Source organism: Cupressus sempervirens, chromosome 10 (genome assembly GCF_028749045.1).
Source record: "Cupressus sempervirens isolate cs-2001-9-10 chromosome 10, ASM2874904v1, whole genome shotgun sequence".
In the NCBI taxonomy this organism is placed as follows: Eukaryota; Viridiplantae; Streptophyta; class Pinopsida; order Cupressales; family Cupressaceae; genus Cupressus; species Cupressus sempervirens.
The window spans coordinates 72,680,498-72,824,676 of record NC_143127.1 but is presented as its reverse complement, the minus strand read 5'-3'; the positions used below and the strand labels follow the sequence as shown (position 1 = coordinate 72,824,676).

General features: G+C 35.1%; 1 protein-coding gene and 1 long non-coding RNA gene across 2 annotated transcripts; both read left to right on the top strand.

The window, feature by feature from the left end:
- The first annotated feature begins 62,614 nt into the window (after positions 1–62,614).
- LOC149532638 (uncharacterized) lies at positions 62,615–64,234 on the top strand. The gene is made up of 3 exons (XR_016357750.1): positions 62,615–62,903; positions 63,780–63,869; positions 63,977–64,234. It is a non-coding gene; the product is annotated as an uncharacterized LOC149532638 (long non-coding RNA).
- Positions 64,235–66,167: 1,933 nt separating this feature from the next.
- LOC149532637 (uncharacterized) lies at positions 66,168–134,570 on the top strand. The gene is made up of 7 exons (XM_089805045.1): positions 66,168–66,369; positions 86,292–86,383; positions 89,358–89,508; positions 110,548–110,675; positions 110,885–111,043; positions 111,139–111,321; positions 134,199–134,570. Exons 1-7 carry the CDS (start codon positions 66,204–66,206, stop codon positions 134,421–134,423), a joined length of 1,104 nt encoding a protein of 367 aa, XP_089661171.1. The 5' UTR covers positions 66,168–66,203; the 3' UTR covers positions 134,424–134,570.
- Positions 134,571–144,179: the final 9,609 nt, after the last annotated feature.

The window sequence follows — 144,179 nt, the reverse complement described above, 5'->3', positions numbered from 1 at the left end:
GGTTCCTAAAGAGAGGAGAATAGTATTCCATATCAAAGGGATCCATGAATTGATGAATTATTCTAATGGAAACACTAGAGGTGTATCATCTTAAAATTGATGCACCTGTCTTTTAAGACTTTTGGAATTCATTTCATAGTGACTTCTCAAGCCATGGATAGATTTGTGGTCGACACCTCTTTTTCATTTTCTTCCACCATTTCTTGAATTTATCTATATTCCACCTAAGCTTTATGTAGCATGTCTTCTACCCTCTCTAGGAATAGGTTGACCTAGGTTAACCTATTCTAGAATAGGTTGACCTAGTCCAAATGAGGTTGACCCAAGTTGGTCTCTTGCCTGACAATTGTGGGGCTTGGGGCCTAAAAAGTCTTCAGGTTCCAAATTGTTAATTCTCAATCTTTCACGAATAAGATATTATATAAGGAGGCTTGGAGGCTTCATTTTCACATCCACACTCTATGAGAATACAAGACATCAAATAATTTAAGATCTCAAGACGTTCAAGCAAAGGATTTTTCATCAAGCATTGAAAGATTCTTTTTGAGCATTTCCTCTTCAAGATCTAGAATTTTTTTGCCATAAAGGGAGGATATCTACATGAGGCATTCATCATCTTCTTCATTGATGCACATTTACATCTATGGTTCCATGATGTGGTTATGATAGATCCATTCTAACTTGTGGAGATATTTTACATTTACATACTAAATTCAACAACTGCAACATGCAATAAGGAAAAATCCTTATTGATAAGGGTTTTTTACAAGCAAGGTGAATACTTATATTTATCTTGTTTCAGACATTTACTTTAACATTTCTCAATTTAAGGTTGATTCATTAATCTAGGGCTTGAACAAAGAAATCCCTCATCCACCAAGCAACAAAAACATTTGCTTTTTGTTTGCAAGAGCAGGATAAAAAAAAATTGTGATTGCAGACTTGGAAATAGCTCCCTAAAAGCTTTCCAAATAATTTGGGTCAACCTCATTACAGTGCCCTAGGAACATGATGACATTGTGAGAATTATTCCAAAATAGTTACCACCCAAATGACATGTTCTCTAATTCTTGACAGAAAATTAGTTTGTGAGTTTTTGTGGGTTTTTCATCCTATTCAAGAATCTACAATTAGGGTTTTAGTTATAAATCTAGATTCACACTTTTTGGAGCTAAAACAAAACTTCTTCTATGCATTTCAAGGTGGGCTTTCTCTCTTTCATTTTAATTCATAATTTTATGATAATTTTGAATCACAATTAGGCTAATTATGTAAACTTGATTTCTATATCTATATTATTTAGTCAATTAGTTCAATTTTGCATACACATTATCACACACGGACCAAAGAGGGCATTTGTCTTCGTTGCATTATTTTTCATAATTCAAATTCATTATTGGTATCCATTCCTTTTGGGCCTTGCTAATATAATTTATATTGAAAAAGGGATCATATTTTGAGATTCTCCTTTGCCCCATACATACATTTTGAATGTCTTAGAAAGTGAAGTGGAGGCCCACAACATATTAAATCACTTCCATTTACCACTAAACATTTTGGTGAACCTGACACATGCCCCTTTCTTTTTGGAGTTAGTTTTTTTTTATCTTAGACATTTACCTTGTTTTAGTGAACCTGACTTGTTCCCCTTTCTTTTTGGAGTTATATTATTTTATCTTATGTATTTCCCTTCTTTTGGTAAACCCTTACACTCTCCTTTTGATTTTTATATTTAGATTTAGCTATAACTTTTGTGTGGTTAGATCTATCTTTTATGATATTTCTTACATTTGTGTGGCTACACCTTATTAGAGTTTTCTATTGTGGTCTTCCTTTTTATGAGCTTAATTACACTAAGTCCAACCTATAGCATTCCCATTAAGAGAAGTCATAGACTCATGGGCTCCTTTGATCACGATTCCTCTTTTCTCCCTAGGACTCATGATGACACTAGTATCTTTTCTCAAGATCTTAATCTTATAATGGAGCATAAATCATCTCTTTCATCCCATGATGAAGATTAAGCCTTGATATTTCCTCCTTCTTTAATATATAAGCTCTCTCATGAGTTTTATAAATTGGAAACTTGGCTTGTGCAAGAACATAAAAATGCCAACAGTGGTGTTGCTATCAACACTATTAAGAATCTTATTAATAATGATAACAATAAAATTTCTATCTTGCATGGTTTATCTCACCTTATCAATATTCATGCTAAGCCTTTGATAGAATGTGCTCAAGAGTTAGGATACCCTCTTCCTTCCATAATTATTGGACCTTCTATTTTTATTTCCACTACTCTTTCTAGCATTCCCACGTATGTTCCACCTATTATGATGACTTCTACACAAGTCTCCACTCCTCTAAGTGTTGGTCTTCCTAACCTTTCATTTCTCATGAGTGTTTCTTCTACTTCCATATATTCTTATTTACCTTCATATAATGGATTTCCTTTTATGTATTCCAATCCTTTATCTATTCCTTCTAATCCTCTTTTGCCATCTTTTCATCTTCATTTTTCTTCTTACAGCATTCCTAACACATCTAATATATATATGCCTACTATCACATCTTTTTATCTTACAATGAGTAGCTTGGTTTAAATTGTTAGTGTTGCATCACTATGTGACTCAATTCACAAAATCTAAGTATAACATTCCTACATGTGACATGGCTAATCTCCTTTCTTTATATATCCTTTGTGTTATTATACCATAACATATTAAGGTACCTCATATTGATAATTATAATAGTAAGGGTGATCTTGTGATTCATTCTTAGAATTTCTAAACGATATGTAGTGATTTTTCCCATGACTGTAGGCTTATATCTAAGTTATTTCTATGCACTTTTAGGGATAGAGCCCTGCAATGGTATTTCTCTCTACCTCCTTATTCTATTGATTCTTTTTCAAACTCTTGATAATTCTTCTATTCAACAATCTCAAAATAATATTGGTCCACAAGTTTCTTTGATTGAATTAATGCATTGTAAACAAACTATTGAAGAGAAAGTTATTGATTTTATTGGTTAGATTTAAACACTTGTATGCTCATATAACTTATCCTATGTGTGATCATGATATTCAAAATATCTTTATCTCTAATTTATAGAAAGACATTAGAGATAAGATTCTCATTACTAGGTATGCCTCCTTTTCACATCTTTGTGTAGTGCTTCACCATTACTAGTTACAAGTGAATCAACTTGAGAGCTCCACTCTGATGACTCCTATTTTTTGTGATAGGAATGATGCCATTAGTAATATAAAAAAAATTCTAAACCTAACACCTTCATTAAAATCAAGTCAGCCAACACAGTTGGCGATCAAGTAGCTACCACATTTAGAGGTGAAGTTACTTTTTCCTCTGTGTATCATCCTAATAGTAAGCACACTTAGTTATCTGAACCTTTAATTGACGTGATGACTAAATTTATTCATGCTAGAATTCATAAAATTCCTCCTATATATTTTATTAAAACTAGCAAACCAATTCCTAAGTCATTTGATTCAAATGTGTATTGTTAATACCATTGTCAACCAGGTCATAAAACTCAAAGGTGTTATTCTTTGAAGAATGGTATACATGATCTTATTGTTTCTAATGCTATATCTATTGATGCTCAAGTTAATAGTATAAATAAATCTATAACACCTCCTAATAATAATTTGAAAAGTTATAATAATCCTTTGTCTTCACATTTAACAAATCTCATTAATTGACCTACTTATTATGGCATTAGTTATGATGATAAGATAACAGAAGCTAATCATGTTGAGTCTCAACCTCAACCTTTAATTTTCTCTCCACCTAAACCTTGAAAAACACATCTTATTACCTTTAGTTAGTTTGATGTGTTTAGAGAACCTAATGGTCCTCTTTACATTACTACTAAAATTACTTATATTCCTTTACTTAGTGTTTTTACTAATCCTTCTTCCACTATGAATGTGATCACTAAAGAGCATATTTATAATAAATGACTACATAAAGATACCTATGATACATCCCTTATGTAGATTCAAGCTTGTAATGGTTTTCTTTATCATCCTCAAGGTTCTATCAATCTCTTATCACTCTTGCAGAAAAGGTTGTTTATACTAGCCTTTTTGTTATACCTACCTTAGATAAATTTCAATTTAATCTTGGTATCCCATGGCTTTCTTCTATGCAAGTTGTCTCTTCTCCTATTCATAAGTGCATTAAATTTCCCCATAATCAAGAAATTATTGTTATCATGAATGCTAATGGTATTCCTTTGGGGGAGTATCCTAAGCATTATAGAGATTGTGTATATGATTGACATATTGCATTCATGACTGTGTTTTTCATTGATGTCAATATAGTATTATTTTTATAAAGACTTGCATAGTAGTAGACAAAGAATGAGGTCATACAAACTATGTATTGATGATCTAGTCAAGTGCAGTTGAGGATGTATTCCACATTATGTCTTGATGACATGGACAAGTGCATGTGTAGAGAATCAGAGACATCTAGAAGTTATTCATGAATTATATAAGATAGTAAGCAGACAGAGTACCTGATAGGCAGTTTCTAATGTTTGGATTGTATCTCCTAACAGGGATAGAATCGTTATGAGCACAATTAGATAGTGATAGTAGATAGCCTATTGATGACATCAACAAGTGTGCAAGTGCAAAGGTCATACATGTGAAAAGTTGTAAATATTGTGAGCCGACAGTGATTTGTAATATCTTAATGAGGTCCTATTATAATTAATTGGGAAAGCCTCAAGGCTAACTCAAGGAGTTGTTTTGACGATATGGTATAAAGGAAGGTTATTTTTCTTGTTAAAAATTTGAGGAAAGTGTGATATGCAAAGTATTTGATAAATAGAAGTAAGTGATCCAAGGGATTATTTGGATGTGAAGTTGGTGATCTGGTATTGAGATCAAAAGAAGATTGGTTTGGTCAAGAGGATAGAGGAGTTCAAGTTACTTTATTTATATTATTCTATAAGGAACAATACAAAGATTAGTTGGAGAGTAAGTTCATTGGTCTTGCCCCTGAAACTATTTGGACAGTGGGTCCATCTGCCTTCTACAACTCCTAACAAGGTTAGCACAACTCCTAATGAGGTTGAAATCTCCTAACAAGGATTCAAAGTCTCATAACAAGGACTTATATGTATTGAATTTATTTCATTGGCTCCTAATAGAGTCCATCCTCTTACAAGGAACTTTTATATTCATACATCATTTTTTTAGTACCATCCCCACTAGGGTTTTCCCTCCGATAAAGGGTTTCCATAGTTAACATATCTGGTGTTATTGTGTATGTGCATCTTCTTATGGTTGATGATTATATTGTTCACATGACTAAGGATTAATAAGGTTGATAAAAAATTTAATAGTCGGATAACTGATTCATCCCTCCTACCTATTAATTATCTTGGTGGACTTTACTCTTTTTTTAAATGGTATTAGAGCATCAAGTCCTTGAAGAAAAAGATTAACAACTTAAGAAGATCAATGGCAGGTCACTTTAGAAAAGAAATTCCTGAATTTGATGGAGTTAACTATGATAGCTAGAAAGAGAACATGAAGATTCATTTGCTATATATGGGTCCAAGGTATTGGCTGTTGGAAATATAAAAGGAGTAACTGAGAGAGTAGGAGTAAATTAGTTACCACAAAAATAAATCCTAGATCCCTTAGATGTCAATACAAATCAAAACCAAACTCTGTTGAAATTGAAAATATTGTTGTAACTCAGTTAGCACTGAATCACTCGACAAACACTAAGAATCGTTGTTACTCGACAATTACTAAAATAAATGCTTCTTAAGATGTTTAAAGTTATTAACCATAATTAACTTAGTTGTAGAAATAGAAAGAAAATAACATGAACACATATGACACTAGGATTTAATGTGGAAACCCAATTTGGGAAAAACCACCAATTGCAACTAGTTACCATTTTTCACTCTTCTGAAGTGATCCCTATTAGGAACCAACCCTGGTAAAGGTTACAAAACACACTATTAGGTTTGACCATATTAAAGGATTTAATCACCCTATTGGGAGTGTCCTTGATAGAGGTCTTTAGACACTTCAATCTAGAAATGCCACCTTGTTAGAGGATTTGGCAAATGGTTGTTAAGCTAAGTCTATTAAGAGATTTGATACATTGCTACAATTGTTAGAGAGTAACAATGATACAACATGATTGTTGATGCAACTATATTACTGATTTAAGATCTCTATTCTGGCTTGAATAATTGATCCTCCTTAATCAAATAAAACTTTGCAGCTCAGTCAACTTAGGATACTTTCTATCCTTCCAATTCACTTCCTTGAATTATCTTTTCAATCCCATGTTTTTCTCTTTCAATCCCATAACTTGACCTTATATTTGTATATTTTTCCTTGTCAAGTTGGCTTGAATATACTTTAAAATATTCAATATTCATCCCCTAAGTTGACTAGACTTAACAAATAAATTTATCAAACTAAATATGTTGATTCAAGAAAATCCTTTGTTAATCGACCCAACTCGGTCAACACTAACTCAAAAAAGACTTTCTTCAAACTTCATTTCCTAACCATGTGAACTCAGTTAAAACTACATCCTAAACTAAATTCCTCTGGTAAATGAGTGAGCTTGGTTAACACTGGTTCTGTGGTAACTTTTCTTTGACTCTTGAGTGAACTTGGCAGATAGTATTTCCCTACAAACTTCCTTCGGTGCTCAAGTGAAGTTGGAAGATGTCTTCGGACATGATTATCTTTGGAATTTTCAAAAAACACTAGAAATTGTTTTCATTGCCTGAGTGAGCTTGGAAAACACTGACTGGTAAAAACTTGACATTTTGTGTAACATCAAAGACAATATATAATTGAACAATTGTTTTCAACAATTTCCCTCTTTGGCATTAATGGCAACACAACATGTCATAATAAAATAAATTTTTAGAGAAAAATAAAACTAAGGATAATATCTTTAGTTTTATTCTTATTCTCATCTATGAGAACTCCCTCTATCAATGTAAGCTCCCTCTTACATCAATCTCTGATTGTTGTGACTGTAATATCAAGTTCTCCCTCTTTGCTATCAACTCAAGTTCATTCTTTGACATCTCTGGCATATATAAAAATATCTCTAATATATAACAACAAAATCTCCCTATTAGAGTTAAAATTTCTCTGATGTATGACAGAACTCTCCCTCTTTGACATCTCATGCCAAAGAGAACATTCAATCAATTTCCATGTACCTAATATACTGATTCATATGCAATCTTCCCTTTATAATACTTCATCAACTTGACTAATCTTCAACATTCTTGGTTGATGCAACACTAAAATCTGATTAGTGAGCTTCAGATAGGGGAATGACCCCTAGCTTACCTCTTAGATAAAAAAAAAATGCATCCTTAGGTAATGGCTTGGTGAATATGTCTGCAATTTGTTCTTTTGTATTCACATTTTCCAATCTTAGTTCCTTGTATTGCACCAATTCTCTTAAGAAATGATACTTAATTGCAATGTGCTTGGTTTTGGTATGCATCATAGGATTCTTGGAAATATTAATTGTATTGGTGTTATCACAAAAAAAAAAAATTGGATCCTTGATCTCTTCCTTCATACTTGTCAACAACTGTTTGAACCAAACAATATTTGAACAATTGACTGCTGCAGCAACATATTTTTATTTTGTTGTTGACTGAGAGATACAATTTTGTTTCTTTCTTGTCCAAGATACTAGCCTCTTTTCAAGAAAGAATGCTCCACCACTAGTGCTCTTCCCATCACAATGCTTCCTACCCAATTAACATCAATGATTGCTTTCAATTCAAAGTTTCCTCCTTTATTATACCAAAAACCATAATCTTTAGTACCCTTTAGATACCTCATGATTCCTTTAATTATCATCATATGATTTTCTTTTGGAGTAGTAGAGAATCTTGCCACCATTCCAACTAATAATGTTATATTAGGTCTTATATGCACCACATACTGAAGTTTTCTAATTATTGATCTATATGTAGTATTATCTACCTCTTTGGAATCATCATCTTTGGAAAGATTATGTCTAGTAGACACAAGTGTTCCAAATGGTGTAGAATCCTCCATTCCAAACTTCTTTAGTATCTCCCTCATGTATTTTGATTGAGTAATACAAATACCATCCTTCTTCTCTTGAATCTGCAAGACAAAAAAGAATTTGATCTCTCCAAATATTGACATCTCAAATTCCTTATGCATTTCCTCATAAAAGGATTTACACAAATCATCATTTCCAATAAATAATGTATCATCCACAAATATTTCTGACAACACAATCTTCTAATTTAGTCCTTCTTTGATGTATAGGCTATTATTGTCATTATTTATTTGAAAACCTATCTTTATGAAATACTTGTGTAATCTCTCATACCATGCTTTGGGGGCTTTTTTGAGATCATACAAAGTTCTGTGTAGTCTACAAACCATGCCCCTTTTGCTAGGATCAATGAAACCTTCAGGTTGCTAAATGTAGACTTCCTTAGATTCTAAGATTCCATTCAAGAATATTGATTTCACATACATCTGATACACTTTGAATCCTTTGTGTGTTTCATATGAAAGGAGTGTTCTAACACCTTCAAGTCTAGCAAAAGGAGCAAAAGTTTCTCCATAGTCAATACCTTCCTCTTGAGCATAGCCCTTGTAAACTAGTCTTGCCTTGTTTCTTGAAAGTTTTTCATTCTCATTCAACTTATTTATGAATACCCATTTTGTGCCAATTACATTCTTATCCTTGGGTCTAGTAACAAGAGTCCAGGTCTTATTCCTTTCAATCTGAACAATTTCTTCATTCATAGCTTCAATCCAACTTTCATTCTCTAATGCATCTTTTACAAATCTAGGTTCAAATTTAGTAAGCAAACATGTACCTTTTAATTTGTTCCTTGTCATTGTACGAAATGACTAATCTCCAATGATTTTCTTAGGTGCATGATGCCTTCTGACATATCCAGCAAGTCTAGGCTCCTTCTTTCTAAAATAACTAGGTTCACCATGATCTACTATATCATGCTTGGGTTCTATTGTCTGTGACTCAGGTCCATCAGACTGTGACTTGGTTTCCTCTTATCAAGACTTGGGTCCTTTTGATGACTCGGGTTGCACTTGTTGCAACTGGGTTGAACTGGATATTTTGGGGATGCAGGTGGTGAAGGTTGGTGATTGCCACTTGATTGAACATTAGGAATAGTGTTAGACTCATAGTAAATAAATTTTTTGTAGTCTTCAAGTTCTTTATTGTTTTGTTCTTCACTCCTTTTTGCAAACTCATCAATCTTCACATGTGCACTTTCTATAACTTTATCAATAGATAGATTCAGACATTTATATGCTTTGCTCTTGTTTGAATATCCTATAAATATGCCTTCATCATTTTTCACATCAAATTGATGTAGCACTAGGTAGGATAATCCCCAAAGGAGATGTCCTAGCCCCTAGCAAATAACCACACATGGGAATAATAAAAAATAACACAAATAATTAGATCCAAAATAGTGTCAATTCTCATAATATAATCATAAGGTTTACATCCAACATGCCTGGTTGTAAGGCCTTTCGATTTATAGCCAAATACATAAGAAATTATAATAGTAATTCTACAAGATCCCTCAAGATCCAACCCCAACTCTAGCTAGTCTAGATCCACACTCTAGTAGAAACCTCCAAGGAAGATCCAACTGGTACTCACAAGCCCACCAAGAAATCTCCTTGTTTTTAAACCGCAACTACTAGCTCTTCTCAAAATCTATCCAAGATCCAAGAGTAAACTACCTCACATTTGACACTTTGTCCACACACTCTGGAAATCCTCTCTCACTGAGCTACTCCTTCTTCCATGCTCTTCTCTAAGCTATATGATAATCACAATCTTGTTGTAAACTACCTCACATTGAACGCTCTGTCCATAGACTCCAAAAAAACTCAATCTTAAGCTACTCTCCACACTCACTCCTCCTCCTCTAAATGAATAACACCTAAAGACTCCACAAGACCCCTTACTTATACCCAACTAAGCAATGAGTCAGCCTAGTAAGGTATAAATTAAATATCCCTTACATTAAATACTTGAAGAACCAAAAGTCAGCCTCCAACAAAAATGAATTACCAAATACCTTTAAAGGCTTACAATACTTATTAAATACATCAAAATTAATTACCCAACACCAAAATAGGTCCACTCAACTCCCATAAAATCCCTTAATCATGTAGGATAGCCAACTACCCCAGGATGCTCCTGCATCAGACTCCCCAGGTGTGAAAAGAAAAGTGCGTCCCACACCTTGATACCTAATGAAAAAAATCCACAAACATCTTCATATTTACCAAAGGCTTCCACTCCAATAGGAACAAGAAAAACAACATGAAAATCATCCACATCTGCATCACTCTATTAAACACTATAATCTCAACCATCCAATCAACATGTTCACTCCTAGTAACAAACTGAACATAATACTTCATCAACAAACCCTCATCCACATCAGCAACTAGTGAATCCACACCAATAGCAACAAAATCCATATTAGCAGCAATATGTAGATTTCTATCAACACATTCCAAACTCACAACACCAATGGTCTCATTGCTCACAACAAGATGCTTTGCAACATACAAGTTAGTACCAACAACAACTAGATCATCCACAACTACGTGCTCTACAATCTCCATGTTAAACTCAACCAATTGATCATGAAAACCAATCTCCATCCCAGCATCAACAAGGTTAGGAATATCCTTAGCAACAACCTCTAGTTACTCTCGAGGTTCTATATCAGACTCCACCAACTGATCAAAAAAATCAACCTATTCCACTTTGACCTGGCTATGTCATCTTCTCTTCAAACAAGTCTTCTAACTGACTAGATAACTCTCTTTTGGATTGGTAGACTCCAACATTAGTAGCAATCAACTTCCATCTTTCATTTCTCAACTCTTTTAGAAAAAAAAGCGTCCATAACAACATCCACCTTAGCTATTGTCTCATTAATCCTCCTCTCCACTATATCATGAAGATTCACAATCATCCTAGGGTCCAATCCTATCAGAGCCATCTTCCAAGATCTTTACAAACCCTCTATAACAAATCACCAATAGATCAATCTTCCCAAACAAGATCAACCTTCTTTCTCCACAACCATAGATCCATCTGCATTTCCTCCCAAGCTCTGGGTGTAAATTGTCTCAACTTCAGCAATCTGTCTATACACTTAGGAACAACCTTTGCTCTAATACCACTTGATGTAGCACAAGGTAGGAGAATCCCCAAAGTAGATGTCCTAGCCCCCAAAAAATAACCACACAATGGAAGAATAAGTAATGACACAGATAATTAGATCCAAAACAGTGTCAATTCTCATAATATAATCATAAGATTTAGATCCAACATGCCTCACTATAAGGCCTTTCGGGTTACGACCAAATACATAATCAATTAAAATAGTAATTATGTAAGATCCCTCAAGACCCAACCCCAACTATAGCTAGTCCAGATCCACACTCTAGTAGAAACCTCCAAGGAAGATCCAAATGGCACTCGCAAGCCCGCCAAGCCATTGTCTTATTTCTAAACCGCAACTACTAGCTCTTCTCAAACTTTATCCAAGATCCAAGTGTAAACTACCTCACATTTGGTGGTCTATCCACACACTCTTGGAAATCTTCTCTCACTCAACTACTCCTTCCATGCTCTTCTCCAAGCTGGATGATAATTACAATCCTATTGTAAACTACCTTAGATTCGGTGCTCTATCCACAGACTCAAGAAAAACTCATTCTTCAGCTACTCTCCACACTCACTCCTCCTCTTAATGAATAATGCCTAAAGACTCTAAAAGAACCCTTACTTATACCCAGCTCAGCCACAAGTAGGCCTCCAACAAAAATTAAATACCAATTGCCTTTAAAGGCTTACAATACTTATTAAATACATAAAAATAATTACCCAAGACCCAAATAGGTCCACTCAACTCCAATAAAATCCCTTAATCATGTAGGATATCCAACTACCCTAGGATGCTCCTGCATCACAAATTTTCCTTTTCTAGACTCCTTCAGAATAGAACATTTACTACCAAATACTTTGAAGTAACACACATTAGGTTTATAGCCATACCATAATTCAAAAGGTGTTTTATTTGAATCCTTCGTCAACTGGACTTGGTTCAAGGTATGAACTACAGTTTTAATTGCTTCTTTCTAGTATTTGATAGCAACATTCTTTTCTATCATAATATATTCCTTCTTTCAGCAATGTCATTCTGATAAGGTATGCCAGGTGTAGACACTTGTCTTTTGATTCCTCTCTCATGCAGAAATCATTGAATTCATTAGAAATGAATTCTCCTCCTCTATATGATCTCAAACATTTTAGTTTCTTTCTTGTTTCTTTCTCCACTCTAGCTAGATACTATTTGAAATTTTGAAAAGCTTCTAATTTATCCTTTAAATACATAACAATCGTCATTCTTGAATAATCATCAACAAATAAAATAAAGAACTTATCTCCTATGTAGCTTTCTATGCCAATAGGTCCACAAAGGTTTGTGTAGAGAAACTCTAGGACTTCTTCAAAATGATAGTTTTTTCTTTTAAAACTGGTCTTTCCCATCTTACCAATTTGACAATTCTTACACATGGCCATGCCAGGTTTCTGTAGGCTTGGAATGCCTCTAACCCTTTTGTTCTTGCTTATGTTTATTAGGTTATCAAAATTCACATGACATAACCTCTTATGCCATAACCAACTTTCATCTACTTGAGCAATGAAACATGAACTTCCATTAAGATCTAGGTAGAATAGATTATCTTTTGTTTGCTTGCCAATCCCAACTAGATTTCCTTTCCCATCCAACAGATTGGCATTTCCATTCATGAATTCTACCATGAATCTAATGCTATTCAATTGAGCCACACTATATATTATACTTTAGCCCTTCAACCCAATAACAATTATCACATCTAAGATCATTGATTAGTGCAATACAACCTTTACCTTTCACATAACATGGTTCATCATTGCCAAATCAAACACTTCCACCATCGTAGTGTACCAAGTTCTGAAATTCAGATTTGTCACTAGTCATATGGTGAGCATAACCACTATCAATAATCTATGTGTCATTTTCACTAATATGTGAGATAAGTGCCATTTTATCATTCCCATCATCTAATTCATCCTTAACAGCAATATAGACCATTTCATCTTCTTCTTCACAATTTTCAAAATATTTAGCAGTGTAACAAAATTTCTTACCTTTGCCTGTGTATTCCTTGTAGCTTTTGAAGTCCTTCTTGCCCTTGTACTTATCATTCTTATTTTCTTCTTTTCCTTCTCTATTTTAACACCTTGCATCTATTGGAATTACAAGTGGGAAGAGAGTAAACTTCTGGGGAGGTGAATCAGGAGTTTAAACTTGGACCCATAAAAATTTCACCATTCATACATCACATGCATTAATATACTAAAATAACATATAAAGCACATGCATCAATCATTTAAACATGTAATCAAATACACACATAACACCAGATATGATTATCCAAAAACCCTCCAAGTGAAAAGGTAAAACTGGAATGGGGTGACACACACAAATCTTCACTAGTGCAGCAATAAAGTGTATCCAATTAAGGTTACAATGGTTTGACCATGAATCATGATCTACCCTATTAAAGGCTTACAAAGACTATTAAGTCCCATCTTGTTAGAGGATTTCAATGCTCTATTAAAAGTGCACTTGGTTAGAGGACTTCAACTTACAATTAAGTAAGCACCCTATTAAAGGATTTCATACAGCCTGTTAGGACTACTCTATTAAGAGATTTAACTGAAATCACCTGTTAAAATGTCTCAGCATAGATCCTGCGGTTGGCACTTGCTTGCCTGATAATGAATCACCTCTACACAATGTCAGATTGATCCTTCGCGATCTAATGTATCAATGTTGCATCCTTCTCTATCCTCTATTCTTTTCTAATTGATTCTACAATTCACTTTTACTACTAAGTCACCTTGAATGCTCTGCAAACTATCTTGTTTACTCTTTCAATTCAATAATTCACCCCTTGTACACTATTCTCATCATTGTAAAGAGCTTAGGGCTTTGTCCTCCTTAAGAAGACTCCGGTGGCTTAGGGTTAGGTATGAATCTACAGCTAAGATTAATCCATTTTTCCACTTAAACCTTTCCATTTTCTGATTGGCTGCATGTAATTGCATAGGGAATCCACATATAGATTCATCCTTAGCTCTAAAAGATTGAAATCTATCCTTAAGTTGGCTTGAAAATGGTTCACATAGTTGTTTGTGCCATTACAAACAAATATGTCCAAATTGTGTCACTCAGCATACTAAGTCTTTGATGCTCGGCATACATTGTATTTCTACTTTTGACTCGACATCTAAACTGCTCAGCATCCACTATTTATTCGACACTTAAATCACTCGGCATGGTCTATCTACTTGGCACTCAAGTGACTTAGCACTCATTGCAACTCGACATGGTCTAATATTCACATGTTGTGCTCAGCATGTATTACTAATTTGGCATGAACTAAGTAAATGTTTTAAGTGTGTTGACACTCACTTGTCAAAACCAATCTGAGATCAATAATCTCCCCCTTTTACATGAGTGTCAAAAACACTTAAATGTACAATATTCTACTTAACTTCTCAAGCATAACATATCCATGACTCAAAGTATATACAAAACTTCAAAATTTCAAAATTTTGCAATAACCTATATACCTTAAAATTGATAACTCCCCTTGAGTTAATGTGTCTATTTTGTATCCATAATCTATGCTTCTTTGGCTTTAATGCATTGTATCTAATACTCTTTCATCTGATCTAACACTCTGTCATAGTTGATATCTATATCTATTTAATGTTTTCCTCATAAATGTGTCTCCAAAAAAAAAAAATCTCAAAAATGTATATGTATATCACCCCAATGATATAACTTTATTTTATTGTCTTCCTTTCTTTTATTCACTGCTCCCCCTTTTTTCATACTCCCTTTCTATATTTCTTTGTTTCTAGCTCCTCCTTTCTTTATTCTCCCCCTGTGTTATATTTCTCCTTCTTGCTTTATCTCCCCCCATGGTTTATCTCTCCCCCTACACTTATGTCAAATGGGCTATACACGTATAGTGTGTTTTTCCAAAAAGGATTTATGGACTTCCATTATGATTTTGAGAGTTACATCCTAGTTGTCACATGTAACATCCAATAATTTGATCTGGATTGCAAGCTCGGCAGCAAGGTGTACTAGGCCATCTAAGGTAGGAAGATTAGGGTCTTTCTTTAGTAGATTTTTTGCATAACGTAGTTCCTTTTGTAGTATTTCCATGTGTGGGGTGAGGGATGCCTATATACATGTTAGTTTGGCTCTTTTGCTAGCCTCTTCTATTGTTAACATAGCTAATTGACTTTTTGATTGAAGCAATGTATGAAAATGCTTCTCACTCTGAGCAGGGTTTTTAGGTAGCCTTGTACCTGATATGTTAAGATTTCTCTTCGGGATCAAAATATGATGTCTGGTCTCTTGGGTGAAGAATGTAGGGTTACACAATTTGGTGTATAATTAGAATATATTCTCAAGTACCTTCTTCACATCCTCAACCTTTGTTGCCATTACTACTTGAGTGAGTGCTATATCACTAGATATCTTGTCATTTACCTTCCTCTAGAATTTCTTTTTAGACCATTCTAAGAGTTTAGCATTAGTATCAATGTCTTCATTATTGACCTTTTCCACTATATCTAACAGGCTTGGTCTCTTCGAGAGTTGGCAAATTAAATGCATCCAAAAAGATGTCTTTAATGTCTTGAAGTGCTTGCTTATGCCTGTGTTCTCTCCTAAGAATTTCTTGATGCTTTTTCTTCTCTAAGGCTTGTTGCAAAATGCCTATTTGGTCTAGTGTCATTGTATCATAATCAAACTTAGGTATAACTATCTCTTCATCAAGAGTGATACTTCCATAGTGAATTACCTTTTCAACTTTTGAAGAGATAGAGCCTGGCACTAATATTTGCAATGGTATAGCTTATGTGCTCAGCTTCTAAAGAACTTTTGTAGGAGAAGTGCCATATGTTAGTAGAGTTACCAATGCCTAGATGGCTTCCTGCTCCTTTACCTTAGGTCTCTACTCATTCTCTTTAGATTTTCTCTTGTCTAACACAATGACATGACTAGCACCTAGTCCTTATGCTTTAGGTGTAGAAGAATCTATTTGTCCTACTTCTTGTTGTTCAATAGTAATGTCTTTTTCTTCTTCTGCAGTCCACCTCTACTCAACTATGTCAACTATAACAAATGTATCAACCTTAGTGGATGTATCTGTTGTTGTTTGGGTCAAAGGTTGTACTTAAGTAACTAAAGGGATGACAAAAGGTGGTTCTTATGGATTCACCTTGTCCCTTGTGACATAAGTTACTGCCTTACATTAGAGTTCATCTATATTAACCAAAATTGGATTTTCACATAGCTTGGCTTGTAGTGTAGATTGGTCCAATATCTTCTTTAGGTCTTCTATAGTCAAGGGATTGATATTCTAAGTTGAAAGATCAGAGACATCCTTTACAATAATGGTTTCAGTAGACTTGATTGTGTGATGTGGGGGACTAACACTCGACACTTGTGTTTCTTGTACACTTTGTTCATCTTGTTGTTGTTCAGTTGTTGTCTTGTCATCAATTTTTTTTTTAGTTTCCTCCCCCACTATATCATCTTTCTTATCATCATTTTCCTTGTCATCATCTTTGTCATCTTCATTCGTATCTTTATCTTTACCCTCAAAAGGGTTAGCTTCTCCTTGCTTTACAATGGTCAACCCATAGATAAGTTTCCATATTTGGGTAGATTTCTTGACCACATCTTCAATATTGTTTTGAAGTATGATGAAGGCTCTATATTTAGGTGTAAACCTAACTCCATATTTCTTAGTAGACTTAGCAATCTATCCTTTTGTCAGTTCTGGAATTACTTGGGCTAAAGTGGTTTCCCTTATTTATTTTTCAAAATTTAAACAATAATGCCATTTTTGCTCAACTGAGTCATTAAGTTTCTTGGGTACTGAGTTGGAAAATTCTAATGGCGTTGTCTTAAATTTAGACATCATTGCATATAGGGCTTCTTCCACTAGCTTTTTCTCCTCTTTGCCAAAATCATCAAAATTTACATGTCTAAAACTAGATAAATCTGCATTATTCTTGACATTTTCACACAAATTTTCAATATCAAAGAGTGGTTTGTGACTTACCACTTTGAATTGGCTTATATCATTTGATTCAGTCCTTTCTTTATCTAAATCAGGTTGTGCAACATATTTTCTTCTTTATTTCTTTTGCACTTGGCCACCTTGCTCTATTTGCTTGGATTTCTCCTTGGCCTTCTGTGTTGTTGCTTGTGTGCTTGCTCTAGTGGTAGGTGTTGTTGGCTTGGCTAGGGTTTCTTTAATAGTTTTATTTTCCTTAGCCTCTGGCTATGTCTTAGCCTTTCTCTTCTTTGGCTCAGCATGTGTGGGTGCTTCCTCAACTTCTTCTCCCTCAACACCTTTTGTTTCTTCCTCTTCCTTATCTTCTTACATGCCTTCAAACAATGTAACAGGTTCTTGATTTTGTTCTTGTTCTTCCTCTTCACCCTCTTCATCTCCTTCCTCTTCTTCCTCATTTGCACCCTCACCAAATTTAGCCTTTTGCTTCTTTACTAGCTCATCTTTCTTCTTAAGTGTAGAGGTAGTTTTCAACTCCATGGTAATCTTTGATTTTACCATTTCATAGTTGCCAAATATCTTTGCACTTTTGTCTACTTTCTCTGCTAGGAGTGTTGTAATGGCTTCTAAAGCTTCATCAACATTAATCTCATACCCAAGTGGCCTTAACCATCTGACCCTTGGTGTAGTAGCCTATACAAGGGTGTAATCAACATCAACCAGAAAGTATACACCATTGTAATGTTTCTCAACCAATGAAATAGGTATCCTCATTCTTTTGTTCATTGATTTCTTAAAATATTCAAAATAACTTGTCATTAATGATTCAAAATTTTCTCCCATCTATCCAATAAACTCATTGATCTACACTGCTATTGATCTATTTGTTTTCTAACTTACAGTACCAAAGGAAGAAATGTATTTTGCACATAAAAGAATATACAGACAAGAATTGAACCAAATTTACACTGAGCACTCTTGGTCTTTCTAGTTGTTCCAAGATTTTCCATCAGTTGTTGTAGTTGAAGCTTAGCCAGATCATAAGTATGATCTTACTTTATAATCTTGTAGCCAACATCCACAACAATACAGGTTACACTTTTCAATCTACTAAATTGATAGAATTTATGAGAAATTGCCCTAACAGCAAAGTTCAACAATGGATTAGTAACAGTATCTATTGTCATGCCTCTTTTATTCCATTTTTCTTTAGTATTTTTCTCTATTACTTCCTTGGAATCACTCCTCAGAGTCTTGGGCCGATCTAGGGTTGGGTAGCCAATAACCCTATGAATTATTCTCTTGGTAATCTTAATTGGTCCACCCTCTAACCATAAAGATCCATCATGTCTTTGACTTGACACATTCTAATCCATTTAGTTTTAAATACACTAGGAAAATTTAGGGCACGTGTCACACCCTTCTTCTCAACTATTTTATACTCTTCCTTCAGAACACCATTTTCACATAACCTATCATATGCTTCTCTAATTTCTAAGTCCCCAATGCTACCAATTTTTTAATTATAGCATCTCCTTAAATTTTGCACCATTATTACATTCGGCAGGATCATAGATAAAGCACCAGAAGGATCTTGTCTGTAAGCTATGTCAGGAATGGCCTTAAATATAGGTTGTTTAACTTCATTACTGACAAACTAAACATTCAATACCTCTTCCCCTTCTACATTCTTCAAGCTAGATGTCATTTGTCAAACTAGGGTTTATGCAAAGTAAAACTGTGTAGCTTGGCTTGTGATAAAAACCTTGTGAAATTCGGAGAACTAGTGTGAGATCACAGTCAAATTCTCTACAAATTTTGTGAGCAATTTTCTTAATCACCTTTCACTCTACTCACTCTTTGCTTGAATTTGAAATGATGAATAATGAATGAAATCAATCATATATCCTTTGAAAAGCTTGCATTTAATGCTTAATGCTTGTATAGTTGTAAATTTGACATCAACTCAATTTCAAAATCATTCAACATCCATTAATATTACCATCACTTGGCAACTACTACAGACTCAGCATCAACTAGTTAGTCTGGCAGTTTGGCATCAACTACCATTCCACTTGGCATACACAGAAAATATTTCATGCTTGGCAACAACATGAAAACTTTAAAGATTTTAACTTGAATTTACAACATCTTGCATCTTTATTCATGCTAATGTAGTCTTTTCAGTACTATCTCCCTTGGAACTGATGTATGATATTACACTTGAATATCAGTCCCACATACCTTGTGTTTGTTCAATTTGATGAGGTGTGATCACCTGACCCATTGGGTGAAGTAATCCCTTCTGCATTTGATATGTTGCAAGCATCTTTCTTTTTCCATTCTTGTTCATCTCATCTCTAATATGTTCAACATCTGCCTTTCCTTTTCCTTTATCAAATTCACAACTTGGTGCCTTTGACCTAGTTGGACAATGCTTACTAATGTGATTAGTCTTCAAATAGCTAAAACATGTAGTTTGACTCAACCATCTTTTGTAGTTATCACTGAAGTGTGTTCTAATGCAATTCTTGGGAACATGTCCATATTCTTGACAATAGTGACAACTATATCTTGTATTATAATCCCAATTATAAAGGTTTCCATAGTTTCTTACCTTTTCTAGCTTTTTTGATGACCACATGGATTTGGATCTGCATTCAAAGGCTCTATGTCCATACTTCTGACAGTTGTAGCAATATCCTTCATATCTTTGTTTATGCATGGTCCTAGTTCTGCATTCATGTGCCTGATGACCTTGCTTGTTGCACTTATCACAATGAGTCATGTTCTTAGGCTTGACATTCTAATTTCTATTATTGCTCCTACACACATTAGTGGTATGTCCTTTCTTACCACAATTATGACAAGTAGGTTTGGAGTTCTTACCTTTGATGTTCCTTTCTTCAATGACTTTGGATGATTCTCCTTCTTCACTACTTGTGTAACCCAATCCTGATGTGTCTTTGTTGGATCTAGGGGATCTCAGTAATTGCTCAAAGTATTTGATGGCTTCATTTGGCTTGTTGAGACTTTCAGTAAATTCCTTTTCTCTTTTCAGGTTATTATGTAATTGTTCATTTTTCAACTTCAATGTGGTTACCTCGATGTCCTTGACATTCAGTTCATAGTTGGCATTCATCATTTGACTTAGAGTATCCAATTGTATGTTGGAGATCTTGGTTAATTGACTTTTATTTCAATCTATTTTCTAGAATTCTTTTATCTTCTTCAATCATGGCTTTGTCTTCCATGGCTTTCTTCTTTTGTTTAGTCACCTCACATAGTAGTATAGCTTGTGATTCTTGCTCTAGCTTGAGATTTTTTATTTCCTTAGCTTGGATTCTATTCTTTTCCATTAGATTTGCAACTACTACATCAAATTCACTAGAGCTACCATCTAAGAATAGCTTGGTGGTTTCTTTCTCTTTGTATAGTGTGTCATTCTTTGTAATAGCAATCTCTTTCCTTCTCTTCAAGGATTTATTTAGTTCCTCTCTTGCCTCATTCAATTGATGTAGTATGAGATGTATTTCAATCTCCTAATTCTCAATAGTCTTTCCAAGCTTGTAGACTTCCATTTCAAGATCTTTTCTCTAAGTTACAAAGTTTCTCTTTCAAAGAACTAGGCTCCGATACCAATTGTTGCAATTACAAGTGGGAAGAGAGTAAACTTCTGGGGGGGGTGAATCAGGAGTTTAAACTTGGACCCATAAAAATTTCACCTTTCATACATCACATGCATTAATATACTAAAATAGCATATAAATCACATGCATCAATCATGTAAACATGTAATCAAACACACACATGACACTAGCTATGATTACCCAAAAACCCTCCAAGTGAGAAGGTAAAACTGGGATGGGGATGAAACCCTACAACAATAAAATGTATCCAATTAAGGTTGCAATGGTTTGACCATGAATCATGATCTGGCCCGTGAAAAGTCTGCCCTATTAATGGCTTACAAAGATTGTTAACTCCCACCTTGTTAGAGGATTTCAACACTTTTTTAGAAGTGTGCTTTGTTAAAGGAATTCAACTTACAATTAAGTAAGCACCCAATTAAAGGATTTCATACAACTTGTTAGGAATACTTTGTTACGAGATTAATTGAAATCACATGTTAAAATGTCTCAACATAGATCCTATATTTGGCACTTGCTTGCCTGATAATAGATCACCTCTACACAATGTCAAATTGATCCTTCATGATATGATGTATCAATGTTGTATCCTTCTCTATCCTTTGTTCTTTGCTAACTAATTATGTAGTTCACTCTTACTGCTATGTCACCTTGAATGCTCTACAAACTATCTCATTTACTCTTTCAATTTGATCATTCACCCCTTGTACACTGTTCTCATCATCATAAACAGTTTAGGGCTTTGTCCTCCTTAAGAAGACTATGGTGACTTAGGGTTAGGTATGAATCTACAATTGAGATTCATCTATTTTGTCACTTAAACCTTCCCATTTTCTGATTGGTTGCATGCAATTGCATAGGGAATTCACATATAGATTCGTCATTATCTCCAAAAGATCAAAATCTATCCTTAAGTCAGCTTGAAAATGGTTTACATAGTTTTTTGTGTCATTACAAACAAATATGTCCAAATTGTGTCACTTAGCATATGAAGTCTCTGATGCTTGGCATACATTGTATTTTTGCTTCTGACTTGGCACCTAAACTGCTCAGCATCCATTGTTTACTCAACACTTGAATCACTTGGCATGGTCTAATATTTACATGTTGTGCTCAACATATATTACTAATTTGGCATGAACTAAGTAAAGGTTTTAAGTGTGTTGACACTCACTTGTCAAAACCAATCTGAGATCAACAACATAAATGTGACAAACTTCTTCACAAGAAAACTAGATCAAAGGAATTTTGCCTTTGTACTTCCCTTTGCCCTTGGGAAATCTTCTTGCAAGTAATGCTTCAATGATTTCAAGATCTTCATCAGAACCATCTTCATCCTCACTGTCAGATCACCTTTTAGATTTTGTAGCTTTCTTCTTGAGTGATAGCTTAGCTTGAAATGCAGACTCAAGGTTGCAAGTGTCACGAACATAATTGTCCTAGTTATCTAACTCAAATGTTGTCAACCTTCCCACTATTGCATCCAATGTTATATCATTCTTGGGATTGCATCTCATCTCTTGAATTGTTGAAACTCTAATTGCATATATAGGAAGAAGTGTTCTAAAAACCTTTCTTACCAGTATCTTATCTTATGTCTTTCCTCTTGAGGCCCTAATTGCACACACACTAGCTTTGATTCTTTCACTATATTTTGCAATATTCTCATCTTCTCTCATCCTGATTTGATCAAATTGACCTCTAAGACTTTCTGCCTTAGGTCTCCTTACATTATCATCTCCTCTATAGATGGCTTTTATCTTGATCTACATTTAATGAGGAGTATCACAGCCTTTGACTTCATCAAACTCACCATAGCTAAGAGTTGAAGCAATATTGATCATCATAATGTTATGATTCTTCTTTTATGTAATTTCTTCAATAGTCACAGTTCTAGAAGGTGCCACATACTTGGCATCTAGGTACTTTAGACCTAAGTCTCCAATGGTTTCCAAATTCAATCTTATGAGTTCCTGACATGCCTTGAAGTTATCTTTGTTTAGCTTTGGGATCTCCCTTTTGTAAGACATCTTGATCTTTAGCTTAGGTCCTTGAAACCTTTTCTAGAAACACCAAAAGCTCTGATAACAATTGTTGGAAATAAAAGAGGAGTAACTAAGAGGGGAGGGGTGAATCAAATACCAAAAAAATAAATCCCAGATCCCTTAGATGTCAATACAAATCAAAACCAAACTTTGTTGAAACTCAAAATACTATTGTAACTCGGTTAGCACTGAATCACTCGGCAAACACTAAGAATCTTTGTTACTTAGAAATTACTAAAATAAATTCTTCTTAAGGTGTTTAATGTTATTAACCATGATTAACTTAGTTTTATAAATATAAATAAAATAACATGAACACATATGACACCAAGATTTAACGTGAAACCCCAATTTGGGAAAAACCAGCAATTTGAACTAGTTACTATTTTTCACTCTTCTAAAGCGAGCCCTGTTAGGAGCCAACCTTGTTAAAGGTTACAAAAAACACTATTAGGTGTGAACCTATTAAAGGATTTAATCACACTATTAGAGGTCTTTAGACACTTCAATCTAGAAAAGCCACCTTGTTAGAGGATTTGGCAAATAGTTGTTAAGCTAACTCTGTTAAGAGATTTGGTACACTGCTACAATTGTTAGAGAGTAACAATGATATGATCTAATTGTTGATGCAACTGTATTGCTGATTTTGGATATCTATTCTGGCTTAAATAATTGATCTTCCTTGATCAGATAAAACTTTGTAGCTTGATCAACTCAAGATACTCTGTTATCCTTCCAATTCACTTCTTTGGTTTATCTTTTCAATCCCATGCTTCTCTCTTCTAATCCCACAACTTAACCTTATATTTATATCTTTTTCCTTCTCAAGTTAGCTTGAATGTACTTACAAATATTCAATATTCATCCCTTAAGTTGGATAGACTTAACAAATAAATTCATCAAACTAAATATGTTGATTCAAGAAAATCCTTTGCTAGCTGATCCAGCTCGGTCAACACCAACTCAAAAAAAGACTTTCTTTAGACTTCCTTTGTTAACCGTGTGAACTCAGTTAACACACATCTTGAACTAAATTCCTTTGGTAATCGAGTGAGCTTGGTTAATGTTGGTTATGTTCCAACTTCGCTTTGACACCCGAGTGAACTCAATAGACATTGTTTCCCTGAAACTTCCTTTGGTGCTTGAGTGAACTCGGTAGATGTTGTCTTCGAACATGATTATCTTTGGAACACTTGGCAGAAACTATAAACTATCTTCATTGCTTGAGTGATCTTGGCAGACACTGATTGGTAAAGACTTGACATTTTGTGTAACATCAAAGATAATATATAATTGAACAATTATTTTCAACATTGGCTAATGACAAAGAATGGAAAGAAGATTGTGGAAGAAAGAAAACATGAGGATTATAATGAAATTAAAAGAGATATATTTATGTGTAATATGCTTGCCAGAGACGCATTATTGTCAGTTCTTTACAGTTGAGTAAAATCCTTAGAGACATCTCATGCAATCTGGGAAGCTTTATAATCTATTTTTAAGGTGGTAAGCATGCTAAAAGAATCATACTATAGAATTTGATATGTTTTTTTCAAGATACTAAAATGATGGAAGATGAATCTGTGAGAAGCTATATTGGTAGAATAGCAAAAATTATTGTAAAAATTAAGTCTTGCACTAGATATAAAGATGAAGATGAGATTATATGGAAGATTTTGAAAATTTTGACACTACCATTTAGATAGACAACACAAATGATTGAGCAAGTGATATCTTGTATTGAGAAGTTTACCAAAGAAACTCTACTTTCAAATATTGGAAGTAGCAGAAGCGAGCTTGAAGTAATCTAGAGAATTTCCCAAAATGGAAACAACTTTTACTGCATTGAGTTTTTGTCCTTCTTTATCAAGAAGTGTAAGCATTAGTGGAGACTATGCTAGTAGTGGCAAACCTAGATTTGAGGAGGCTAGAAGAATTGAAGAAGCTACTTGTAAGAAGAGAACCATATGGTAAGATCATTTTTAAATATTGGACTTGCAATGAATTTTGTCATTGGGCTTCTAAGTGTCCTAAAAGAGAGAGAGAAAATATATAAGAAGAATTTCAAGTCTAGAAACCCTAGAGATTTTTTGTATGCAAATGAAGATGATAAGTTTGAAGAAAGAATTTAGAGTGAAAGTGATGATGAATTAGGATTTATAGCTATAAAACAAGAAAATATTGAAAAATAAGTTAGAGAAGAAAAATCCACACTTTCTCAAGTTGAAAAGAAATATGACTGGATTATAAATTGTGGTTTTTTGCATCATATGACTCTAGACACGAATAGGTTTGTTAAGTTTAGTGATCATGGTAAAGGAATTGTTAGAGTTGATAACAATGCAACTTGTCATATCAAGGGAGTAGGATCTACTACTTGATGGAGAGACTAACACTGTTGATGTTTTTGTTGATGGATTAAAGCATAACCTATTGAGTGTTAGACATTTGGTTGATAAAGGCTATTAGTTGAAATTCACAAAAAAGACATGCATTATCAAGGATTAGCACTGTTAGAATATCCAGAGGTAATGTGTTTCAATTGAACCCTACAAAGATGACTTGTTTAGTTGCAATGGTGGATAAAAGTTGGTTATGACATAGAAGATATTGTCATATAAACTTTGATAATATTGTGAAGACTAGTAGTACATTTTTTGTCAGAGATTTACCTAAAATTGTGAATCCTACTAATGTTGTTTTAAAAAAATGTGTTAAGGCTAAGCAAAAGAAAGTTTCTTTTCCTAGAAAAAAGTTCACTACATAGAAAAATTGGAGATTATTCAAACATATTTGAGAGCTCCTACCAGAACAAGAGGATCCTATGGTGAAAGGTACTTTATGTTTTTTGTTCACGATTTCACTAGAATGATGTGGGTAGCATTTCTTAAAGAAAATTCTAAGGCATTTGAAAAGTTTAAGAAGAAATATATATGTAATAGAAGTAGCAAGAGCTATGATGTTCAAGAATGATGTATCCAAGACATTTTGGATATAATTAGTCAATACATATGTATACATAATGAATAGAGTGCAAATTAGAAAAGGTACAAACAAGACTCCCTATGAATTATGGTTTGGACATGCACCCTTAGTAAAATATTTCAGAATTTTAGTAAGTGTTACATAAAGAAAGATGATGATATTAGTAAGTTTGATGCAAGAAGTGATGAAGGTATGTTCCTTGGTTGTTTATTGAAAAGAAAATCTTATAGATGTTTTAATCAAAGAACTAATACTATTGTTGAGTGCACAAATGTGAAAGTTGATGAAAAGTTTGGAGTTAAAGAGAAAATATTGCATTATAATTGTAATGAAGAAGAAGAAGATAATCCTAAACCTATTAGAGAGAATATTGAATTTTTCTTTGAGACTAAGAATGATTTACAGAATGATGTTCAAGTTGTTGAATAGAGAGAAGAACAAAGATCTAAACCTAGAGAAGTAAGAGTTGAAATAAAAACACCTACACCAAACAAGAATTTAATAAAGAATCACCCTACTGATTAGATTATTGGAAGCAAAGAAAAATTTTCTTTGAGACTAAGAATGATTTACATAATGATGTTCAAGTTGTTGAATAGAGAGAAGAACAAAGATCTTAACCTAGAGAAGTAAGATTTGAAATAACAACACCTGCACCAAACAAGAATTTGATAAAGAATCACCCTACTAATTAAATTATTGGAAGCAAAGACAAAGGATTTATGACAAGAGATATAGTATGTGAATAATTTTTTTTTGATTTCTCAAGTTGAGCCAAAGAGAATAGATGAGGCATGTCAGGATGATCATTGGATTCAAGAAAAGAAGGAAGAACTAGATCAGATTATGAAGAATGAGACATGGGAATTGGTTCATAGACATAAAGACAAGAATTCTATAGGAACTAAATGGGTTTTCATAAATAAGATGAATAAACAAGGTGAGGTTATGAGTAATAAAGCAAGATTGGTATGCAAAGGATGTTGACAACAAGAAGGCATAGATTATGAAGATACATTTGCCCTTGTTGCTAGAATTGGAGTAGTTAGAATTTTCTTGGCTCATGTAACAAGTAAGAATTTTAAAGTATATCAGATGGATGTAAAGTTAGCATTTCTAAATGGAGAACTTGAGGAAGAAGTCTGCATTGAGCAGCCTAAAGGATTTCCTTTGACAGAGGAAAAAGGACATGGTATGCAAATTGAGGAAAGCATTATATGGTCTAAAGCAAGCACCTAAAATCTAATATGCAAGATTGGACAAATATTTGGTGGGATTTGATAAATGATGACATATAGTGATTTGTATTTGAAATAAATTGAGAATGGATTGTTGATTATCGTGATATTTGTGGATGACATAATCTTTGGACGAAATGATGAAGCAAGTGACAAATTTTTTGGTGAGATGAAGAATGAATTTGAGATGAGCATGATTGGACAGATGAAGTATTTCTTAAGTTTACAAATTGAGCAAAACATTGATATCTTCCTATCACAAGCTAAGTATTTGAAAGACTTATTGAAAATATTCAGCTTGGAAAGTTGTAAGCCTGTTGGTACACCCATAATAATTGGTCAAAATTTATCTAGCAAAGATGAGACACCTATAGTTGAGCAAAAGAAGTATAGATCTATGATTAAAGGTTTACAATGTTTGACTCACACTAGACCAGATATAGCAAATGTAATTGGGATAGTAGAAAGATTTCAAGAAGATCCTACTGAAGCACATTATAAAATAGTAAAGAGAATATTAGATATTTGAAGGGTACACCTAATTTTGGATTGTGGTATGAAAAATCAATTGATTTTACTCTATGTGCATATATTGATGCAGATTGGGCAGGAAGTATGGATGACAAAAAGAGCACCACTGGTGGAACATTTTCTTTGCTAAGAAAGAAACATGATTGTATTTCATAGAGTACAACAAAAGTAGGGTATGTAGTAGTAGCAAAAAATTATAATTAGATCATGTGGATGAAGTAGATGCTAAAGGACATTGGGATAAAAATTTTAGAACCTATTATCATACATTGTGATAAAACAAGTATAGTAAGTATGTCCAAGAATCCTTTGTTGCATCCTAAGACTAAGCATATGTCTATCAAGTATCATATTTTGAGAGAGAAAGTTGCAGAGAAAGAAATTAGATTAGAGTATGTGAGTACAAAAGAGAAGATTGTAGATATCTTTATGAAGCCTTTGCCTGAAGATATATTTGAGTATTTGTGAGGTATGCTTGGGTTATGCCCCTGCCTACTTCTGAGTAGACAATGCATAAAATACATCAGTCCAATGGTACAACACACTATTGTTTATTTGGATTGAATGTTGATGCTTCATGTATGGAGGGGTATCTATGATGAGAAAAGTCATTAAGGACTCATGGTAGTTGGTATTGAACAATGTCTTTGGACACTTGAGCCGGTTAAAGATTTTGAGAAAATGATTGATATAATGAAGCCTTTGTCATTGATTTCAATGGGGGAGATAATCACATGAAAAATATATTCTATTAGTATGTGGGAAATGTATGTACGAGGGAGAATTATTCATGGATTTATTGATTTCAATAAGGAGAAAACATTGAGTTATGTCACTGGGGGGAAAGTGTGAAAAACTGATGACCATCCATGTAAGAATGAGGAAACATGGATGAAGATTTATTCCTATGAACTTAAATGTAAACAACTAATGTCGATCCCAAGAATGAGAAAGCACAAATAGAGCAGTGTTCTAGTGAGTTTCATATTTGATTGATGAAGAGGATTTGAAAAGAAGAGAACAACAACAACAACAGAGTTGGATTTGGTATTCTCAAAACTTAGATATTTTTTATTTATGTTGCCATCAATGCCAAAGGGGGATATTGTTACCATGAATGTTGATGGCATTCTTTTGGGGGAGTATCCTAAGCATTGGATAGATTGTGTACATGATTGACATGTTGCATCCATGCCTGTGTTTGTCATTGATGTCAACATACTATTATTTTTGTACACTAGCAAAGTAGCAGACAGAGAATGAGGTCGTACAAACTATGCATTGATGATTAGGTCAAGTTTAGTTGAGGATGTATTCCACATTGTATCCTGATGACATGTACAAGTGTACATACAGGGAATAAAAGATATGCAAATTTTTTTTATGAATTACAAAAGCTAGTAAGCAGGAAGAGTACTCAATAAGTGGTTTTTGATGTTTGGATTGTATCTCTTAATAGGGATAAAATCATGACAAGGATAGTTAGACAGCGTTAGTAGATAGCCTAATGATGATATTAGCGAGTGTGCAAGGTTAGAGGTTGCACATGTGAAAAGTTGTAAAGATTGTGAGCTGACAATGATTTGTAATTGTTAAAAGATGTAATGATTTGTAATCTCTTAATGAGGTCCTATTATAATTAATTGGGAAAGCCTCGAGGCCAACTCAAGGAATTATTTTGAGGATATGATATAAAGGAAGGTTATTTTCCTTGTTGTGAAAAACGTAATACAAGTGTGATATGTGAAGTATTTGATAAATGCAAGTAAGTGATCCAAGGGATTTTCTAGATGCGAAGTTGGTGATATGGTATTGATATTAGAAGAGGATTAGTCTGGTGAAGAGGAAAAAGGAGTTTGAGTTATTTAATTTATGTTATTCTACAAGGAATAATACAAAGATTAGTTGGATAGTGAGTTCAATGGTCTTGACCCTAAAGTTATTTGGACAATGGGTCCATAAGGTTGGCACAACTCCTAACAAGGTTGGCACAACTCCTAACAAGGTTGGAATCTCCTAATAGGGATTCAAAGTCTCCTAACAAGGACTAATATGTACTAAATGTATTCACTAGCACCTAACAAAGTTCATCCTCTTACAAGGAACTTTTATATTAGTACATCATTTTGTGGGTACTATCCCCACTGCGGTTTTCCCTCTGATCAAGGGTTTCCCTACTTAACATATCTGGTGTTATTATGTATGTGTATCTTCTTATGGTTTCTAATTATATTTTTCACATGGTTAAGAATTAATAAGGTTGATAAATGTTTAAATAGTTGGATAATTAATTACCCACCCCCTAGTTATCTTGGTGGACTTTACTTTCTAACAATTGTCACTGTTAACCATTCCCTTTATAAACCTTCACATCCTTGAGGTTCCACTGAGATTGAATTTTACTGGCCATCTCTTCCTCAAAAAATACCTACTCATCTTGATTATCTTTATCACTCATATCAATGTTACAAGGTAGACAAGAATCTTGAGCTTAGCCTTCCTAAGGGTAATCCTCCTACACCTATCTTACCTACCTCTTTTGACCCTTCAACCACCACTTATGAATCTATTTTACCTTCTTCATCTATCCCTTCAACTACTATTCCCAAACTTATAGTTTTTCCCTCTTTGGAACCTATGGTAGTTGATCCTAATCCTTCTGGTTTATCTCACAAAACCATTCATAACGAACATGTTTTTTGACATCACAAGAATTGTCAAGCTAAGGCTAAGGCTCTTTCTCTTTCTTCTCAAACCACATCTTCATCTCAACCTTTACCTTCTTTTGAAAAAACCATGTATGAGTCTTTGGAAGAAGCTAATCAAGGTAATAATATACAAATGAATAAACATGATGATTATAGTCATATTTTAGATTCTATTTATCATGGTATGCAAGATAATCTTGATGATGAACATGTTATTAGTGACGATGAATATATTGACATGATTTATGATTTTCCTAACAACTATCTATGCAACTTATAATCACTTCTACTAACAAGCATAGAGATTTCCATTAGAATCCTTACCTAGAGCTAGTTGTTATTTCTACCATCTTGGATGTCGTTCATCTCATGAGTCATCATCATTTCCCTAGACTCTCAGATAGAGATGGGAAGGAGCATGAAAGACACTTGAAGTGGACTTCCTTTAGCATGGTAGTCTATGTGTTCTCATGATGTGCTTTCTCTCATGTTGTTCTTTATGTTATATGTTTTGTCTAGATTTCTTTAGAGCATCCTTGTTGCTTCATTGGTGTAAGAGGATAAAGTAATTGAATTGGTCATGTACATTCTTCTATTTTTATCTTTCTTCTTTTGTGTGTTGTTACATGTTGCATTGTACATGTGTTATTATTTGAACCAGTGAACTTGTAAAGTCTTCTTGGTTTCTTATGATATGGTAAACTAATTCTTTTTGGTCTCCATGTTATTGGCCCAAAATACTCTTCTTTGTAAATCTTATGGGTCTTTTTTTGGCTCCATTGTATTGTACTTCTACATCCTTTGGGAAATGATGATATTTCATACTTGATATATTATTGTACATATTATCATCTAATCATATTGACCCCAAAGTTGGTAGATCCCTTTGTGATCTCTCTTTATGTTGTGTGTTTATTTCCCTTGATATGTTTTCCCTCTTGGGGCATCTCATAATTAAGATGTTCATAGTAGATGCATGCATGCTTCCATTAAAGTCATTGCTACCATTAAGGTGTTTGTATTTACTTTAACATGGGGCATGCACTCTGCTCATCCTTTTTTTATCATGGAGTAGCAAAAATGGATTTTGAGTATGGCTTAGAGTAATTTAGCCTTGTACACTTGGTATGATTTTTGAATTATCCTAAAATCTATGCATTGATGCTTCATCTCCTTTTGTGCACTATTAGTTTCATGGAACTATTGACAATTCTTGGGGCTTGGTCTCTTTGGATCTCTCTCTAAACTACTAACATCTTGGGAGGCCCAATCCTTGCTTTCAATCCTTCTTTGGACTATTGATAGCATGAGAAGAATGTTCTTGTTTTTTTATCCTTTAAGGATATACACATCCTTATGCTTGGTTCACTTTTTTATTCTTCTTTTTGGGACATGGAGTTTCCTTAAAGTTGGATCTTTTGATCGATTGATTAACATGACACACATAATTGCTAGACTATTCAACTCATCTTCAATGGGTTGAATAACATGCCACACACACTTGATAGATTGTTCAATGCTATCTCCTTTAGAAACATGCACCTATTTCTCTTTTCTTTTTCTCTTCTTGTGTAGTTTTCAACAAGGCATGCAAACCTTATTGGGAGAGTAACTACACCCCTTTTCAATTGTTATCTCTATTATTATGATTTTTTATATGATAAAGACTCAAGTATCTTGGGGCTTGATGATTTCTTTGTCTTCTAATTCATGGTAAGATCAACTCTTTTCTTTTGATCTACTTTTCCATCAATTCAAGACAACTCATACTCCTGCTAAAGCTTCATCTAGAATTTAAGGATTCTTTGTGAGCATTTCCTCTTCAAGATCTAGACTATTTTTGGCCATCAAGGGAAGAGATATACATTGAGGCATTCATCATCTTCTTAATTGATGCACATTTATATCTATGGCTCCATGATTTTTTTATGGTATATCTATTACAACTTGTGGAGATATTCTATATTTACATACCAAATTCAACAACTACAACATACAATAAGGAAAAATCCTTATTGACAAAGTTTTTTTACAAGCAAGGTGAATACTTACATCTATCTTGTTTCATTCATTTACATTTACATTTCTCAATTTAAAGTTGATTCCTCAATCTAGGGCTTGACCAAGGCAAACCCTCATCCACCAAACAACAAAAACCTTTGCTTTATGTGTGTAGGAGCAAGATATTGAAATTATGATTGCAGATTTGGAAATAGCTCCCTAAAAGATATTCGAAAAATCTAGGTTGACCTCATTACAATGCCCCAAGAACACAATGACCTTGGTTCTATCTTGCCTATATGTTTGTGGTCTTGTGTTAATGTTATTATCCCTATTTAAATCCTTGGTTGCTCCATTTTGATCTCTATAGCTATTAGGTGTTATTGATTGTTGTTTCTCATGTTCTTTACTCAATTGATTTTGTTGTGCTTTTTTTCATCTTGACTTTTCTCTTCCTCAATGTTTTCACCTTCCTCTATATCCTTATTTGGAGTTGTGATTAGATTGGCTAACTAAACCTTTGACTTGCTAGTATTTACTTCATCATGTGTCTATTCTTCACTCGAATTACTAATTTTATCTTTAACCTCACCATGAAAGTTTTTTGTTGGATGTAGGTTATATGTGTATGTGGTAGGGAATACATCTTTAAGATTTGTTATTCTTTGGATAAGAGTGATTGAATCAGTATCATAATCATGTTTAGATTCTTGCTCAAATAAGGCTATATTTTATGCATTTCCTTGGAAGATTATTGGTTTAGGTTATAGTAGGATCCATTTGTGATTATCTTGTCTAGTTCGATTGTCTATGTATTTGCCCTAATTTTAACTAAAAGTTTTACCTCATCAAAATCCAAAAAGAAATAATCTATCCCTATAATTTATCCAATTGAATACAAATGCATTTTAAAATTTGGTTGTCTAATAACTCGACTAGTAAATTATTAATTGAGATCCATGTCAAAATTATTTTATTATTAATATAATTTTCCTTAAAGCTAGGTTTCCATCTTATGAAATTTATGTTATGTCCTTCAAAAAAAACATATTGAACCAAATAGTAAATTATCTCTAATGCATCTATTTATGTAATGCAAATGTAGATCAATTCATCAAAAAGACAGGTTATACCTACATGTTTGCCAAGAGCCTCACAAAGCCAACTGATGATCTTTGGGATCTCTTTCTCGGGACCCCTCCAAAAAAGAAAAGAGGCCCAAACACTTGCACTTGTACCAACAATCTTCAAAAGAATTCTTGTTGATAATGATTACTTTTTTGCCATCTATTTAGGGGGTTACTAAGTTAGAATTCATTACAGTTGAAACCCTGACCCTCGAAATGTTACTTTTTAATATAAGTATATTTTGACTATAGTTCTTTTTCTAGGGATTGTTCCTTTTTTCATATGACTTGAGGGTTTGATCTCATATGTTAATCCCTAAGTCATGTTGTCTATTAGTGTCAAACAGTTCATCATTCATGAGGTAGGATTATTCGATCATCACTGCAACCGAGTCATCCTATATAGGTCGAGCTAAGTAGTAAAGACTTGCAAATATTCCAAGTCATGTGTCAAGATGTAGTTACTACCGAGCGAGCTAATAGTCATTGAGTACTCTAGTGATTGTTAAGTTTCTCAAGGATAATAGTTGACACCGAGTGATATAGAGGTCGAGTAATTCAATTTATGGCGAGAACAATTAAGGCTGAGGGACAACATGATGAAACAATTTATGTCAAGTGTTAGTGTGATGCAATTTTTGAGTACATAGTTTCACATTTTTGTTTGAAATGACACAAAATCTTATATAAACCATTTTTATCGAGTGGAAGGATTTTTTGAAGATCAAGGAGATAATCAAGGAGGTGATTACACTTTCAAAGGAAGATCATTAATCCCTATATGAGGAAATCCACCAATCAGAAAAATGCAAGGACTAATCGGAAAAAGGAATGATTTTAGATCATTGATTTGAATCTAGAATCTATTTAAGGAGGGTCTATGACCTAGTTTGTATAGATGAGTCATGTGTGTGTGAATTGGAGATTTTGGTTGCATCTGAAGTTTTGGAGGTGAATCAGAGTGTTGAGACCAAGCATTGTAGTGAAGAGTTATGAGCAGAGACAAAGAAGATCTATCACAGTAAGGTGATATTATATTACATAGACCAGATATGTTATTAAGCATTAAATTTATAATTTAAGGATGAGGTATTGAACATTTTAACAGGTGTTTTAGGGTTTAAATCTCTTAACACAATAGCTTTAACATGCTTATGTAAACCTCCTAACAGAGTACTCACTTAATTGTGATGTAAAATCCTTTAACCAAGGAAGAATCTAGTAGTTCTTTTAGCCTTTAATAGGGTAGACCCCTCACATGGTAGATCATCAAAAGTGATCAAATCATTTTAGCCTTAACAAACACAACTTCATTGTTGTAGTAGTGAGATTTTGTAAGTGTCATACCCAATGCAATTTTACCTTCACCTTGGAGGGTTTCTATGTTACCAAATTTGTGTGTTTATGTGATGTGTTATGAATTTACATTAATGTAGTTAGAAGGTGGATTTGATACTATATTTATGTGAATGGTTACAATGATATGAGATGAATGCTTAAATGAGAGTTTATGTGGTGATATCAAATATGTTTCATGTTTGAAAATAAGAGAAGTATTATGGATCTTGATTCACCCCACCCCCACCCCCCTTTAGTATCACACTTTCCCTTTTAGATTTCAAATAATTGGTATCAGAGTAGTATACTCTTGGTAGAAGTCTAACCACTTTGGAGTTAAAGATCTTGAAGATGGAAGCCTACAAAATGGGAAAGATCATTGAGAACTAGACAATTGATGTTCAACTTTCTTATGAATAAGTCAAGGATGCAAAGGAAAAATTAAGGCAATCCTTGAAAAGAAGGAAGGAGATGGAAATACAACAAATGACACCCAATACAAAGAAGAGATTTTTCAAGAACTATTTTATGAAGGAAGTTCCAGTAAATGTGATGCAACAATAGCAGATATGGTGGAGAAGAACAATACCTTGAATGAGGAAGTCAAATCATTTAAAAGAGAACATGAAATTCAAGTAGAGAGGCTACGTGAAGCAATTGAACAAAAGAAAAAGGTTGAGGAAGATAAAGCAAAGGATGAAGATGACAAGGAAATGACTGATGAAGAAAATAGACAATTGGTTACAGGACTTGACAAAAGGATCAATGAAATACAAAGGCTAACCCATAAACAGTTTGATATGCTCAATCAGTTCCTAAGTGAAAATCATGAGATTTTAAGAAAAGAGTTGGAGATTGCAAATCTAAACTATGAAAATGATAGATTGGTGAATGAGTTGAAAGCCAAAAAGGAATTTATTAAGAGGTTGAGCAAACCTAAAGAGGCTATGGCATTTCTTAATGAATAGATGAATGCACCAAGGAGACCCCATGACACCTCTATCCTGGGTTATGTTTAGTTCCTATTGGGTCTTAAGCAAGGAGAATCATCAAAAAAAGGAAAGCAAAGGAATGTGAATTGGAAAACAAAGAACAAGAAGCCCATGTGCTATCATTGAGGAAAACCAAGTCATACAAAAAATGTTTATAGGAGCAAGATTGGTAAGTAAAACCCTAAACCAAATTCAATCATTATTGTTTCACTTGCAACAAACAAGGTCATCAATAACATGAGTGTAGATCAAAGGTCAATAAGACACTACCTACTTCTAGATTTGAAGGTTATTGTTACACATGGGCCAGAAGTATAGTTATAAGGCACAACGTTATAGATCTAAATCAAAGAATAATTTGACACCTAAAGGTCAAGGCAAAGCACCTAAGCAAGGTAATACCATAAATTAGGATTACAATTGGGTAAATTGTCAATATTGAGGAAAGTATGGGCATATTGCAACAAATTGTTCTCGGATACATCTTAGAGGAAGATATGGAAACTGGAGAAATTTTGGACCAGTATGTTTCAATTGTTAGAAGGTCGTTCATCTAAGCAAGGACTATATGAATTGAGCACCAACACCAACTATCGAGGTAAACAATGGAAAGAAAAAGGTCAATGCTAAAGAACTAAGGAATGAAATGAATCAAACATAGAGGAAGAAGTCAAATGGAGGCAATAGTGTGAATGGAGAAGCTTTGATCACAGAATCTAATGGAATAGCTGATTCCCCCACCTCAAATTAAATGATAAGGTATGTATGGAACCATGTTTCAAATTGATAGATCATACATTAGTTCCTAATACCATATGCTTGTAAGTCCAAATCAACATGATAGAAGATGCATAAGGACAAAACTTAATGATTGAGCTTAGATGAATTATGGTATGGAGTTGAAAATTTAGTAGAGACCAAGTAACAATTTTGAATGTCAGTATGAACTGAGTCATGTTACTAGTTAAGAAAAGTTGAAAGATGTGTGTACCTAGTTTTATTGAGTAAGTCAAAACAACTATCATGCACTGAGTGTACACCTAATTAATGTATAGAGCATTTAATAGAGACCCAATTCAACCATTTGAACCTTATAGTATATTTTGAAGCTCATTTTGACTCACCAAGTTTTTGAATTTATAGAGATAAGAATTTGGATGATTCGTAGAGTGATTTGTGTGAATTTGTGAAGAGATTCAAGTGCGTGTTGTTGACTTAATGAGTAAGTTATTTGAAGTTGTATTTGAGCCGAGTAGTGAATTTGTTTGATTTTGAAACCCTAGATTGTGAAGATGGCATCATCTACATCTGCTAGTGAGAAGGAAGCATTAAGGCATGGAAATGCACACATTGTTCAAAATGATGCATGCTCTCCACTAAAATTTAAGGCATGTCTAGATATCACATTGACAGGAGGTTTTTCAAGGGCGTTGTCTACAATTCCACCTAGGGTAATGATGGTACACAATGTTAGGTCATGTTATATGTGCAAGATCATAGAGATTGACAATTTTGAGTTGAGAAATGCTTATGATAAGTTGTGTGATAATGACAGGTTGAAAGATGAGAACAAAGTCATAGTCAAGAAAGGTTTAACTCTTTTCCTATAATTTACAAAGGTATTTAAGGTTGAATGGATAAAAATTGTGTTGAGCCATACACGTGACATAAAATCTATTGGAATTTTTATTGGGAAACAAGATACTAAGAGGGGGGCAGGGGGTGAATCATGATCTATAACACTTTTCACTTCTTGAACAAAATAACTAACTAGCTAGACTCACTCCTCATCAATCTCATATTATATACCATATAAACATGTAATGAAATAAATCTAAGTATGCATGACATCTATCAATATGAAAATGTAAACACATAACACAAAGATTGTGGTTACCTAGAAACCCTCCAAGGTGAAGGTAAAACTGAGGTGGGGATGACACCCACAAATATCCACTAATGCAATAAAAAATATCAGTTTTTAGGGATATAATACTGATCACTTCTGATGATCTACCCTATGAGGGATCTGCTCAATTATAATCATTACAAGACTGTTAAGTCTACCTTCATAAAAACATTTAAACTTAAAAAGAAGTAAGCACTATGTTAGAAGATTTGACTAGGTCCATTAAAACCACTCTATTAAGAGATTTTCCTGATACACTGGTTATAATATCTTAGTACTTGATCCTTCAATTTTTCTAATGAAGTTGATTACATATCTTCTCTCTTCAATATCTAAATCTGATCTCCTTATCTAATTTACTATATTATGCCCTTCACTACTAGGTTGCTCTATCTGATCAATATATCAACCTTCCTTGCTCTATCCTTAGCCTTTTTGTGTATATCATGATCTTCCTTCACACACATACAAATTTAGGGTTTGATCCCTTCTTAAATAGAAAATAGTGAAAGGTTCTAGATGATAATCGCTGATCCACAATTCATTCTTTTGCTGCTTAGTCCTTATGCTTTTTGATTGGTTATTTTTTCTTCCTATGGATTGATGTCCTCTGTCAAAACATGTAATTAGCTCCTTATATGTCCCTATAGTCCATAAATATCACAAATAAATTGACCAAAGTAGTTTGCATAAGTGTTTGTGCCATTGTAAACACATATGCCAAAACTAGTTTACTTGTCAATTTAATATCCTGAAGCTTATTCATAACTAATATTCATGTTGTCCCTCAAATTTTATGAACTTGACAAGTACTGACTCACTCGGCATAAACTTATTTTATATTTCTCGATCTTCATATGCTTCACTTGGCATATACTGTGACTTGGTCTATACTGGGTTGCTCAACAACCTTTGACTTGTTCAACATGTTGTAAAATAGTAAAACAAGCCCATGTATCTCGGTCTTCATTGGATGACTTAGCCATGATGATGACTGACCAACACTGCCTAGAAAATGACTAAGTGTTGGACACTAGTAGGCAAAAGGCTTAGATATCAACAATCTCTCCCTTTGACATTAGTGGCAAAAATACTTTGTCATGACTTAACAATCCATTCAAAATTGCAAAAATTAGCAATCCCCCTTAGACTGTGAATTGGTCTCCAAAAACTTGACTCTGCAATACACAATATATGTACATGCTTTTGTATACCTATGGTCATTGATGCTTATACATCTAATTTTTCTTTAGAGTTTTGTGACTCTGCTCTGATTTTCCCTTTGATGTTCTGATTTGATTTTCCCTTTTATGTCAAGAAATAATTTCCCCCTTGTTTTTGACACTCTATGACTTGGGGTTTACAGGGGTCAACTGATGCTTATCCAAAAATATTTGGTGGTTTGACAAAATCACCTCTAATCCTTGATTCCATCTAGATTGGGCTGATTCCAAGACATGAATCTAGATTTCTAGTTGAGTAGCTAGATCAACTAAACTATATGTTGTTGAGAGATGAGGATCTCTCTTGACTAATTATTGTGCAACTGATAGTTCTTATTGAATGACCTCCATATGAGGTAGCAACATGGTTTGTATAGTAATCAATTTTGTTATTATGTTGTTGTCTTTAGCCATGAGCTTGACTAACTTCCTTGACCAATAGTTAATTTATCAAATGAATGTGAGCTTGAACTTGTGTTCTTTCTCAAAGAATTAGCGCAAGCCTTCAAATATGCTTGTAATTGATCAATTGAGTGTTGATTCTCCATAGTGAAGAAATCAACATCACAAAGCTTTATATACAGTGAATGAATAGTTCTCAAAATTTCTTCCAAACTAGTTGCAAGGTTAGAAAGCTCGACGTACTTTATTACAAGTTCAATTGAGACTTTCTCCAAAACTTTGTGCTCAAAATTTTTCTCAAACCATCTCATCATCTTGTCATTGGTCTCTATATCTTCATTATTCACTTTCCCAATGTTAGTGAACAGATTGTCTTCTGAGAAAATACATGCAAATATAACTCTAAATGCCCAAGTAAGAAGACTGATTAGCACTAACAGTTGGGTCACTTCACTATTGAAAGAGTATAAGCGCCCTCTGAATTTATCTGGGTACAACTCCCCATATATGATTTACAATGAATTTGAATATGGATGCTTTTAACTAGAAAGCACAAAAGGTTTACAAACATCTACCCGTAAACACAAAGCAGATGCAGAAACTAAGTGACTGAAAAGAAAAGAACAACTAATAACACAAAGTCTATTTTTTGGGTGTTGTATTACAAAATGGAAATGAAGAATATATCTTCCATCCTCTTGAGAAAATGAAAAATTAGAGCTATTCAAAGATATTATGAAATGTTAATGTAATCAGAAAATAGTGGCATTAGAATGTATTTCAGAGAAAACTGAAAACAATACAAAGATCGTGATCAGTGGAAAGAAATTGCCTCATAATCAAAGTTTTGATGCAATTATCTTTCAGTCTCCCTTCTCCAAAATGCAAAAGACAGCAAAGATCCTTGTACACATTTATAGTCCATGTTACTATCCAAAGAAAACTGAAACTCTCCCCTTTTATTACATAAAACAAATCAAAATCTATCCTATCTCTAACACACAATTTAGAAATAAAATAAACACTAGCTCTACCTTCTCACAACCTCACAAGAAAATGGAAGAAATCTGAAAATTTCCTCTTCCTGTTGTAGCACACAGTCTGCAGTCACTAGAAGAAAGAAAAAATGGAACCCCTTTGCTTACCTTTACTAGTTTATTTATCTCCTCTCTTTTTTCGTAGTTTTTTAGTTATAATAATTGATTCTTTTTCACATTTGGAAATTGTTCTTTATTATCACTAACTAGGCCCGATGTTTGTTTAAAATTATCTTTATAAAGATAATATTGGGGATATTTGAAGAATCTAAATCTTAAGATCATGACACATGTCACATATCTGCATTATGTGAGAGAGTTTGCATATGCCACTTGTCATTTGAATGATCTAGTTTTAAACAAAATATTCAAGATGTTGGACGGATTAGAAATAGTTCTAACAATAAAAATAGGTCTGATTATGAGGGGCATAACTAATTATTGCACTGTTGGATCTTGCTGAATTTTGAATATGTTGTCACAATCCTAGTTGTCCACATTCTCACTGAAGCGATTTTGAAAATAATGTCTGAGTCAAAAGTTACAGGTTACTGTTTGAGGGTCTATATGACTATCAGAAAATCAAAATTATAAAGTTGACAGCAAGAGCCTTATATTTTTCATCTTTGCTTGCATCAATTTGGTGGATTCATAATGCATTCCAACCATCTTCAAATCACTAGGCTCTTCATCATTATTTTGTATGGCATATTCAAGACCTGCACTTCTGAAACAATGAATGTGGCTTTGAGTCTAAACTTGAACTTTGACCTCGAGCTCACTGATTCGAGAAGTTCTCCAGTGTATCCCATGCATCCAAGCTTTGAGCACACCTATTGTGGATGAATTTGACTTTCAATGTTTATTGACCTTTTCATAGATTTGCAATTCATTCTATCTATTCCTCTAAATCGGGACCATGTTATAGCCTCTTACTTGAACGTGATGAATTTTGAAACTAAATCTGAACTCAGTTCTGAACTTTGAGCTGCTGATCTTTTGAATCTGCATTTCAAAACCTGACAAGTTAGAACTTCCAAACTTGAACTTTGGACTTGAAACATTTCATGCAAATTGAATCACTTCGAACTACTTCAAAGTGCTTTGAACTTGTGGGATGAACTCTTCTGAACTTGTGATTGCACCATTGGATCTTCTTCATTTTTGGATATGTTGGTGCTAAACTAGTTATTTATGTTCTCACCGCAGCGATTTGTGAAATTATGCCTAAGTAAAAAGTTACAAGTCACTATTTATAGGTATACAAAACTGTCATTTTGAACTGTCATACCATCAAACCTGTTGAACCATCAAACTCGTTGAACCAGTTTGAAGTAGTTCAAAGAGGTTCAAAACCTAAAATTGAAAGGTTTAAGACTTAAAACCGAAAGTTTAAATTCTGGGTCCATATGTGTACCAATGCCCAACTATATACACTAATTGTTCCAAAATTGGCTTTTGCACATTTGCATCTTGTATAGCAAAAGCATCTATAAAAATGTCTTTTATATCATGGAGTGCCTATTTTTGCTTGAACTCATTGCTTAGTTGTTCTTTCTTTAACTTGTGAATCAACAAAGTTATGTGATAATGGAAGGCTAAAAGATAAAAATAAGATTGTTGCCAAGAAAGGGCTTACTTGTGCCCTAGCATTTCCTAACTTTTTCAAGGTAGAAAGGATAAAGATTGTCTTGAGCTGAGTGCATGACATGAAATTGTGGCTAGAAGGTGGACCAATAAATATCAACAAAGCAATCATTTATTAAGTTACTAGCTATCCCACATTGGACAGAGTAAAAATGATGAGATGTGCAGAAAAGAATGTTGTCAAGGATCAGACAAAGGCCAAGCAGAACAACTAAGTAATATCCATAGATAGAATTAAAGATCTCGTTATTGAGTTCATAATGTGTGTAATTGCACACAAACTACATCAATCAAGTTGAGTGAACAATGTTCCTTGCATTGCAATCAACCTAGGTTACAAAATTGTAAAGAAAGATCATAGTTACAGCTATTAGAAAATATTGGAGCAATTTGAAAGGCTAAGAACATCTCATGTAAGTTTGGATCTTTGCTAATATGTATATTTTCTATGTGCATAATTTATTTCTCATTGCAGGGACAATTTTATGGGATAGAAGTAGACTAGTCACCGAGAAAATAAATGTTATTATTGAGACCTTCGGTGAAAATTTTGAAACTATAATTGATAACTATTTTGATGAGTTCAAAGGAAAAATGAAGAACAAAATAAGAATCCCACAATGGTGGTGGATCATTACTATAAAGACATTTGTTTCATGGTAGATATAGATTACACATATGCATAGGCAGTGTTACCTATGGTTACATGGTTGAGGCCAATGCAATATCAAATTAACATTGATGAGATCACTGCAATAGTTACTACTTTGTTATCTAAAGAGATAGACAAGAATGTTGAGCCCTTCGACAATTATGAGTCAACCAAGATTAAAATGTTGATGCAAACAAAAGTGCTCAAAATGGACATATAACAAAAAAAGATGATAGAGGATCTTGAGGGATAACTTGGCCAAGGACCATTGTAGATAATAGAGGGTAAGGGCGAAGATGAAGAATATGATGAAGAAGATAAAGAATAAAAGGGAAAAGAGTTAGTTGTTGCCAAGCCCAAGGCAACCAAACAAAAACAAATTATTATTTTTGATCCTAAGGTTAAGAAGGACCTAAAGAAGAATGTGAAGAAGGCAGTCACACCTCTTCAACCTAATCCAAAGAGGAGGATAATAACAAGGTCCAAGGCAAGAAAGCCCCTAGTTGCTAAAGCCAAGGAAAGTCTAGCTAAGAGAAAAAAATCTAAAGGGACTGAGTAGAGCCTACAAAGAGGCCAAGAAGAAAATTGGTTGTTACACCTAATGACGAGGAGGATGAAGGAGAAGAATCTAAGTCTAATGACTTTAGAAAGATTAAAATTGTACCTAGACAACCTCCCATGTCAATTTATTAGGTATGTGAGAACATTCATAATTCAACTAGTATAGTAGGTTTTAAGAAAATAAAGTATGAATCTTTAAATAAAGAAGATCAGGAAAAGATAGAGAAGGCCATGCGAGACATGATGGAAAAATTCAAATATACATCCATTGAATTAGCAAAGGGTATTCTTGAGGATTTATAATAAATTAGATGCAAAGTGGAAGTGGGCATTATCCACTAAAAGGCAAACGAGGGAGACTACATTAGCTCAAACTATGCTTGACTTGGGGAAGACACACATGTCTATTGCCCTAAGAGACTTTGCAAATAAATTTGTGCCAAAAGTAACGGCATATAAGATTTTGAAAAATAAAGCTGACAAAGTAGAGAAGGAAAGTATTTTGATATGGAAGAAAGCATTTGGACTACTTGTTTCATCGACTGAAGAAGAAAAAGAGGAAGAGGGCAGAGATTCTATAGAGTTGGAGAGTCAAGATGATGATGAACTTGACAAACATGAAGATGAAGTGAGAAAATTGGTAGAGGGGAGTGAAAACAAGATGTTGTCACTATAGAGGATGTTCCAGATTCATCACCATAGAATCATAACATATTAACTAAGGAAGATCTAAAAAATGTTGAATCTAATATCTTAAATCTACCTCTCCCTTATGCACCAATCTAGTTTTGTTGCAGATACAAGATTGTCTAAGGATTGATAGTGCATCAACTGATAGTTTTCAAGTTACATCAGTATTAGTTGTTCCTAACAAAAGTGTTGAGCAATAGGAGAAGGCTATTATTGTGCTACCAAAATCTACACTTTCTATTGATGGATAAGAAGAGAAAGAGAAAGTTGAAAAAGAACAATCTACTCAAGGTGACACTAAAGGAGCAAAGGAGGCAGAACCATCAAAGTAGGCAAATACCAAGAAGTTGAAGAAGAAAGAGGCTATTCAATCTCTTATTCAACTACCAATTGTTGTTCACATTGAAAAAAAAAAACCTAGACCAAGTGAAAAGTGGAAACAATTACAAATATCACTACCTAGTGATAGTACCCCTCAGTCACAAATATTGGCACAAAATTTTTCTCCTTAGATGTCCCTACAATCCATAAATATTTCTTATAAGTTGACCAAAATGGTTTACATAAATGTTTGTGCCATTATAAACACATATACCAAAACTGGTTTACTTGTCAATTGAATATCCTTATGCTTGGTCATAACTAATATTCATGTTATCCCTCAACTTTTATAAACTTGGAAACTACTAAGTCACTCGACATAAACTAATTTTATAGTGATCGGTCTTCATATGTTTCACCTAACATATACTGTGACTCAGTCTATACTAGGGTGCTCGACAACCTTTGACTTGTTTGACATGTTGTAAAATAAAACAAGTCTATGTATCTCGACCTTCATTGGATGGCTCGGTCGCAGTGATGACCGACCAATGCTGCCTATAAAATGACTAAGTGTTGGACACTAATAAGAAACATAGCTTAAAGATAAACACAAATTATGGTTGGAGAATGGACCGGTTAGAATCACAATGTCAATCATCCATCATGTGACTGGATACCCTGTTCTAGATAGAGTGAAGATCGTTTGATGTTAAGGAAGAGCTGTAATTGAAAGCCTCACAAAGGAAAAATGGAATGATAGAGGCATGTCGATCAACACCATAGATGACCCTATGATTGAGTTTGTTTTTTGAGTTATTACACACAAGTTTTATCAATCAAGCCAGCTAAACAATGTGTTGTGCATAATTGTTGACATGGGCTACAAACTTGTCAATAAGGATCACAATTATGATCTAACCAAGTTACAACTAAACCAACTTGTGGAGAACCTAGGAGAGATAGGGAAGGCAAAGAATACATCATGTAAGTTTGGTTCTCTTATTGTATACATATTCTTCTATATACAAAATTCATTTCCCACTATTGGAGATGTAGTATGGGATAAAAAGAGACTAGTCACCTAGCAAATAAATGAGCCCATCAACTAGACAGGTGAAAGTTTTGAAACCATAATGGATGGTTATTTTGAGGATTTTAAACAAAAGATAATATTGATTATGCATATGTCTAGTCTGTAACTCCGAGAATGACATGGCTAAGACCTCTACATTATGAGCTAAATGTTGATGAAGTATCAACTACTATCACAACACTATTAGCTAAAAAGATTTAAAAAAATAATGAACCTTTCAACACATATGAGACAAATAAGATAAAAATGATGATACAAAAAAAGGTTCTAAAGATGGACAAAAAAAGGAAGAAAATGATCCAATATTTAGAAGGTAAACTCAGAGAAGCACCACTACAGATAACTAAAGGAAATCAACAGTGATGAAGGTGATGATGAAGAAGAACATGAAGGAAAATGAAAAGAGCTAGTTATTATTGTTGAGCCTAAGGAAACCAAAGGTAAAGAGATCATTGACCTTAGAGGAACACTAGACTGAGATCCAAGGCAACAAGTCTTACAGCTACCAAGCCAACGAGGAAAGGAATTGTGAGGATCATAAGGCCATTAAAGGAAAAAGTCCTAGGAATAGGACATCATATGCAATAGGGGCCAAACAAAGCCAATCAAAGAAGAAAACAAGGAGAAAATGGGTAGTTAAGCCTAATGATGATGAGGAAGATGAAGGTAAATAGACTGAGTTTGATGACTTGAGTTAGTTCCAAATTGTTCCAAGGAAAGAACCTCAATATATTGATAAGGTATGTAAAAACTTGAGAAGTTCAATAGCTTTAGCAGGATTCAGTTACATAAAATATGATACCTTAGAAAAGATAGAGAACAAGTTATTATTGAAATGATGGTGAATTTAAGTATACACCAATTGAACTAGGCCAGGGATTACCTGAGGAGTTGTACAATAAGATAGATGCAAAATGGAAATGAGAATTAACTACAAAAAAATTAATGAGAGAGGCTACACTAGTCCAAGTTATGCTTGATTTAGGTAAACAACGCATGTCAATAGCCATGAAGGATTATGCTAAGAAGTTTATGCCAAAAAGAAGAGCATATAAGTTTTTGAGAAATAAAATTGAAGAAGTTGTACAAGAGAGTAACATAGTATGGAAGAAAGTGTTTGATCTTATGCTTGCAAATGAGAAAGACGAAAAGGAAGAGAAGAATGTAGGTGAAGTAGAATTAGACAATGAAGAAGATACCTATGACGATGTTGATCAATTAGTAGAGATAATTCATAAGATGACAAATGAGAGTGACAAGTAGACATAAGTAGTTACCATAGAAGATGAAATTCTAGATAACACAATGCTATATGTGGATACTATTAGAATTTTTTTCAACACTCCCCTTGGGATTCGTGACAAGGGCTTAACCACCTCCTATGTACTATAAGTTGAGTGGTTGTATCAGGCATTGATAGATCTATCTTTTGGTGTAATGGAAACCTAATTCTAACAAGTGGTATCAGAGCTTGGTCATAGGTTCGAATCCTCAGACCCTCGGGTAACCCTAAGGGGGAGATTGTTAGAAATTTGTTCAACACTCCCCTCAAGATTCGTGACAAGGGCTTAACCACCTCCTGTGTAATATAAGTTGAGTGGTTGTATTGAACATTGATAGATTGGTCTTTTGGTGCAACAACAACCCCATTCTAACAGATAGTACTGAGCAAGAGTCAGAGAGGACCATGTCTGCCAAGCAAGAAAAGAAGGAGCAAGTTCCTAAATCAATCAAAGATGCATTGATGGATACCAATCCAGTAATTATGCAGATCAAGGAATATATGAATATTAGTGAGAAACAACAATCTCAACAGGTAACAATTAGTCTAATTGATACATCTACAATTACTATTGATACTAATGTACATGTGCTAGAAGAGGCAAAAGATGATGTTGCTACTACCAAGCAACAAAGTCTATTGGTCAATAAAGAGACAAATTAGATAGATGTTGTCAACAAGAGCACCTAGGATCAAAACAAGGACAAAGAGAGTCAAAATGCACAAGTAGAGCAATTACTACTAGCAGTGAGAGGCCAAATGTCTTAGGACCTTAGAATGAGGGACCAAAGGAGATAGTGCAATCGAGTTCAACTGTTGAAATCACGTCAATCGAGGAATAGAGATAGTACTGAGCAAGAGTCGGAGAGGACCATGTCTTCCGAGCAAGAAAAGAAGGAGCAAGTTCCTAAATCAATCCAAGATGCATTGATGGATACCAATCCAGTAATTGTGTAGATCAAGGAATATATGAATATTAGTGAGAAACAACAATCTCAACAAGTAACAATTAGTCTAATTGATACATCTACAATTACTATTGATACTAATGTACATGTGCCAGAAGAAGCAAAAGATGATGTTGCTACTACCAAGCAACAAAGTCTGTTGGTCAATAAAGAGACAAATTAGATAGATGTTGCCAACAAGGGCACCCAAGATTAGAACAAGGACAAAGAGAGTCAAAATGCACAAGTAGAGCAATTACTACTAGCAGTGAGAGGCCAAATGTCTTAGGACCTTAGATTGAGGGACCAAAGGAGACAGTGCAACTGAGTTCAACTGTTGAACTCACATCAACCGAGGAACAGGGATTAGAAGAAGAGCCAAAAGATACTAAGAGCACAAAAGCAAATATACAAAGGCCAAGTCTAGAGCTCCAAACTCAAAGTTTTTAATTATCATTGTCGAGATTTAGTACTCCAAATCATAAAGGGAATAGATTAAGAAGAAGGAAAAGAAGCCTTAGAAGCCAATGACATTAGATGAAGTTATTATGATTCCTAATTGGGAGACTAATAACTTGAAATATGAGCAGATGAAAACATTGCAATATTTATTGGCGAGGAAGACAAAACAAGAAGAGCTGAAGAGAGAACAACAACAAATAAAGGTATTACATTAGATTAAGGATATTTTCTTAGAAGATTTTGTTGTGGAAAAACTTAATGTGCAAGCACCTATTATGGCTCAATTAGTTTAGATTGTTGAGAAGATCAACGACTCGGATATTGATGCAAATGAGAAATTGATGCAATGGACTGCAAGGAAATTTGAAAGGAAAGTTATTGAGAAAGTTTCTACATAAATTTCATTAAGGCAAGTTAATCTTGAAAACCTTGTAAATACTTTGGAAGAAGTTGTTAATGATATTCATTCTTTGTACAAAAAATTATGTGGTGTTACATAATTTACCAAGGAAAATCAAGAGGTTGTAGATAAGCTTCAAGCCGATTTATAACTTTTGCTAGTACACTAAGCAGGGATGCAAGTACAAGCTCATTTGATTTTAATAAGTTAACATTTTGCCAATCAAGGCTAGCCAAGTTGATGGTTGTAGATGGAAAACTAAGGGTTAAGCTTATCTCTATTCAAACAATGTTGATACCTCACTCAGAGGTTATGCAGAGAGAGCCATAATTAGCAAAGGAGGTAGTGCAAAGAGATCCAAATCTCTCTACTGTTGATAGTTTGTTAGATCTAACTGCTATGCTAGAAATAGAGATTCAAGTTTTGGAGTCTGCAAAGAGAAGTTGGGATTATGCTTTAGCCATGATCTTGTAGCTTCATAAATCATTTTTGGACAAGTATGGTTTGTCCCCTATAGCCTCGCAACCATGAGTGACAAAAACAAGGGCGAAAGATATATGATGCGTAATAAAGAGGGAAATATAACGAATAAGGATGATCATAGAAAAATTTACAAATTTGAATTTTGGCATGTATATACCAAGTGTAGAGTCAGAACATGTACAATGTATGTCGAGCTAAGGTATGGATCATATTCTTAGGGGGAGTGCTTGTGTTTGAGTGTTGTAATGGGTAGTTTTTTTATCATGACAAAGTGTTTTTGCCACTAATGTCAAAGGGGGAGATTGGTAATCCCTAAGTCATGTTGTCTATTAGTGTCAAACACTTAGTCATTCACAAGAAAATGTTATTCAATCATCACTACAACTGTGTTATCCTATATAGGCTGAGCTAAGCAGTGAAGATTTGTAATTATTCCAAGTCATTTGTCGAGCAGTAGTTACTGCCAAGCAAGCTAATGGTCTTCGAGTACTCTTGTGATTGTCGAGTTTGTCAAGGATAGTAGTTGACATTGAGTGATATAGAGGTCGAGTAATTCAATTTATGTCAAGCACAATTAAGGCTGAGGGACAACATGATGAAATCATTTTTGCTGAGTGTTAGTGTGATGTAAGTGCTGAGTAACACAATTTCACATTTTTTTTGGAATGACACAAAATATTATGTAAACCATTTTTATCGAGCTAGAAGCATGTTTTGAAGATCAAGGAGGTGATTACACTTTCAAAGGAAGATCATTAATCCCTATGTGAGGCAATCCACCAATTAGAAAATTAAAGACTAAGCAACAAATTGATTCTAGATCGTTGATTTGGATCTAGAAGGTTCACCCAAACATCTATTTAAGGAGGGTCTATGACCTAGTTCATATAGATGAGTGTGTGTGTGTGTGTGTGTGTGTGTGTGTGTGTGTGTGTGTGTGAATTGGAGATTCAAGTTGCATGCAAAGTTTTGGAGGTGAATCAGAGTGTTGAGGCCTAGTAGTGTAGTGAAGAGTTTTGAGTAGAGACATAAGCGATCTATCACACTAAGGTGATATTATATTGCATAGAGGAGATATGTTATCAAGCATTAAAGTGCTTACTGAAGAATCAAGTATTGAACATTTTAATAGGTGTTTTAGGATTTAAATATCTTAACATAGTAGCTTTAACAGGCTTATGTAAATCTCCTAACAAAGTACTCACTTAATTGTGATGTAAAATCCTTTAACCAAGGTAGAATCTAGCAGTTCTTTTAGCCTTTAATAGGGTAGACCCCTCACAAGGTAGATCATCATAAGTGATCAAATCATTGTAGCCTTAACATGCATAACTTTATTGCTGCAATAGTGAAGATTTTGTGAGTGTCATCCCCACCACAGTTTTACCTTCACCTTGGAGGGTTTCTACATTACCAAATCTATTTGTTAATGTTTTATGTGTTTATGAGTTTATATTCACACAATTAGAAAGTAGATGTGATATTATGTTGATGTGAATGGCTACATTGATATGAGATGAATGTTTAAATGAGAGTTTATGTGGTGACATCAAATATGTTTTATGTTTGAAATAAGAGAAGTTTTATAGATCCCGATTCACCTCCCCTTCCCAGTATCACACTTTCCCTATTAGATTTCCAACACTATGTAGTTGCCTTGTTGTTGGATCTAGATCTGTTTTGATTTACATTTATCATAATCATATTCATCCCTGAGGCCTGGAAATTTCTAGGGTTTATAACCCTCAATGCCTTGTTTTTTTTTTTCTTTTGAACTATCATCTATCCATTTTCCTGTTTGTTTTTTGTTGGATCTTTTCAAGGTATTTTGGTTGGATCTTTGATACTTGCTTGCTTCTTATATTTCTATTCCCTTATGGGATACTGGGCAGGTTTGATCAAATTTCCCTTATTTATCCATGCTTGTATAATATTTTTGCCTTTTTTTTCATGTAGTTTTACTAGGACTTCGAAGATATGTTTGTATGCAATTGAAGTTTTAGTAGTTACCATAGCCATATTGTAAGAGGGTTTCTTCTTTGCTTGTATAGGCTTTATTGCTCAACCCTTGTCTTTCCTAGTCTATTTTGCTTTATGCAGGTTAGAATTATTAATTGTCTAGAGTGGATTAGAGCACATTTTGTTATTCCCATAATCTGCTATGCTTTTGCCATCAATAGTTTATTATTTATTACTAACTTTTTATGAATTACATTTTTTTAGATATTTTAATTTTAAAATATTTTAAGTTTACATTTGTTTATTCAATTTTAATATTTTATTTAGATTTGAGTTTAGAATCATTTAATTTTTTAAATTCAATTCATAATTATTTAAGTCTTCTTACAATTTAGATATTGTAGTTTCAAATTTTATTTTATTTAGCCGATAAGCTATTTGTGGGAACTTTGTTCCCCGAAATTAAAATTTTGGTGAAAAAATTGCAAGTTGGTCCGAAAAGTTGTCAGTTTGGCTGGAAAATTGAAAATCCTTCCCATTAATTATTTACCAACCAGTTTTTATTTCACTCCACTTTCAACTCTTGTTTTAATATTTATTAGTTGGTATCTCCACTTTTAACTATTGTTTTTCTTTTTCTATTTATTAGTTGTGATCTCACATTAGCTCATGTTGTGATCTATTCAACTTTTGATTTTTAAAATAAATTTAGATTTATTTTTTATTTTATTTTTATATTAGTTTAATTTTTTCTTTAAATATTATTTTGTAGTTTCTATAATTTATTTAGTCAATAGAGTATTTGTTAGACTTTTTTTTTTGTATTTCTCTTATTAATTTTTCATAATAGATTTTTTGATGAGTTTTTTTAAATGATTTTTTTTCATATTTGATAAATTTAATTTAAATAAATAATATTTAATAATCTATTTAAAAGATTTTAGTAAATATTATGTTATTTAAATTTAAAATTATCAATAATCTAATTTGTTCATATAAGATTATAGTTTAAATATCCACTTTTAACTATTATTTTTCTTTTCTTATTTATTTAAAAAATAATTACTTGTGATCTCCACATTAGATTGTGCTGTGATATCTATTTATTAGACTTTTGATTTTTTAAATTGATTTAGGTTTTAGTTTTTAAATTTTTTATTTATTTTATATTAGTTTAGTTTTTACCTTAAATATTATTTTTTCAGTTTCTATAATTTATCTAGTCAATAGAATATTTGTTAGAGATGTCGCTATTTATCTTCTTCTTTTTTGTATTTCTCTTATTAATTTAATGTAATAAAAATTTTGATAGTTTCTTTTTGAAAGATTTTTTTTTCATATTTGATAAATTGAATTTAATTGTAAAATCTTGAAATTATTGAACATGTTTCTTAAGCAATATTCAAATTTCCGAAATATTGTAAATTTTATATCTATACTTTAATCTTCAACTTTTTAATTTTTGTATTTTCATTTTTAAAAAATTTATAATTACATTATTTAATGTTCATTCTACATTTTTCTCTTAAATCTCATCTCGTATCAGCGCACTCGTTGCATGTACAAAAGCATGTGACCACTAGTTTGTATAGTAAAATAAATTCAAATATAAATATAAAAATAATTTCTTAGCATTCATCCTTTTTAATAATTTAGCCGATAGGTTATTTGTGGGAACTTTGTTTTCGAAAATTAAATTTTTGACGGAAAATTTGCAAGTTGGCCGAGAAAGTTGTCAGTTTGGCCGAAAAATTGAAAATCCTTCCCGTTAATTATTTACGGGTCAGTTTTTATCTCCCTCCACTTTTAACTCTTGTTTTGATATTTATTAGTTGTTATCTTTTCTTTTAACTATTGATTTTTTTTTTCTATTATGTTGTGATCTCCATATTAACTTTTGATTTTTAAAATTGAATTAGATTCTAGTTTTTAAATTATTTCAATTAATTTTTTTATATTAGTTTAAATTTTTTCTTAAATATTATTTTTTAGTTTCTATAATTTATTTAGTCAATAGAATATTGTTAGACATTTTTTTTTTGTATTTCTCTGATTAATTTTTCATAGTAAATTTTTTGATGGATTTTTCAAAATGATTACTTTTTCATATTTGATAAATTTAATTGAAATAAATAATATTTATTAATCTATTTAAAAGATTTTAGTAAATATTATGTTATTTAAATTGAAAATTATTAATAATCTAATTTGTTCACATAAGATTATATTTTAAGTATTCACTTTCAACTATTGTTTTTCTTTTCTTATTTATTTTAAAAATAATTACTTGTGATCTCCACATTAGATTATGTTGTAATTTTTATTTATTAAACTTTTGATTTTTTAAATTGATTTAGATTTTAGTTTTTAAATTCTATTATTAATTTAGTCAATAGAATATTTGTTAGAAATGTTGTTATTTTTCATATTATATTTTTGTACTTCTCTTATTAATTTTTCGTAATAAATTTTTTGATGGATTTTTTTTTTTCATATTTGATAAATTGAATTTAATTGTAAAATTTTGAAATTAAACATGTTTCTTAAGCAATATTCAAATTTCCTAAATATTGTAAATTTTATATCTATGTTTTAATCTTCAAATTTTTTATTTTTTATTTTCATTTAAAAAAAACTTATATTAACATTATTTAATGTTCATTCTACATTTTTCTCTTAAATCTCATCTCCTATTGGCGCACTCGTTGCATGTACAAAAGCATGCGACTGTTAATTTAAAAAAATTAACATCTCTAATTTTAAATAGAACTCTCTTGCTCTTTTAAATCAGTCTCTTGTTTCTTTAATCTTCCTCTTCATATATTTTATCTTCCTCTCTTACAATATTAATTATTAAGAATAAAAATAAAATAAAATTTACATAAAAATTATAATTTCCAATGTAAATAATCTAGAATTTTTTCTAAATTTTTTTTTTTCAATAATTATAAAAAAATTAACTTTTCCCCATTTAAATATAACTCTCTCTTTAATTGTCTTAGGGCTTGTTTGTTTGCTGGAATAAGAATAGGAAAATTAGAATTGATTCGATATTCTCTGTTTGGTCTGCCAAATCAAAATAGGGAATACAAAATTCTATTCCAATTTTATCCCAAAAACAAGAATATGTCCATTCCAAAATAAAAGTTGTTATTGGAATGGCCCATTCCTATTCCACATAATACTTTTCAACATTTGACAATTGTTTGGAGTCTGTCGTTTTCATTTTAGCGCTCATTCTTGACCCATTATTTTCACAGTTCTTGCCGAGTTTGTGGAGGAGGGTTTTTGCTTTGGTCGAGTTGTGGAGGATGGTCGACGCCATTGTTTTCATCGAGTTTGTGGAGGGTTTTTGCTCTAGTCGCATTGTGGAGGACGGTTTGTGCTTCATTTTCTTTTCTACTACAAAATTTCATTTTTAGTTGTGTTTGTGCTTTCATTCTGTTTTCTACTACAAAATTTATGTGCTTCATTTTTGCACTAGGGTATCTATACATATATTTTTGTTAGTGTATCCAAAATGATTTTGAGCAGAACATGATATGAATCAATTTTCTTTTTGTTGGTTATTAGTACCTGGGTTTGGTAAATTTTTTATATATCCTGTGTATTTGAGCTTGAATTACAAGTTGGAATAAACTATCATCTGTGAAAAGAGTTTGAAACTAGTGCTTTATATCTACACCTTGGAAATCATATTTTCACTATTTGGTTAAGGAGCCACGACATTCCTAGGGTTTGCATTCACACAAGAAATCTTGCTTCTGCAAAATATTAGTTTGCATCATTTATTACTGCCCTAGAACCTGGAGTTTGCACCAGTAATTCATTACTTGAGTTGGTATCTTGAGTTTTTGGAGCTACGAACATTCATAGGGGTCTTGTGATTGCAAAGAAAGTTTGCAGATATTTGTTTGGGCTTGCAATTGGAGGAATTGAATAGGCTTTTCTCATTGCAAACTCTTTTACAAGTTCTTACTTCAGAAAGTGGGAGTGGCCTCTACCCTTCACATCCTTCCACAGTGCACAGGCTGTCAACCACGTATTCTATGTGTTTGGTCACTTCCTGTCTTTGTCACTAGGTACTTACCTCTCTGCTTCCTTTCCTTTTTATGCTTTTTCCCTCTGCTTCCTTTGCTCAACAAGAAGTCATTTTGTAAGTTTGCTCCATCTTTTATTCTTTGTTTGAGTTTAGGTTGATTCAGTTTAATGGCATCTTCTTCTATTAACAGATAGCTTGAAGAATCGACTTCCTCTACATCTACTTCTGCTGGACCTTCAATTTACCACTTTTCCCTGTACGAACCACCCACAACTAAACTTGCCTTTCAAAGTGATAAGAGCTATCATGTCTTTTTGAGTTTCAGGGGACTAGATGTAAGAAAGACTCTGGTTGATCATCTTTATGAAGCTCTCTCTGTAGCAAGACTAGTTGTCTTCTTGGACAATAAAGATTTGAAAAGGGGGAAAGGATTTGGGAAAGCTTGGAAACAACAATCGATAGTAGTGCCATAAAAATTAATATATTTTTTGATCACTATGCAGGCTCAACATGGTGTCTGAAGGAGGCAACTATAATGTTGAGAACCACTGGCTTGATTATTCCCCTCTTCTATCACATTGATCCAACTCATGTTCGATATCTTGAAAAGGATAAAAGTCCCTACAAGAAATCATTTTTGAAACATTGTGGCCACACAGATCGATATAAAGAAGAAGAAATTAAAGGGTGGAAGAATGCCCTGTCAAGTTTAAACATGTAGAAAGAAATAAATTCTAGATTTCCATGAGAAGATATACCCATGAAACCATTGTCATTTTTTTATGGAAGATTTAATTACTGATCTTTAAGCATGTTATGCATATTTTTAGTAGATGTAACTATTGATCTTGTGCCATTCTTCTGTTGAAGTTGCCTAAGTTATCCATCACTGCTCTACAGTTTACCTGGGGGATACACACCCACAACCTTGAGAATCAATGTACAAGTTAATTTTTCTGTGAAGATGGTATGCCATTTCTTTTTTGAAATTCTTCCCACACCCTTTGCCTATATACTTGATGATCAAGATACCTTCCTGAACAGCTTTGTGTAAGAGCCACTGGCTTATTGTTAAGTTGAAATCCCAACGTAGAGATCTATCAGTAACTAACAAACAAGGAGGGCCACCTTGGAGGGCATTGGATATCCTTTTATAAGCTAGAGCAATGCTATGGATTTTGGGTTTTTTCAATTCCATACCACCCAATTCTTTTTTCATACAAAACCGTTCCAATATGACAGAGTGGCCCATCTAAAGAAGAGTGCCTTTTCTTTTGCATTCTACTGGTTAATCCAAATTTTGTTCAGGTTAATCCACAAACAAATTAGTGTCATCTAAAAATTGATTTTTTAAGAGCTTTTCTTGGTTTGGGAGGGCATGTAAATTATCTAAAACAATTTGTTTTTGCCAAAAAAAAGACTAGTTTGCTCTGGCAATAGCTTTGTTTGTCAACAAATAATCTATATTGTTTGGCAATAGTGAATCCTACAATATCAACCATCAACCCTACATCATTAATAATTATTATCCCCCATTAATGCTCAATCAATTATATTATGTCTTGATCATTAGCTCATTCATCACAGTTGGCATTTTAATATTGAAATCTGGGCATGGTCCTGCTTTAGAACTTGTAATGCATTTTTTTCTTCCCATTTTCCACTAACGACAATCATTGAATTTCTCTCAAATTTCAACTTTTTTGCATCTAAAAACTTTGCACATTTGCATACTAATAAATGGGGCTTATGCTATAGTTTCATTATTAGTTCCTTCAGTGAGCTTCTTGTATGCCAGCCCAATTATATTCAATCTTTAGTGCTACAATTTGCTTCCAATATCTTAATTCTTTTGACAAAACATCCACATTTAACTATCCATCCATGGGAGGGGGAACTCTATTAGAGCCCTCTAAAATTAACAAAATTAACTAATCCATCTCTATTTATTGGAAAACTTTAAGCTCGTGTCAATTTATATGTCATCAAGCAAGAACTTTAAAATGTTAGTTTATATGTTAGTTTATATGTCCATTGATGAGATTATACTTTAGCACTACATAAAAGAGTTCAATGTTCAACAAATTTTATGACGACTTGACTAAGATCATTCCAAGCAATAGCTTTGTTTGTCGTGTAGCTTCATAAATGCATAGTTTTACCTTCCACCTTAGGATAAGTTATAGTGGATGTTGGATGTTGGAAGAAGAAGTTATGCTTCCTTACTGTCATAATCTTTCTCTGTTTGTGTTGTATATTTCTGAAATATGCTGTCCATATTGTGGTTCTAGGTATTTTATGGATCCTAATGATGATGTTGAAGATGATGTTCAAGTTCAAGGAGCCATTGTTAGGAGGTTGAAGGTCATGTGCTTGCTTATTGTTTTGCTTGCAACCCTTGTTGTGTACATAGTGGCATATGACGAAGAAGGTAGAAGACAAGGGCGTAAGCGAAGAAGAGTTGCATGTCCTTTTTATAAGTGTATTATCCATTCTAATCACATAGATTACCATGACCAAATACGCATGTCTAGAGTAGCCTTCTTTCGCTTGGTTGAGATTCTAAGAGAAAAAGGGAGCATTCAAGATACAGTAAACATAACATTAGAAGAACAACTTGTGATGTTCTTGCATACACTTGGCCACAATTAAAGGAATCTTAAGATTGGCCATAACTTTGGTCACTTGGGAGAGACAATAAGTCGATACTTCCACAAGGTCTTGAAGGTTATCTTAGCATTACATAAAGAGCATCTATTACCCCCTACTCCAACCACTCCTCTAGCAATCGCTGGGAAGGACTGTTTTGATTCTTTCTTCAAGGTAAACATCGTAATGACATGTATTTCTTTGCTATAGAATCAATAATATTAATATGTATTTGATAATACTATTTATTTTTACAGGATTGTATTGGTGCACTTGATGGGACCCATGTGCCAATTACTGTTGAAGTGGAAAACCAAGCAAAATATCATGATAGAAAAGGAAACTTTTCATTTAATGTTTTAGGTGTTTGTTCATTTGACTATAAGTTTCAATATATTCTTGCTGGTTGGGAAGGGTCTGTTGTAGATAGTCGAGTGCTTGCTTCAGCTCTCTCTAGGGCAGATCCACTCGTGGTTCCTCCTGGTATATTATTCATATTTAATATGATTCTATGATATCTAAACTTCTATGATATATTTTGACTATAACATTTTTTCTATTTGTGTAGGGAAATTTTATTTAGTTGATGCCAGATACCCAAATGTACCTGGGTTTCATGCTCCATATCACTATACTTGTTACCACCTAAAAGAGTTTTGTAGAGCAAACCCGATTAGCAATCCTGAAGAGTTATTTAACCACCGACACTTTTCTCTTAGGAATGTAATAGAGCATACATTTGGTATTTTGAAGCAATGGTTTCCTATCCTGAAGCATGTGACATCCTATAATATCATGACCCAAACAAGGATTGTATTAGCATACACCATACTACACAATTTCATTACGGTGGAGGACGGTGTTCCATCGGAAGTGGAATTAGAAGACGATGATGGTCGTGCTTTGATAAATGTGCCAATTCTTAAGACTTATGGGATGAGTCAACAAGATAGAGATGATTAGACAAAATCTCGAGATGAAATAGCTTGAAGAATGTGGGAAGACTACAACTCTCACACTTAATTGTACCACAAAACGTGAACATTTATTTGCACTTAAATAGAGGAAGGCAAATTTACCATGACATACAATATGGATTTGCTTAAATTGCCTTGACATTTGTGACAGTTTAAGATATATTTATATGAAGATTTGATATAAGTAGTTTGTTATCTGTATATGGAAATTTCATGTATGTTTGAAGGGGATGTCATTTCTCAAATTTCTGGTGCTAAAACTTTCTACTTGCTTTGACAATATTATAACAGTAGTATGGCATAATGATAATACCATTGTGACAGTACAATGCATCATATTTCAGTTTCTTGAATCAGATTGTTCATGAGGGAAAACATAGTTGTATATGTGTTCCATGCAATTATATCTACCCTTTTTGTTATCATATGGTAACCTTCTATTCATTTAGAAACACTTTATTGTATTTCTATAATAAAAGATAGGCTGTAAGATTACTTCAAATGATAAAAATAATCATGTACTGATGTAGTTAGTTTTGTGGACCTTACTTTTTGTGTTCTTTTGACCTATGTGTCAGTGGCTAGTCATCTTGGTCCAATTAAGTGTCTTTATTAATTACATATATATGGGTTAAAATGTTCATTTTAGATCCTTGCAGGCTTCACACTCAAGAAAGTTAGTAATTTTGTTGAGTTAGTGTTTAGTTTTTTGTAGTGAATTGCAATGGCTATTGCTATATTTTCTATGAATGTTGTGTCTACAACTCAACCTCAGTCAAGTGCAATGCGATATCACTTTTTAGTCACAGGATTATATTCATATCTGCTTGCACAGGACCTCTCTACTAGAAATACCATCAAGGGTTTTAGTGGTTTTAGAGCTAGTAATTTGCAAATAACTTTCTTTGGCTAGAAGATAAATGGAGCATTTCAAGTGTCCTTTGGTAATTCAGGGATGGGAAAGAAGAGACACACTATAGGGATGTCTGTGCAGGTTCAAGCATCATTATTCTTGGAGTAGCAGGAGGGATTGGTCAACCTTGGCAAGGGAGATATACCCACAATTTCTCTTAACTGAGTGCTAATGTCCCAGCCTTAGAAATTCAAGACATCTTGAGAAACATCATTCACAGTGTTATAAACAGCAGAGAACAAAATTTTCACATTATGTGAACAACTACATATCACTATTGGATCCCACCTGCATAACATTTGAAACAAATAAAGTTAGCGATTCTTCTCTATGTTTATATATATAGATTAAGGAATCTAAGGTCAATATAAGAATAGAGCTTTTAATAGTCCAATACCTACTGTTTCTTTGTGATGGTTTTTGTAATGAGAACTAATTTGTAAATGGTTTGGATCATTGGAATCATTTATAATAGAATTACCTCTTAAAAGCTTTAGCAAAGGATTGAATATCTTCAATGGAACCTCCCCATCATAAAAGTCATCCATTAGTCAGTGAGAACAACATTCTTAGTCCACACAATCCGAGTACTAGACATTTTAGGGCTAAAAAGTGTTAAGGTAGCAGAAAAATAGTAGGCTACAAGCTTTTGTCAAGCAAAGTGTAGGTCACCAAGTTTAGAGTCTACACTCCATCTATTAATATTGACAACCACCATAAAATCTTATCAAATTCTTAGTTTAACAATGGTTGTATTATTATTCTTGTAATTTGAAAAAACTAACCACTTTTCCAACTCCTTTTAAATCCTCCTGTTGAGCTGCTTGGCAGATATTGAAGTCTTTTTTTAGCTATAGATAAAAATAAATCCTTTCCTATAAACATATTTCAAAGAAATTTATATTTTTGGTGTTTCTTTTCCCTGCTAACTTTGTTACTAAATTAATACTTGAATTTAATCCATACAAGCTGGTAGTAAAGGTTGAGCATATATTTAGATTCATTATCTTGGGCAATAATTTATAGTCTAATACTCCAATATTCTGTCATAAATTTTCATCTTGTTTTGTGCATCTAAACTATTGTTTTCCAACTGATAATTGCTAAAAATGTCATTCACCAATCTCTTGATGAGCATTGATGAGGGGCTTCGTGTTACTGCTGTTACTTCCACACCTAAAAATGTGAAAGTTGTTTGGACTTGAGATATGGAACGAAAATTGCTTGATATACTCCTCGAGCAAGTCACATTAGGAAGAAAAGGAGAAGGGGGGTTTCAGAAAGAAGCTTGGAGCAGCATTTAAAGGAGGTTCAATTTGGATATGAAGATGAATCTTGGAAGAGACAACTTCAAGAATAAATTGAAAACATGGAAGCAAGCTTATCGAATGATGAAAGACTTGAGAAATATGAGCAGCTTCGCATGGAATGAAACTAATCAGTGTGTGGATGTTGATGATGTTGTATGGGAAGAGTTATTAAAGGTAATGTACTCTACACAATGTTTATAAGTTAAGTTACTAATGAAAGATAAATATCTAATACCTTATTTGCCTTCATGTAGCGAAAGGACTTCAAGAATGCTAGGGTGTACAAGAGGAAACCATTCCTCTATTACAATGACTTAGCAATTATTGTTGGGAATGATATTGTGGATGGAAGTACAGCTGCAACAACCCAAGAGAATGAAGATGGACACCTTTTTGATGAGCCAGCTGATCTTGACAATGATGGGGGCTTCACTACGCCTATGGATGGCACTCCTAAATTTGAGGAAGGGTTCATTGGGACGAATGATTCTAGTACATCTGTTAGACAAAATGCTTCCACACCATCATCATCAAGGAGGACCAAGAAGAGGAAGGCAAGCATGGCTTCTTCTTTAGATGTGATATGTGAAAGTATACAAGATATACGGGAAGGCATGAGGGGGTCTGAAATAGTAAATGTTGATAAAGGAGAAACGAAGCAAGATATATCATCTGCACTTGCAGCCCTCAAGGCCATACCTAGACTTAGTCGACAAACTATGATTGTGGCTTATGACACTTTTACTTCGGAACCTACAAAAGCTTGGGGGTTCTTAGAGATGAGTCCAGAGGAGAAAGAAGAGTATGTCCAATATAAATTTGGAGGATTGTAGTGATTTTCCAACATGACATTCCATCTTTAGTTTGTGTTTCCATTTTGACTTTATCACACTTTTGCATGATCAAATTTTTCAAAATTATAACTTCTTTGCATGATCAGATTTTCATATGCTGCTACTATTTGTGCCTTGTATCATTGGGATTATTTTGGAGATTTTTATTTCTATGATTGAAATTTTAATAATATTTTTAAAGTGCAATATTTATATGCATGTTTAGAATTTCATGATTTTATTAGAAAGGAAAATACATTTGAAACATAGATTTTGGTATCAAATGGTAAAGCCAAGTGCACACAATTAATAGATGTAGCATTATGTTACAAGCATGCAGGTAAAGAATATGCCTTAGTTGAGTTCTATAGATGTGCTCAAAAGTTCTCTCCAGCTTGCTTCAGTTTTAATATATAGAAGTTTTAAGTCATTTTATTTTGCAAGATGGAAGGAGGATTGTAGACTTAGCTTTTTATTTTATTTGGTTTTATTTTCTTACTACATATCATTTATTGCCTAAATGTATGCCATCAACCCCCTATTAGTGATCTTTTAAAGGATTTCTATAGTTAAATTGTCCATTTCAAATTCTCTTTATCTAAAACTCCTTGGAAATTGCATCCTATTTAGTAAGGTGACATTAAGGTGAATGATAGAGAGCATCTACACAAACACTTACCAACCACTGCTAATTGACCTCTTTTCCAGCTTGGCACGTGAACCTTATCCAAACCGGTTCTTTTTCCCCAAAGTTCAATCATAGAGTTGTAAAAGTTAAGAGAAACCCACGGAAGCTTGTAACAATGTAATTGTGTCTTTTCTCCATCACTTCAAAGAACCGTTTCCCATGTAGAGCCACAATAAAAATTTTATTCTATCCCCTTCCACTCATACATCTTTATGAGCTAATATTCATTTTCTTGCCCTATATAAACACCATCAAACCTCTACAAACAAAAACAACATACTCATTTGTATCATTCATTTCTTTCTTCATTTTATCTCCCGATCAAGTTGTAAGAAAGTATGGCATCCTACTAGCAGTATGAGAGCCAAAGATGTGGCGACAGGGAGCAAAACTATGGTTGTAATTAGTCAGAGTACAACTACAGTGGACAACAAATGTACCACAGCCTTCCACAGGGGCAGATTGTGAAGGTCTACTCTAAGGCCAATCTTGACTATGCTCTGGGTATCAAAGATGGCAGGGCGACTCTTGTTTACTGTAATCCAAGTGACCCAACTTAGGTATATATACACTTCCTTCACTATACATGTTTTGCACTGCAATTTATGTCAATAAATTGATATGTATTACTCTATGATAACAAAAAAATGGCCTTAGTTTTGGCAAGAGGACCTTCACAATTCAACTATAATCTCCAAATAAAAATGAAGAATTTCTTACTTTCAGATCTTACTATATTCAGGCCATACATTCATAATAAGCATACCAATATCCATTGGAGGGTAATCGCCATGAGATGTTAGTAGATGAAAGTTGTGGTAGATTGAGTAGACAGCCAAGCTTTTAATTTGGGCAATTAGCAATGCCGATCCCTCAGACGACTTGTGTGCGACTTCAGATGGGGAATTTCTCAACAACTAAGCTTTTAATTTGGGTACCCTACTAAGCGGGACAATATTTGAGCCCCGAGCCACATCAGTTCAATAGAGCATAGCTCGATTCTGCAACCATGGACCCAATAAACAGTGAGAAATCCAAATGTTTCTCTTTTCTCTATTTCCTATTAATTCACGCCTCTATAACAGTAGTAGCAGCTTAATCATGGCAATAATGGTTGTTGTAGGTGTATTCCTTGAGTCTTTAGTTCTTAGCCCGATGAACATATAATATTTAGGATGTAGGGCACTGTTATAGTTATTTCAAATACAAGAGACTTCTTTCTATCCTCTCTCCTAGTTTTAAGATGATTTGCAAATAGGTATGATAACAATCTCTTGAGAGAGATATATTTGTGTGAAAGTTGGCTAACTCAATTGCTATGCAAGAGCCATTTGACAACAAAAATGGAGTCTCATTTATATCTTTAGCCATATGTTTTAATGATTTGTAGGTTATAATATGCCTGATGGTTGTTCCATGTTCATTATTCTATATAGGGTCAATGGATTTGACAACTTTGCCGCTGTGTCAATGTGGTGTTAGACCTGTCATAATAAAGACGTCATGTATAGAGGATAATCTTGAGCGTAAGTTTTTGTGTTGTCTAGATATAAGAAAGGTTGTTACTAATCTTTTTTATTTTTGTTTTTTATTTTATTATTGTGGCAAACCCTAATGTACTTTTCGAATGCAGGGGTACAATGGCTGCAATTTCTTTGAGTGGGTCAAAGATGGCTCATCTACATCAAGCACGTTAAAATCTATAGAAGAAGATAGGAAGGGTTGCAAGTTGTGCATTGTGCAGGAGACAACTGCTGGGGAGATTGGTTCTATGGCGAAAGCCAAAATTGTGTTTCAATATAGACTTAATTCTGTTCTATTTTTTATAAACACACTATTGGTGATGGTGATTCTAATTTTAGTAATGAAATGACCATTTTGTTGTAAAGAATCATGAAGTCTACACCTTTTATATAATTTTGTATTAAACGATGAGCAAATTTTAGTAATTTCAAATGTATATTATTTGTATAACATTTTTATGTTTATATCTATTCATTTAAAAAACGTTAGAATAAATTAATTTCTTATTAATTTCATTTAATAAAATAGAATGAAAAAAAATATTTTCTTTACAATAAATTGAAATAATTAACCAAATATAATAATATAGTGAAACAAATAAAATATATTAAATGAATTTAAAAATCAAATTGACGTACAACTCAATTCATCAAATTCGGATCATGATGAGCAAATTTAACTAATTTTACAATTATATTATTGTGTAAAATATTTTTATGTTTGTATCTATTCATTAAAAATGTTGACATAAATTAATTTCAAATATAATGAAAAAAATATTTTCTTTACAATGAATTGAAACAATTAACCAAATATAATAATATAGTGAAACAAATAAAATATATTATATGAATTTTAAAAATCAAATTGACGTACAACTCAATTAATCAAATTTGGATTAGGATGAACAAATTTTATGAATTTCAAAATTATATTATTGTTTATAATATTTTTATGTTTATATCTATTCATTACAAATGTTGACATAAATTAATTTCAAATAGAATGAAAAAAATAAATTAGTTTCTTTATAATAAATTGAAATAATTAACCAGATATAATACTATATTAAAATAAATAATATATATTAAAATATAAACTTAATTGTATTCCAATTCTAATTTTGTACAACCAAACAAGGGAGTAACATATTCCAATCAAATACCAGGCGAACCAAACAAGAATGAGAATGCTCTTTTCCATTCCCATTCCACATTTCCATTCCTATTCTAATTTTCCATTCTAATTTTCTAATCCTATGCCGACAAACAAATGGGCCCTTAGGGTCCATTTGGTTTGTGGAATTTAAAAAACTCGGATTTCTACAAACCTTGGTTTAGCCAAATCAAGGTTTTGTATATTTTCACTCCGATTTTTGAGATTTTACTGAAATTGTTTGTTTCACTCGAAAGATGTGTGTGAAGACACATTTTTATGCGTAAGTTTTGAGTTGAAGGCAAATTTCAAAAAGTAGTCCAATCTATTGTTTTTACACTCCTTAAAAAATAAAACTAGGTTTTGATTTTCAATTCCTACTTTTTTTTGGAAGTTGGAAAACCTAGTTTTGATGCAAAATTGGAAGTCCCGTATACGAATTCCATTTTGCAAATTTTGAAACAAACGCACAAATTTTCAAATCAAAGTTTTAAAAAAGCCAATTCTTGTCATCTACCAGAACCGAACGGACCCTGGGCTCGTTTGGTGAGCGGAATAGGAATATGTATTCCAAAAATTTTGAACTCCTTGTTTGGATACACCAAAACGTGATTGGAATACGAAGTAAAATGGAATACGGATTCCATTTTTGGCCCAAAAATGGAGTTTTGCAATTCCACCAAAATAGGTGTTATTGGAATACATATTCCTATTCCATTTTTATTTATTTTAAAAAATATAAATTTTCGGGTTCGCGAATTTCCATCAAATATTGGCTGAACCAAACAGAAAATAGAAATACGTTCTATGCTAGAATATGTACTCTGGAATATGTATTCATTCCTCTCACCAAACGGGCCCTTAAGTCACCTCCAACACCTCTTCACGTAGCCATCGCGCAGACGTTAATTTGATAGTTATTAAATTCAGATTCAAATAACGGTGAAGACCTTTGGATGCCTATACAATCCAGGTGGTCGAGAAGTCTGCAGTCCTACGTGGCAAGGTGTAACGTCATTTAACCAATGATATTGCTCGAATAGAGCAGCCAATAGGATCTGAGCGAAGTGCTTGCATGTCTTTCAATGACGTGGATTACAGTTCCTTTTAGACTCTTATCAGACTGGAAGCATCTTGGACAAATCATATTTGGCGCGCGTAATTTATCTGTTTGTTCTTGGATGTCTCGAGTTCGAATCGCCCCGTCCACGATGGCGAGATCCAAAATGGTATTGATAGGGGTTTTGATAGGGTTTTCTTGCCTGGTGAAAGCTCAAAACACTGTTAACGAAGAATACATGGACGGAGGATTTCCTTCTTTAGACTCTATGCTGCAGTGGGCTGTAGGTAAGTTTCACCCTAGAACATTCTGTGAGATTTGAACCCTTGATTGGTCTTTGCAGGCCGCTGACATGAAATGTTTAATAGCAAATATTACAATTTTATGTCGTTTTTACCTTTTTCCTTTCCAGTGCCGAAAGTTTGATTGTTGTAACCGTTGCAACTTTTTCTGCTTCAGAACACGATTATAACATTTTTGAAAGAGGGCCAAGAAAAGTGAGGTACAATTATTATTTGATAGCTGAGTAATTAAACACCATCAAAATTAGCATTAGATCGATACAGGCAGAAAATCATGTTACATTCCAAAAAAGTTAAAAGCGCAAAACTGCGAACGGACAGGACCTTTACAGACTGAAAAAAATCTACAAGCCAAAGATGGTAACCTAAAATCGATGGCCTGAAAAGTTGGCAGAAAACTCTAGAATCCTAGATCAATCATTGATCCATTAATTTCATATAATATGTACTCCTGCTAGGAGAGGCTTACCAGCTGGCGCCAAAAATGAGGACCAGTTAATCAGTTTTCACATTGAAAAAGGCGACGGTTGAGGGATTTTTGCAGGTCCTCTGCATATGACCACTTTGTAAGATTGATAGTAACGAACCTTTTATTTCTTGTATACTGTTTAAAGAGGATCATAGAGTGGGAGGAGATTAATGTAGAACAAAGAGCCTTTTATCTCAGAAATTTATTAGATAAAGTGATCTTTGTGCGGTTTTGCTCTTAAAAAGTCCTCTGTTTGTTAAAATTAGAAGTTCGTGTTCTGTTCTTTGAAAATCTTTCTGTCAAAACGGAACAATTGAATGAAGAGAGGAAGGCCATTTTATTGTTTTTTCTATGTTCCATAGAGTTTCCGGGACGGGATTGGGACAGTTTAGGGGACGGGGAAGTTTGAGGGGTGGGGACGGGTTTCCTATACAGGTGTGGTTAAGGGCCAATTTGTAGGCAGCGGCTATTAAAAATTAGGGTTATATATATATATATAAAACATTGATAAAGTATTTATCACAGATATTTAGAAGCTTATTAATAGCATTAGACTTGAATTGAGATTTCACAAGTGAATCGATAAGCAAAACAACAAAATTCAAATGCTTTCATTGTCAATATATGGTAAAAATGCCCAGTCTCCATATTTCAACAATGAAATGACATAAAATATTAAAATGTAAATAGTATAACTAACCTGCTAAACAGTAAACATAAAAGTCTGCTATAATAAATAACTTTCCATAATCAGTAGATGGTAGGTCTAAGAGTCTAAATCAAGTAGATTTGATGCGCTAACTTCCCCTTTCAACTGTTGTTCAGTCCTTGATCAGCAGCTCGTCTTGCTACTTTTCTCCTTTGTGAATGTGAAAATGAATTTCTTTTTCTTCTTTTTGGTTATTTTTTTTGCTTAGATTAGATTTTGGTATTGTTAAATGTGGTTTGGATGCCCCTGTGGGTCTGCCAAAAGTCCTTGAGATGAGTAGAGGACTTTTAGTCCCCTAGCTGTCCTGGGGACTTCTAGCTGTACCCCATACCACGCTGCTCTCAAAATGGCATTTTGGGGATGGTACCCGATTTGCCCATTTTGAAACACTATTAGGGATGGCAAATATTTGTCTTAGTGTCTCCGAATAGTTTAGGATGGGAGCAGGTCCAGAAGTCTAGGGGACGCATCCCCATGAAGCACAGGTTTTTTCCAATTGCATCAGTTAGGAATAGCGGAAGACTTCATGAACTTGTTTGCTCTGTCAATTTTTTTATTTTCACATTTCTAATCAATTTAATTAAAATTCTTGGTTTCTGCATTTCCCAAACTCCCTTGACATCTCATATTTTTGCAGAGCTAATTCTATAATGTTATTTTTTTTCTTATCTTGTTGATGGATGGACCATGGACCATTATTCGAAACATCATGCTAACATAATAATAAATACAATTTTTCTATAAGCTTTTCTTACTTACTCAAATGGACTATAAAAAGCACAAATTTTCTTAAATCTTTCGAGAAGTGTAGAATACTATCTTTCCACTTGTTATTGCAATTTTATTCAAAGACTGCATGATTTTTGTAAGGATAGTAAAGAGGGCTCTCTAAGAAAAGGATTATGTTATAGTAGGAGCTTGAGCAGAGGGAGGCATGGGGTTAGGAAGGATTTCGTCAAGTGTTGACAATGACAAGACTAGGTACTTATATGATTTTAAGTGGCATAAACAGCAGCTATAGGCACCTTGGTCTGTCTTGGCTGGTTTTCAGCAATTATTAGGAGTGAAGATAATGTTTAGTTTGGCATTTATTATTTGTTGGAACTTGGAACAGAATAATGATTATCGTAAGTCCCAAAATTGGGCATCTTGTAACCTTATAAACTTCTTTGAGCATAATGTTTAAATGATACTTGATGGTATGTTTATGCTAGTGAATTTCCGTTCTATTTGTTGTTTGTGTTTGCTTTACTATGTTCAGACTTCCATGCATTTAATTGAAAGTAGATTATAATGTTGAGTTTTGTATTGACAACATTTATCTACCTACGTTTTAACTTTGTGTGCATGCTAGCTTTTAATGCATGGAATTATATGTTGTTGATTATAGTTGTTATCCCTTTGAATTTGTGTTTGCATTTGATTATTGGTCTGTGTTTTAGCTCGTAAGAAGTGCCTTACTCATGTTTAGAGTTAGTGTAATGAAATAACCTGTACCAAAGTAATATGATAGGAAATATGTTGCAAATACTTGATAATAATATGTCATTTTGAGGGAGCAACTTCCTAATCCATTTCGAGGGGTATACCTCCAACAATTTTATATATTTGGATACCACCTAGATCTAGGCCGGTTTAGATACTTAAATATGACTCTTAAATAACCTAATTACGTATATTGTTATAGTAATTACATGACCTATTTTAGAGTTAAGGTAGCCAAAAGCCAGCCACTCATAGCACAATATACACTATAGGGTTAGAGACATCACATTGCTCCCCTATTTAGAGAATCATTGTCCTCAATGCTAACTTCTTTCTTTGTTTACTTTTTCATTTCCCTTACTTTCTTCTTCTTCTCCTTCTTCCTTTTGTTTTCCCTCTTGTTCTTTCTCTTTCTTTTGTCCTTGCTCTTGCTCTTGCACTTTTTCTTTCTCTTTCTTGTGTCCTTGCTCTTGCTCTTGCACTTGTTCTTTCTCTTTCTCTTGGACTGGCTCTTGCTTCTTCATTGGCTTTTTATTTGCTCGGTTTCTTCTACTTTTCCTTTTCATGTTCTTCTACTTTTTGTAGTCATGTTTTTCTTTTTCTTCTTTTGCCACCAAGGCTAGAGTCACTTCCCCAAAAAAATCTCTCCAAAATTAGCTGATTTGTAGCCCTGATACTGAAGTTATTGGAAATGCTAATTTTGAAAGAAGTTAATTATTTTTGCACCAATGCCTTTCAAATTTGGACTGTAGACTCTTCTATGACCCCTCAAAACCCTTTAAAAATTGGGAATGAATTCACCAACATCTGTGAGTTAAATGCAAAGTTTAGGACAAAAACCCTAATCCTGCAATAATCTGCTTCAATTGCTATAATCATTGGACTGAAGATGCTTCAATACATTCTTTAATAACACTTTAAAATTCAGAAAGAAATTCGCTGAAATTTGAAAGATACGTAATTTTCAAAGTGACCTCCAAACTTGAAGAAGAAATGCCTTGCCTTCACAGTGCCAAGATCACGCTTTGATACCTCTTATGAAAAAACTCACACAGAAAGTATATAATATGATATATGCTGATATACTTGATGATAATATAATATGCCACTTTGAGGGGGCAACCTTCTAATCTATTTTGAGGGGTATAACTCCAACGGAGTTCAATAAAAACTCAATGCTCAACAATGAGTTCCTTTCATTCTTAAATTTTGAATATTTCTTGTGAGACAAGAACTGCTACCAGTTTCGTGGTCATTCTTGACGCAAAATGATATGTAGATAGTTATTTCATTTATGCAGAACTCCCCAAAGGTAATAGTATTGTCTGAATAACTATGAAGTTTGCCTATATCTTAGTACCTAGGGTAGTATTTGATCTCGAGGATTTTTGCCACAAAATTTGAAGCGAGGTTGTATCTCTCATGTTGTTCTAGTTGAAGTATTCTAAAAGAGACAAATTAAAATACCAACAATATGAATTTAACGTGTAGTAGGACAAGCCACTCCACATATTTGACATAGTTATAAACAGCATCAGATTTTCTCTTTGGGCGGCTTAGCTTCAATGGTGTGTTACAGGCTTCGGTCCCTTGTGTTGTATGATTACTGTATTGATTTTTAATCTCCTTGCAAACATAAGTAGTACCTAGCAAACACACACACTCACACACACTAAGGAGACTATTCAAAAGGTTCATGGAACATTTAAAACTCCACTAGACATGCATATTGGGAAATTGCACTTCTAGTTGTGAAGACTAGGTCTAATTACATACAGACCGCTAAAGAACCAATAGCTTAAAAGCCTTTAGGCTGTAGGACACAACACACATATATAACAATATAGACCATTGAGCCAATTTTTGCTACTGTTGATGTGAGTTTGTTCCGCTATGATATGTAGAATCAAATACCCAATGTTTCGAGATGAAACATCAACTACTCAATCCTCTCTTGATATAAGGTCATCTCTCATGCGAAGCTTGCAATGTAACATCATGAAATGACTTCAAGGTTCCTTCAATCATGGACACCCGCTCAGTGAAATAATATGATTTGCTAGTAATCACTTAGGGGACTTAAGTTATTCATTCAATGGATATCAACTCTTTGCACTTTGAAAGATGTAGCTTCACAATGTGCAATGAAAATATAGGTTATAATTTTCCAATTCTTGAACTCTCAACTCAAAGTTAACTTCTACTTCTAACTAGGAATGCAAGGAATCATGGATGTGTTAATGTTTTGTCCAAAAATAAAGATAAACAACAATAAACAAAATGAAGAACAATGAGAAACATAAAGACACAACAATTTATACTGGGAAAACCCTCAAACTTGAGGGGAAAAGCCAAGCCACACCAAAAATATATCTCTTTTATTAAATAATACGGGTTCGAGAAGAATGCTTCTAATTGAATACAATTCTTATCACACAAAGCAATCATATATATATTGAATTGAGAGACTCATCATATCATAACCGAAAGTCTCTTCATATTTCAAATGCATGTCTCTTTGCATGTTGCATATCTTTTCCTATCTCCAAACACATGTATATGAAAGAACACCATGTAAGTTATTAGGGTATCTCCTGCAGTTACAAACATCAAGACTCCGTCTTAGCAAAGGAGATATCACCAACATGTCAATAATAGAGGTCTTAAAATCTCTATCACAGCTACCAGCAAGATCACTCCCTCTTAGCAACAAAGATATCACAACATGTCAATAGTAAAGGTGCAAAGATCTCTATTGCAGCTATCAACACCAACACTCCCTCTTAGCAAGAGAGATCTTCAATATGTCATCACATGACAAGAACACATAGCTGTGACCAAAGAAAAGTCAAGAAAAATCTTATCAGAAATAACTCAACATAATATTGTCATCTCAGCATAGTGTTCACCATATCTACTCCCAGAGGGTGAAACAACATAGCGTTCTCCATGGCTACTCCTAGAGGGTGAAAGAGCAAAAAATCAAGTCACAAAGTCTCACACATGACTTCCACCATAGCTACTCTTAGAGGGTGGAACAAGGGCTTTCATCTCAAATTTCTCCTAGAGAAGAGTCCATTTTCACCATGTCTACTCACAAAGGGTGGATCTACCATACCTACTTGCAGAGGGTGGAACAAGGGCTTTCACCTCAGACTTCTTCCAGAGAATAATGCAACTCCACTATGCGTACTCGCAAAGGGTGGAACAAGGGATTTCACCTTGAACTTCCCTCGCAGAGAACATCTCATTACCGAGGGATTTCACCTGGAGCTTCTCTCCTAGATCAGAATTCATTAACAAATTTTCATGGTGATGCAGCTCTCTCTGAGACAGATATCAGCTTTCCGACCTCCTTATCCTAGTCAGACTTACTCTGAATCTGATATCAACCTTCAAACCTCCTATTCCAAGGTTGCCTGTGACGGATAGTCAGAGTCCCTCTCAGCAGTGGTAGCATTCTCACTGCTTTGATTTTCATAACAAAATAGAGTTGATTACAATAAATGACCAAACAAGGAGCCTTAGTAGTCATTCTGCTACACAAGCTTGCAAAGAATGCAAGAGTCTCCCTCTGTCACACAAGCGCCCATTGAATCTCTAACCTGATGTGAAGGAAGAGGCACTGCAGAGTAGTTGCACACTTGAATAAAGCAATAATATAGATACACTTTGCCCAATGCAAGGAAAGAAACCACAGATCGTGGTGTCACATCCAAATACAAGGCCACTATATATCTTACTTCAATATCAATGTGAATACAACACAAAAGAATGGTACCTTTTTAATCATCAACTACACCTAGCATTAGAGGTCTGCAACCAACATGTACATAACAAAAAGTAGACTACCTCAAGGACAATCTCAACAACCAATCCAATGACTTTACCAACAAATTGCAATTTGTAAATAGATAATGGGAAATTTTGACCCTTAACAAATCTGGGTAATTTTAATAGCTTATGTATTGGGAATTGATTGCAACTTCCAACCTGATTTCTATTATCAATTCACAGAGATACATAGATAAAGAGTGACTTGTTTCAAGGATTACATCACGATTTGCATTAATCCTCCACTTGCAGCAACCACTATAAAGCTTAGAACTGTTTTGAATGACAACTTAGTCAATGAATTCCGAAATCCAATGCTATATGTAGCACAACCAATGCTAACTCTCCTTCTTTCTAGCTTCTGATTTTGGCTTTGTTTCAATCTAGCTCGCACACACGACTCTCCCTAGACACAAACAAACTTCTCGCCAAAGATTATAATCACTAAAAGTTTGTAGCTTCATGACACACTCTTAGCTTATTTCGTTGTGTCCAAAATAAGTACTAAACAATGAAACCACCATGTCTTTCATAGTGACACTGAGATATCAGTTTGTGTGCCTAAGTACAAAAAATGGTTGTTCACATGCAATACACATGCTAGCTACCGTTTAACTTTAAATTGATTCTCCACTGTTTTTGCTCCACCACTTTCTCCTCTGGCTTCTAAATTTCAGAAATCTCCCATATTTTATAGACAAATAGACACTTCTGCTAGAAATTAAGCACCATAACATTCATGAACAACAAACTGTTGATCTTGAAATGCTAGACAAGGCATGTCAGCAACAATAGAGAGCCACCACGAAAAAGAAGCTTCTGCAAAATACCAAGGAACACTGCTTCGAGCACACAAAACGTTTCAGTTATACATGTTGAATGTTCCACCAAACATGACTCAAAGGAAACATGAACAATCATGGTTCAATCATAACATTCATAATCTTCTGAATATGCTAGACAAAACTTGATGCAAGATCAAAAAAATATTGACGATTACGAATCTTTAGATTTCGTATTCTTGTATGTGACAACTTTGAAACATTTGGCTACAAGGAGCTCGATGAGAGTAGTGACAAACACTGCATAACGACTCAACACAAAGCACAATAATATCACACACTGATCTGCATCATAGGGTCACAGAGAATGATGAAGTTACATATCATATCCTCTCTTCACAGGCCTGAATATCTTCCTCAGAGACAATGGCGTTTGCTAACATAGATGTAAACCTTCTCCTTTTTTGCTATTTTCCAACCTGGATCTGATACCATGTTAATGTTTTGCCCAAAAATAAAGATGTGTTGGGTACATTCAATCATCGACTTACCACACAAATAGATGTAACCCTTCTCCTTATTTGTTGTTATCCAACCTGGCTCTAATACCATGTTAATGTTTTGCCCAAAAATAAAGATTTGTTGAGTGCAATAAAATTGAAGTTTAGTGCATTCAATCATCGACTTACCACACAAGACACTCCTACCTTCGGCAAGAGGCTAGTGGACCAGATTTGTTGAGTTAATTAAGTAAACACCCACAATAACTTTCATTCAACTAATCTCCTTCAACACAAAAATAAATCTATTCCAAGTGAAAGATTGAGGAAACCATGCGACACTTCAAAGCAATATTAAGTAATCCACCACAAAGAATCAACAATGATTTATTTATTACCTCAAAAGCATTAGAGCAACATTTCAATCAAGTCTCTCCCTTAGCTAGCCTAATCTAGTGTACTTCTAGCCTTCTAACTCCACCACTGCTTGTCTCCTACTCTCTTGAATCTAACTATCTGTTGATGTCAATTTTTGTACCACTACATAACATATTAGCAATTGAATATCTGATACGGAGTATCAGACACACAATTCCTCTCTTGAAAAGTTAATACTTCTGTGGACATAAGCAAGAACTCCAATGTTCCTTACACCTATGGATACTAACTTAGTATATTGATGTGATTTGCTGGTAATCATGTAGGCAGCCTTACGCTGTTTGTTTAAGGACAACTTGGACTTTTACAAGATGGTGGTGGTGATGGTTTGGTATGAGTTTCAAATGGCGTTGATGGTGATGGTAATGGTAATGGGAGGTGTTTGTACTGATAATGTTTTCCTTACTTCCTTCCTCAAGCTCCAATTACTAAACTATTTGTTACTCTACTCCTACTCCTATGAATAAAAAGGTTAGCAAATGGACAGGAACCAAATCTAATGAAAGTTAATTGGCGGCTCCACCTCCATAGATGCAATGATTCAAAGGAAAATGAACTAGTTTATCACACAAGGCTTCCCAACAAGCTGCTAGGATGCTAGTGGCCTAGTTATAGATCCCTATCCAACATCCACCAATGCTACCATGCAACTATTCATCTACTTTACTCTTTACTTAACAATTTGAAATGCAATCCACTTTAACAACTTGAAAAGAAATTTTATTCTAACTATTTGGAAGTAGAAACCATGCAACAAAATCAAAAGCTCCTAATCACCATGCAAGTCACAACAATGAGAAAGAAAAGCGATTTTTCGGCATTATCTTTGCAACAACTTTCTTTGACCATTACAAATGAGAGCAAATGGCCTTATATAGAGGCCAAAATTTACAACTGACGATAGAGATAAAGAGGCAAAATTGACGATCCAGATTGGATCCTAGAAACCCTAATTAGGGTTGCCACCCCATCGGTCAATGAGAAGACACCACCTCATCAATGGACCAATGAAAACAAAGGAAAAGTGATAACCAATGAGAAGCCATCAAAATGGTTGCCAATCAGAATTAGACACTTGTCGTACCCTAGAAGAAAGAGAAATTGCCACTTGGGCTTACATCAAAATGATCTTCTAATATAAATCTCCCTTTTTCCTTCATTCTTTTAGCTAAGGCAATGAACTTAGCTAGCCTTTCGTTGACTTCTTCCGTGAGAGGGCAAGGTGTATGCTTTATCTTGAGGTCAGCCAATTTTATCATGCTGTTTGCTGCTTGTAGTGTCTTCTCGTGGTCCTTCTCTTACTCTTTTGCGTATCCGATAAAGGCATGGAGGGAGGAAAGGGTGCCCAAATGTTTCTTTTTGATAGCAACCTTTTCTAACTCGTCCAATCTTAATCCAAGCCCTGTCTCATTGATGTCTTCCTCTCTGATATCTTTAAAATCAAGTGCTACCCCAATGTCTCTCATCATGGTTGAAATGGAAGTGTTGATGCCTGGGTTGTGCTGTGCAACTGCATTCTATATCTGCTCAAGTGTTCTCAATCTGGTAGTCAAGGCAACAAACCAAGACTTAACTGTACGCAATCCTCCTTCATCAACCAAGTTGGCCCTTTCCAAATATGTCTCCGGTAGCCCAACGAACACCTGTAGCCTGGGAATAGCTAAATCCTTGACTGAAAGGAAATCCTTCCACTCCTCTTCAAATACTCTAAATTTGTTTCTAACAGTCACTAATGACCAGAATGTCGAGATAAAGAAAGGCAAGAAATTTCGCCCATCTTGGATTGTATCATGGATCCAATCCTTGACTTCATGTAGTTGAGCTGCTATCTCTTCTATATTGCTTCCGCTGTCTTGAGGAAGGACTGCCTGGCGCAGCCGTTGGATAGGCTGACAATCCCTCCAATATTTGTTATCTGCCTCCAACTTTATGGTCTTTTCATTTTCTTTCCTCAATCTTTCTCTTATTGAAACTATGCCTTCTTGGATCTCCTCACACTCCATGTCATTTGTATTCCTTCCCAAGTTATGCTCCACTATCTCGTATTCTTGGGCCGCAATCTCATCCAATGCCTTGTCAACTGTCGGTATAAATTTGGACCTTTCGATGACCATCACTGTCGCTCCTAATCACCTTTGCCATTGTCTTTGCAATCTGTTTCTGGTTCTCACTATCACCCTTTTCCATTAATCCTTGGATGTCTTCAACTGTTCGGGCAGTTACTACCTTGCCTTTTGGCATAAGCATTTTCCTTAACAATAGTGGTGCGGTGCATCTCCCCAAATCTAGATTTGTTTTAATTAGCCGATCATCACTAACAGCCTCGTGCGCTTGACTTATTTCCTCAATATTAATCGGTCCATCTTCTTCTGCACTAGTAACTGCCATGTCATCTCCTTGTTTTTTTGAGAGAGGAGAGTACTCGGTGCTATTGCCATAACCACTCGACTCTGAATTAGAGCTCACTTCTACCGGGGTCCTTTGTTCACTTGTGTTATCTTCTTGGCCTCTAGCTTCAATTATACTTTCCCTTGACGGTGCTGCGTGCTATCTCTTTGCTGGAGGTTCCGGATGTTCTTTGCTTTTTTCAACCTCCAAAGCTCTCTTCTTGCTTCTAACTATTTCTTGTTTTCGGCTACTTCCTTCACCCTTCTGTCCGATTGATTTCGCTGGACCTTCTTTTGGCTTCATCTTCTCATAAGTAAGGTGTATCTTTTGACTTTGTAGTTTCCTTAACTTTCCACTATACCACAACTTGATATGCAAATCTACTGTCCTTGTGATTGCTTCCAAGGAAGGATCCTGATGATCATCCAATCTACTAGATTCAACTCTGTTCCCTCTACTATAACATAATCTTCTCTCAGCACATTTCCATCATCCTCCAGTTGATCAGGAATATCAAGGCCTTGCCATCTGATATCTCTCATCATGTTCACTGACAATCTTGAGAAAGCTAGCTTTCTCAGATGAAAGTCATCCTTTGCATTGGCCCAAAAGTCTTCTATAGTGGGAACATGTTTAAATGCATTTCCGTGAGATACCTTGATAAGACCATTAGGATCAAATCCTTGCCTTGCTCTGTACCATTATAGATGATACCATTCCAATTCCTTCTCTGTAGTTGCAAAGGCAAAACGATTGGGGCAACTATCATTGCCAATTCCGAATGAGAAGGTAATCCCTATCTTACCTTTGAGTCTCATTATTCTGTCAAAATGCTCAAGTTGCCTAGCCAATTCCATCAAAACTACCTTGTCGGGTGGGCATCTTGGAAGCCTCTTGGGACAAACTGTGCTTCTTGCTACTCTAATGTATGTGAATTGCGGAAACTGGATTAACCAACTCCCATATTTCTTAATCTTTGCTTTTGCTTTCGATGAAAGTCTCTTAGTAGGTGTCCCTTGTAATACCCTTACTGTCTTCATGGAAAAGACGTCACAAAATATTTTGTAATCTTTGTTGTTGTGCAAATGAAGCTGTGGATAGCATTCATGCACCAAATATTGCCCCGACCCACTGCCAGTTTCTCCTAAGGCCTTAAGTCCGAGATTTTATACAATCTAGCAATTAGGTAAAACAGATAGGATCCCATGTAGAATTGCTTTTGGTTTTGTATGGTTTTAAGTTGCAACTCTAGATTCTCACTTATGATCCTAGCCCAATTAAATCTTCTTTTTCCTTTTTCAATTTCATCAACGAAGAAGTACATCTAGTTTTCGAATTGTATACCTTGAGCTGGGCCCATGATCCGCCTAAGGAGCATAATGAGATCGCCATATTCTGATTTGAAATTTGCCACTATGAGCCTCAATGATCTGGTTACCCCTTTCTTTCCCTCGTGTAGCCAATCTTGTTTTAGATGCATGAAATAAGCTTCCTAGTTATCTTGAAATGACTTGGTTGCGTGGTCCATCATCACTACTGTTATGCTTTTGTACTGGGGAATGTTAAATGCGTCTTCGATTGCCTGTCTGCCAATGTTGGCCAACACCCTCTTCCCTTCATAAAAAATGATGGATTTATTGATCAGATCAAACTTGGATGCGCACTTCATAACCAATTCTGGACAAGGCAAGGTAAGAGGAAAAGCTGTTGCGTGTACAATTCCACTTCTGTAAATCTTTTTTCCCATGGGGGGTTGTCCTTCCTTTATTTTGTCCTTTACTTGTATCATATTTATTGTACCAACATTGGTATCGGTTATTCGCCTCATTTTCGAGAAGAAAGTTGTTTTGGGCATCATATCCTCTTTGTTTTTTTAAGTGTTCGTTCCCTTAGGGTTCTTGCTTGCACTAACATCTACCATCCTAAACATTTATTTTTGCCCCTTCATTCTAGGTGATATGGACTACCCTTATTGATCTCCAACCTTCTTTCTATCGATGGATTCTAACTTATTTCTGCCTCGCCAAATCCTATCACTACACTTATCAATCTCCAATCTTCAACCTAGGGATGGGACTACCACTTATTTCTGCCTCTTCATTACCTCAAGATGGACTACACTTGTATCTCTCAACTTCAATCTAGGGTGGTCTAGCTTATTTCTGCCTCTTCAAATGTCCTATCATGGATTTTACACTTATAAATCTCCAATCTTCAACCTAGGATGGGATGATGAAGTGGTGGATGATGAATGCAAGAAGAACCAAGAGAAACAAAAATTGACAAGAACAAGGAGTTAAATCCGCTTAAGGACCACTTTCAACTCTAAATGAATTAAACTTACCTTTACCAATGGCCGTATCCTCTTTTGAATTTCGGATCAGACTTTAGAAAGTGCAAGCCCCTTGCCAATATTGATGCCCTAGCTGAAGAAATCAGAATTTTGTCCACTTGAAATTGCCCATGCATGTGCCACAAAAATCAGACTTTATCACTTGTTTTCTTCACCAACAAAAATCATCCAATCTCTAGAAGAAAATTGCAGCCTCTAGAAGAAATCAGACCTTAACCAAGAATCATCTAGGGCAAGAAAAATCGGATCTAGCATGAAGTGCAGATCTGCCCTCAAAATTGCCAAGAATGAAAAAAATTCTGCCCTTGCAACAATTTGCCAAGACCCTGAAATCCTCTTAAAGCATACAAATCTGCCCTAGAAACAATTCGCCAAGCATGGAAAAATTCTCCTTTGCAAATAAAAATCGCCAAGTTTGGAAGAAGGCTGCCCTAGCAATAACTTAAACACACGCAAATCTGCTCTTTGTCAAACAAAATCTTCCAAGGCAAGTGAAGTCTGTCCCAAGCATGGAAGGAAATCGCCAAGCCCAATGCTGCCTTAGAAAATCACCCAGGAAGAAGTGCTGCTCCCTTTAGAAGAAATCTCCAAACATGGAAATCTGCCCTTTGCCAAAAAAGTGTCCAAGGAAGAAGAGCTGCTCCTTGAAACAAATCGCGAAACATGGAAGAGGAGGAGGTAAGGGGAAGGAGATCTATCTTATACCCAATCCATTTAGAAGAAATCTCCAAACATGGAAATCTGCCCTTTGCCAAAAAAGTGTCCAAGGAAGAAGAGCTGCTCCTTGAAACAAATCGCGAAACATGGAAGAGGAGGAGGTAAGGGGAAGGAGATCTATCTTATACCCAATCCATTTAGAAGAAATCTCCAAACATGGAAATCTGCCCTTTGCCAAAAAAGTGTCCAAGGAAGAAGAGCTGCTCCTTGAAACAAATCGCGAAACATGGAAGAGGAGGAGGTAAGGGGAAGGAGATCTATCTTATACCCAATCCACATGCCTTCTGTAGCTGGTCGACTTGCACCTAGGAGAGGAAAAAAAAGATTAATTAATGCACAATTCTGGCCTAGATTAAATGTTAAGCCAAAAAATAATTTTTCCACAATGAAATTTGCATTTTTAAATTGCTAGTTAGACCAAAATTGCAAAAATAAAATTAATAAAGCCTTGGAGATGTTAAACATTTTCATTTAATGACGTTTTAGTAATTAAAATATCATTTAAAATTGGATTTGGCAAGCCAAAATTGATTTTTTAAAATTTTAATTTAGCAATTTCTTTAAATATTTTAAAATCTTCAAGGCAAATTTGACCCATTTAATGCCAATTTTTGCAATTTAAATCCAAAATCGATTTTGCCATGCAATTTAAATTTTTTTTTAACAGAAATAAATCATTTCTTTAGAATCTAAAATCGATTTTCCAATTTGATTTCACCATCACAAAATTATTTTTTTTCACTGAAAGAATTCAAGATTTTCCAAAAAAACCTGAATCTAACAACAATTTCATTTTTTGAAAATTGCTCAAGTTTTTACAATTATATCCAAATTTAAAAAAAAAATTGTCTAAGTACAAAATTCACAATTTTATCTTGCCAAGTGTTGTTTTTTGAAATTTGTTTGGCCTAAGGATAAAATTAGTTGTTCTAGAAAATCAAGCTTAAAACTAGGTGAAAAATAAACCTAAACCTTTCTCCCTTTGGGCCTGAAGGCGTCCAAGAAGTAAAATTTTCCAAGATCGGAAATTTTTGGACAACTTCAAAAATTATTGCCAAGGCGACCGAAAAAGTGGGTCCCCAAAAATTTTGGGGTAATGGTGTGAAAACCTCACAACACTATCTAGCTTTCTAACCCCTTACAAGCGAGAAGGCCTTGGCCTTTATAGATGCCCAAATACAATGAAGGGCCAAGATTCATCCCCACAAGCCTGAACTAGGGTTGCCAAATTTACAACCAATTACATGTGGTGGGAACCACATCGTGGGCCAATAAGAAAACTATAAAGCTCTTTTCAACCAATGAGAAGACTGAACACTTAGCATGATGTGATTGCTTTTGCTTGAATATTGAATTTTCTGGTTGGAGTAGATAGCTAGGTGCCACCTCATCACCCTTATCTTATAGATCGATTTAAGAACATGTGCTATGAATCTTGACTTGTGGAATGAGTTTGTTAGAACTGTAAATATTTCTTGTTCGATTGTTAGAGAGTAATTCTTCATGAAGGAAAGATCTGTTGATGCCCAACCTTTCTAACTTTGATCAACTCTTTCCAAAACTATTCATCTCCTTGAGGATGATCGAGATGGTTCATGTTTTCAAATTGCTTCCATCTTATTGAATTTACTCATGGCCTCAATTGAATTGGCATACTTGAACCTTTCAATTCTCATTTTCGAATTTGAAATTTGATCTTTCTTTTGGTTCTCTTACATGTAGTTGGAAGACAATTTGATTTGGAATGATCCTTCTCCTTTGGATTCATGAGGTTGAATTTGATCTTTCTCGAATCCTCTTGTTCTCCTCTTGCCTTCCAAGCCTCTTCTTCTTAGAAATTGGCCTTGCAAAATCAAAGGATAGAAAATGTATTAAGCTTTGTAAAACTGATAAGTATGAAGAAATTTGAGAGTTTTCATGTTAGTAATGTCAAAATGAAATGGATTTTCCTTAAACACAAGATCAACACTCACTTCCTCCTACAAATTTGAAACAAAATTAAGCTAAAATATGGGAAACAAACTAATATTTTTGTCACCCATAACATGCCCAAATTTTATTTTTCCGCCAGTTTTACTCTAATTTTTCCTTGGAGAATCACTACCAATTATGAAGATGTTGCAAATCCAAAATGTTAGAAAAATGGCTCACTTCTATTGTTGATAAATATTGTAGCCGATGGGATGTATGTCGTTGGTAAATATTGTGTAGCTGATGGCCCCTTCGGGAAGGTTCTTGTTATGTAGCCGACGCCCCTTTGGGAAGGTTCTTAGGAAAGTATAAATGCACCCTCCGGGATCATTGTAATCATCATGATAAGCATAATGTAATGTCTTTGGCATATGCGAATAATAAAAGGAGTACTGCTGTTCTTATCTATTGTCTGTGTTCATTAATCTATTTACCCCATTCGGTAAACATTTGGCGTTGTTGCCCGATGAACTTGGAACGAAGGAGGAATGAAGACTAATGCCAAATCAGCTTAACAAGGATCAAAATAAGATAAAGAGAAAAGATGGAATACGCACTACGCAAGAAAATTTAATTTTGGCACAATAGGCCGAGCGCAGATAGAGGTTTCAGCGGATTGCCGACAGATAGCAAAGCACCGAGGAATTGTTGGAGGAAACTTGACAGCGGGTGGAATTGGTGGAAGAAGCAAGGGAGGAATTTTTGAACTTGTATTTGCCGAGGGAAGAGAATCCAGACGGAAGGGAATTAACTCGCATGGCTCGGAGTGCCGAGGGAGCATGAGTGTGGAGTGAACTCTTCGTCCGCGATACACTTCCGGAACAGACAAGTTTACTTAACGAAGACCCTTCTTCACCGAACAACGCAGCTGTTGGGAATAAGACGACTGCCCGAAACAACGTCGATGTTGGAGTGAAGAGCGTTGGTGCCAGAATACAAAGCAGTGGTGTCGGGATACAAAGCGTTATTACCAGAGAGCAGAGTGTTGGTGTCGGAATACAAAGCGTTGGTGTTGGAGTGCAAAGCGTTGGTGCTAGAATGCAAAGCGTTGGTACAGGAGAGCAGAGTGTTGGTGTCAGAATACAAAGTGTCAAGGTCGGAGTGCAAAACAATGCCGAACAACGCCCATACACAAAATCAAGTAATAATGGCAGGACCAAAGGAGAAGTTGCCAAAGTTTGATGGTGATGGAACGATCGATCCAATTAGACACTGTAAGACATGCGAAACAATTTGGAGGGCGAATAGCATAACAGATACAAATGAATGGGTATGACAATTTCTGGCAACCCTAAGGGGAGTAGCAATTGATTGGTTCGCCGATACGGATCCCCAAAAATTAACCAATTGGGACAACCTTAAAAATGAGTTTATCATCGAATTTCAATTGCTGCGCGACGACAATGAGATCGTAGCAGAGATATACAATATGAAGCAAGGAAAAAATGAAACAGTTCGAGTATATGCCAGAAAATTAAAAGACTTAATAAACAAGATGGAAAGTAAGCCGGCGAATGGGCTACAAAAGAGATGGTTCATTGAAGGACTACGGCCAAAGTTACGGAAGAAAATGGAGATTGTGCCGCCATCGTCATACATTGAAGCATACAATCGGGCGATGAACTTAGAATGTGAGCAAAAAACAAAAAAGAAGAAGAAGAGTAGCTCATCCAATTCAGATGACGCCGCGTCTTCAAAAGAAGAGAGCAGCGATGACTAAAAGGGCAGCAAGAAGGTCTGAGTGCTCCAAAAGGATATGATCCGAACGATGAAAGAATTTAAGAACATGCAGAAAGAAATGAAGGGAAATGACCTATGGTGCACGAAATGTAAGACAGAAGGTCACACGAAGGGATCTTGTCCAAAAAATATTGAAACATGGTGTGTATTATACTATTAAGCCAATCAATCCCATGTCAAGAATACGATTACACAATTTGATATCTGCAAATGCTTTTAGGATGACAACCCTTGAAAAATGTCGACTTCTAATGTCCCCATGATTATGAAAACTATCAATGATTAGCTGAATTACCTCCTTGATTATGTTTTCTTCGTGAGGTTCTTGAGGTGCTAAAATTCTTATAACCTCCATCAAACAAGAAGTAGTCAACAACCTTATCTCATTTTCTGAGTGCTTCAGCCACTTGTGGGGTTTCAAGGCAGTTACTATAAGAATAAGGGCATTTTGTAATAAATCAGAGGGTGATTGCTCGACCATGCTTGAACATCCTTCCAATTTAATCAAAGTGATAAGAGTATGTTCCCCTGTTTGTGATTCCGACCCCAACTTGGTACCTGTTTCATAAAGTACTTTGGCCAACTTGTTTTTTAATGCCATATAAAAAAATATTGCTAATCTGATGCCACTAAAGTTTGCCCTTGTTCCATTGATTATTCTGTGCTAACACTGCTTAACAATAAACCACAAATGTATGGAGTCAGAAATTAATCAAACAGATAGCACACTATTGCTAAATGGTTTCAGCTTGAACTTGTTTCAGAATAGAAAATTAGTTGTCCTCTTCTTATGTTGTTACCACTGGAAGCTCTACTGTGAAATCATTCTCTAGTTCTCAACAGCCAGTTGGTGACAAACAAACTCAAATGATACCACACACACATACCCAATCACTGTATGCTTGATGCACACAGCAGTCTTAAAAAATGGAAGCCAAAAGTATACTGTTATTGCTTGACTATGCAAGTTGGCCACAACAACGTTCATCTATCTTATAGCCCCCTGATTCCCAGTGCAAATTATCAATTGCTTCCCTGGAATATAAACCAAACTCAAGGAGTAAACTTCACACCCCTCTCAAGGATTGCAACAAACTGTTAGTAGCTTGTCATTGTCTGCTAACAATGAAAATCTTTAGCTTTTAATTGGTTATGGCCCAAGAAATGCTTTGCAGAGCATGCAAAAGTTTCTGCAACTTCACCAATCAAGTTGATCTGTCAGACTGTAATCTTTCTTATTTCCTGTGCAATACTACATACTTTCACTGATGACCCAAACATTTGAAAATTAACACACCCCTATTTACTACCTTCAAATCATAAAGGCTCCAATACACGCTGGAGTTCCATACTCATGAATATCTCTTTAGAATATTAATTCTATTTGCTATATGCTATCTGCAGAAAACCAATTATTGACCCCAATACTTGATGCTTAATATTTTTTCAGTGCTCAACAAGAAACTAAATCCCGACAAACCAAAGTGCATTCTCTAATAAATAACTGTCCAGACAAAATAATAAGCCGTCCAATGTGTTACTAGAGTTGTGAAAGAGTGACTGGAAATGTAACAACTATCAAGCACTCCACCGGAATCTCCAATCTAGTCTGTGCTGCTTTCAGAATGATAGCACTCCTTAGCTTCATTAGTTGTTGAAGTTATTCATAGTCGTCAAAGACAAGCTTGTTATAGCTTAAGAGTTGGGTTGAAAGTCTGCTCGGTAACAACGCTTTGACAGAGTCACAACTAGCGATCTATTGCTTCCCAAAATGTATTATCGGTTCTAAACACTCATCACAGGTCTTCCAAGTTCAAATGTATATACACATTTCAACCCCACAAATAATTTTTTCCTTAGTTGATTTTCCTTGCACTCAATCAGAGAAATGCCTAACTGTGCGTATTTTAACTCAAGATAAAGTTTTCTATCCTCCACAAGTATTCAAAGAATCCATGCTAGTTCCAGTTGACCAACCCGATAAGACTCAAATCTGGTAATTTAGTTTATTATTGGATTGCTGCAACTCAAATTAAAATCCAGGAATCCAATAGTTGTTAATGAGTTTGACTCAAAAACTATTCAGTTAAATCCTGATAGCAGTATCACAATCTGACTTGCTGTGGAAAATATCTCCAAATTATCAATAATTGCTTTTTCCAGGATTTTAGATGATATTCTGAAGCAAGCCTTCTTAACCTTTGAATTATTTTCTGTCTGAGATCTATTCTGGCAATTTTTTTTCCATTCTGCAAAAAGTGAGATAGCAATCCATTATTTTGTTTTTCAATTTTGCAATACAAAATAATATTGAAGTGTCTTTAGCATGTTAACGTTTTTGATGACCATACTGCTAAACCGGTAACTTTATGATAACAATCAGTGTTCAAACCCTATCTTGAAAAACAAAAGAATAATTTTATTTCTTGTGTTTTTTAGTAGATAAGATTTATCATTCAAGTCATAAGCATTGTTGGAAATCACTTTGATTGTATATCTGAGTACTTTTTCCCTTATCCAGGTCATTCAGACCCTGAAAAATTACGAGGAGTGGCAGAGGAAACCCAAAGACTGGCTCCAGAAGAACTTGAGAAGCGAAGAATTGAAATTAAGGTACGTTCCTGCTATGTTAGATACTTTAAGTGGAATTAACTTTATAGCAGGCTAGTATTTTTGTCCATTCTGAAAACACAGTTCATAAACCCCTATTTATCCATTTCTTCAGCATATCATGTTATTTTACTATTAAATTGAATCTACTTTGAACTTAAAGCTAGGTTAAAGTTTATTTCCTTCCCAAAATCTGTTGATTATATCCATTGAAATCAGGTTAATCTAATAAAACTAAGATTTGGTTAATGCCTTTTGGTTTTATTGGTATTTGACTATGTTGCCGAATATGCTTCGGATCCTAGTACATGTTTGCAGATTCAGTTTGTGGATATAGAACACTTATTTTGTAGTTGGGTTCATCTGTGAAGACACACAGAAAATACTGAAGGGGAGGGGAAGCGGGTCGGGGAGGGAAAGCAAGGGGTTGGTACACAAACACCAAATTTATCGTGGAAAACCCTTTTGAATAAAAACTGTGGCATGATAATAACTTTCATTCAAAATTGGGCGTGACTCGGATAAGCTGAGGCACCAACCTCAGTTTGACCACCAACTCAAAAGTAATACTCTCTAACCCCCTTTCAGAACATATGGAGCACTTCAAACAACACGTCTTCCAATCAGCAGTAATAGAACAGTCAAACGATCTTCGACTTCTTCACTAACACTCATAATCACAGCTCTGTCACATATGCAGTACCAAAAATCATATTTACTCATAAGATATATGCTGTTTTACTCAATAAAATACCTTCACAACAGAATCACATCCTCGATGCAATCACATATTTTTAAAAAATATTATCGTCCCTTTATAACTCTGCAGAGTCATGGCAATAGTAAGTATCACTGCGCATTAATTAATAATGCACCAACTTCAATAAAAATCATACCGCCCAGTCACAGCGAAAGAAATTATCATGCTGCCGCTCCAAACAATGCATCCGTTCTGTCCTTTTCTTTTTGTAGAACAACGGCATCAAACTCAACCACTATATAAAAAAAGAATCTGACACCAATGCATGTACACGACTCAGCCAAGGTAATGACCCTTCTTTGCACAATCATCCTTATCCTTAAATTTGCAGGAAAAAACGGATTCCCCTTTAATACAAGGCAATACTGTATCTGCAGATTAAAATCGAATTCATTAAGTCCACACTTTAGTTCAGCAAGGACCTACGATAACCAGAATAGCTGCATCTTTGCTAGATTTAGCCCATCTAACAGATATTACTCTCCGATAATGCATAGAAAACTGCAAGCTGAGAATTCCAACATATGTCTTCATCCACTTTCCCCAATAACTTTTTGCTTGGAAAGGACGCGATAATCTGATTCAGCATACAACCTGTTCTCCATTTTCAATGCACACACACAAATCTCTGTCCAATTCATAAATGCTGAAAGATGGTACAAATACTACCAGCCGTAACATACATACGTAGAGGAGCTTTTGAAGCCGTTGGACCAAGGATAGTATGAAGGAATAAATGTATTTTCTCCCAAAGAAAATGCCAAGAATTAAGGAGTGCATGGAACATATGTGAATGAAGCCATTCAAGAAACTGCCATCACACACCTGAAGACAAAATGATGTTGGGATGCAAGATGAGTTTCCAGGGTAGGGGGACAAAGGGCCTCAATTTCAGGATGTGGCAGGGGATTGGGGGCACGAGGTGTGCTGTATACTATACATAATAGAACTTGAAATGCTAGTTATGAAAATCATCATCATCATCATCAATATCAATATTTGGTGATGTATGAACATTTGAAGAACCACAACCTTTTGCAGTAAAAGTGTGTTTTCTATATGACTCCTTAAATGCAATTTGTTGAGAGGTGGAGTCATCCAAGTCAATACTTTAGCTTCAAAAACCCGTCTTTGTAGCCATGTTGTTTGTGTAAAGGGAAGTTCAAGTTGTATGCATGTACATTAAGTTCCTTGCACTTTTTGAGATCGCAAATGTCGTGATTTATTGAGTGCATGAAGTATGTGCTCTAATTTCTCTCAGATAACGATACAATGATACATGAGGAATTTATAAAAATTTAAGACAAAGTAATGAGATTCATGAGTAAGTGGATTCTTTCCTAAGAAAAGAGGAAAGAATATAAGTAAGATCCCTTTCAGTATCTCTAAGCTTCTTGCTTACCTTGAGTTGATCCAAGTAATAGTGACAAGGGGGAACCTTCCCTTTAAGGTAGGAGAGACTTTGTCTCACACGCTGTGGTTGGTACTCTTGTTTTGCGACAAAAGTTATACAAACTGTTGGTTTCAAAATACCCACCCAACAATACGACAATTCATTAGAGGGGGATAGCTTGAAACACCTTTTCTCTCTACATTTGATATTTATTTAGTTGAAGGTTTTCTTAATGCACCTTTTATCTGCAAAATTTGATCATCTAAAACTAAAAGAAACATTTACATGACAGAGCAAAATAGGCTTCTGCTTCTACATTTAATTCTAATCACTTCTCTATCCCTGGATCAACAGTGAAGGGTACATGGTGACTTATTTTGATGAAGTGTGAAGAAAAATAACAAACACCTTTGCATTCTTGCTAGAAGCTCCTGACGACATCACCGTGAGAAATTCTTGAAGCATATTACCTTTTACAATTTTATTGAAATATTGATTACTTGTTGACTTTTAAAAGAATAATTGATTATAATTTAATATTTATTGAGATACTCAGACAGATGAAACTTTGTAGGTGACTGTGAAACACTTCAAGACTTCAATTTATCGTCTCTAAAAAGTAAAACAACTTTGGGTATATATTGTTAGATGTTACAAGTCACAACATACAAGGTGGTATCTTTTAGGTGTGGATGTTAAACTCTTGAGTATTACCTATAAGATGTCTTTTTTGAAAATGCAGATTAACATTAGATTCTGTTGACATGCATTCTTTTAAATACTTGAATTGGACAAGTTCATTTACTACCATACATGCAATGCAGGAACTACTGGAGGATTTGCGGATGCCATCTGATGCCGATCTAATGAAAATAGCAATTGCAGACCTCAATAATTCTTCACTTTCAGTAGACGATCGTTCTCGAGCTCTTTATGAGCTTCTAGAGCTTGTAGAACCTATTGACAATGCAAATGGTACAACACCTTTGTTCCACATTTTCGAATTTATCATTAACTCAATTATGTTCTTGTAAATTTTAGTTCTTCGTCAACTTTCTCCCATTTCACACTATGCTTAGCTATTGGTTAGAACAATATAAGATCCCTTGGAAAGCATATTTGAGTTCACTGATCAAATTTACTTTGGGAACGAGAATGATTTACTCTACAATTTGTATGGTGCTAATTATTCTTTAATCTTTTGGAAAGATTTTAACAATTTCTTTTGAAGTTATTGCAAATTAGGTTAGAGTATTTGACAAAGTCTTGATAAGCTTTGCATGCTTATTTCTAAAATTTTCATCAAGAGAATTTTATTCTAAATAACCTTTAGTTACCATTAGCTCCATATTCTATTTAAAATTCATTGAAGATGAACTTTAACTAGCTCCAAAATTATGTAGAATGGAGTAGTAAGTATTTTCCTGTGTATAAGTAGGTGACAATAAATTATCCCAAGTTGATGGTTTGGGTATGGATGTAGAAATGAATTAGCTCCATGCTCTATTTAACATTTTTTTAACATGAACTTAAAACTAGGTGCTAAATTGTGTAGAATAAAGTTGTCAGTCTTTGCCTTTGTGTAGGTATGGGGTAGTGATTTTTCTATTGTCTTGTGCCAACAAGGGAAAATACTTATGACCTTGATCCCAATGATAGAGTAAACAATCAAAGAACAAAGTAAGGTCCCTTGAAAACCTCAAGAGAGCTGTATTAGTAAACTGCAAGCAAAGGATCTAGATTTCTGTAGTACTTCCTAACACAGTTTCACGTTGATGGTGGCTAAGTATAATCAGTATCACGCTTTGAATTTCATACTCGAATCTTGATGAGGTGCCAAAGTCAACAACGTAAACTTAGCTGGAAGTTTTCAAACCATCTTAAGTCTGTCAAACACACATAAACATGTGTACATTGTAATTTTGTAAATAATTAACTGAAGTAGTGTTGCAGGAGCACCTAAGCAAGCACATGGACACATTAATGCTCAGGAGGGTCAAAGGGGATAGCAAGACATCACAAGGAGTCCATTGGCACATTTTGAAGCCAATAATGGCATATTATAATGATGTAAAAGATGTAAGGGGCAAATGTCCTATGGGTCTTGATAAGGACCCTAGGACCAAAATGAATGTAATAAGGAGTTAGTAAGGTACAAAGGGTTAAAATAGGTAAGTGGGGTCTTTGTTATGTTAAATAAAGCCAAGGAGGATCAAATCTCTAAGTTTGGTAAGTTAGAAGCTATAAAAGACCAATTAAATTAAAGTTTAAAATTCAAATTTTCAACAAACTAATGGCTAGTATATTTAGGAGGGAAAGTAGAATTCGGTGTTGTTAAGGAGTATAATCATGGAAGACCGACCAGTATTTGGTAGAAAAAGTTCTAATGTACCCATTAAAGCCTGCCAAAGGTCTGAGAAAAGGTGTGTGGAAGTTAAGGAAATCTTTTGTACAGGCTGTGACAAAACTTGAAATTAAAGACATTATTTCTGCAACAGTTTTTGTGCATTTGCATGATTAATTAGGCTTTCTATTCAAGTTATTCGTTTGGATGATAACAAGAGGAAGATAGCGTACCCCTGTAACCTCATGCACAAGTAAGACAACCATCATTGCATATTTTTCCAGTTTGTCGTTAACTGGTTAGAACGGTTTTGCATTTTCCACTAACAGTTTAAATAACCTACATGGAATTTGATCATTCCATGAATGTCTTATGTCTGATTCTCATGGAATGATCTAGGTTTAACATGTACTATAAAAGACTGAATCCTAATATGCAGAAGGAATGAACATTGAAGGTGATCACTGTGATAACAGCACTGACACCATTAGAAATTGGATGCCAGTGTATTGCAGTAAGAGATTGGCTGGAAGAAGGGTATGTTTTTTTGATTGAAATAGTTAAATCATGTCATTTTAATGGTGAATCAACTTTTGTTTGGTTGCAGTTGAGTTTGGAAGGAAGACATTGATCAGGCCCTAGTTTGTGAGGGATTTTTAGGAGCAATTTGGGGCTTTCATATTTGGATAGCCTATAGAACCAAATTGATTGCATACGCCGATTCATTAATAATCAATACAATGGCATTATGAGATCTTCAAATGGTTTTTGCCATGTCTCATGATTTATTTGCAAAATACATTCACATGGAAACAGAGGTAACAACATGACCTGATTGTTGGTCGGCCTGCACAGAATGAGCAGCATTTGATAATGCACGGAATGCCCAACTCCAAAAGGCTTTAACTACAAATGATCGATTATGTACTGCAGTATGAATACATTTGACTGCTACACCTATAGAGAGGTGTATCAAGTCACAGGAATATTGAGAACAGAAAAGAGATCAAAAAGAGGTAGTGACTCCCTTTGCTGTGGTATACTTTGCCAAGATGAGAAAATATTATATGTGCTCAAGAGCTACCACACAAAAGACTTAGCCTTCTCGGCTGCATGCTCAGTTACGAGCAACATTTGGAAGGGTGGCAAGAGTTACAAGATTCATTGCCATTGGTTCAATGGGGCAATTAAAATTTAAAAATAATATTAATATGGCCACCCACATACAAAATAATATAAGGCCGATGAGAAAACATTATAGAAACATGACTGCTCAAGTTGTAATACTATTAAGACCATAGCCGAGGTTGGAAAAATATTAAAACATATAATAGTATTAAAACATGAAAAATAGGGGCCGGTTGCATAAGATAATATTAAAACATAAAATAATATTACTGAAAGGTAGCTATTGTTCTCAATTTGATTTATGCTTGAGTAATTATTTTAATTATATAAGTTGGAATGGTTAGCTCATGGTTGTCCCTTAGTATACCCTGGCTTGCCTAGCCATTTTTCCTTGGTCATTGGGGTTTAAGACTCCTACCTATTCGCTCAATGGTAGGTGCTGCTCTTGTGCCCAATTCCTTTTTTGGCAATTCTTCCCCCCTTCGTTGCATTCCTACAAGGGAAATTTATCATGGTAATAACATATTTCTCATCATTTTAAGAAACCAAAATTATCATAGCATGTGATCATATTAGCCATCCACTTTAATATATCTTCATAATGATTGACCAATATTCCATTTTCCATGAAATCATTACGATAACCAACACTTCATTTTCCCATAACGAATAACTAAGTTTACCAATTACTGTCCTTGCATGAAGCCTCAACGGCTATAAAGGAACATTTAAAAATTGAACCAAAAATTGGGATGTAACAAGGCCTAAAAACAGTGACAGTTAGTGAAACTGATAGATTGGTCCAAAACAACTGGTATTGAGTTTTTTGATATGTTGAATATCCTAAAAAGGGTATTAGAATCCATAATTAGATTGGAGAGTTGTTTTGAAGTATCCTAAAAAGGGTATTAGAATCCATAATTAGATTGGAGAGTCATATGGAAAGTTTGGGAGAAAAACATTAAAAACACTCACTAGAGACATAATAGGAAATTGTGCCTAGTAGGACAGCAGATTGGATTTGCTTATAAGATAAGTGCTTGGAATTTGGAAAGTTGATTGTTTGGGTTAGATTGGATAAGTAAAAACTACTTCAACCCCTGTTAGCCATTAGAAAGGTTGGATTAACATTCTTGGTTATTTGAGCTATTAGCTGCCTAAGGGCATAGTTGGCATAATCGCCGAATAATCGGCGAGTTTCTACTAATCGCCGAGTTTTTGGGACTGGCGAGTTTTTCCCAAATTTAATCGCAAGAAAAAATCGCCGAGTTTTTGTGAAAAATCGCCAATTAATCGCCGAGTTTTTGCAAAAAATCGGCGAGTTTTTCAGAAAAACTCTTTTTAAATTTTTTTTTATTTTTTTAAATTTAAAAAAAAATAATTTTTTTTTTGTTAAAAACAAAAGGCAAAAAGCCTATATATATTATGTAAGATAGAGAGTTACAATATGTTAGTAGAGCTAGGAAGAGGAAAATGTGATTGTAATGATGTTTTTACTTTTAGTTTGACACAAATTATTTACTATTATGCTTCCCGCCATCAGCATTCAGCATGAGAATGTGATTTTGTACCCACTATGCATTTATATATATCTAAACTCCTGCTTCTTTCTTTTGTGTTCTCTATAATGAACTCATTAGATGCATCTTCTCATTGAAATTTGCAAAAAAATGTATTTTGAATTAAATTTTAGCGATTTTTTTAGGTTCCCGAGTTTTCCTGAGTTTTTTTTTTAAATGGCCGAGTTTTTCCCGATTAAACTTTTGGGGGGCTCGGCGAGTTTTTGGATTTGGCGAGTTTTCCAACTATGCCTAAGGGGACATTGTGGAATAACACAACCTTTTGAAGCATTTAGACAAATATTTGGCCCAGAAGCCTTAAAGCCTTGATTGCTCCTTATTAAGTAGAAAGTTTTGCAGTCAGCTATGGGTCAACAACCTGAACTTTACCCTACATGCATGCGTACATTGTAATTTTGCAAATAATTCACTGAAGTGAAAAGTCTTGCAGTCAGCTGCAGACCAGAGAATCCAAAGACTATCACAATATGAAGAAATTACAATAATGCATTCGAGTCTTTGAAGCCACAAGTGATTAGCATAGTGTTGATGTCAGTTTTGTACCACTACATAACATGTAGCAATTGAATACTTGATATGGAATATCAAACGCTCAATCCCTCTCTTGAAAAGTAAATACTCATAAAGACATGAGAAAAACTCCAATGTTCCTTACACCTGTGGATACTAATTCAGTTATATTAATGTGATTTTTTGGTAATCACATAGGTGGCCTTACATTGTTCATTCAAGGATAACTTGGACTTTTGGGTGTGTTGGTGATGGATCTAACTTTGTAAGATATATGAGTGCCAAATGATGTTGACGGCGATGATGATGGAGGTTGTGTCTGCCAATGATGCTTCTCCTTTCTAACTTTCTTCTTTAGAACTCCAACTACTAAATTACTTGCTGCTCTACTCCTACTCCTATGAATAAAAAGATTAGCAAATGGACAGGGATAAAATTTGATGAAAGCTAACCAATGGCTCTACCTCCATAGATGCAAGCGAAAATGATTAGATTACCACGCAAGGCTTCCTAACAAGCCGCTAGGATGCTAGTGGCCTAGTTATAGATCCCTATCAAACATCCACTAATATCACCATGCAACTATTCATCTACTCTCACTCTTAACAACTTTCTTGAAATGAAATCTACTTTAACAACTTCAAAGAATCTAACTTTAACTATTGGAAGTAGAAACCATGCAATGACACCAAATGTTCTTAATCACCATGCAAGTCACAACAATGATAAAGAGAAGCAATTTTGGTATTATCTTAGCAACAATTTTCTTCAACCATTTACAAATGAGAGTAAATGGTCTTATATAGAGGCCAAAATTACAACCAACGGTAGAGATTAAGAGGCAAAATCAACGATCCAGATTGGATCCCAGAAACCCTAATTAGGGTTGCCATTCCGTTGGCCAATGAGAAGATGCCACATCATCAATGGACCAATAAAAAAAGGAAAAGTGGCAACCAATGAGAAGACACCAAAATGGTAGCCAATCAGAATCAGACACCTATCCTACCCAAGAAGGAGAATTTGCCACTTGGGCTTTACATCAAATGATCTTCTATTATAATTCTACCCTTTTCTTTCATCTTTTTAGCCAAAGCAATGAACTTGGCTAGCTCGTCGTTGACTTCCTTCATTGGAAGGCAAAGTGTATGCTTCATCTTGAGCTTAGCTGAATTCATCATGTTGCTTGCTGCTTGCAGTGTCTTGTCATGATCCTTCTCATATTCTTTCGCATATCCGATAAAGGCATTGAGGGAGGCTAGGGTGACCAAATGTTTCTTTTTGATGGAAACCTTTCCCAACTCATCCAATCTCGATCCAAACTCTGTCTCATTGATGTCCTCCTCTTTGATATCTTCGAAATTAAGTACATCCCTAACATTGCTCTTCATGGTTGAAATGGAAGTGTCACCGCTTGGGTTGTGTTGTGCAATCTCATTCTGTATTTCTTCAAATATCCTCAATTTGATAGTCAAGGCAACAAACCAAGACTCCATCGTACTCATTCCTCCTTCATCTACCAACTTGGTTTTCTCCAAATAGCTCTCCGGTGGCTTGATAAATGCCTGTAGCTTGGGAATGGCTAAATCCTTGATTGGAAGGAAATCCTTCCACTCCCCTTCAAATGTTTTGAATTTGTCTCTAATAGCCACCAATGACCTGAGCGTCGAGATAAAGGAAGGCAAGAAATTTCGCCCATCTTGGATTGTATCGTGAATCCAATCTTTGACTTCGTGTAACTGAGCCGATATCTCTTCTGTGTTGCTACTGCTGGCTTGAGGAAGGGCTGCCTAGTGCAACTGTTGGATAGGCTGACAATCTCTCCAGTACTTGTTTTCGGCCTCCAACTTTACAATCCTTTCTCTAGTTGAAACCATGCCTTCCTGGATCTCCTCACATTCCATGTCATCCGTGATTCTTCCCAAGTTATACTCTACTATCTCATACTCTTGAGCTACAATCTCATCCAATGCCTTTCTAACCGTTGGCATAGCAATTTGAACTTTTCGGTGATCCTCATCATCACTCTTGATTATCTTTGCCACCGTTTTTGCAATTTGTTTCTGTTTCTTGCTATCACCCTTTTCCACTAACCCTTGGATATCTTTAACTGTTTAGGTAGTCACCTCGCCTCTTGGCATAAGCATTTACCTTAACCATAGTGGTGCAGTGCATCTCCCCAAATCTGGATTTGGTTTGACTAGCAAAGCATCACCAATGGCCTGGGGTGCCTGGCTAATTTCTTCAATATCAATTGGCGTATCCTCTTCTTCACTAGTGACTGTCATATCATCTCCATGTTGGTTCTCTGAGAGAGGAGAATACTCAGTACTATTACTGTAATTGCTTGATTCCGAATCAGAGCTCACCTCTATCGCGACCCCTTGTCCACTTGTATTATCCTCTTGGCCTCTAGCCTCATTTATGCTCTCCCTCCCTTGACAGTGCTGCATTCTGTTTCTATGCTGGAGGCTCCTGATGTTCTTTACTTTTCTGAACCTCCAGATTTCTCTTCTTGTTCTTAACTACTCTTTGTTGCTGGCTACTGCCCTCACCTTTCCGTCCGACTGACTCCGTTGGGCCTTCTTCCTCTGGTTTCATCTTCTCATAAGTGAGGCGTACCTTCAAACTTTGTAATTGCCTTAACTTCTCATTGTACCATGACTCGGTGTAGATCAACTATCCTTGTAATTGCCTCTAAAGAAGGATCTTGATGATCATCCCAATCTACTGGACTCAACTCTATTCCATCCACTGTATCATAATCTTCTCTTAGCACATTTTCATCATCTTCCAGTTGATTAGGAATATTAAGGCTTCTTCATCTGATTGCCCTCATCATGCTCACTGACAATCTTGAGAAAACTAGCTTTGTCCTAGAAATCTTCTATAGTAGGAATATGTTGGAATGCGTTTTTGTGAGATGCCTTGATAAGACCATTAGGATCGAATCCTTGTCTTGCTCTATACCATCCTAGATGATACCATTCTAACTCTTTCTTCGTAGCTGCAAAGGCGACAGGATTGGGGCAAGTATCATTGCCTATTCCAAATGAGAAGGTGATCCCTATCTCACCTTTAAGTTTCATCATTTTGTCATAATGCTCAAGTTGCCTAGCCAACTCCATCAAAACTACCTTTTCGGGTGGGTAACTCGGAAGTCTCTTGTGACAAACTGTACTTCCTGGCACTCTAATGTATGTAAATTGCAGAAATTGGATGAACCAACTCCCATACTTCTTAACTTTTTCTTTCGCTTCTGATGAGAGCCTCCTAGCAGGTGGCCCTTGTAATATGCTTACCGTCTTCATGGCAAAGGCGTCATAAACTATTTTATAATCGTTGGTGTTGTGCAAATGAAGCTGTGGATAGCACTCATGCACCAAACATTGCCTCGGTCCATTACCAGTTACTCCTAAGGCCTTAAGTCTAGGATTTTCATATAGTCTTGCAATCAGATAGAAAAGATAGGATCCTATATAGAATTGCTTTTGATTTTGCACTGCCCTAAGTTGCATCTCTAAATTTTCACTTATAATCCTAGCCTAATCAAATTTTCTCTTTCCATTTTCAATTTCATCAATAAAGTAGTACATCCAATTTTCAAATTGCATACCTTGAGCCATGCTCATGATTCAACTAAGAAGCACAATGAGATTGCCGTACTCTGATTTGAAATCTGACTTGGTGAGCTTTGATGACTTGGTAACTCCCTTCTTGCCTTCATGCAACCAATTTTGCTTTAGATGAATGAAGTAAGCCTCCTGATTATCTTGAAATAACTTAACCGCCAGATCCATCATTACCACTGTCATGCTTTTATACTGGGGAATATTAAATGCTTCTTCGACCACTTGTCTATCGATGTTGGCTAACACTCTCTTCCCTTCATAAAAAATGATGGACTTAGTAACAATATCAAATCGGGATGCACACTCCATTACCAATTCTGGACAAGGCAAGGTAGGAGGAAAAGCTGCTGTGTGTACAATTCTGCTCTTGTAGATCTTTTTTGCCATGGGGGATTGCCCTTCCTTCAATCTATCCTTTAACTATACCATGTTCACTGTACCAATATTGGTATCACTTATTCACCTCACTTTCGAGAAGAAAGTGGTTTTATGCATCAGGTCTTCCTTGTCTTTTTTGGGATTCGTTCCCTTTGGGTTCTTGCTTGTACTAACATCTACCATCCTAAACAGTTATTTTTGCCCCTTCGTTCTAGATGATATGGACTACACTTATTGATCTCCAACTTTCTTTCTATCAATAGAATCTAGCTTATTTCTGCCTCTCCAAGTCTTATCCCTACATTTATCAATCTCCAAACTTCAACCTAGGGGTGAGACTACCATTTATTTTTGCCTCTTCATTACCTTAGGATGGACTACACTTATATCTCCCAACTTCAATCCTAGCGTGGTCTAACTTATTTCTATCTCTCCAAGTGTCCTATCATGAAATCTACATTTATATCTCCCAACTTTAGCCTATCAATGGAATGATGGAGTGGTGGATGATGAGTGCAAGAAGAAAATGAGGGAAATGAACCAAATAAGAACAAAGAATAGAATCCGCCTTTAAAGCCAATCTTCACCTCTAAAAATGAATAGAATTTTACCTTGAATCTGCTTTTACCAATAACTAGGCCCTCTTCAAATTTGGATAAGATTTTAGAAATTTCAACCTTCCTTGCAAATAATGATGCCTTAGCAAAAATCAGAATTTTGATTTCAATGAAATTGCCCACACATGCCAAAAAAAATCAAACCTCGAATCATATAGCCTCTTCACCAAATAAAATCGCCCAATTATGAAATTCGCTGCCAAGAAATGGAAAAATCTGCCTTAACAAAATCGCCCTAGCTGGGAAATAATTAGAATTGCTCCAAAAATCACCCTAGGGTAGAAATTCGCCCGAGCAAGGAGAAGAAAATGCCGCCAAAAAATAAGAAAATCTGCTCCAAGAAGAAATTGCCCAAGTCTGAAATTTGCCCCTAGAAGAAAATCGCACATCCAAGGAGGAGGTAAAATGAATGAGAAAATAAGAGGAGAGGAAGCCCCTCTTATACCAAACCTTTTGCCTCTCCAAGTGGGCCAACCTGCCTCAAGGGAAAATAAAATAAAATAAACTCCTTAATTAATGGTCCAAATTTAAATGCAATATTAAAATTACTCAGCCCATGGTGAAATTAGCTCATTTAATTGCCATTTTTGATCAAAAATTGCAAAATAAAAACAAGGTAAGCCTAGGAGATGTCAAAATTTTCATTTAACAACGTTTTGGTAATTAATATATCACTAAAATCAAATCTAGCAAGCCAAAATTGATTTTCAACTCCAAATTACCAATTTCCTTTAATATTTTAAAATCTTCTAGGCAAAATTTCAACTCAATTAATGCAATTTTGCAATTTAATTCAATTTTAATTTTGCAATGCAATTTCATTTTTTTAAACAAAATAAATCCTTTTCCTAACAGTCAAAATTCAAACTCCAATTTCAGTTACACTATCAAAACATTTCTTTTTCACCAAAAAATTCAAGATTTTCCATAACAACTAAATCTAAAAATTTCATTTAGAAAATGCTCAAGTTTATACAATTATTTCAAAATTTCAAAATCCATCAAAGTCCAAACTTTGCAAATTTATCGAAAAAAATGTTGTTTTTAAAACTTGTTTTGTCTAAGGATAAAATTACATGTTCTAGAAAATCAAGTTTCGCATCGGGTGAAAAATAAACCAAATCAAATCCCTTCTGGTCCGAAGATGTCCAAGGTGTAAAATTTTCAAATCGAAAACCTCTGGAACACTCCAAAAAATTTTCTAAGGCAATCGAAAAAGGGGGTCCCCAAAAATTTTGGGGCGATGGTGTGGAAACCTCACAACACATAGTTTCACAGTTATAAGATAGAAACATAAAGATAAATGCTTGATTCAAAGTTACAAGAGTTGTAGGAATCCACTGTTTGTGGCAATTAAGGAGATTTCCAAATGCTTGATTCAAAGTAGGAAGAGCTTTGGGAATCTTGTAGACTCTGATTAGGCAGAGGATAGTAAGGATATTTCCAACAACAATAGTGGAAATACTTTGCACCATTCTAGCAACAAAGTCAACTTTAATGGTCATATTCACTATTGGGATCAGCAACCTCCTAACATAATCCAGGATGCGCATACACTTCCACAGTGAAAGATTAAGCTTCAATTGACTGTTTTTCCTCAAAGATAGATCTAAAAGTCTTAACTCCACATTCTCATTATTGTTGATTTTTTAAAACCTTGGCTCCCACAATAAATCCCTAATGGCTACAAGTTAGTGGTAGTCTATCAACTTGGCATTTTGCTATGATTGGTGGTCTTCCATTGTCTTGTGTGAAGAATGAAAATCAAAGAGAAACTAACTTACTCACCACCATACTATTTCCAAACCAGCTTATTGAAGCGGAAGCTAGGTGCGAAAAGCTAATCTATTTAAGAAGACTAGAGAACATAGAGTTGCATCATTGGCCAAACTTGGCTGTAGAGAAGAAATTAGAGAGAAGAAAGGGGAGAAATTAGACAGAAGAAAGCGCACATTGATGAAGCAAAAGAACAAATGTTGAATAAGTGGGGTATAAGAATCAGAGAGTGCCCGAGCATCAATGGGGAGATAAAAGAAGTACGTTCAAGGCAAATTCAAGGAAAGCATGTGGACAGGGCATATTGGGAGGGAAAAGGAGTACTAAATCAAACATTTTAATTCCTATTTTCGAAACTGGAGGAGGAACAGATGATTTGGGGATTGATTAATTCCCATTTTCAGCCACTGTCAATAACAATGGATCCTTGGCGGAATTGTTCTCTTCTGCTTCATTTCTGTACTGGGGTTTGGGATTAGGATTCATCTGAGAGGATCCACTTTCAATAAAGGCTGGATGAGATGATAACATGGGGAGAAGGATGCAAGAGGAGGCTTGCAAGTTTATGTCATTTGTGAGCTCCACAGGAGAGAAAGCTGAGATTTTTTGGAGAGGAATCACATAGGGGACTTGCATGTTTTTCTGAGAATGACCATTTGTAGACCTCAAAGAGGGAGAGGGTGAAGGCAAGACATATTTGTTGGGCATCTCAAGGGGGGCGGTGGGGGGGCCTTTGAGGAGGCAGAAATATGGGGGTTTATTGTCTGAGACACCACCATTTTCTGCCCCAGATTATTGTTACCTACCATGATCAGAGAAAACACTCTGATTAGGATGTGAATGCCAGGGGATTGGAGAAGGAATGGCAGGGGGGTCAATTTTGCAATTGATGATCGGATGAGCTTCTCAATCTTCCAGGTGAACCAAATGTTTCTCACTCATCTTCTAGGTGAATCGAATTGTTCAAATTGTTCCAGCCATATTCCAAAATCCATCTTCCAAATTTAAAACTTTGTGAGTTTGAGATTCCCAACATTCTATAATTCCACAAAACAAACAGGCTCTAAGGAATTACAAAAAAACATTCTCTATAAATGCTAATGCCTATCAAATTTTCTTTAGGATGATTAGAAACCATGATTTTAGGTGCTAGGGTTTTAGAAGAGTTTAGAAAATGGCACAAAAGAAGGGTTTTGATGGATTGTGTGTTACTGAGGTCCCATTGTGCAATTTTGGAGGTCTCAATTGTAAAGACATTTTGGGTTTTTAAACTTCAGACATCAATCAAAACTTCATAGGATTTGAAGTTTGAGAAATACCTTCTTGCCACATGGCCCCACTTTGCCTCTTTCTAACATCATCTTGTTTTTGAAAGCTTTCTACTTGAGCTTGCACCTTATTGGGTGGATATTTTGCAAACGACAATTTTGGGTAAAAATCTAGTCACAAAATAGGATGACCAGCCATAGCGTGTGAGACAGAGTCTCTCCTACCTTAAAGGGAAGGCTCCCCCTTCTCACCGTTCCTTGGATCAACTCAAGGTAAGTAAGAAGTCGAGAGATTTCGTAAACAGGGTGTTACTGATATCCTTTCTTCTTAACTTTTAAGAAAGGATCCACTTACTCGTATAGTGAATAATGGGCAAGGTAAATCTCTAACTACACTCCTATCAAGATCTGGAAATAGTGATACTGATAAACTTTCACTAACTCAAAGGCTAGCCAAAATGTACCAATTTGGCTCTAAGTTCGGTCGTACTTCTATATGGTAACAGGTTCGCAATTAGGGCACAAATACTCCAAAAGTAAGAACAATCTAACTATTTTACGAATTAAGATGAAAATACAAGCCACAGACAAAGCTTCTAGCTATGTATTTTCACAATTGTTCCTAGTCAAAGCTGAGGCTTCAATTGTTTCTTAACTCTTTTCAATTCAATTCACTAGAACAATTACCAATAACACAAGACGATATGAATCAAAGACAACTTGGATGAATCATAGACAAAGCTTAAAATTCACATAAATAACAATCTCACTTAATCAAAGTTAAGTCTCAAATGCTCCTTTGTATTCACTTTCTCTCAAAATAGTGCTTACACAAACAAAGTTATGCTGGCACAATTTCTTCAGAGTTTTTTTGCATAAAGATAATGATAATTTTACAATGAGGGGGCATTCTTTTATATAGGCAAAGAAGTTGAGAAAAAGGTGGAGGAAAAAGTGGGAGCAACTCAACTAACTTTGACCAAGTCTAACTACAGAAACTACAGGGTTACATGTAACTGCACATGCAACTCACATTACATCTTTTGCATACATGCAATTCGCATTACATGCAATTACACTTTTTCATGTAATGCATTCTAAACAACTATGAAATAGAAACTATACAACAATCTTAAAGATTGCTTCTTAAGACTTCGAATTTCACAACGATGTCGCGCACTGTGGAAAGATCAACAATCTCCATAGTCTTTGATATGGCTTCAATTCTCATTGCATTTTCATATGCTGATTGCACAACTTTGGAATTTGCTGTTGTATTACCTAACAAATGTTTTGTCAAGGATTTGTACAAAACAAACTTGTTCATTGTGTGCAAACCAAAATCTTTGGAATCTACATCAACATTGATCCTAATTGTATATTCTGAATTCACTCTCTCTGCTGCCAAAAGATTACCAAGATTATTAGTAACACAACATCCCAATTGCTCCAAATCACAAGGCTTGTTTCAACTGCTTGACAATCTTCAAGGGCCATTTGCAATTTTGTGATCAACTTTCTTAAGTTCTTTTCCTTGTAACCAATAAGTCCTTGAAATTTGAAAAACATTTCACATGACAGCAGAACGTCACATGAGACCATAGCATCCAGATCAAACTTTATCATTTCATCCCAATCTTCAAGGATTTCTTTCAGGTTATCTGCTTCTTGAGTCAAAGAAAAAATTAAGCTTAGTTCCATTTTGTTCATCTCTTTCACACGCCTTAGAACTGCAAGTGTCTCTGTGATAGCTCAAACTCCTTCAGCAATGATTTCTTGTATCCAAGACTTAGCAGCTTCAGTTAGCCTTCTCTTTTTAGATGTTTGTGATGTAACAATAACATTCTGAGAAGATTGATTCGAGATGACCTCATTCAAACAAGATATCTCTTGTTTCAACTGATTCTTCTTTTCCCAAAGCTCATGATTGCTTTTTGAAACATTTGTAAATGCATCTTGAGCATCTTGTAAACAACTCAAACGAGATTGCTTTCCAACTTCAACCTTAGTAAACTTGTAGTCAGAACGGGTAAGCTCTTTAACAAGTTTATCTACTAAGGGCTCAACAACCTCAACATATTTGGTTTTGTCGGAATCAACCAAAATTTTGGAAACAATCTTATCTTTCAAAGATTTAGATTTAGTCTTCTTCGCAGGAAGATTGTTAGGAGGAACAACCACCTTCCTTCTCTTTGTTGTTATCCTACTCAACCATGCAGGCAGGCTAAAACTTTCATCTGTAAAAGTAGGCACAGTAAAGACCATTGACATTGATCCAGATTGTATATCTGTAGTGACTGAGCATGATTCAGTTTGGACCACTGAAGGCATAGGAACATGTTGAGAAGACTCTGTCTTGAAGACTTCAAATCCTGTCAAAGATGTATCAAGTTGGGAAACTTGACTACTGGTAAGGGTAGGAAAATTTTCAAACACATTTGCTAAGTGTTCATATTGTTCATGTGTAGGAACACGAGGAGCAGCTCATGCAAAAATGGCTCTTCATGTAGAGAAGATGTGCAGGCTTGCGTAGGCTTTGGAGATGTGATCCTAATTTCTCCTTCTTCATCTGAATCTTCTTTCTTGGATTTTGTTTCCAATTCTTCTTCTGATTCTGTCGCTGATTCTTGAATTGGTTCAGAAACTTGAGATGATTTAGTTCTTTTTCCACCCTTTAATTTGAATTTGAGGGTATTCTTGGCATTTGAAGATGAGGCACCATCTTTCCCTGTAATTTCCAATTGTGATTTTCTACCAGAAGGACCAAAACTTCCACAATCCAGGCCCATCTTAGGATTTACTCTTTTAAGGTTTTTACTTTTCAACCATTTATTAGTGGTTACTAGGATAGATTGAAACCTGTCCACAATAGATGTACTTTCCTTTTGTTGCCATTGAATAGGAAAAGGGCACTTCTTATCAAAACCGGCTTGATGGAATTCTGAATCAAAGATGTCGCCATCATCTTCAACTTGGAAATCTGGAGAGATTTCCAACATATTAAGATCGATTATTTGTTGCAAGGTTAACATGCAATAATCCATCTTCATAATATCAAGTTTTGTTCTCATGTCAATCCAAATATCTTCAATACGATGAACATGAGTGTAGGCCCTTTTTATTTGAGAATTCATCTCTTGATAATCAAAATCAAATCTAGCTTTGAACTTCTTCAATGTAATCAATTGCGACTTTGCTTCCATATTCTTTGCTTTAGGCACAAAAGCAATTGAATAGTTGCTAATAGATAAAGGCCTAGTTGAGGTAATGCCAAATTCGGGTCTATGTGAAGAATGCTGATCACTCTGCATGTCCATGAGTTGTCTTGCTAACTCCATTAGAATGATTCAATCTGTAGCATACCTAGGTAGGGTATATGACTCTCCCTTAAAATATCCAACTCTCAAGAATGTGAAAGTGGGAAATGGAGAAAAATGCAATCGTATTGGTTTCCCTTTTCCCATGCTGCATCAGATACTCTTTTGATAGACAACTGTTTGTTGAACAAACACTTGTAATGTCCAAAGAAGGCATCTTGGACTCTTCTGTAATGGAATTTACTATTTGCCAAAGTGATTTGGTCATAGTATTCCCAAATAGGTACTTGGAGACGATCTCCTTTGGTAATAGACCCGAAAATGATCCCATGGCAGCAGCAGTGTAAACTAGATAAGAATTCATGTAAAAAGATACTGATGTTCCTATATTGCATATTTGCTGGCAGAGTGCAGTACTGATAAGCTCTCCCCAAAAGATGTGTTTTCTTTGTTCTCTATAATTTGAAACATAAATTTGTACATCCATGGCTCAAGATCGGAAGAATCTTTAAGACCACAGATCCTGCTGAGAGGGATGATGAGATCCTTGTATTCCTGTTTAAAATTTGACCGATGAAGAGTCTTTGGCCACCTGAAAAAATTGCTTCTTTTGTTGTCTAACCAGTAAAGGTTGACATACTTTTGATAATTGCTCTTTTGCTCATTCCAACAAGCCAATGACGATTCTTTGGTCAAATCAGCACATTATGATTTGTGAGGAACTTTGAAGATTTGCTCAATAACTTCAGGATCAAGGCTAATGATAACCTTGCCATCAGTAACTTCGATAGTCCTTGTTTTAGGAGTGAACTGTCGAGCGCATCTATAAGCAAAATCAGGTTCTATAGCCGCTATGGGAAACGTAGAAACCAAATAGATGTTGCTTCTTCTAATACGTTTCATTTTATGAGTAGCTGGAGCTTCAATCCTTTGTAGAAAATCAGCCACGTCTACATGACCAATCTTCGTGTCCAACATGTTGTCCAAGACAGATGTAACTGAAGAAGGAGATGCATGAGCCAATTCCTTATCATATTGACATTTCATTTTGCCCTTGGATTTGGATGGCGAGGACATATCTTGTGCTGCAACACAAAAATCTCAAAACATAAATACATCATTAGAAGGAATCTCCATGCAAGTGAATTCCGGAGCAGCATTGAAGATTCGAAAAAGGAGTGACTTTCAAAGAGAAGGCATATGTATATGCAATGGAATGGAAAGTGAAATGAAATGAACGGAATATGGAATGAAATGATATGAAAGTGAAACGCATGGGAATGCATGCAAAGTGAAAGTTGCTGATTTCAAAAGTGACTTAATGTTTTCAAAGCTTTATTGTATGAAACATGCGTATATGTAAATGCAACATGTAACGGAAGGTGGAAGATGAAATGAGATGCAAGTGCGAATGAAAGACACAATTTAGGTGTATATGCGGATGAAGGATAGCATGTAATGAGGTGGAAACATGTACTTATTCATGTAAGCGTGAATGCGTATGAGAAGATGGAAAATGAAAAATGGAGGTAAGATAATGAGTTATATAGTCACTTTTGGAGGAAAGAAGTCAATGTACACGGAAAGCGAAATTGACATCTTTTTGTCTTTTCAAAATATGACTTTTGATCAAAATCGGACTTTTTGGATGCAATTAAACATAAGACATTTCGTGTAATCATGTCGTGCGAATGGAAGCGAAAAGTGAGATGGATGAAAATGGAAACGGAAAATGAGATTACATGCATGTACGGATGGTGAATGAGATGAAAAAGCATTTGTCGGATGAGATGTGAGATGGAATGACATGGCAATGGAAAGTGAAAGATGACAATGCTTTCACATGTAATGAAGGAAAAACTTGCAACTTTTCCAAATGGAGAAAAACCGGCAAACAAGCACACAAAACCAAAACAAAAGAAAAAATACCTTTGGAAACAACTCAAAACATGCCAAGATGAAATGCACTCCAAAGTTTAAATTCGAATTTGGAACTTGGGAAAGAATCAAAAACATGAAAATGAAAGAAAACTTCATAGTTAAAGGAAAAATGCACATTCTAAGGAAAAGATTTTTACAAATGGCAACCATTCAATGATTTCATGCATAAAATCAGCAAAGATAAGCATGAATTAAATTGCAAGAAGGAAGAAGTCCACTTACATGAAGAATAAGTGCCAAAAATGAAGGAAAAAGATGCTCTTTGTTTGAAATCTTCTTCAAAAATGGTGAGAACTTTTCCAATCTTGAAACTTCGAATGATGAAGGGCAGCAAACAAGAAGATTAATTTACAAGATGCCAAAACGTGTCCTAAATCCTCTCCCTTTTCCAATGTTTTGAAAATTTCAAGTTCTTGAGACTTTTTTTGCAAAAACATGTTTCTTCAAGACTTCCAAGCAAATTGATTTGGTGTTTAAACACCAAAATATTGATCACAATACAATGTAAACAACTAATAAGGCTAAAAAGACTTGTCTCCAAGCTAAAACGTTTTCAAAATTTGAAGATTTGTGGAGTTTTTTGCAAAAACGTGCCCTAGCTTGAGAGATCCAAAAACATTTTTTGGCTCATTAAACTCATTTTTTATGGAGGCAAAATGATCACCAATCCAAAACGCTTTGAATGCAAGAGATTTCATTCAAATCCATGGAGAAAATCTTGATTTATAGCCAAAATCGGATTCTTTGGGAGCAAGAACACATTTTCTTCTCAAAATAGGATATTTTCATGACCATTACATATTTTAAAACATGTATTCATGTAAAATCAGACCTTTTGAGGTCTATTGCATGTTTTAAAATATGTCTTAATGCAAAATCACACTTTTTGGAGTGCATTGCATGTTTTAAAATGTGTTGATAGGCAAAATTGGACCTTTTGAGGCCACTTACATGTTTTAAAACATGTCTCACCTTTTTGATGCATAAGCACAAAAATTCTACTTTTCGTGTCATTGCATAAAAAAAGTCCACTTTCACGAGTATCCTCAAAGTGAGTTTTTATATGCAATAACATGAAAACTTTCCACTTTTCATAGATGTTTACATGCATTTGCACATAAAAAGTCCACTTTGAGACTTTTAAGTTATGTATTTCACTTAAATTTATAAAAATGTCATCAATATGGGTCAAAAATAACATTTATGCATCATATTATTCAATATAATACATAAACATTATGTTAAAGTGACATTTATATAAGTATTTGATTTTAAAATAAAAAATTTAAAATGTAACTATATAGTTCTATAGTCATTTTAAGTGAGAAATTAAAAAGTAACTCAATTTAAAATTATAACATAAAGTGCACTATAGTCACTTTAAATTATAAGTTAAAAGATAATAACTTAAAAACATAACAAAAAGTGAGTAAAATGTTATATTTTTGAAAAAGTGAATGTCAAAATGAAAATATAACATCATTTTTTTAATTCGTGCTATTGCACCTAAAATGTCCACTTTTGAGGCACTAAAATGACCATATCTCTTGATTGACAACTCCGATTGACCTCTAGGTTAGACTGAATCAAAGGGGAAAATGAAAGGCATGACATGAGCAAATCCAAAGGACTAAAAATAAGCAAACGCAAACTCAAAAACAAAGAACAAACTTATGAAGGCTTCAAAAATCAAGCAAAGGCTCGACAGAAAGCAAACTGAAAAAGACTTGACGAAGGCTTTCAGTAAAACAATTTGATACTTGAATTGAAATGGATCAATCAATCAACATTAAGCAATTGAAAATCAAATTCAAGCTTAGACAAATGCGAAACTAGTTTGAAAAAGTTTCGTGCTGTTATCAACATTTTGTGGTGACAAAATGCAGGACAACACACCTCTCACACAACTTTAGGCGAGGACGTGTGTGCACAAAGAAACATATTGGCCAAGCATATGGCAATGTGGATCATCCAGTGATTAATGTCTCTTCCATTATGTTTGGCTTTGCAATAATTACAGACCACCTCCTCTATTCCTATCACCAGGAATGTCATGCTTACAACTTGGGTCTTTTTATTGTGGTTCACACTAGGGCAGTTTGCGATTATCATAAATATAGATGGGGAAAAAAAGCTGAAGTTAGGAAGTATTTTAGAAAATCCAAAAAAGGAAAACTGAATATTAAAAAAAGAGGGAAGAAACTGAAAGGTGGATATTTGAGATTAAAGATAAAGAGATAATTAAATGGAACTAGAAAAGGAGGGAAAACTTAAGAGGATGATAAGAGATTTTATTCTCATCTCCATGTTTGCCACTTCTGTTCTCTTGTTCTGTGAATCTGTTCTTGAATAAGAGAAATAAAAAATAAAAAAGATGTATGGAGAGTCAATTAGAAAGGAGAAAGAGGAAAAAGAAGGAAAAGAAATAGCAAGTGTAACATTTCCTGCCAAATCTCCATTGTGGTGCTTGCAGATCCTTTTGAAGAAATTTAAAATCTTTCATATTTGCTGCTTGATGCTGATTTTACTTTTTAGTGAGTGTTTTTTGTTTAGTGAATCTTGAAATTGGGAGTCACACATCTGTGTGGAATTAGTAACAAGAACAGATTCACAAGTTTGGTGAATAAGTGGGTAGGCTTCATTTTGATCTGCTTGGATACCAACTCTTATGTGAGGGATTTGCTGAATACTTGGTGAGTGCAGTAAAATGTTCCAAACAGGCCTTCATTGCATGTTCCAGGCATTGTGGCACACATACAGCCAATGAAGATGATCGTTTACAAGTATAAGCTGTCTAAATTGTCTTCAGCATTGCAAACCCTACAATATTTGAATCCTATACATTTCTGGCCATACCACATATTTTGAAAGGATCCCCAATATCTTGTGTTGTTGGATTAGAATTTGTCATGGCAAATCTTTAAGCATTGGCCTTACTGTCCATTTTTCTCTATGACCTCCCTTGTTTTCAAATATATGTGATACTGAGATAATATTTTTCCTTTGGAAGGTTCCAAATGTTCCAAGCAATCAGAGGAAACTCTCTCAATCTCCACATATGTTTGCCATGTAGAAGTTTTCTCAGAACATCTCTTGTCTATTGCAGCCTGTTTGAGAGGAGAACAGACAACATATTTGTTAATCCAAACTATCCTCTCTAAAACAACAGGAATGCAAACTTTTTTATGGTCTGAAAATAGTTGCGAGCACAATTCTTTTTTGATCAATTGTCAGTGATGTCATTGACCATGTGTAACTTTATGTCATATTGTTTTTGATCTTATTCTTCAAGATAAATGATATGAATAATCTTGGAACAAGAAAATCTCGAGGCATATTGTTCTGTTAGACTATAAATTGTGTTTGTCCTCCTCTCCTGTTGATGGCTTTTGGATATTTGTGAATCCTAATTTGAAGTTACTTAATTCTTGTTCATTCAAGTCACTTTAAACAGTCTTGAGGTAAGATTGAACTGTAGATTTTAGCTTTATGGATTCCTAAATGCTGTTGCCTGTCTATGCAGATTTGAATAAACTTGGAGGCCTTTCTGTTGTTATTGAAGAACTCAACGGAGAAGAACAAGAACTACGAACTATTGCTGCATGGATTCTTGGAAAAGCTAGTCATAATAATCCCATAGTTCAAAAACAAGTATTATTTTAGTTTCCTTCTCCTTAATTTTGATGATGTTAATGATGCTGTAGTCGAGAACTCAAGTGATTGATCTTGTTGGTTTTCCTGGATATTTTAAAGAAGTCAGTCTGAAAAGGGAATCATTCCTTGAATATTTTATATCTTCAGTTTATATTTGTTACATCTATTCTCTGAAACTTTAGCTAATAAATTTGAATTGATTTCAGATACATGAGCTAAAGGTCTTACCCAAATTAATTCAGCTAGTGAACTCAAGCTTTTCTGAAGAAGCAGTTAAAGCTCTTTATGCAGTTTCAGCTATAATTAGAAACAATCCAGATGGGCAGGCAGTCTTTTACTCTGAAGGCGGAGCTTATATGCTTCAGGTAGAAAATAACAGTTTTGAAGTTTTCCTTCACTCTTTATGCTTAAATTCACAAATAAATGAGATTGCATTGTGAGTGGCTTTCTTGGTTGATAGGCTATCATGAGCAATGTTAGCAGTGATATGAGGCTGCATAAGAAGTCTGTTTTCTTGGTGGCCGACTTAGCAGAAGAACAGTTGCAATCTAATTTGGCCCCAGTTGCTTTTCAAGCTGATAAAGAATTTCTAAAAGCAGTGGTAGATCTCACAGCAGTGCCTGATTTAGATACAAAAGAGAAGGTTTGTTCACCCATCTTACCCTATTTAAGATTTTCTGAGTATTCTATATTTTGTCTAACTTTTTAAGGTTATAATCGTTAGATACTCTTGTGTTAGTTGATGGGATAACATTCTCGTGGGGGAAATTTCCTGCATCTATTAATGTTGCTTTTTAGCTATTTAGTTTTGTGCTGTTGGTTTGATATGCCTGAAAGTCTAATGCTTTGATGGAAATTAAAACTACAAATAGCAAAACTGCTTCCCTATGGGAATGACATGAACTTTGTATCTCTCTCGTTTGGGGTCTTTTGGAATTTTGAGACATCTTGGATTCACTAAATGGTGTTATAAAGCACCGTGCACCAAGGTTTCTGGAGTTTAATGCAGTTTTAGAGGACAGCTCATTGTATTATGAATGATGTTAGAATGAAGCAAGGGTATTATGATTTCTGATCTATGCGTCATAAAGCATAGACGTTTATGTATTTGCAAAACAGACTGGGTTGTTCTAACAAGATACAATTTGAACACATTCTAACTATGTGAGAGTAGTGTATATGCAACAAATGCACAAATCCCTATCCTGCTGGACAGCTGCGCTCAATCATATATTGACAAGTATAGAGCTTTGTTCGTTTGTTGCATGTGCTACAGGTATCATTTTGCTTGGACATGAGTGTCTAATGTGTGTGTGTGTGTGAGGGTGCTTGTGCGTGCACATACACACGTGTGTGTGTGTGTGTTTACATGTGGGTGTGCATACCCACGGGCGCGCACACAAAATTGATACCCCTAGTATTGGACATAAAACAATAGTGATGCGCACACACAATTGATACCCCTAGTATTGGACATAAAACAATAGTGACTAAGTGTTGAAAATAATTATTCAATTGTATATTGTCATTGATGTTACACAAATGTTATACTCTAACCGAGCACTGCAAGTTGGAACCAAGCTCAAAAGACTCTTGTATCAGCCAAGCAAAAGACAAGTTTAGTGATCTAGTTGAATCCGAGCTAGGTCAGTCACCAAAGGAGTTTAGTGTAACTGAGTCAGGTCGGTTACCAAGGAACTTAGTGGTAACCAAGTGACTTAGTTTCAGTTCAAGCCGACCTGCGTCAAAATAATTTTCTTTATTTATTTTGTTTATGCAAGCCGACTTAATGGATGTTAATTGTTTATTTGTAAGGATATTCAAGCTGACTTGACATTGTATTTCATATATATGAAAGGTCAAGTTGTGGGATGAAAATATAGTTGTGAAAGAAGATAAGATGGGAATTAAGAAGGATATCTGATTAAGGGCATAATATCCAAGGAGCTGCAAAGAATATTTTGATCAGGATGGATCCAAAGGATAAACTAGAACAGGATCTGAATCTGCAATCCAGTTGCTTCATAAATCAGGTCAATCATTGTTACTTTCTAACGATTGTAGCAGTGAAGAAATCTCTTAACAGAGTTGACTTAACTGTCATTTTGTAAATCCTCTAGCAAGGTGGCATTTTTAGATTGAAGTGTCTTAAGAACTTTAACAAGGCCACTTCTAATAGGGTGATTCAAATCCTTTAACAGGGTCACACCTAACAATGTGTTTTGTAACTTTTAACAGGGTTGGCTCCTAATAGGGCTCACTTCAGAAGAGTGAAGAGTTGTAACTAGTTGCATTGGTGGTTTTCTTAATTTGGGTTTCCACGTTAAATCTGGGTGTCTCATGTGTTAACTTTATTTGCTAATTGCTCTATCTTTCTACAACCAAGTTATTGAAGGTTAATTGTACATTAATATTTCAAGATTGTTTTGTTAACCGAGTTACAATGAATATCTAGTTTTAACCGAGCTGTGAGTTTAAAGGAAGTTTGTATTGACATCTAAGGGATTTGGAATTGTTTTAGTGGTAACTAATTCACCCCTCCCCTCTCAGTTACTCTTATATTTCCAACAATTGGTATCAGAATTGTTGGTGCTTGCAGAGAAGGTTTCAAGGACCTAAGCTAAAGATCAAGATGTCTTGCAAAAGAGAGATTCCCAAGTGGAACAGAGATAACTTCAAAGCATGGTAGGAACCCATGAAGCCGAATTTGGCAACTATTGGAGATATTTGCCTAAAATTCTTAGACAACCAGTATGTGTCACCTCTTGATCCTTTGACTGTGGATCAGATGGTAGATAAAAGGAATCACAACACAATGATGATTGACATTGCTTCTGCTCTCAATTATGCTGAATTTGATGAAGTCAAAGATTGTCCTACTACTCATGAAATGCGGAACAAGCTACAAAAGATCTACGAAGGAGATGACAATGTGAGGAGAGCCAAAGCAGAAAGCTTAAGAGGTCAATTTGATTAGATGAAGACGGGAGAAAATGAAAACATTACAAAATACAGTGAAAGAATCAAAGCAAGTGTGATTACAATTAGAGCCTTAGGAGGAAAATTGAAGATGCAACTGTAGTCAACAAGGTATTAAGAACTCTTCTTCTTATTTATGCAATTAGAGTTTCAGCTATTCAAGAGATGAGATGTGATCCCAAAAATGATATAATTTTAGATGCACTAGTGGAAGGTTAACAACGTTTTGAGTTGGATCACTTTGATAACTATCATCTTGGATCTCAGAACATAGAATCAACATTCCAAGCAAAACTAACCCTCAGTAGAAAGGGAGGAAACCCAAAAGGCAAATAGTTTGACAGTGAAGAAGATGAAGAATCTGATGAAGATCTTGAAGCCATTGAAGTCCTACTTGCAAGGAGGTTACCAAAAGGCAAAATTCCATTAATTTGTTTTTCTTGTGAAGAAGTTGGTCACATTGCTGCGAAGTGTCCAAACAAGGAAAGTAAAGATGATAGAAAATCTAGAAAGTTAAAAGGCAAGAAAGATTTCAAAAGCTACAAAGACTACAAAGACAAAGGCAAGAAATCTTGTTATATTGTTAAAGACTCTGATAGTGATAATGAAGATGAAATGGTGTATATTGCTATTAAGGATGAATCAAATGATGAGGATAATGAAAAGATGGCATTTATTTCTTATGTGAGCAAGAATGACACATGGATAATAGATAGTGGCTGTTCTCATCACATGATTGGTGATAAAACTAAGTTTGAACACTTAGAGCACTATGATGGTGGAGGTGTTAAATTTGCAAACAATGAACCATGTTATGTGAAGGGAAAAGGCTGCATTACATTGATTGATGAAATCAAATGTGATAATGCCTACTGGGTTGAAGGACTGGGACACAATCTTCTAAGTGTGGCACAATTGAACAACATTGGATTCAAGGTAGAATTCATGAATGGGAAGGCCAGGCTTTTGGATGGTAAAGGAAACCTAGTTGGAACTGGCAAAGAGACAAAAGGTAATCTATTCTATCTTGATCTCTTTGATAGTTCATGCTTCTTGGCACATGTAGAGGAAAGTTGGTTATGGCATAAAATGATGTGTCATGTAAACTTTGATAATCTGGTTATTATAACAAAAAACAGAAGGCTAAGAGGTATTCCAAATCTGAAAAAACCTGAAATGGCCATATGCAAACAATGTCAGATTGGAAAGATAGGTAAAACTAGCTTCAAAATTGAGAATTACAATACTAAAGAAGTCTTGGAACCAGTCCATAAAAATCTTTGTGGACCAATAGGTACAAAGAGCTAGACTGGAGACAAATTCTTCATTTTGTTTGTTGATGATTATTCTAGGATGATGACAATAATGTACTTAAAGGATAAATCTGAAGTTTTTCAAAAATTCAAGTGGTATCTGGCTAGAGTTGAGAAAGAAACAGGTAAGAAGTTAAAATGCTCAAGATCAGGTAGAGGAGGAGAATTCATCTCTAATGAATTCAATGAATTTTGCAATGAAAGAGGAATCAAAAGACAGGTATCTGCACTTGGTACACCTCAACAGAAAAAAGTAGATCCATCATGGATTGTGCAAGAACACTGATGATAGAGAAAAGTGCTACAACCAAATATTGGAAGAAAGCAATCAACACAACAGTTCATACCTTGAACCGAGTTCAACTAAAGAAAAGTAGAAATCAAACACCTTATGAATTATGGTATAGCTATAAACCTAATGTCTGTTATTTCAAAGTATTTGGAAGTAAATGTTATATCCTGAAAGAATCAAGGAAAGGAAAATTTGATGTGAAAAGTGATGAAGGCATTTTTCTAGGAGACTCTAACAAGAGCAAATCATACAAATGTTGTAATCTTGCTACTCACAAGGTTATAGAAAGTGCACATGTAAAAATTGATGAGTTTGCAGAAAGAGTGAAGAACAAAGCAACAAAGACCCTGAAGATTACAAAAACTTTGTCTACTTTGAACCTGATGCATTACCCAACATTCAGCAGATTACTCCACTCGAGTCACCCAAGTCTGGAGTGTCAACTGAGTCGCAACCAGTGCAACCCTAGTTGGAAACAGTTTGAACTGAGTCTTAGACAGAGGAACTTGAGTCAGTCTGTGGGAACCGAGTCTTAGACAACAGAAATAAAGTAGAATTTGGAAGCTCATAGAACCTTTGAACATGGTGAACCAAGTGAATCCAGTCCAAAATTTAGAAGTAAGGTACTTGTACTTCCTAGATATGTCAGAAGGCATCATGCACCTGAGCAAATAATTGGAGATCAGACAAAAAACATAATGACAAGGAACAAACTAAAAAGTACATGCTTGCTTACTGAATTTGAACCTAGAACTGTTAATGATGCATTGAAAATTGAAAGTTGGATAAAGGCAATGAATGAAGAGATTGAGCAAATTGAAAGGAACAATACTTGGACCATTGTTCCTAAACCCAAAGATAAAAATGTAATTGATACAAAGTGGGTATTCAGAAATAAATTGAATGAAAATGGAGAAGTCTCAACAAAATAAGGCAAAGCTAGTGTGCAAGGGATACGCTCAAGAAGAAGGTATAGACTATGGAGTAACATTTGCTCCCGTTGCTAGATTTGAAGGAGTCAGAACACTACTTGCATATGCTGCATTTAAAGGATTTAAAGTGTATCAAATGGATATAAAATCAACTTTCTTGAATGGCATTCTGGAAGAAGAAGTCTACAACCTGAAGATTTCATTGATCCAAACAAAAGAGACATTGTTTGTAAACTACACAAAGCTTTATATGGTCTAAAGCAAGCTCTTGGAGCATGGTATGAGAGACCACATGGATATCTAGTAAAGATTGATTTTCAAAGAACCAATGATAACAATAGTCTGTATATTAAAGAGGGACCACAGAACACAATTTTGCTAGCAGAAATATTTTTGGATGATATCCTATTTACAGGACATGATGACTTATGCAAGTCATTCTCTGAAGAAATGAGGAAAGACTTTGAAATGTCAATGTTTGGAGAAATAAAATTCTTTGTTGATTTTCAAGTTCATCAAATGAAGGATGACATTTACATTACTCAGTCAAAATATATCAAGAAGATATTGAAGACCTTTGGAATGAAAGATTTCAAACTAGTGGGAATACCTATGTCTATTGGACAAAAGTCATCCAAGGATGATGATTCAAAAGAGGTAAATCAGACTACTTATAGATCTATGATTGGACAGCTTCAGTATGTTGTTCACACAAGACCTGATATTGCATTAGCAGTTGGTATAGTTGCAAGGTTTTCTGCAAATCCCAGAGAAAATCATATGATGGCAATCAAAAGAATCATGAGATACGTAAAAGGTACTCAAGACTATGGTCTATGGTACAAGAAAGGAGGGAACTTCGAGTTGAAATCCTTTACTGATACTGATTGGGTTGGAAGCATTGATGACAGGAAGAACACTAGTGGAGGATCATTCTTTCTTGGAAAGAGGTTAGTATCTTGGACAAGTAAGAAGCAAAATTGCATCTCTTAGTCTACAACAAAAGTTGAATATGTTGCAGTAGCAGTTAATTGTTCCAACATAATGTGCTTCAAGCAACTGTTATCAGGAATGAAGGAAGAAATCAAAGATCTAGTGGTTATCTATTATGATAACACAAGTGCAATCAGTATATCTAAAAATCCATTGATGCAAACCAAGACAAAACACATTGCAATCAAGTATCATTTTTTAAGAGAATTAGTTCAAGATAAAGAGGTTAGATTAGAATATGTCAACATAAAGGAGCAGGTTACTGACTTATTTACCAAACCATTACCCAAGGATGCGTTTTTGTATCTAAGAGGAAAGCAAGGGATCATTCCCCTATCTGATGCTCACTAGAGTACAGATTAGTGATGCATCAACTGAGCTTCATTGAAGAACTATCAAGTTGATGCAAAGAAGGCAGAGCTCATTGCATATGAATCAGTACATCAGATACATTGCAAAAGCACTATGTCAAGTCTTTGGCATTTGATGTTAAAGACGGAGAGAATCATGTCATATATTCATTGAGAGAGATTGATGTAATCAAAGAAGAATCAGAGGCAGTAATCTGCAAGAGAGAGAACTTGATCTGATGGACTCTGAAGATAAGATGGCAGAGGGAGAATCTCAGAGGGAGTTCTAATGGGAAGATAGAGAATCAGAATGAAACTAAGGATATTATAAAATTTTATAAATCATTTGATTGCACTAAGTTTTTCTTTGCATAATGACGTGTTGCCATTAATGCCAAAGAGCGAGATTGTTGATAACAATTATTTATTTGTATATTGTCATTGATGTTACACAAATGTTATAGTCTAATTGAGCATTGCCAGTTGGAACCAAGCTCAGAAGACTCATGTATCAGCCGAGCAAAAGACAAGTTTAGTGATCCAGTTGAAGCTGAGCTAGGTCGGTCACCAAAGGAGTTCAGTGTAATCGAGTTAGGTCGGTTACCAAGGAACTCAGTGGTAATCGAGTGACTCAGTTTCAATTCAAGCCGACCTGCATCAAAGTAATTTTCTTTATGCAAGCCGACTTATGGATGTTATGTAATAACCCTCAACGGGCTATACCCTTAACAAACATCAATTTGCTTTTGCTAATTAACAATTTGATATTTTGTCAAACATTTGGCAGACAAATTATTATCACTCAATAAATAATGCTTTAAATTCACAACCGATTGCTCACAATTTTAATTGATTAAGTCTTTATCAATTCGGATAAATAAACACCACTAAACAATTCAAAAATAATTCTATAATTGATGGCAATGCTACTAATATCCAATTTAAAAATTGAGTTCTGTAAATTTACAAGAATGCAATAATGAACCTGGAAAATGACTTCTAACAGGTGAAATATGGATTGTAGCTGTCAAGAAATAATCCAATTTACTCACATGTTTAGAAATACATGCTCCTCGCTTATAATCACAGGTGCCCTAAAACTTGATTGTTTCCCTCTATAATTGGTTGCAGCCTTCTACAAGTCTGAAATCACTACCAAATACAGGGACAATAGCCACAATAGATTCCTCTTTAACCACACCAAACAATAGACAATAATGGCGTTCCAAATCACAAATTCTCCAGCCACAATGAAATTCTTAGGTACAGTACATAACAGTCAGGAAATACAATAATTTAATTAAGACAATTCTTAGAATTAATTCACAATACCTCAGCTGTGAATTCCCAGGCACTTCTTAATTCCAAACCCTTATACTTCAGCAAGGGCAAAGAAATCAACAAACTCAGAAACTCTTTGTAGGCAACAAAAAATAAATCAGATGCTTTACTCATCAAATGGGCTCATATTTATAATTTCCAAGTGGCACAAAGTTTTCCAAATGAACTTCACTTAAGAAGCTTCCCACACACAACATTAAAACATAATAAAGTGCCATTATAAACTAATTTATTAATTGCTTTTGGCTTCGAAAATGACCTTTTCCACCATAACTTCAAATTTTGACATGTAAGGCCATTGTTTCTTGTTCCCATGATTTAAAACTTTTCGTCTCGGTTCCAACGAGCTATGATATTGAGGTGACCAACCAACAACACTGACAAAAATAACAACCTCAGTGTATTTAGATGAATAATAATAATTCACCCGTCTTGCGAAAACAACTGAAGAAGCACCAGAATCGAAATCTGACAACACCAAAATGATGTTGATGATAAAAGACGAATGAACCTGACGGGGTGACTTACTATAAATAGACACTCCCTCCAAGATTCTTGGAGCCCAAACTGAAAGCTTGAAATAAAAATTGAGAGCATCCTTCAACTCCTTTGACTCAATTGAGCTCATCAGAACCAACAGATTGACTTACTATAAATAGTAAGTCCCTCAAACGGAGCCAAAACACATCATAGGCTGTTGGAAAGCTTATAACCACACAACTAAGACCTTCAAATCCTACTGTTAGCTCACGAAGGATGCGATGGTGAACTGACTTGGCCAACTGCAAGAACCTACTAAAAAAGGGGACATTACATGTTAACTGTTTATTTGTAAGGATATTCAAGCCAACTTGACATTGTATTTCATATATATGAAAGGTCAAGTTATGGGATGAAAATATAGAAGTTGTGAAAGAAGATAAGATGTGAATTAAGAAGGATATTTGATAAAGGGCAGAATATCCAAGGAGCTGTAAATAATATTTTGATTAGGAAGGATCCAGAGGATAAACTAGAACAATGATCTAAATTTGCAATTCGGTTACTTCATAAATCAGGTCAATCATTGTTACTCTCTAAAAATTGTAGCAGTGAAGAAATCTCTTAACAGAGTTGACTTAGCAATCATTTTGTAAATCCTCTAGCAAGGTGGCATTTCTAGATTGAAGTGTCTTGAGACCTTGTTGGTAAACAGATTTGTCATTGTAGAATTTGCCCAACAGAGCGTATGTGGCAAACCGTTCACAATAGTTGGATAGTGTTAGTGTAGTTTTTTATTTTTCCTATTTTGCTAGGTTTTTCCTACATTTTTAATAATCTTGCTTAGGTTAATAAAGCATGTCTTATTAGGTGAATAGTTGTGATGTGTCACCTTCCTACATGTGAGCATCCATTAGCTATCTTGGAAAGATACTTTGTTATCTTTAGTCCAATAGATGGTTGCTCCTCATTGGTTGGTGTTGCCACCTCCTCCCTCTTCCTAGCATATATAAGCATGCTACCTAGCTTGTATTTGCATCTTTTTTTTTGCATCCTCTTAATGCTATTTTGCTTCTAGCATTTGCATTACTCTCTTGGAGACTAACTCTATGTTGCTATTTTGATTTTTTATCATTTGCATTCATAGTTTAGACATTTATTCTTTGCACTAGTTTTTTGGGTTATTAATCTTTTCAGATTCTAACATGGTATCAGAGCTTTTCTATGTGCAAGAGTAGATTTTAGTTTCCTTATTTGAGAGATTTGGGGGGGGCTAATAAATTTTATTGTAGTTTTTTGAAAAATGAAGTATGCTCTTCTCTTGCATTTTTGGAGGATCTTGAGAATCAGAAAAGTTTTGACAAAAACAGTTTTTCTCTGGGGATTCAATCTCAAATCTGACAACCAATTTGCATATTTGGAGTTTTCAATCAGTATTGCAGGTTCCAGCATGCCATTGATGGACTTAGGAAGCTAATCCAGCATTTGCATGTCATATTTTGGTTGCTGGGGCCGTTTCTTGATTTTTGGAGCCGTTTTTTACTGTTAAAGGCGTCTGATTTACACTACAACATCTTCTGTACATCAGCAAGAAAAATGCTTTCTGGGTTTTGTTCGCAGCCCCGAAAAACCATCTGGGTATCTTTGAGATTTTGCACGAAATCTATATATTTTGCAGGATCGAGTGTGGAAAGCTACAGCCGTACCCCTCTCCGTTGGCAGTCGCAAATTTGAACGCAATTTTCAAATGTCTCGTTCTTGCTCATATGAACTCCGATTTTGACGATTCTTGTTATGACCTTGGCTTATTTTTTGTGCTCTATCCACTAGTGGAGTTGTTTTTTGATTTTCATGCATAAATTTTTTAGAAATTGCAGAGTCTTGGCCGTAACTATGTACAGTTCTTGTTTTGAAAACTTCGGAGGATCATAACTTTCTCATATGACCTCGTATCGAGGCGATTTTTTTTTGAAAGTGCATGATTTTTCGAGTAGATCACAGTGGTGCTATTTGGTTCCTTTATTATTGTGCCTAAGTTTCACTTTCAACATATGCTCTTCATGAGGGTTTGTAATGCATTGAAATCAAGACCACTAAGTATTTCTTTCTAGTGGTAGTTGTAAACGCACTAAAATAAAGTGCCAAATCATATTTCTTTTGGGGGGGTTCTTTGATTGAGTAAAAAGGGGGGGCATTGTCGTGGTTGGGTTCTCTTCTTTTTAACATTTCTTCTCTGCATTTCTTCATTATGGATCAAACAAATATGCCCATCCTAACTCCATACAATTACTTTGAGTGGAATTAATGCATGACAATTCACTTAAGGAAAACGGGATTAAATAGGATAACTATGGGACTTGAAACTGAACCTAATAAAGATGAAGATAAGCCTAAGTGGTTTAACAAATGTGATGAGGCATATAGAACATTGTGTTTGTCTGTTTCTCCTGACTTGCTATTTCACATTGAGTCTTTGGATACACCAAATGAAGTATGGACAAAGCTAGAAACACTATTTGGCACACAAGATTCAATGAGGGGTCATATGTTGGAAAATGAATTAATTAGTTTAAGTCTAGGCAATTTCAATACAATCCAATATTTCTTCACCAAATTGAAATCACTAAGGCTGCAGTTAAAACAATGTGGAATTGAAAAGAAAGATGAACAAGTGATTCTTAGTATTCTCTCTAAGCTAAGTTCAGAATATTCTGTGTTTGTCTTTACCTTCTATGCTACTAAGGGTGCACTTGGTACTCAATTCACCATGCCATCTCTAGATGATTTTGCTGTCAATCTCACTCGAGAATAGGACAAGCTAATCTAGATGGGCACTCTTAAGTCCTCTAAGTCACATGCCTTAGCAACCAACCAAGTCACAAAAGAACAAAAAGGACAAAGAAGTAACAACAATAGTAAGGATGAGAAACAAAATAATAGTGAGGAAAAGAAGGATCAAATACCAGTTGCTTCAAAAGCAACTATTGATACCTCATCCTTTAAGGGCGATAAGCCTAAGAAAGAAAAGGTTAAATGTGCCTATTGTAAAAGACCCGGTCATGATGAACATAAATGTTTGAAGAAACAAATTGATCGCTTGACATACATTCTTGAGAAGAATAATATTAGTATTCCTGAGTCTATCAAACAAAGTTCTAATGAAGAGTCTAACAAGGTAAAAGAAAACAACAAGAGGAAAGGAAAGGGCAAGGCTCTTGTTGCAGTTGCTTCCTCACCATCCACTTGGGTTCTTGATTCGGGTGCTTCGCACCACATGGCTTCATCTAAGGAAGAACTTGCATCCTTGGAGCCATGTACTATGCCTTCTATTTTGATGGGTGATGACACTCCTATTAAGGTGTGTGGGAGAGGGTCTGTTGATGTGGGGGATGACACATTCCATGATGTTCTTTGTGTACCCTCATTATCAACTAATCTCCTATCAATATACCAGATCACTCACACAGGTTTAGGCAAGCGGGTTGAGTTCACTCCTAATTCAATGGAGATATGTGAGTTGCATAGTGATTCTGTAGTTGCAGTTGGGAGAGCAGATCATCAGTCACAACTCTATCTGTTTTCTCACTTTGTTCTTGATCCTTCTTCATCTGTTTTGCTCACTCACTCTAATGATGTGAGTAAATTATGGCATGAGCGGTTTGGCCATCTTAACTTCCGCTATTTGCATCAGCTCAACCAGCAGAACATGGTCACAGGGTTGCCTTCGGTTCAATTCTCAGGAGGTGTTTGCCAAGGTTGCATTCTTGGTAAGCATCCTAAGGAAAAGTTTGACAAAAGTAAGGCATGGAGAGCTTCACAGATACTAGAGTTAGTTCACAGTGATTTGGCTAGTCCATTTCAACATCCTTCTTTCAGCAGGGCCCGATATGTCCTCACATTCATTGATGACCTTTCTCGATATACATGGGTGTACTTTCTCAAACAAAAGTCAGAGGTATTTGATCATTTTCAAGACTTCAAAAATTTTGTAGAAAAGCAATCTAGGAAGCCATCAAGGTTTTGCGCACAGACAATGGTGAGTATGTCAAACATCGGTTTGAAAGATTTTGCACTTCAGAGGGGATTGATTTACAGCATTCAGTTCCATACAATCCTCAACAAAATGGTGTTGCAGAATGGAAGAATAGATTCTTGAAGGAAATGGCAAACTGTATGATTCATTCTAGATCTCTTGCACCATAGTATTGGGCAGAAGCCATTAACTGTGCTTGTTATATCCAAAACCATGTTCCTCACCAAGCCTTGAAGGGGGTTACTCCTTTTGAAGTTTGGAGCGGTCAGAAACCATCAGTTAAGCACTTTCGAGTTTTTGGCTCCCCTGCATGGGCCCACATTCCTACAGAGAAACGTAAGGCCTTGGATCCGCAAAGCAAACCTTGCATATTTGTAGGTTATCCTGATGGTGTGAAGGGTTATCGGTTGCTCCACCCTACTACACATGAGTTATTCATTGAGAGGAGTGTTCAGTTTGAGGAGGGATCTTCAAGCTCACTTTCTATCACTTCTCCAACTCCTTCTACCTTGACATTAGAGTCACTTGGAATACATGATAGATCTTTTGATGAGTCAGATTCACCTGAACAGTCTTCTACCTCTACTTCTGATGCAGAAAGTGATTCAGAGAACTCACCTCCTTCCTCTACTAGTCATCATTCAGAGGTTAATGATTCCCCTCCAGATTCTCCATCTTCCTATCCACTTTGGGCTAGAAAGACCTTGCAGTTTGCAGGTGATTGGGTTGGGGATCCATCAGACACCAGGCGAACTCATTCACAATTCCAGGATGCTCCACATATCTTCATTTCTATTGCCTGAAATCCACAGTCCTTTCATGAGGCTTCTGGTATTCCTGAGTGGGATACAGCTATGCAGAAAGAGTATAGTTCCTTGATGAGGAACCACACTTGGGATCTTGTCCCTCTTCCTAAACGAAGAAAACTTGTTCAATGTAAGTGGATCTATCAGGCAAAATTTGCAGCAGATGGGTCAATTGACAAACACAAGGCTCGCTTGGTCGCCAAAGGATTCTCCTAGATTCTCGGGATTGACCACTCTGAGACTTTTGCGCCAGTTGCCCGAATGAATTCCATTCGAATTGTTCTTGCCGTTGCTGCAGCTAATCGTTGGGAAGTACATCAGATGGATGTGAAGAGTGCTTTTCTTCATGGTGACCTTCATGAGGAGATCTACATAGAGTAGCCACAGGGCTTCTTTCAGGATTCTTCACTTGTGTGCCGTCTTTGGAAGTCTCTCTATGGCCTCAAACAGGCTCCTCGGGCCTAGTATGCCAAGATGGACTCCTTCCTTCTATCAGTTGGGTTCACTCGGTGCCATTCTGATCCTAATGTCTACATTTTGCAACAGGGTGATTCACTTCTATTTTTGGTTTTGTATGTTGATGACTTGCTGATCACAGGAAGTTCTTCACCCACCATTAAGGCTGTCAAAGTGGCCCTTAAGGGCAGTTTTTTGATGACTGACTTGGGCTTGTTGCATTACTTTCTCGAGATTGAGATCCTTCAGTCTCCTTTTGGGATCACCATCACACAATCCAAGTATGCTCTAGATTTACTCTCGAGGTTTCATATGGCGACTGTAAGCCTGCTCTGACTCCCTTCCTTTTTGGAGTCAAACTTGAGGCTCAATGTTCTTCTCCACTTGTTGATGGCACTTTGTATCGCCAACTTGTTGGGAGTCTCATTTATCTGACTCATACGAGACTTGACATCTCCTATGCTGTAGGCATGGTCTCTCGATTCATGCAGGAGCCCCATGAGTTGCACTGGAAAGCAGCCAAGCGGATCCTTCACTACATTCAGGGTTCTCATAGTTGTGGGATTCACTACGCAGCAGGTATTGAGCTTGATTTGGTGGGCTACACAGATTCAAATTGGGCAGGTGATTCTGAGGATCGCAAGTCTACTTCAGGGTATAGCTTCTCACTTGGGTCAAGTCCTGTTTGTTGGTCGAGTAAAAAGCAGTATGCTATTGCTCTATCTTCTACTGAGGCTGAGTATCGGGGGGCTGTAAATGTCGCCACTGAGGCCATTTGGCTTCAACATCTTCTCACTGAGTTTGGTATCCAGATTAGATGGCCATCAGTCATATTTTGTGACAACCAGAGTGCCATTCAGATCTCACGAAATCCGGTTCATCATCAGCGGACCAAACACATAGAGGTCCACATGCACTACATCCGAGAGCTCATCCATGGTCATGTCATTGACCTTCGCTATTGTCCGACTTCTAAGCAAGTTGCTGATATCTTCACCAAACCCTTCACTGAGAGCAAGTTCCTTCATTTGCGAGCTTTGTTGGGGGTGCATAATGCTTCATCTTTTGGGGGGGCCTCTTCCTCTCACTCGGAGTCCTGACTTTTTTTTTGGGGGGTCTCTTTTCTCTCTCTTTTGGGAAATCTTATGTACATGGGTACCTTATCAGGCTTGACTTGCCGGGACCCATTTCTACATCCACCTAAGCTTCGCTTATTGAGGGGGTGTTAGTGTAGTTTTTTATTTTTCCTATTTTGCTAGGTTTTTTCTACACTTTTAATAATCTCGCTTAGGTTAATAAAGCATGTCTTATTAGGTAAATGGTTGTGAGGTGTCACCTTCTTACATGTGAGCATCCATTAGCTATTTTGGGAAGATACTTTGCTATCTTTAGTCCAATAGATGGTTGCTCCTCATTGGTTGGTGTTGCCACCTCCTCCCTCTTCCTAGCCTATATAAGCATGCTACTTGGCTTGTATTTGCATCTCTTTTTTTTTGCATCCTCTTAATGCTATTTTGCTTTTAGCATTTGCATTACTCTCTTGGAGACTAACTCTGTGTTGCTATTTTGATTTTGTATCATTTGCATTCATAGTTTAGATATTTATTCTTTGCACTAGTTTTCTGGGTTATTAATCTTTTCAGATTCTAACAGATAGGCCTTTGGTATGTGGCCTTCCTTTGCGTTTAGAGGGGCAGCTCCCTCATATGATATAATTTTTAAAAGGTTTTTCAAATAAAGAATCTAAACCTTCGAAGATTAAGAGAAAGCCATTTAGGACGAATGCACCACACGACTTTACAACTTTCTTGGGTAAATAAGAACGATAACAAAAGTGATCAAGAACTACGGTTGAAAGTGACCAGTATTACCACGCACATTCATCATTCATAAACACTCGCACAATACTGTAAGAATGCCAACTACAACTGCAACAATTTTGACTTTAGAACAAGAGATCAAAAACACATCTCATTTCATTTCCTTGCACCAAGAAGATAATAGAGATTTTTCAATTTCAGAAATAAAAACACATATTTTCCAAAATTTATCTCTTGATCAAAATTTCAACATAGTGTTCCCTTATTTTTAAAACCACAAAGTCCCTTTACAAAGCCAAAAGGAATCCTCATATAGACATAGAGGTTAATAACTACCTCTTCATAGTTAATAACCACCTCCAAAATACGTGATTTTGGGGAGGTTAATTAACCTCAATAAAATTAACCTATACAAGGAAAACTTTCAAAAACAAAACTTTTAGCTAGAATTCCTAAAGATGTATACATATCCAATCACTGATCTTCTAGCTCCTAACTCTATCTATCCGGACACAATTGACTTATCCCGAAAAGTCCTGTAAGCATCTAGGATGATCATCATTGATTCATAGTTCGGAATGAACACATTTTCCATCCTGAGTTTAGCTGTTAAGTATCTATCTTGAATCTCTTCTGACTCTTGTCGATAGGCTGAAATGTTACAATCTCCCAGAGTGACTGCAAATAGGCTGAGTTTCATTATAGTTTCAGCATCTGATACATGATTCTCTATTTTTGAATGAATGTGGACACTAAAGGAATCAAAGAGAAACTGTCAATCAATATGCTGAAGGTCACCTACTGCCACCCCACCTGTGATAGTAGAGACTAATTCATCCGTAACTTTTGTTTTCAGCTGCTACCAAGAAGTTGTTAGCTTTTCAAACTCGGTGATCCCTTTGCTGATGTTTATCATTTTCCAACCAACACTTTTAATCCAGATACGTGTTTGGTTCTCACTTGGATCAGCAATAATCTTCTCAAGAAGTAGGATGCTTGTATCTAACTTAGCCATTTCTTTTAATTCATCAGCTACTTTTTGCCAGGTGAATATTTGTTCCTTGCTATTTTCCAACTCTTTAGAAATTTTCTGTATCTGTTCAATGGCTTTTCCATCTATCTCCTTCACTCCAGTTATGAGTTTTGAAGCATCTTCTATCATCTTGTTTATCCAAGCTTCGATCATCATAGTATGTGACTTACGTTTGTCTATTCTTTCAACAACAGTATGATCTAAAATACCATTAGGGCCTGCTAAACCTGGTGAAGTAACCATTGCTTTGGCATTAGAGGAATCGCTGATTGAATTGATATAAGATACCAGCATCTAAACTTGTTCCTTGAGTTGCTCCTTGGTTCTTTTCTCTTTCTTTGCCCTTTGTAACATCTGGGTAGCAATCACTTCAAAATTTTGAAAATCTCTTTCTGCAGTAGATGGACCAAGATCCACCTTATCTAGAATGAAGTCTGATTCGGATGCTTCATCAACACTCTTTTCAATTATGGGCTTGGCTATTTCTACGCATAGGTTGCCTGAAGTTTTATCAATAGCTAACCTGGACATCACTTTGGTCTTTTTCACCTTAGGAGGCTTCTGAAGGAAACTAGAGATCACATCAAATGGAGGCGGGATCATTTGAACAACTTTTTTCTTCTTCTGAAGACTGTTTTGGAACCATGAGTCTGTAGTATTTGAAACTTGCACATCGCCTGTTATATTTTCAGCAATCATCATTAAATCTTCTGAATTAGATAATTGATTATCCAGCTGTGTGATGTCTATTAATGATATCTCAGGAGGAGAGAGACTCGAATGAGGGAGTGCTACATCATGAGTAGATGTAACGGGAATGTGTGGTTCAATAGCTTGGGGAGTTCCTTGATCCTTCATATTAGGCTCATTTCCTTCTTGATTTGATCTTGTAGATTTACTTTTCATCTTTGTCCTCCTCTTTTTGACTATAAACTTAGCCGGATGATTTAGATCTTCATCTTGATTTGGAACACTTGTATCTAATTGCTGCATTTTCTCAGTAGAAGTTTCCTTTAATGCCATTTGAGATGATTCTCCTTGATCGCCTCTTCTCTCCCTACTTTGGAATTCAGCAGCTGCTTTTTATGCTTTGACTTTACTGACCCAGTCTTTTGTCCTTTTAAGAACAAATGCAGTTCTTTTTTTTAAGCTTTTTAACTCCGGAATCGACTAATCAATAGGAGGGAGATCTAGCAATTCGATTTTCTCATAGTAGAAAGGATCAACCAAGGAAACCTCATTATCATCTACACCTGTCACATCAATATCCAGCTTGAAGTCTATTACCCGCCTCACCGTAAGCTGCATCCAATCTCTCTTCTTGACTTCAAAATCATTTTCACAATCCTCCCAAAAGTCCTCTAGAGCTGGGAAGTGACCAAGATTGGGATCTAACTTTAACTCATTCACTGCATAGCCCTTACTATCATAAGGGAAACACATCATATAAGGATGCAAATTTATTGTTGCAATAGATCTTTCTATATTCCTGGCATCTGATGCAGTATCACAGCTATAATATCCGATGCCGATAGGAAAAGGTATTTCATCTATCCTCCTGTTCACAGATTGTTGTTAAAGGAAGATGTGGCAAACATGGTAACTCTATTAAGCAGGATAGTTGGTCTTCGGGATTCACACGAGCTCGAAGGTTGGATGTTCCTGTTTATCAACGTGGTCTGTGAAGGAAAACAACATATTGATTGGGCTGAAATTATCAGCGACTCACTGCATAGACAGCTCATGGGACTTCAAGAAAATGACTACTTCTACATGACTTCATACCTTTTCTATGCTATTGCAAGTACCAAAAGTTGGCCAAGACTTAACCGGCAGGGTATTTATGATGATACGACTATCATTTACAATCATCTTCCTCATATTCAATATGATAATAGCCTGCACCATTTTAGAAGAGTGAATGATGCATTCACAATGTTGACTGTAAGAGAAATTCAAGGGAATATTGGACTTAGAATTTCACCAGAAGCAGCGATGAAAGTACAAAAATATGGAAGTGTTTTCATATAGTTCCTGAAGTTTACCTATATCAGGTTAGCTGCCTATGATGGGTGTCCACTAACGTTACCTAGATTTGTTGATGATAAATTGGTCTTGATTGTATTTGACTAATCTGCCTGCACATTTCAATCAAGACCAATTTATCATCAACAAATCTAGGTAACATTAGTGGACATCCATCATAGGCAGCTAACCTGATATAGGTAAACTTCGGGAACTGTATGAAAACACTTCCATATTTTTGTACTTTCATCGCTGCTTCTGGTGAAATTCTAAGTCCAATATTCCCTTGAATTTCTCTTACAGTCAGCATTGTGAATGCATCATTCACTCTTCTAAAATGGTGCAGGCTATTATCATACTGAATCTGAGGAAGATGATTGTAAATGATAGTCGTATCATCATAAATACCCTGCCGGTTAAGTCTTGGCCAACTTTTGGTACTTGCAATAGCATAGAAAAGGTATGAAGTCATGTAGAAGTAGTCATTTTCTTGAAGTCCCATGAGCTGTCTATGTAGTGAGTCGCTGATAATCTCAGCCCAATCAATATGTTGTTTTCCTTCACAGACCACGTTGATAAACAGGAACATCCAACCTTCGAACTCGTGTGAATCCCGAAGACCAACTATCCTGCTCAATAGAGTTACCATGTTTGCCACATCTTCCTTTAACAACGATCTGTGAATGGATTTGCCTAATTGAGATTTTCCTTTTCTTTGTTGCAAGAACCATGACTGGGCAATAGTGTTTAAACATTGAGTTTGATTTGTAGTAAAATACTCCTTGGTAGTTCTCAGATTGATGTTGGCATATTGCATCCTGGTAGGCAATCGGAAAACAATAGCAATAGAGGTAAGATCTAGACGGACAATTACTTTATTGTTCGATGAAATAACTTCTCTAGTATTTGGATGATAAGCCTTCATGCACTCCAATACCAGGTCCGGGCATTGTGCTGAAATGGGATGCCCACCTGCTCGAGCCAAACCACTTTCCAATATCTTTCTGGCTAAAGGGGTCCTTTCCTCATTCACAAGAGATGACCAGAAGTCTTGAAGGTAGACATTTCCTAAAATTGTATCACCGATATCTAGAAGCGTACTTCTTAAAATAGGATCATAATCCGGCCTTTGATATTTATACTTCATAGTTTGATTATCAAACTTTTTCTCAAATATGCTGGATGTCTTCAACCCCGCACTGCACTCTTTATTTCCAGCTTCAAAGTAACAAACCAACCATTCAATCAAAAAGATCTGCCAACATTACATTTGACTGAAGATCACCATGTTTTGTATTAAACATTCACATGAATTTGGTCATGCCCAGCTTATCATTTACTCACGGATCTGCATAACATTAATGATGCTCCAGCCTATATGTAGGTTGCTGATTGCCAAAGAAAATAAGGATGCTGATCTGAATTTGAATGACTTAATGAGTGAAGCTTCCAAAGCTACAAGCATTTCATTTCGTCGAGCATTTTGCTAACACTCTACATGTTTTGTTTATGTTCACCACCTTCCTATTTTGGCATTATGTCAAACAAGTCAAGAGCAGTCTCGAGTATTGTGTACACCCTCCATAACTTGTCCATGAACCTGACAATGAACTATTAAAATTCCCTTTGATTCAAGGTTCTCGTCATCTCAAAACCACAGTCCTGTCATGCTTTTCCCCCACTTATTCAGATAAAATTATTACTGAACTGGACTGCCAACTTCCACCACTCGGGCTATGGCACCAATCTGATCATTTATTGCAGGTCTCCAAACTATACAAAGGCTCTCACATTTATCATTCGTTTTGTGTCTGCAAAGGCTCTCTCTCAATTTATCATCAACTCCATTTTGATGTCTATGAAAACTTCTCTATTTTCCTTCTCAGCAGAGTAGCAGAGGAAATCATAGGATTCACAAAAGTGTATGGATTTTTCAGCTCTGGTACTAGAGGTCTCTACCTCTCATAGCTGCCACGGCTTATAAAATGTTTGGAGATAAACACAGAGGCAACCTTTACAAAGAATCCCCAAATGCGTGAGGCTAGTTAATAACCAGCGGGTTTATTCGCCTTGGTGCAGTTATCTTGGACAGCCAATATTTCTTATAAAGTTGGCAAGCTGGTATATAAGCCGTTATTTATCCATTCCAATGTATATATATGCTGTAATATTGTTTATACACTGCTATTAAGCCGTGACAGTAGTTTAAATACTTGGCATGAGGTTGGCTGGCGGCATGATTATTTAATTGATCACATTATAAACAATGTGCATTTGAACTTGTGCGTATGCTGTGGCCCCATATGAATACAAAATTTTAAAACATTTCCCACTGTGAAGGAAAGCCACAGGTTGAGGATCAATTAGTTGGCAAGTATTGGATGAGGTGGCGTGCTTTTATCGCTTCTTTAAAAACGTCCTTACCCTGCACTTCATGAAGAGAACGGCTTGCACATGATCAGATTCTTTATGTTCCAATTCCTTCATAAACCCAGGCTCCCATAACTGATGGCATGTATTCAAACCTCAGTATCACGCCCATCATACACCTGGGGAGACCGTGTGTTTGAGTTGGAATTAAGGTGAGCAAGGTGATATATATGTTAAATAAACCACCTGGTGAGTCTTTCCTTTGCTCACGTGGACAGTAATATGCACTCATTTGTATATGCGGCAGCATGCTGAAAAACCAACTGTGAATGCGTACAGCAGTAGATTGGAACTCCAGCAAATGTAAAATATCGACTTTAATGAGTGCTTCAATAATATTATCTCACTACATTCGAGCCTTTAAGAAACTTCCATATTGTTTATATAATTTAGATCGCCACCCACTGCACATGGTAAATTATCAGAGACTTCATCTGATTTATTTTCATTGTTATCGCTGATTGCCCCCTTTAAAAAAAAAAAAAAACATTTACATGTCTGACTTCTCATGGAGGAATTTTAAACAGGTTAGAGAAATTTTCAAACAAGTTAATAACCGTTTCAAAGAGGTTAAGGAATACGTGTTTTTGGAGAGGTTAATTAACCTACTCCAAAATACGTAATTTGAATCTTATGATTAACCTTTTTGAGGGGTTAATGGTAGGAGAGAAAATATGTGATTTTGGAGAGGTTAATTAACCTCCTCCAAAATACGTAATTTGAAAGTTATCATTAACTTGTTTGAGAGGTTAATGGTTAATGATAAACTCGAAAACTTGTAATTTGGGTCTCTTCATTAACCTGCGATAACTTGGGGCTCAAAAGCTGGATTTTGAAAATTTCAAGTGCTCGGCAGAGCTGGGAACGAGCCGGAGATATTGAAGATTCAAAACTTCACAAAAATTCAGAGATAAATAATCATTTCAACGATCAAAATGGGACGTATTTCACACATAACCATAAGATCAACAAGGTCAAAATTGAGGCATTTTGATGACCAGGTAACAAACCTCTGACAAGGCCACTTTTAACAAGATGATTCAAATCCTTTAACAAGGTCACACCTAACAGTGTGTTTTGTAACCTTTAACAGGGTTGGCTCCTAACAGGGCTCACTTCAGAAGAGTGAAAAGTTGTATTGGTAGTTTTCCCAAATTGGGTTTCCACATTAAATCTTGGTGTCTCATGTGTTCATTTTATTTTCTAATTACTTTATCTTTTTGCAACTAAGTTATTGAGGGTTAATGTACACTAATATATCAAGATTGCTTTGTTAACCGAGTTACAGTGAATATCTAGTTCTAACCGAGCCGTGAGTTTAAAGGAAGTTTGTATTGACATTTAAGGGATTTGGAATTGTTTTAGTAGTAACTAATTCACCCCTCCCCTCTCAGTTACTCTTATATTTCCAACACTAAGATGACAGAATTCCAAGATTAAGAAGCGATTGAGGTGCCAGACTTAATCTGTTCAGAAGCAATCTAATAAAAAACTTATTATGTGTCTTGGAATAGCAGACAATCAAGGAAGGTCGACACTGAAGCCTATAGAACATCTTTACACAGTCCTTTGTATGGAGAAACAGATGGACCCTGCAATGCAAATCGTAGAAAGTGACACAACATGCAATCACTATCATGCCACCTAGCTATTAGATAAGCTTTAATTGCGATCAAAATGTGTTGAACTCTTTTTACTTGTATTTCAATATTATTTATAGTCTGGTAAAAATTGAACCCTAGTTACAAGGTTACTTTTTCTATGTCTATATTTCTTTAGTTTCCGCTCTGTTTCTGTAGACTTGCACATGCTTAGGCCTGCATACAGAAACCATTTATTGGAAGGCTTTATATGTACAACTCAATAATAGTATAAGGCTAGGTTTTCTGGATCATTTTACAATAAAATGAGAGGGCCTTTATTCAAAAAGTCTTCACAGCATAGTAAGAAGTTAGAACTATACACGGAAAGACTGGATTGATTACATGCATTCAAGGAACGAAAAATCAAGAAAATCTGTTGAAAGAATGGAAACCCAAGTAATCAATGTGCCTTTAATAGAGAATTAATTTACACTATTACTCTTTACGAAATCATTTTGGATGTTTGGAAATCTGTTGCAGAAGACTGCATGTCATATTTTATCATTGCTAATGTATATGGAAAATGTTATATTGTTTTAGTGCAGAGATCTTTTGTTGAGGGCATAATAAGTTATTTTTACTTGGCATTTGCAGGCTTTGGTGGCATTGAGGAGTCTTATTCAGCTTAGTGATAGAACTGCTCAAGTTCTGAGAGATTCTTGTCAGTTGGAATCGGTGTTGGAGAGTCTTAGAGTTCAACTTGGAGAGCTGATGCAAGAAGGACATCTCAGTGAATTTGCAAGAGATGTAGAGGCACAACGCCAAGAAGTAGGCTCCATTTTTCAAAAGAAATTGCAAAATACATTACAAAATCCTTGACTGAAGGGGTGCCATCCTTTGTTCTTTATAGCATGAGGGGACTAATGAAATATTATCAAGTTCCTGAGTTGGCATTTTTTTTCTATCATTCTTTTTGTTGTGTATCTTTAAGGAATCCGCAATAAATGAAAAAGTTCACATTTACCACCCTTTTCTTGTAAATTTGGTGGATTGAAAGATGGTTGGCAGATTTTAGTATGCACAAAGTTTTAACGTTAAAATGTAACAATCAATTATTTGTATTTTAGTTTCCACAAAGGGCATGGGGATAGTAACATGTGGATAACATGTGGGATGAAATGCTTATTTTACAAAGAGTAGTAGATGAACTTCGCATATAAATTCTATGATTTTCACATTTAATGGCTATAAACTTCTATAGCCTGAGTGGGCCTGATGACGAAGGCTTGGTTACTCCATATGGGAGGTGCAGATTCAATTTTTTTAGCAAGGCAGGGTATCAATGCCTGAGAAAAGAATACAATCTGTAATAAGGTCACTCCCACCATAAAGTGACTCCTAACCAGCCACAATAATGTGTTTTAAGAATTTCTTAGGTGATGGCAAGTGTTATAAATAAAACTTTGCCATCTTAACAGGATTTCAGTTTATTAAGCCACCAGCAAAAAGGGGTGGCTGGTAGTAGTGATATTGCTGTTCGAGTTTGCTGCTACTGGTGTCATGTGGCATGGAATGGAGCTGTGTTAAAACTTAGCTAGGTTCCTTTGAACGCAACGCAGTCATTGATATTACTGTTGGAGTTTGCTGCTACTGGTGTCATGTGGCATGGAATGGAGCTGTGTTAAAACTTAGTGTGGCCAAGAGAACATGCATTGGCTTCACTGGTATTAGTTTTTGAAGAATTAATGTTTCTGAACACCTCTTTAGTTAGTTATGGAAACCAAAACTTTCAGTTCGTAAAGGTTGTAATTTTCTTATGTTGACTGCTTGAAACAAATGATGAGTAACATGGATGGTGTGCATTGTGGCAGTCTCTTTGATATGTTCCTTGGATGTTGTATGTGGATATTCAGGGTAGAACTTTGAGGGGTGTTGAATTGCTATTGAGCGAAACAAGTGTGGAAACTATGCATCAAGTAGGTCTACATCAAATACTTGATTAAAACCTAAGTATTTGAGAATCAAGGACAAATGTGTCTCCAACAGGACCATATGCAATAACACAATAATGCATGGACTGTAGTGCAGAGGTTCAATCTGCTATTGTTTGCACTTGATCTGCTCATATTAAAGATGCTACGAGTGTTTTTTGTGAACCTTGAATTCATCAGGCACAATAAGCACCATGAAACTTTTTTGTTTGTTTGTGAGAGTATGTGCTGAAGTTCTTGGTGAATATGATGGATGTATTTTAGAGATGTCTCCACATTATGCGCTCCTTTTTTTATTGGTATAAAAATGTGCACAATAGGAAATGCCAAGGGCTGAGTTTGATAAAACCCAATGTGCCTCTAAAATGGGCTGTTTATTACAGAATTATGCAAAGCTTCATTGTAGGCATGTTGCATAAATGGGGATAAAGGTACACTTTTACATATGCAGTATGTGGATAAATCTGTTACTAGATTGAAAGCATGTGCAAAAAATTATATGGGGAAATCTAGCTATCTGCAAGCTTACACCTTGATAATACAAACAAAAAACTAATAAAAAATACTAACCAACAATTGATTTATTGTCAACAAGTTGAATTGCTAAGAAAATTTGAACATTAAATAGATATAGTCAATTACTATGCCTAATTGTATATTATTGTAAAGAAATGAAAGCTTCTCTCTACAAAAATCATGTTCTATGAATATGATAATTGATTAACCTATTTAGGATTTGTGATAGGTTATGTAACCAAATTTGGGAAACTATAGAAATGGAGCTTCTTACTTGATTTTGATAGCTGATCGATAATTGTTCATTGTTTTGATCAATTTTTTGTATTGTTACCCAATATCACAACCTATTGTTTTGTAAGTGAAATGACGAAATTTAAATTCAATTCTCGTTAAAATTTGATAATTCAATTTCATGTACCTCTTTGATCTATAGAGTGCAAATTTGAAATGGTCAAATGTACAATTTTGAAGTCTTCTTGCGCTAATTTTGAACATCCAAGTTTATGAGGCAATCTTGCATCACCAAAAAATAAAATAAAACTCATTGAGGTTAAAGTTTGGTGAAATCGTATCTTTTTGATGAATAATAGATTCTAGATATGTTCAAACAGACTTTGTTAGTAGTTGAAATGGATTGCATCTCCTAGAATAATCAAATTTTCACGTCATTAGCATAAAGAGAATATGATAACAACTATTGCAACAATGTAGAACCTTTTGTGGCAACTTGCAAGTTATTCTTGTCACCATTAGTGACATGTACTAACTTATAACTTGCAAGTCACTTTTGTAATCTTGGATAACAAGATTGAAAAAATTTCAATAACATCACATCCAACTACATCTGCACTATATGAGATATTTAGTTAATCTTTTTCTCTCATAGACATCTCATCAAACAATTGACATTTGTTCAAATCTTCAGCATGATTTTAGTTAGGATTGAGCATGGTAGCTAGTTACAAATAACTTACATTGGGCAATAATGTGCTAACAAGAGCCCAACATCATTATTCAAGGTAGAAAATTTATGCATAATGATGAAATATGTTATCCTTGTTTTCATGTTGCATTTATATCAACTAAATTGAAAGAAATTTCTTTGTAGATTCCAAGGGTGGGAAATAAACAAGTGATTGATCATTTTTTGGAAGAAAAAATAATTCCTTAACTCATAATTAACCATTTCCTATCATGCTCTATTCTGTCTCTATACTGCCGCAATTGGTAAAATTGTTATATCTTCTTCCATACCAAGTTGCGCACTTGAACACGTCATCTTGACATCTTGTCCTGTTTGTACCTAATTGCGCACGTGCCAATACTACTTCTATCAACTACACACATCAAAACTATATCTATTGTGCCAGATAAACTAACTAAGACAATTTTTGAAGTATGCATGCCATAACTTCATCTTCAAGGTTTGCCTTCTATATACTAAACATATATTATTATAAATGAAAACATTCAGTATCTACCTTAGCCAAATTATCAATAATCTCCCCCTTTGGCATTGATGGAGACATATAGGAAAATTAGCTAAGTCCCAAAAACTTACAACATCAAAACTTTACAAAATTGGCCTTAACAAAATTTCTAAAATTCAAAACTTATGGATCATTATACTTAACCATCCTTCCTTATATCTCCTATTTATATTTCATAACTCCCCATTTGATTATAATTCTAGCTAATATATTACTCCCCTTGTCTGATATCACACATATATACAATCTTCTTGATGTCTCCCCCTTTGACATCAATGACAGAGGTGTCAAAAGCACACACACTCTACACACACACACACACGCGCGCGCGCACAGTTTAAAATTTAGATCTATATGTTAGCATTAGGTAGATAGTCGTGCCATACAATCATCAAAACTTGTCTTTAGACTCTTGAAGTTTTTCTCCCATGAATCTCTAACTCCCTCTAATATACTGAGAAGAGCGCAAAGTCTAAAGGATGTGATTTCAACTGCATTCAAGTCTAAATAAACAAACTTCTTAAAAGATGTCTTGACCTTAAGACATTCCTAAACTTGCCTCTCCAGAGTTGCTATTTTCAAAGACAAATTTTCTCTAACAAGTGAAAATATTTTAGTGATTATTTGTTTATTCATTTTAATTAGACCTATCTCATCATAAGCCTTTCCAATCCTTGTCTCCATATCTTCAATTTTCTAATTGGGCTACTAGAGCTGATTTATCGGTACTTCATGCTTCTTCTTTAGCTCTTCATCTTTGTCTTTACTGAACTTTAATGTTAATGTGCACTTGGGATACAATACCTTTACTTCCCATTCACATCTTCTTAGCTCCTTGTTACATGCATCAAGAGCTCCCAAGTCATTTATGATATTGTGACAAATAGTGTCAAACATCTGTGCATCATATTTGGCCTGTATTTGAATAGTTGCAATATCAAATAGGTTGGTGAATTCTATAAGAAATAGATAATACTGGAGGGGGGGGGTGTGTGAATCAGTATTTTCAATCTTTTTGCCCAAAACTGGATATTATTAACTACTTTAATATATGCGTGAGAAAGTAAACCAATAATGCTGAACAATACAAACAACCATCCACAAAGAGAGTTCATAACACCATATTTTGTTAACTAGGGAAACCCTGGCCAAGGGAAAACTCTGGTGGGGATGAAACCCACAAGATGATTCACTATATAAAAGAATCCAGTTAAGGATATTGACCCTGTTAGGAGTCTATGAAGAATGTATAGTGTCTTGAGTCCCTGTTAGGAGACTAGGCCTTGTTAGAAGCCTCAACCCTATTAGGAGTTGGTGGATCACATACAACTGTGTGCAAGAAGAGCCCACTGCCCTAACATGCAACTATACAATAAGTTCTTCAAGAGAATAGATATACATACAATACTGAATCACTTGTTGTACTTCACAATTCTTCTGATTGTCAGTTCTTCATACAAAGGGTAACTGTGCATACATCAATTTGCATCATATCTCGCATCACATAACATTACTTCGCATCACATATCATAATATTGCACACACTTTAACTTCGCATTTGAATTTCTTTACTTATATCAAACATATTAATAAATTCTTCCTTAGTTGGCTCACATATCATCCTTAGAGTCAGCTCATCAAGATTTAGTAATCAAAACAATTATGCAAGTCGTACAAGTCAATTTGTTGACATGCTCTGTTCTGTACTGTGAGATAACTGCATTAGTATTTCCTCCATAACTTGAACTAGGTTGCTTGTACGGACATGCACACTGGTATGCATAATCATGATGATGTCATACATCTAGGGTTAACTGCGCAAGAGAATATTTCAAGGGAATATTCCGCTATCAACAAATCTTGTCATGTTGCTGAAACATTGTCCAATATTTAGACAATTTTCCTTCACAAATAATCATAGCTAAACTACAAAACATATTTTTCCATAAATGACACCCACATATCTCATCTTATTTTATTGATTGGTCATATTGCCAACAATCTCCCTATTTGGCATTGATGGCAACATTTTGGGAAAATTGGCTGAGTCCAAACATGCTACCATACCAATTAAAGTAAATAACAATAACATAGTAAAAACATTGTATTCATGTTTTAAAAAGATTACATCCCTTATAACTCCGATTACAAAGCTTGCTTAAGGTAAAGCTTACTATTATATGTCAAAGATACAACTATATAACTTACATTTACAATTGCAATTACAATTTTCCTTATTTCTCCTCCTTTGACATCAATGACAAGGGTGTCAACAAAATCCAATCAAAATCTTAAAGCTGCATCAAAACTTGGAGAAGCAATCACTGAAGTTAGTCTTCAATTGCGCAAGGTGTTTCTTCCAACTATCTTTTAGTGCATTAGACACACTGATTAGCACACATAGAGCATATGCGACTAACTCTGCTACATTCAAATCTGTAGCCACAAACTTGTCATATGAGGTCTTGGTTGTCAAACATTCCTCCAACTGATTTTGTAACAATGTAATCTATGGGGATAAATGGTCCCTCAAAAGAATAAATCTTTTTAGAGCTTTCTCCTTTTCTACTTGGATATCCCTGATGCTATCATGAATTGCTTGTAGTGTATGGTCAAAGATTTCTCATTTCTGATTCTATTTCAAAAAGTTATTAGTGAGTGTTTGAACCTTAGTTACTTTCTCTTTGATTTTCTCATCAAAACTATGAAGGTGAAGATATGCCATGTTGCATTTAGCATATATCAGCTTCCCTTCCTCCATACTCTGCCTTAATGCCTTAATGCATACATTTAGTATTTTTATATCATTTCTTATATTTGTACACATGGTATTAAGAAGTTTTACCATCATGCTTAGTCTATGTTTGAATTGTAGCAACATTGGTAAGGATTGTAAACTCATTGTCAAAGGTTTTGCACAAAATTGCTGCTCTTTGTTGAATGTCTATAGGTGTATCAATAGAACTTACTATCTTTTCAAATCTATCCAAGACTGAGGTTAAAGTCTTCTCAATAGACTTGACCAATTTCTTCTTTTCAAGGAGTTTACTTAAAGAAGAAATAAGGTTTTATGCCTCATCTTCTTCATTTGACTGTATTGCTACTGTAGTGATCACTACTACTTGTGTAGGTGGTATAGATAGTTTTACAACTATTGTGGATGTAGGCACACTTGTAGTAGCTGCTTCAGTGCTAGATTCAAATTTCTTTGCAAAAGGTGCATCTTCTTCCTTTTGCTCCTGTTTTGTTTGATCAGATGAGCTACTGTAATCAACAATATCGCCAACAATGCTGGGGCCAAAATCTTTAAATGGGTCTTTAGTTCTATCCACTATCACATTGGTGTTATCTAGTTGCATAGATTCATTGCCAATGCTAATGTGTGGTGAATCATTTGGTTTCCTTAGAACTGTGAGGTGGACTAACTGTTACCATAGTAGGGCTTGTCTCCTCTATTTGTACACTTTTCTTAGACTTCCTAGGCATAGGGCTTGCCTTCTCTAGCTGCACACTCTCCTTAGACTCTATAGGCATAGTAGACATGTATGAGACTATTGCCTTTTGAGTTTCCACATTCACTTCATAATTTCTTCCCATAAGAAGAATAGATATCTTCTTATTTCTCAATAATGGTGCTATTCCTTTCAGAAATTCCATTATCATTTCCTCATTATTTATTATACATAATTTTTTCACCATATTTATCCTTATTTGCTTATCTTCCTCAATTACTCTACGTTTCCTGATTCTTAGTCTATTGTACAAATCTTTAGGTATTTGACCTCTTATGCTATCGAACCTTTTATCTTTTAGGATCATATTTCTAACTACAACATTCTCTAGCTGTCTTCTATCCATATTATTATACAAGTCATAATATTTATTCAATTGCACAAAATTATTGTCATTAATGATTTGCATGTTAAGATTTTCTACCTTTGGTTTCCATGTTTTTCTTCCTATTGATGTCTTTGCTTCTTGATCTGTTGGTTCTACTAGTCTGTCACCACCAATTTCTTCTTTAGATTCAGAGGAATTGAATTGCAAGGTTCTTCTCCTCTTACTTGGTCCACTTGTAGTTTTCTAACTCTCTTCTTAGTTTTGGTTTTCTCAAGCCTTGTGGACTTCCTTGGTGTTGACGCTTCCTCTATTTTCTTTGGATTCCTTAGAGGTTGTTGCTGCGCAACTATTACATATGGCATTGTAGGTGTTTGTGCACTTGTTTGTGGAACTATGAACTCTTCAGTAGGTCTAGCCACTGCAATAGGTGTAGGGGTCAATAGTTCAAATTGACCGCTAGCCTGCATTACCAAGGCTATCCCTTTCACCTCTTCAAATTCCTTTCTTGACATTCCTGATTCCTTTAAGATAGAATCAATTACTTTTTCTACTTTCTTATTGGAGTTCATGACTATTTGATTTGTTTTGACTTCTCTCATCTTCTCAGTGTATGTTCCCCATCTAGGGCATTCAGAATCAACTTCTGAGTGTAGAATTATCTGTGCATATCCTTCAATCAGTTCATCACTCATTTCATAACCCATAGGTTCAATGAACTTTACTTGAGGAACTACTGCCTCCATGCATGTGAAATCTGTTTCTACCATAAAACATAGTTCATCCTTATATTTCTCTACCAACGCAGGAGGTATCCTATACCTTTGCTTCATTTCAACTTGGAATGATTTCATCATTTTGTCAATATCATTATCTCTGACTGTTTCTAATTTAGTTCTGTATGCACAAGTGATAGTTTTCATTGCACACTCACTTCCATCCCAATTTGAAATACTAGGAAACTTCTCTGTTGCGTAGAAGAATATATGAGTCAATAGGGATTTAAATCTAAAGACTACACTCCTAGATTTCTTGATTTTTGATATGTTATCCAACAAATGAATTTGGATAATATCACATCGATTAACCTTTTCACCCTTTATTGCCATCACATAAGCTGAATGAAGAAATCTAGTAGGGACTGAATCTATCCTAGATCCATGGTTGAACTTATATCCCAAAATTTTATAGACAAATCTCACTCCATCATCTTGAATAGAGTTGATCTTCATATTTCTGCCATAAAAACTTGTGTTGAGGTTTGTATCAACTAACTTACGCACATTCTTTATGATGCAGTGCAAGGTAGGAGAATCCCTAAAGGAGATGTCCTAGCTCCTTATGATATAATTGCACATCGAAAACACAACAACAAGAAGCAACAATGCAAGATTTGATACCAAATTACAATGATTTATTCATAAAATATAACTGTTACATGCAATGTGCCGGGCTGTAAGGCCTTCCTGGTTATGGCCAAATACAATAGAAATTACAATAACAGTTCTACAAGATTCCTCAAGATCCAACTTACAAAACCAATCCCAGATAGCTCAGATTTGTAACATAACATCAATCTAGAAGAAACCACCAAGGTAATCTAAACTTGTGCTCGCAAGCCCACTAAAAAATCTCCTTATTTTCCAACTATAGCCTTAGCTTTGCTCCAAGTTCATCCAAGATCAAAGTGTTAACTGCCTCACATTTGATGCTCTTTCCATACACTCACAACTTCATCATAATCATGCTATAAACTGCCTGACATTTGACGCTCTGTTCACTAACTTAGGAAAACTCACCCTTCAGTTGCTCCCACACTCACTCCTCCTTCAAATGAATGAATTACTCCCTCATGAATCAATAAAATACTTCACCACAACCCCTAATTATACCAATCTAAGCCACAATTCGGCCCAAAATGCCAAAAACTAACATTAAATACTTGAAGAGCCACAAGTCAGCCTCCAACAACAATCAACTCTCTTAGAAATTGATACTTGAGAAAAATCACGATATCTCCTAGCTCTGATTGAATTGGAACTTGCGTTTTGAACTGTGGGTAATAATTTAGGTCCTATATAACCCCTTAATTGTGGAAAGGCTGATTCACCAAGGATAAGTGCGCATCCATCTTGAAAGTCAAGCAAAGAAAACTATTGTGCAAAACTGCCAGAAATCAATACTCCAAGAGAATTGCCATATCTCCCAACTTATAAAGAATTAGAACTTGCGCCTTGGATCATATATATTACTATAGTCCCTCTTCAATATTTGCAAAGTTCATCCTCTCATTCATTATGAAACAATAGTTATACACCCTGCAACAGGGACCCAAAAACCATAAAACACAGTTCCACCAACAAGGTACAAACAACTCAAACTTCATCTTACTCCATCCAATCTCTATGCAATCTTGAGGAAAGGTTCTCCAATGTGTCTCCAACACATCCCTAACCATAAAAATCATAAATCCACAAAAATCCAAGCTCGATGCTCCTGCATCAGACTCCCTAGGTATATAGAAAAGTATGTCCCATACTTTGATGCCCAAAGAAAGATCTGCAACTAACTTCATCTTTACCAAAGGCTTCCCCTTCATCAAAGTCAATAGAAAAAATTTAAAAAATAAACCATCTATGATTCATCCACCGAAACATTAGAATCAAATACACATCAACAACCCAATCAACATGCTCACACCTAAGAACAAATTGAACATAAGGCTTCATCAACAAACCGTCATCCACATCAGTAATTAGTGAATCCACACTAGCAGCAAAAAACTCCATATCAACATC

Bases quoted from the DNA above. Each gene is read 5' to 3' on its own strand.
- LOC149532637 (XM_089805045.1), top strand. From the start codon at position 66,204: ATGTCTCGAGTTCGAATCGCCCCGTCCACGATGGCGAGATCCAAAATG. The intron at 89,509-110,547 runs GTACAACACCTT...CTGTCTATGCAG, and splicing joins ACCTATTGACAATGCAAATG to ATTTGAATAAACTTGGAGGC. The intron at 111,044-111,138 runs GTAGAAAATAAC...CTTGGTTGATAG, and splicing joins GCGGAGCTTATATGCTTCAG to GCTATCATGAGCAATGTTAG.